General features: G+C 39.0%; 3 protein-coding genes across 3 annotated transcripts; 2 read left to right on the forward strand and 1 right to left on the reverse strand.

Moving 5' to 3' along the window:
- Nucleotides 1-30,250: 30,250 nt before the first annotated feature.
- On the forward strand, nt 30,251-63,972 carry LOC135706800 (larval cuticle protein A2B-like). The gene is made up of 4 exons (XM_065228464.1): nt 30,251-30,435; nt 42,384-42,480; nt 51,994-52,203; nt 63,217-63,972. The coding sequence occupies exons 1-4, from the start codon at nt 30,343-30,345 to the stop codon at nt 63,324-63,326; spliced, it is 510 nt and encodes a 169-aa protein (XP_065084536.1). The 5' UTR covers nt 30,251-30,342; the 3' UTR covers nt 63,327-63,972.
- Nucleotides 63,973-77,109: 13,137 nt separating this feature from the next.
- On the reverse strand, nt 77,110-77,598 carry LOC135706820 (cuticle protein 7-like). Its single transcript, XM_065228488.1, has 2 exons — nt 77,590-77,598; nt 77,110-77,511 (listed from the first exon to the last, which is right to left on the reverse strand). Exons 1-2 carry the CDS (start codon nt 77,596-77,598, stop codon nt 77,110-77,112), a joined length of 411 nt encoding a protein of 136 aa, XP_065084560.1.
- Nucleotides 77,599-130,496: 52,898 nt separating this feature from the next.
- Nucleotides 130,497-130,985, forward strand: LOC135706838 (cuticle protein-like). The gene has a single exon (XM_065228511.1). The coding sequence runs from the start codon at nt 130,497-130,499 to the stop codon at nt 130,983-130,985; it is 489 nt and encodes a 162-aa protein (XP_065084583.1).
- Nucleotides 130,986-144,179: the final 13,194 nt, after the last annotated feature.

Here is a 144,179-nt window from a genome sequence, read left to right on the forward strand (position 1 = left end):
GAGGCAACCTCAGACACTACAGTGAACCTTACATCAAACGCCCAGTCGATTGATCCTGTTCAACCCGAACAATCGATGGCTGCTGCTAAGGGAGAGTTCGTAATGAATGAATCTTTGGAATCATCAAGCATATCTCATCCAACACCTGTGGCACAGGTAACTGACTCGGCTACAGACAACGTTGTTCCTAGTACCTCTTCTGGTGGTGTTATGCAAGCGTTGCTGAAGGTCATCAATATCGACGGAATGGGACAAGCGGAAAAACATAAACAAGACGACGGTGGAACCAGTAATGATTCTAATGCATTCACTGTGGTTGAGAAACGCAGCCGAGGGCGCCCGAAGAAGCTTAAACAGTAAGTTACATAACAACAAAGTACGCTTAGAAATGGATTCAATAAGTTACAATATTGCAACGATAAACATTAATAACATTACTAACCTAAACAAACTTAACGCTCTACAGCATTTTACTAGGACATCGGAATTAGATATTTTGCTTCTTCAGGAGGTAGAAACTGATACAATGACTATTCCAGGATTTAACATTATATTCAATGTAGATCATTCTCGAAGAGGAACCGCTATTGCGTTGAAAAACTATATTAGATTCTCACAGATAGAAAGAAGCTTAGATTCTAGGTTAATTTCTCTCAGAATACATGATACGGTCTCTATCATCAATGTTTATGCTCCCTCTGGTACTCAGAATAGAGCTTCAAGAGAAGAGTTCTTTAACTCGACAGTTTCTTATTACCTCCGTCATGCAGCCGAACATGTCATCCTTGGTGGGGATTTTAACTCTGTAATACATGCAAAGGATACTACAGGTGAGAGCAACTTCAGCCTCTCGCTAAAAAACACAGTTCAACAGACACAACTCTTTGATGTATGGAATTGTTTACGGAAGGGTACTACTCAATACACGTACATCACCCACAATTCGGCTTCCCGCATTGATCGATTATACGTGTCATCTGGGATGCTGAAAGACCTAAGACACATCGACACTCACGTTTGTTCGTTTACTAACCACCATGCCTTGACAATGAGGCTGTGTCTACCAAACCTCGGGAGAGATATAGGTAGTTACTGGTCAATCAGACCCCATGTTTTGACTCAGGATAATATGGACGAATTTCAGCTCAAGTGGGACTACTGGACACGTCAACGAAGAAACTACAATTCATGGATGCATTGGTGGTTATCATTTGCAAAACCAAAGATCAAGTCGTTTTTCCGGTGGAAAACTAAGCAAACATATGATGTTTTCCATAAAAGATATCAATTGTTATACACTCAACTTCGTGAAGCTTATAATAGCTTTTATGGAGATCATTCGATGCTTTCCACAATAAACCTACCGTGCCGATTCAAATTTCGGACACTTAAACTCGAATTTCGGACACTTTTAAAAGTTGATTATCTCGGTCGAATATGATCCACATGTCTTGTAAATTTTAAATTTTTTTGACTAGTGCCCTCCACGATCATCTAACATTATTACTTTGTTTCTAACTGGATGTAATATTTAATTAAAAATGAAAGTGTCCGAAATTTGAATCGTCCGAAATTTGAATCGGAACGGTACTAAAAGGTAAGATGCTACACCTCCAAAGAGAGTTTACACAAACTTTTGTACAGGTGAACGAAACGTTTGTATCGGGAGAACCCGTATCTGCTTTTCATCTAGGAGAGCGTAGACGTAAGAAAACTGTTATCAGTCGGTTGAACACATCCGATAGAGAATAAAGGGTGTCCACGATGAAATTGCCACACTATGAAATTGCTCTAACTTTTTAACCGTTGGGTAGAATTTAATGAAAATTTGGGTGGATTTAGTTCATAGTGCATTATTTACATCCTGCAAGTTTTAAAGTCCTGTGATCAAAACTCGCGGAAATGGAGTCGAAAGAACAGCTCGTGCGTGATAAAATCTTGCGCATTCATCACGAGAACAAGGATCTCTCGCATCGTTCCATCGCTAAAACGTTGAGAATCGCGAATTCCACGGTGTCGCGAGTGATTAAGCGGTTCGAGGAACGGTTGACCACCGATCGGAAGCCCAGAAGTGAAGGAAAAAGTATTCCGTACAACACCAAAAATCACAACCGTGCAGTTGGGGCCTTCAACCGAAATCCGAACGCCTCCGTTAGGGATGTGGCTAAGAAGCTGCACCTAAGCCGAAGTTTTGTCCAGAAGGCCAAAACTAAGGCTGGGCTTCGAACGTTCAAGGTACAAAAGGCCCCTAATCGCGACGAGAAGCAGAACAAGTCCGCCAAAACCCGTGCCAGGAAGTTGTACCTCAACATGCTGACGAAAGTTGAATGCTGCATCATGGACGACGAAACATATGTGAAGGCCGACTTCAAACAGATCCCCGGCAACCTGTTTTTCAACGCCAAGGATAAGTTCAGCGTTCCGGAGCATGTCCGCACTCAGAAGATGTCCAAATTTGCGAAGAAATTCCTGGTTTGGCAAGCCATCTGCACGTGCGGGAAGCGGAGTGCACCTTTCGTGACCCAGGACACGATGAACGGACAGGTGTACATAAAAGAGTGCCTCCAGAAGCGGCTACTTCCACTCCTGAAGGCCCACAACGTCCCAACAATCTTCTGGCCGGATTTGGCCTAATGCCACTACTCCAAGGACGTGCTGAAGTGGTATGCGGACAATAAGGTCAATTTCGTGCCGAAAATGTTCAACCCTCCCAACACTCCGGAGCTCCGCCCCATCGAGAAGAACTGGGCGATTTTGAAGCAGCACCTTCTTAAACGACCTAAGGTAGTGAAGACAGTCGAGGAACTGAAGAAAGTATGGGTTTACATGCAAAAAACGGTTGATTCACAGGTTGTGCAGAATCTTATGGCCGGGGTTAAGACCAAGGTGCGGGCATTTGCGTATGGGCTGTAAATAAAATACGAGTAAAACGGTAAAATGAAGTTTAATAGTTATTTTTCCATCCCTGAAAATTTGATGGCAATCGGATGAAAACTCGAATTTTGCGAATCAATTTTGTGTGCGGCAATTTCATCGTGGACACCCTTTACATCGATAACTCCGAAGACATAGAAAATTATGTCTACGATTATTTCCGAGAGCTGTACACCGAAGGTGAAGTACGTGTAAACACAGAATTTATTTGTGACATGATCATCTCCGAGGATAGTGATGCTAACACCAGGTGCATGGAGGACATCACAACGGAAGAAATATACTTCGCGATAAAAGGTAGTGCTTCCAGAAAATGCCCAGGACCAGATGGGATTCCGAAGGAATTTTATGAACGCGCATTTGACATTATTCATGGCCATCTCAATCTCATTCTCAATGAGGCTTTACGAGGTGAATTTACATCCGAATTTGTTAATGGAGTCATTGTGTTAGCAAAAAAGAAAGGTTCAAACAACACCTTGGAATCGTACCGTCCGATTTCTCTCCTTAACGTAGACTTTAAACTACTCTCTCGAGTGCTAAAAACCAGATTAGATCGTGTTTTAACTGAAAACTCAGTAATTAGTAACTCACAAAAGAATTCCAATCATGATCGGAACATTTTTCAAGCTACACTCACTTTGAAAGATCGTATTGTGCAGTTACGAGAGAAGAAGAAATGTGGAAAATTAGTGTCGTTCGATCTCGATCATGCTTTTGATCGTGTTGATCGCCGATTCTTATTCGAAACGATGTCCTCTCTTGGCATAAACGGAAACTTAATAGAACTGCTTTCTAAAATAGGCTCTCATTCCAATTCTCGGATGCTCATCAACGGTCACCTCTCTCGAGAGTTTCCAATACAAAGATCGGTTCGCCAGGGCGATCCACTATCGATGCATTTATTTGTGTTATACCTACAACCATTAATGACGAAACTTGAACAAACCCTTAACGATATCGATGATGTTGTTGTAGCATATGCAGATGACGTTACGGTGATAACTACTAGCGTAATCAAAATTGAGAGGGCTCGAGAGATATTCGAAATGTTCGGCAGATCCTCAGGCTCTGTAGTCAACCTCACAAAGACAGTTGCTTTAGACGTTGGGTATATACGAAACAATAACCAGTTGATCGTACCATGGTTAACAACAGCCGATAAAGTGAAGGTGCTCGGTATTGTATACACAAACTGCGTTAGGCTGATGATCAATGTAAACTGGGATTCATTGATAACGAAATTTGCACAGCAATTGTGGATGCACAAAATGCGATCTCTCTCCCTCCATCAAAAAGTCGTCCTACTAAATAACTTCGTGACTTCAAAAATTTGGTACACTGCTTCAGTTTTACACATAAACAAATCGCATATTGCAAAGTTAACGTCTTTAATGGGAACCTTCTTATGGTCAGGGCAAACAACTAGGGTTGCTATTAATCAATTGGCCCTAGATGTTGAAAATGGAGGATTAAAGCTACAGCTTCCGAGCTTTAAATGTAAGTCGCTGCTTATCAACAGACATTTGAAAGAGTCTAATTCAATGCCCTACTATGCATCAATGATATCTAGATCAGGAAATCCACCATACCTAGGAAATATTCCTACAAACTACCCATGCTTACGAACAGTTTGCCAGGAATTAGCTTACCTCCCAGAACAAATCAAAGAAAATCCGGTTTCGAAACAAATCCTTACATTTTTCTTGGAGAAGGTTGAACCCTCCAAAATAATGCGAACGTTTCCAGAGATAAATTGGAAGCGTGTTTGGCGTAACATTGCATCTCGGAACCTAACTTCTGACGAAAGAAGCCTGTACTATGTTCTAGTGAACAACAAAGTTCTTCACAGTAAACTACTTTTTACAATGCAGCTGACTGATTCAGCAACTTGCTTGGTATGCAATGTAACTGACGAGGATTTAGAACATCGTTTTGCAACATGTCAGAGAGTAAAAGATGCCTGGGAAGCATTGACGCAGATTATAGAGACCGTAGTAATGAAGAGACTAACTTTTTCTGAATTATTATTCACAAACATTAATACTTCAAGAGAAAAAAGATGCAAGGTCATGAAACTATTTATAAACTATGTCAAGTTTATTAATGTAGTTAATAACACTGTTGATGCAAATGCTGTTAAATTTCATCTAGAAAATTTATAAACTGAAAATGTAACATAATACTGTAGACTAATAAATTATTTTACAAAAAAAAAAAAAAAAACTTAGTGTTCTAAATGCACTTCCACAGTTATTAATTGAGTGCTTTCGATGCCAATACCAATGCATGAATTTGTATATTGTGTGGCAAGCACAATGATACTATATGCCCAGGGAAGTCGAGAAAATTTCCAACCCGAAAGATTCCCTCGACTGGACCGGGAATCGAACCCGCCGCCTCCGGCTTGGTAATACCGTGCCTTTACTGACTAGGCTATGAGTGATTTATTAAGCTTATTCTGTAATATCATGACATATTTTAACAATAATACTAAAAATATATATACAAATAAAAAGTTTGTTTAACTAACAATAAAATAGCGCCAATAATCTTTGAAAAGTCTTTACTTCCTAACGATTATAGTCATACAATTGGTGATTTTAAAAGAAATTGGACACAACTTCAAACAAATATGTAAGAACTTCAAACTATATTGAATAACTTATGTCGGTGCCGTTGGTGTACTGGTAAATGTGACTGCTTTCTCACCCCAACTGGTCTGGGTTCAATATCAGCCGCGCTAGATTCCGGATCATAGGCTGACGTTAAACAAAAGAATTAAGATGAATAACTTATAACTAAATTGATCCTTCAATCTTCTTAATCATTCAAAACTTCCGATGGAACCGCCAAAAACCGTTTGCAAATGGAATGGGCACGTTTAAACTATTTATGTTTGTATTACTTTAGCGCGAAGTTAACGAGTTTACACAGTTGAAGATGTCAAGTTTCAAATAACAGACTTAAAGTGGCCATTTTTTTTACGAAAGCTGAGGAGATGAAAGTATAGAGTTGATACTTCCGTTAGAGTACGGCAGTATGAAAATTGTATATAGAGAGTAGGAAGCGAGCAAGGACAACTTTAAGGAAGGTACGAATCGGGTTGTTCATCTCTCTTTACCAAACTCCCCAGTTTGAGAGGGATGGTGATGGGTATCCCCCCGCCACCACTGGCAAAAAAGAGATGATCAAAGATTTTCTCATTTACCCACATCGTCATTGAAACAGTTCTATCGATTGTACTGCACTCAAGTTGTTATCTGAAGGGAGGCATTTAGTCGTAGGTTTGGAAATTGCAGCTATTGTTACCTCTACCACTGTATGTGCTCCTGCTTCTTCCGCTAGATTTGTAGTCGTTCAAAGGCAAATTTAGCAAACTAAAAACTAAAACTAAAACTCAATCTTATCTTAATACAACGGGAATCAATTGTGTCAATTGAGGATAGCAATGATTTTTGCCTGCAATTAATAATTAATTTGATTAACATTTGTTCTATAACCTCACCTTTGAAATAATATGTACCTCGGTAGTGCTGCATCAGGGAGGCAACTGCAAAATCATCTTCAGATCTTTGTTCTGAATCTTTTGTAACCGTTTAGTTACAATTCCCTAGAATTTAATTTGTGCGAGGTGTTTTAGGAAGCTGTAGTGTTTTTTTTTAGTTTTAGTGTTGGGTTAGTAGGATTAGAAGGATAGTTGGTAAAATTGTTGTAACGGAAAAATATATGATTTTGTGGTAGTAGTTTGAAAACGATATTTCTATAACCATAATTGGGCGCGACAGAGTCGAAAGGGTGTTGTGATCAACTGTGGTAGGAAAAATGTGGTAGTAAAACTGTATAGGATAAGGAGATGATATGGATGGGTGGTGATAAGCTGCAAGGAAAGAAAATGAAGGAAATAAGGAACGGATGGAAAAATGGATTGGAAAAGGAGGGCTTTTGATATCTGGGATAGGCAATCATTGCGGAGAAGTAAACCGGCGTTCGTGCTTACAAGACCTTTTTTATCCACGTACAGATCCTCACGATCGGCTCGTTTCGACCAAGTTAGCCTCGACTGTCTTGGTCCAAAAGTCAAGAACCTTCCACTCTCTGGCATGATAACAGCCAGAAAGGAGAGCATCCTCGGACTTGCAAGTCCTAATTGAAAAGGAGGAAGACCCTTCTCGGATCGACCAAGGTGGCCTTGTCACGGTCAGCCGATATTTGCCATCGAAGGGAGACGCCGTTGAAGGCTATTTCTTTAGCTGCACAGTTATTGCTATCTAATTGAAAGGTCCCGCTCTTTATACTTTTCGGAGTGTTGAAACACCCTACAGTCAAAATTGGATTCCTTAACAACAAAATTAAGCAATGACACCCATAATGACCATGCATCAGAACCCTAGTCTTAACCACTTCAAACTAGGGAAAAACTAATAGAAGATGAAGATGTCACATAGAGGAAGACAAAAAAACTATTTTTTCCGCTGTTTCAAGATCATCCTCGGTCCAGGCAACCCGAGAACTTATCACTATCAACAACGCATAAAAAGTAACAAGGGCTAAGATGTGTTCCTTTGATTACTGATTACTGAATCCTGTTCCCCTAGTTTGAAGAAGTCAAGAATAAGAATCGCTGGTAGATCTCACATCCCGTAACGTACTATGAAAAGGTGATCTACCCACGACCTCGTCTTAGATAAGCAGTCTTTCGGCGGTTTACAGCATCAGAACTATCCCGAAAACAAATCGGTGTTCTTCCTCGGCTTCCTGAACGAAGGTTATATAGTAGGAGATTGAAGAGTTTGAAGGATTTTCTGAAGTAGTGGATATGGCAATTTATCATTTTTGTCTCGCTTCGATGGAACTTGCGATATAGCCTCATAAAGTATTTGCAAATCTGAAGCAGAGCCCTCTCGACATCATATCCATTCAAAAAAGACTCGTCAATGTTGTACGCCGCATACACTTCCTGACTCATCGTCTTAACTTCGTTTGCCTCAGTCCCTTGGGTTTCCTTTCATATTTGAAACAATTTATGCTTATCAATTTCAACTGAGCAAGTGCGATAAAAAAAAAGTTTGAAGAAATATTTCACAATTTCCAATCAATATTAAAAAGATACCGTGGTAGAGATAACAATAGCTGCAATTTCCAAATTTACGACTGGATGCCTTCCTTCAGATAACAACTGGAGTGCGGTAAAAAAAACGGCGCCGGTGGTGTAGTGGTAAGCGTGATTACCTCTCACCCCAGCAGGCCTGGGTTCAATCCCAGTCGGCGCCGCCGGGATGTTCTGAGGCATAACATCTCTGATCACGCCTTCCTTCGGATGGGAAGTAAAGCCGTTGGTCCCCGGTTCATGAGTTGATGGGTCGAAAGGTAGGGTCCAGGTGTGGGAGCTGCCTTCCTGGCACGTCGGTAGCATTGGTGCTCAGCACGGAAAAAAAGATCGACGGAAAAAAAAAAGTGCGGTAAAAATAGGTAGAACTGTTTCAAACACATCGTCGGTACTTGAGGGGTTGGTGATCATCTCTTTTTGCCAGTGGTGGCAGGATGGACAGGGGTGTCACCATCCCTCTTCAAAGGAGGAGTTTGGTAAAGAGAGATGATAAAACCGATTTGTACTTTCCTAAAAGTTGTCCTAGCTCGCTTTCTACTCTTTATATGCAATTTTCACACTGCCGTACTCTAAACGGAACTATCAATTCTATAATTTTGTCTCCTCATCTATCGTTTAAAAATTACCACTTTAGCCTGTTATTTGAAATTAGCATCTTAAACTATAAATTAAAAAGATAATAATAAATACCTGAAGAGTAATTAGACATTTTCGATGACTGTTTATTGAAATTTAATAATCGGATCTACTTTGGGAACTCTCACTTGTGCTCTATAGCCGAATACAAGCTGTAAGATTGTGATTTTCGTTTTAAAATAAAATATGTAGGTTGCTATGGTTCACTTGTCCTTAAAAAAGGTATCTACAGGGAACTTCACGGAGATGAACTAGCCTACGGCTAAAAATCTCTTAAATAAAGAATTAAAAAAAAAATACAGGGAACTCTCTACCTACAAATCGATATTGAAGGGGCCACCCGAGCAGAGAATGAAAACAAAATCAAAACTAAATTTGATATTTTGATATAAGCGTTCGTGATACCATATTTTGCCTACCGTTTGGTCAAGTTACCAGTAATCATAACAAAAATGAGATCTTAATGGTATATGAAGGATATCAAAAAGATAGCAAATGATGTTTTCTTGACAACAAATCCATGTATTCGTTTTGATATCAGTAATTTCATTAACAATAAACAAAATAAGTAATCAATATGTTAAAGTTTTATAGTAGGAAAAAAAAACTAAATTAGTTATTATTTTGATAGCATGATATCAAATTTGGTAATCCAAAAGTTTTGCAATCTGTTGGGTGAAATCAAAATTCAAAATCAAAAAGTTATCAATAAGTTTTCATTTATTCAAAATGAAAACAATCCTATATTTCAATCAAATCTATCGATATATATATCTTATATCGATTAGTAAATTAAATTCGCAGGTAGATTAATATCAATAAATCTTGTATAATAAATGTACCGTTATACAAATCATAATTCAAGCTGAACATTGCATTAGGTCCTAAGTAACATTCACAGATTCTCTTCGTCGACCTTCTTTTTGTATCTCCACGGCCATGTAAAGACATTTACAGGTATTTTCTGCACACAGTTCTGTAAAAGAAGCTTTTATCTAGCATCTAATACAACAAACACAACAAGAGACGATTTTTTGCTCAAATTATTAACGAAAGAGTATGTCGACGAAAAGAATCGATCAATGTTACTTAAAACCTATTGCAATGTTCAGCTTGAATTGTCTTTGTGATATTCATAAAGAAAATAGCAAGCATGCTGATTAACTCGTTAGAAAAAGAAACAAAAAATAATAGATTTCAGTTATAAATGTGGATACTCTTTTCAAAAATATAAAATGTTGTCGAGTTAACAGTATTCATAAAAAAATGAGATTTAAATGGCGTATAAAGGATATTAAAAAAATAACAAATGATGTTTTCTTCCATTAATGCATTTTGATATCAGTAATTTCATGAATTGTAAACAAAATATGCAATCAATATGTTATTGTAACTATGGTAGGAAATCAAAAAAATAAAAAAAAAATTAATTGGGCCTTATGAATTATAAGATTTTACTTTACTTTCCCGTGCTTTTCTTACGGTAGAAGTGAAGTTAACGATTTTATTCATACGACCTATTTTTTTGATATCATGATATCAAATTTAGTAATCTGAAATGTTTTGAAATCTTTTGGTTGATATCAAAATTCAAAATAAAAAAAGGTTGTCAATGAAGTGCGAATGGAGCCATATTAAAGTACAGAACTGGAAAAAAGCATCCAGTGGTACAAATTACAATAAATTATATAATAAATCGCTTTTGTCATTGCTGACATATAACAAAAGTTAAAATATGACGAACGATTGCAGTTAATTCGATCCAATAGCATAGAAATAGACAATGTGAAGTTTTTTTTTTTTTAATTTACAGGTTCGTTTTCATGACCAATTCTAGTGAAATTATATTCAATATAGGAATAGGACACACGAAGCATGTGAAAAATTCTACGATTACTCTTATATTATTATGAATGATCAATTCCTTCGCATCGAACATATTTTAACAGACATGAATGACGATAGTTATCTTATTGGGAGAGATTTAATAGATAATAAGATTTATGACAACATGTTTAAGTATGAGCTTATATTATATAAAACAGCAAAAAAAGGTTATCTTCCATTTAATTCCACTTAATTAATTTTGGTATCCACGACAGATACGTATTTCGACTACAATGTGCAGTCTTCATCAGTGTCATTCCCACTAAAGAACTTATTAAAATCTTACCCCCTTAGGTACTCATTCCCTAGGTATAAAAGTCAAGATCACAGGTTCCTTATTAGAGAGTTGAATAGATTTTTCTCCTTTAGTTTACTTAAATCTTTGGTTTTTATTAGTTAGGTAGGTTCCGATTCAACACATTGCAGTTTCATTTTTATACCTAAGGGGGTTAGATTTTGATAAGTTCTTTAGTGGGAATGACACTGATGAAGACTGCACATTGTAGTCGAAATACGTATCTGTCATGGATACCTAAATTAATTAAGGGGAATTAAATGGAAGATAACCTTTTTTTTTGCTGTTTTATTTAAGCATTCCGCTAACAACCCAATTTCATTACTTCATTATATTATATATTCGACAATGTATTACTTTAAGTAGTAGAAACGAAAAGGATGAAATCAATTTTATATCGATTTGTAAATTCAATAAATGTTGTTAAACAACACTGTAAAAATCATTATTGGCCTTCTTCTGTTCATAAAGAAAACAGCAAGCATCATGATTGACTCGTAAAAAGTAAAAATATAAATATATGAAGATTTAAGTTATAAATGTGGATGTTTTTTAAAAAATATGAAATGTTGTTTTAATTTAATTATAAATATCAAAATATAAATTCAAACGGAATAAAAAAAAGCCATATCAGAATATGTTATCGACATGATTTCAAAAAATAAATTAGATATCATGTTGATACTATTTTGATATCCATCTTGTGTTCTCCCAAGTTTAGCTGCCCATCGGTGTACCCCCATGTTTGTCTTTTTCATCAGAGTGCCGGTTAGTTCGAGATCAAACTCTTCAAACCTTGTGTTCACAATCCCTACCCTGCCATCCATTTGTTCCAATTTGTTACCCCTAACCTCGAGATAGTCGCGAGTAATCGACCCCGCTTTACTAACGTTAATTTTAAGTAATTTTGTAATCTAAACAAGAATATCGGCTCCGAAAAGCTACACCAAATGAGCCTGGATAAATAAAAGCATTATAAAAAAAAATGTGTGGTGTGTTAAATATATGCTTCTTAGTCTTCGTTTGAATACATTGAGAATAATGAAATAAACATTTAAATTCAAAAACCATAATTCATAAAATACTGGCATGCATAAATCCAAATTCTTTGTTTACGAAAAACCACCGCAGTCCCCAGGATACTAACGGATACTTATGATCTTTACACAAAAATGAAGCTCTGAATCTAAACTTTTAAATGCAGTGGTTTCCAGCTCACTTAGTTATAGCGCATTGTAAAAAAAAATCGTCTTAAAAATTGCAATTGCTCTCACAAATGCAATCATAACACTTCAGTGTCTTCAGCATAGATGCTTGTTTTGTTATTTTCAAAAATTTTGTAGAACAAATCTAGGAGATACAACGTGATTAAAGTACAAGGCGGACTCGATTATCCGGAGTCTTGAAAAAAAAAATTTCACTCCGGATAATCGAGCCATAAAAAAATTTTTTTTTTTTGGTCTTATGTGGTCTCATTTAATGTTTTTAGTGGTCCCATTGAACGCTATTAAAGGATTATAAAATCGGACCACTGGTTTTGTAGATATGGCCGGATCAAGTTCCGGCGTTTATGGGCCATGAGGCTAAATTTGACTTGAAAGGAACAAAACCCATTAAGCGACACATTAAATTAAATCAAAATTTGATATCAAGATCACTGGTGGCAAAAATTAAGTACCATGGACAATATTGGCCACTTTCGGGCAAGTTCTGGGTGCCTCCGGAAAAGTGGTCAGAACCAGACTTGAATAATAACCTATCATGCGACCCATCAGATTATATCAAAATTCGATAACCAGATCAATGGTGGAAAAAATTAAGTACCTTGGACCATATTGGCCACTTCCGGACAAGTTCCAGGTGCCCCGGGAAAGTGACCAGAATCGGACTTGGATAATAACCTATCATGAGGCACATTAAAATACATCAAAATTCGATAAGAAGATCAATGGAATTGATCCCATGGATCATCCGCTTGAGAAGCGAACGTGTAGCCAACCACGCCATGGGACCCCTCAACTTGAGAAAAATCGTAGTCTCGCGACTCTCACGAGTGTGTAGAGACAAAGTTGAGCTTGACTAAAAATCACAGCTACCATGAAGGCACCATACTTGACGCGGTTCCTAACTTGACGCACTCGATCAATTTCGACCATTTTCCATTAATATTTTTGAAATGTTAATATTGCAAATATTAGTTCCGGTGCTCTAAGGATGATAGCGAAACAATTCAACTGATGGTTGCTGATAAAGTGGCTGCAGGCAAAAATGAAGACGAGTCTGCGGAATTCGATGTCATGTCTGATGCTGACATAGTCAATGCTGTTCTTAACCATGATTCACATTTTTATGAAGGAGAAAGCGTGACGAACACCACTCTGGATGAAACTGCAAACATTTCTACAGTAGATGACAACCAAGATGAGGAGTACGAACCAGTTCCAGATCAATCAGCGCTGAACAGTATTGACACTATCATCACATGGGCTGAGGAAAACCAATTACCGTAGGAACGGCAGTTTTTACTTCGTGAAATTAGGGGAAATATTCTTGATAAAATCGTCAATAAGGATTGATTTATGATCAAATTTGCAATTCTCTTTGTTTTTACTGAATCACTTTACTGATGAACTACTGTTTTTACTGAAATGATGAATAAATGAATTGAACTACAAAATAAGATAAGAAAATTGATATAAATGTTCATGTATGAAGCCACCAAAAGACCAGTTCACACGAAACCCACCTTTAACCCTCCGTTACTCGCGCCAACTTTTATAACACGAGTACTCGTGCGTTGTACTTTGTACAACAGTGTGAGTTTTCCATTGTCATTTTGCAGCCGAGCTACCAATCGATATGAAACCAACGGGTATTCATTAAAAAACTTGTTTTTAACTAAAGAAGCTAAAATTTTATCACAGTTAACCCACAAAAATGCGGATAATAGAGAAAATGTGACGGTGTTCGTACTACGTGGGATTTGACTTAATTGGTTCCAACATGGAAAATCTCGAGATCCTGACCAGATAGAAAATTACTGTCTTGGGCAAAGATGTTCTAAAGATCATAATCTTTTTGCTGGTGGAGAGTAGTTCAGAATTTTCTCACTACGTAGCGCTAGAATACATGTGAAATTATCGCATGTGATATATCTCGAGATCATGACCACATAGAAAATTATTGTCGTCGACAAAGTTGTTCAGAAGGTCAAGGCCTTTTCGTTGGTGGACAGTAGTTCAGCGTTTTCTCACTTCACGGCATTAGTATACTTGTAAAATTCTCGCATATATAAAATATTTCTAGATCTTTACCATACAAAAAGTTACTGTCTTCGGCAAAGTTTTTCAGGAAGTCCAGATCTTTTCGTTGGTGGAGTAGTTCAGAAAATTCACACTACGTGGCGCTAGTATATACATGCAATTTTCGCATATACAATAGCTCGAGATCCTGAACAGATAGAAGTTGCTGTCTTCGGCAAACTTGTTCAGGGTGTCAAGTAGTTTTGGCTGGTGGACAGAAGTTAAGAATTTTCTCACTACACGGCGCTAGTATAAACGTGAAATTCTCATATAAAATATCTCGAGATCCTGACCAGATAGAAAGTTACTGTCTTAGGCAAAGCTGTTCAGGAGATCATAGCTTTTTAGCTGATTAACAGTAGTTTAAAATATTCTCACTAGGTAGTGCTTGTATACATGTTAAGTTCTCGCATGTGATACATCACTAGATCCTGACGAGATAAAGAATAAGAATTTTCTCACCACGTGGCATAAATGCACATTTCTCGCATATGCTATATCTCGAGATCCTAATCAGATAGAAAGTTACTGTCTACAAAAAAGTTATTCAGGAGGTCAAACAATAGTTAAGAATTTTATCATAAACTCTAGGCTTTAAACTCCTGAACAACTTTGTTCAAGACAGTAACTTTCTATCTGGTCGTGAGATATTTTATATGCGAGAATTTCACATGTATACTAGCATCATGAAGTGAGAAAATTCTGAATAACTGTCCACCAGCCAAAAGACCTTGACCTCCTGAACAACTTTCTATCTGATCAGGATCTCGAGATATAGCATATGCGAGAAATGTACATGTATACTAACGCCACGTGGTGAGAAAATTATTAACCAGCCAAAAAGTCTTGACCCTCTAAACAACTTGGCCGAAGACAGAAACTTTCTAGCTGATCAAGATCTCGAGCTATTGAATATGGGAGAAAGACACGTATATACTAGCACCGCATAGTGAAAAAATTCTAAACAATTGTCACCCAACAAAAAGATCTTGACTTCCTAAAAAACTTTGCCGAATACATTTACTTTCTATCTGGTCAGGATCTAGAGATATTTTATATGCAAGAGTTTCATATCTATAGTAGCGCCGCAAAGTGAGAAAACTCTGAACTACTGTCCACCTGCGAAAAAGCCTTGACATCCTGAACAACTATGCCGAAAACAGTACCTTTTTATCTGGTTGGGAACTCGAGATATTTTATATGAGAATTTCACGTGTATACTTGCGTCGCGTAGTGAGCAAATTCTGAACTATTGAGCACCAAGTAATAGGCTTTGATCTGCTGAAAAACTTTGTGAAAGACAGTAATTTTGTATCTGGTCAGGATCTCGAGACATATCACATGCGAGAATTTCACAAGTATACTAGCGCTACGTAGTGAGAAAATTCTGAACTACTGTCCGTCAGCGACAAGGCTATAATCTCCTGAACAACTTTGTCAGAGACAGTAACTTTCTATCTTGTCAAAATCTTGATACAGGGTGCGTGACGAATTTTTGCAGTAAATTTCAAATAGTAATTTCTCATGCTTGTGCATCATGATTTAGATATATTTGGCAGCACTGGATAGCTTATACTGTTAGGTGTAAGATTTAAACAAACAATGTTGAGTAAACGTAAAGATGTCGAAACAAGAGAGCAATCTGTCAGCCGTTGTCGCTTTGTTGCGCGCCGGAGTATGCATGAAAGAAATAATTCGGTCGGTAAATGTGTCTGAAAGAACAGTGTATAATATTAAAAAAGGCTTGGGAAAGTGATAAGACGGAGCACCTGCTCATACTGCTAATAAAGCACAGAAATGGCTTACGGAATATATTTCGTAAATTTGGGAGGAAGAAATTTGGCCCCCAAGCAGTCCCGATATCAATCCGTTGGATTATTTTGTATAGGGCGTCGTCCAACGGGATACCAATAGAACCCCTCACACCACACTTAAGTCGCTGAAAGCTAAAATCAAGGCAGTGATGACATCTATGGATCGAAACATTTTAAAACGTGCATACTGTTTCCGGAAGCGTCTAACTACAGTCGTCGAAAGGGAAGGCAATTTTTTTGAATAAATTTACTTACAACTTCCATATGTTGCGAAAGAAAATAAATCGCACAAAATTCATTGCTAGCTAACTAACTGGTGTATTTTTTCTCAAATATGCCATTTACTGCAAAAATTCGTCACGCACCCTGTATTCCATGTTGTAATCAATAAAGTCAAATCCCACGTAGTATGGTCACAGTTTTCGCGGTTTCCATTTATATTTTCCCTATTATCCGCATTTTTAGGTGTTTACTGTAATCAAAGTTTAGCTTGTTTAGATCAAAACAAGTTTTTTGATGAATACTCGTTGGTTTCAGATCGATTGGTAACTCAGCAACAAAATGGCAATGGAAAACTCATGTGTGTTGTACAAAGTACAACAGCGCGAGTAACGGAGGGGTTAAAGGCCCTTTGGTACATTTTTTTTACGGATCTTCAAAAATTTTGTTAGGTTGCCATTCCCAGCCCCCCCTGAAACGTGACGTAATTAGTGAACGGACCATCATGGGATTCAGTTTTTGTATGTTGTTGTGCCACATGATATGTTTGATTCCTTTCAGGTCAAAGTTAATCCAAAACCCCTTAACGCCGGATTTTGTAACAAATGCACACAAACACTTAAATATAGTTATTTCCCGATCTTGTCAGACTGAGTCGAACGATGTATGTTACTCGTCCTCAGATCGAAAGTCGGTTTTCCAAGCGGTTTATGAAAAATAATTTGCAAGATAGGTAAAAAAATATGACTCCGGATAATCGAGCCATTTTCTCCGGATAATCGAGCCTCCGGATAATCGAGTCCGGCCTGTATATAAAAGCTTAAACACTGATTTTAAGGTACAACTGTCATTGAATATCCTATATCTCGATAAATTGAGGTCATAGTAACTTGATGTCTTGAGAAAAGTTTCTTGAAATAATATTTCTATAGCCTTTTTGTGAAAATATACTCTCTATTTGTTGAAGTGAAAAAGTTACATTTCTAAAGTTCCACATTAAGAAAAATTTAAGGTGAATATTCCAAAATTTTCGGAATAGACAATTATGAAAATCGTTGGATTACGTCAAAGGACTAAAATGTTCACAAACATAGATGCTACGGTGTTGGATAGTTGGATAGGAGATATGTCAGGATTCACTTAAGCAGCCGATGCGACCATAGTAATTGTTTTGTTTTGGAAGAGCTTGGGAGTAAACTCACGGTCTTCTACTCAGTAAGCAAAAGTGGCAGCCACCAAGCTAGCCGAGTTCCTCAATTTAAATTGTAGTACCTTATTTGTTGAAGGTTTATAAATACTGATTAATGTAAACAAATAAAAAGGAAGGGTCTCACCCGATTTTTTTGTAATTCGCCAGCCTTCTCGTGTTTCTTAAGCCTGAATATTAATGGTCCAGCTTCTGGTAGAGCTTGTTTGAATTGCTTCCTCCTAAGTGCTTGATCTACTGTTGTGGCTCCAGTATTTGTTGGAAATTATGTCCTGGCAGGTTTTTAACTAAAGTCTTCTTTACCAAATCAACAGCCAATTATCAAGAAAAAATTACAGTGGATAAAACGAACGTGATTTTTTTTTCATTCTAGTCAAGCATGGCCACACACAAGGTCGACGACTAACTAGCTTTTTTCCGGAAACCAACATTGTATTCTTTTACTAACTGGCTCAAATTTAATGACAACATCATTGCTTATTAAAAAAAAATATAACGCACTTGAACCGAAGTGGCCTGTCAATCTAGCTAAAATACCTTTAATATTGCAAAACTGACCAAAATCTTCAATGAGTTTCCTAAAACCTTCAACACTTCAAGCTGTTCTGATATTGTTTTTTTTTTAAATAATTTAAGCAGTTTACGTTTTAAGGCACTCATGTAGTAAACAAAAAAAACGCACGAAATCACTCTGAACTGATAAAGATCAAGAATCCATTGTAGCCTCTCTGGTAGAGAATTTTCCCTCATCCATTCAAAAGCTATCTAACCAGCAGCAAATGGGTGTTCGAATTGCCCTGATCCTTTTGTACCCACGATTTGCATTACCCATGGTTTGTCCAACACGCCAAGCCATCCGACCGGCAGTTGCCCGGCTATTCAACCCCCAAATAGTAACTGCCTTTCCCACCACCCATCCAATCCCTTCACCTTCGCACCATGCAAATGTGCACAAATTGTTCCCATTATAGTAAAACACTTCGAAAACAAAACTATCTCACCGAGCATGCAACATAAGAAGGAAAAAAAATATCACGCTTACAATTCAGCAAAGAAAAATCAACTACCAGAACCATCGCCGGAACGACCTTCAATTGCACTGTCCAACGGCAATGTGGCGTACCATAATTACGGATTTTTGTGGTTCTTTATATCGGAGAGCTCTCAATGGCTTGCATTATTCTTCCCAGCCTGGTAGCAAGCATTGCCTATCACACCACATCGGTCGTTGTCGTCGTCGTCGTCTTCTGTGGCTTCTGGTGCTGTGAAAATGCTTTGTCTACGATCCAGGGGCACCCTTGTCGACTTAATTAGCATGCCTGTAAAGTACGAAACAAGCGGCATGTGGTCCGTGCAGATTTTCCCGCCTTCAAGCTGCTGCTCGCTCAATGGCGATGGCGATTGGTGGATGCTTTGTGGTCTTGTGGGGGCTGAATTCTGAAAAGTAATGATTTCTTATCCAATCCATAGGAAATTCTAGCTTTGAGAGGAAAGTTTGCTCAGATAGGAGACTGAATCGTCATACAAAATACGGAAGACAATCCACGGCGGATCGCGAAATTCATCTCGGAACTCTCTGCATGGTCCATGATCTATTGTTTGAGGTTGGTGAGAATGACGAATGTAATTAGCGATAGCCTGCGGAACGGTGCAGAATTGCAGAGCGTGTTGGCCATGAAAATATATCCAAGCATTTTCTCAAGCATCCACCAGGTACACGCAGGCTGAAATTCCGCTGAAAGAGTATGAGAGTTCATTTGTAAGAAAACAAAATAGAATAACTTTTTCAGAGCGACCAGCTCAAAACCAGTAAACAAATCGCTGAGGACTTTACCATTTATGACGCTCATCAACAACCATTACCGGAGGCAATCAACAAAGACCAATCAAGAAGCTAGAAGAACACCACCCACTTCGGCAGAATGCCTACGCTGTTACATGGTGCTTATTGGGGAAATAGCCCAGTAGCAGCTTGTAAGGCCTATGTCACAGTGTTCTTGTTGCTGCGTTCGAGTGTGCTCGAAATTCATGTTCAGTCGGTTGGAAATTCATGCAAGAGGTACCCACCCCTCATTTCAAGGCGATCACGTGCGATTGCTTTGAAGGAAGTTGTTCGATTTTGAATACCCACCACTACTGAATCGGTGAAGCACGTTGTTCTGCAGATGAGGAGGAGTATTGGTTAATTGTTCCGCTGATGTTGGAACCTTGAGTTAAACAGTCCTAAGCTTGATTGTAAAAGCCGGAAAACACTTTATTGGATCATAAAAAAAAAAACTCTGTATTGTAACGAGTATCATTGTTATTTTGTAAGAACGAGACTTTGATTGGTGTTTGTCAAGATACTTTCAAGCATGATGTTAAGTAGGCAAATCACCGTGAGTAGGTTCATCCCAACTGGAACACCTGGCTTAAACTTTGTAATTTTTTGACCACTTCACACTTGTTTTGAGAGCTGCCACAATGCCCAGGGAAGTTGAAATATCTTTAGTTATTAATAACTTCGAAGTTGCAGTCAACTCTCTACAACTCGATATTCTATAACTCAATATTTTCTATAATTCGATGGATTCTGCGGTCACTTCATTTTTCCATGTAACACATTCTCCATAAGACGATATTTCTGCAAAACGATGTCTCCTTTTGTCGATGAGCTTTGTAGTGTTATTTTAATTCTATAACTCGATATGTCAAGGTCGAGCTTTTGAATTATGTTATGTCGATGTATCAAAATCTTTAAAAACATGATAATTGATGATTATAATGAGTACACAGGATGACCAAATCAAAACATGTTCCTGGCGTTTCGGGGGGAAATGGTCCGTACTTTTAATTTATACCAGGACCTATCATGAGATATAATATATTATCAAACATTAAATGTTAAGGGTGGATGCTGAGTTGTAAGGCCGAAAGTCAGTAGGCCGAACGGTCATTAGGTCGAACGACTTCTAGGTCGAATGGTCATTATGCCTAATTCTGGAAAATTATTTCTTTACACTTGCGAAGCAAATTTGCTGGTTTGACAAATTGAATAACTAGCAAATAATAGAGGATAAATAAGGCTATTCTGCCTCATGGCAGGAAGAATAAAAACACTCACACTAGATTATTTTACCGAAATCTGTGAAATTTTACCAAATTCTCAACAGCTGAACGTTCGGTAAACAGTTCGGTGATTTTTCACAGATTTCCTGTAAATTTTCAACGAATATCTGTGAAAAATCACAGAAAATCTGTGAAAAATCACCGAACTGTTTACCGAACGTTCAGCTGTTGAGATCTCGGTAAAATTTTACAGATTTCGGTAAAATAATCTTAGTGTGCTACTATAGAAATTCAGGGAATACCTGGAAATACCTGGAAAACCGGGAATCCTCAGAGAATTTCATAAGTACTGAGGGAATTTTCAAATTCTCTAACGAAGATTTTTTATGAATATCATGCATTTTATTATGCAAACATTTACTTTTCCTCGTTATTGCCTTTCCCTCATTGAACTTAATAGATCCTGAGCAGATTTATCTTCAGTAACAAAATTCATTTTACAAATTCAGAGGCTTGAATGTTTTTTTTTTCAGGTCCTGTAATATGGATATTATTCAAACAACAAAGTTTTTGAAATTCTGGACTTACAAATAATTATACTGGAATAAATTTTCAAGAACCTATTATGTATCTAATTTTTTAAAGTCCCTTTAACGCTCTTGGGTCATTCGTGACTTGTTCGTTATTTGAACTCGTGACTTTGGCGTGAGAGGTATGGATGCTACCCACTACGCCGGGGTCGCCCCTTCTTGGTATTTTGCAAGATCACAGATTAAAAAAAAAACGTCAAGAATAAGGAACTTGCATAACTTTCCAGGCCAATGAAATTGGATGATAACTTATAAGGAACTCATTTCAAGGGAGTTCTGGGAAGAACTGTGAGGAAAACATTAAGTGCTATCTGCTTTCAATGTAGTCCTGAAGATCTCCAGATTCTATGCGAAACCTAAATACCAAGGTAGTTCTGAGTGGAATTCCAAGTAAATTCTGAATAGGATTCGATTGAAATTTTTATGAAAATCATATGAATTTGTGAAGTTTATTCTTAAGGAATTATGAACATGACTCCAAAGAAAAATTCGAAGAAGAATTCCAGAGAAATTCTAAGGATAATTTCACGAAGTTTCCGGGAGAACAATAATTGGGACATATTCCCATGGGAACTTTCGGAGAATACTTCGGGAGTATGCGAAAAAGATGAAAACAATTAAATCTTAATAGGGTTAACTACCCCATTTCCGGCCTATTAAGCATAACCCGCACTTAGTCTTTCTTAATCTAGTTCAGTTTCGCATCAAACGGAATGTTATTATTACTTATGGCTTCCAAATTTATTTACCTTTCCGTACGTACTGTAAGATTTGAAAACGAGAAACCAATCTTTGAGATATTGTCAAAAGTCTAACACTGCTTCTTGACGCCAAACTCGGCCTACGGATTTTAAACACAGCCTAACGCATTGAAACGCAATTGAAACGTCAATGAATTCACTTCGGCCTATCGGATGAAGATAAAAATTGATTCGGTCGGAGCGCTTCCTTTGTTTTTGGGAATAATGGGCGCAAACCTTCATACCACGCGTTCTCATTGACTTCTTTCGGTAGCTTATTAACTAAAGTATCGTACCAAACGCATAATTGACTTGTTAACTCTGAAATCATGGATTTATTTGAAGTTTTCTGCTCGATATGCCCAAAATGGGCGATTAAGCCGAAGTAGTTCTCTACCCTATATTTCCAGGAAAACTTCAAAGGAACTCAGAAAAGATGATGTGATCCAAATAATTTTAAATTAGAAATCCATGGAATTGGTTACTTCACTGCAAGCGAATTCTTAGGAAATGTTCAAAGTGAGTATAGCCCCGTAACGTGGGTAGATCACCTTTTCGTGGTACGTTACGGGATGTAAGATCTACCACCGATTCCTAGTCCTTGCTACTTCAAACTAGGGGAACACATCTTAGTCCTGGTTACTTTTTATGCCTTGTTGATAGTGACAAGACTCGACTTTGTCTACCGAAGATGATCTTGAAACAAGGAAAAAAATGAGTTAGTTAGTCTTCATCTATCTGGTTCCTAATCTTCTATTCGTTGTTCCTTAGTTTGAAGTGGTTAAGACTAGGGTTCTGATGCATGGTCATTATCGGTGTCATACCTTAATTTTGTTGCTAAGGTATCCAATTTTGACTGACAAAGGGGCGCGCCTTTGGAGGGTGTTTCAATAGCGGGACCTTTCAATTAGAGTCGGATCCTTGCGATAAATCCAAGAGTGGCAACTGTAAAAAAATTGAATAATACTTCATCATTTCTCAATAGTGATGGAGTAATACGACATGCACTAAACTAAGGACACGGGATATACTACAAAAGATCAATTTGCTGGTCGCAGTAGTGTTAGGTCCCAAACAGAGGGAAAAAAAAGTGAGTATAATTCCAAGGGCATTCTGAAATGAATTCATTTAAAATACTGAGAATTGAATTCCGAGGATGACTCTAACGCAAGCTCTAAGAAAAATGTCAAGGCAAGTGCAATCCAGTTCCGGTGACCATTTTCAAGAGCTTACAAAGGAGTGTTCCAAGAGAATTGTGAGGAGCATTTCAAATAATTTATGGAAGTCCAGAGCAAAACTAAAAGAAAATACCTCTAAAAATTCCTCAGAAATTATTGGAGAATACAAAGTGAATACAGAGCAAAACTTCATGTGATTTTTCGGTAAAAATCTCCAGGGGATTCCTTGTTAATATTGCATAAATTATAAATAATTCGAAGAGCATTGCAGATTTAATTCAAAAAGTCTTCTGCAGATGATTTCAATAGTATTATCCAAGTGTCGTCGGTGGTTTAGTGGTAAGCGTGATTATTTCTCACCCCAGGAGGCCTGGGTTCAATCCCAGTCGGCGCCACCGGAATTTTCTAAGGCATAACATCTCTGATCACGTTTTCCTTCGGAAGGCAAGTTAAGCCGTTGGTCCCCGGCTCATGAGTTGATGGGTCGATAGGTAGGGTCCAGGTGTCAGAGCTGCCTCCCTGGCATCGTTATCATTAGTACTCAGCACGGAAAACAAGATCGACGGAAAACAGATCAAGGGAAAAAAGAGTATTATGGAACAAATTATGAACAAATTTCAGAAAAATATCTAAGATGAACTCTTAGGGTATTCTGAGATCATTCAAGCAAGTTCTTCAGAAAATACTGATTCAATCCTGTAAAGATTTCCATCAGGATAATTATAATATACCATTTTTATCGAGCCAAAGAGAAAGATTGAAAATCCAGGATTTGGAACTATTAAATGAATTAACAATAAAATAGATTTTATGTTTCGAAAATGTAATGATGCTGTATATATGACACAGATTGTTTTATTTTAAAATATTCCAGACTTGGAAAAATCTCAAAGATTCTGGAACGTCCAAATAACCACAACAGACACCCAAATGTTTGAAATCTTAAAAACATAGCTGTGTAAGGAACCTCGTCAACATCTACGTCAAGTATGGGCTAATGACTATTGGGCATAATGGCTGGACATTCTCAGGGCGATGTCAAAACCAGAAATAACCAGAACCTTTAATATCTTGACAAATTGAGTGTCTTGTGTATATTGGTTTCATATTATAAATTAACTACAGCTATCCTCCGATGACGCGTTACCCATTGAGCTACACCCACCGCTTTTTCTCGGCGGGGTTTCAACCAGTCGGGTTGATTTTTTGTATGTGATGTCAATGGAGAACTAGTCACTCGCAGAAAATCAGAGCGCTTGATTGAAAACCCACCGAGAAAAAGCGGTGGGTGAAACTCAGTGGGTAACGCGTTCTTCGGGGGAAAGCTGTACCAAGACTTCCATAAATGGATTCTTGCACCTTTTTTTCGAATTGTAATAAGTAAATAAGGCCAGATATTCCAGGAAATGGTGTATTTCGGTATTATTCTTTAAATTATAGACGATAAAAACAATATGTTGACTATTCTATAAGTAGATAATTCTATAACTCGATGGTCCCTTCAATATCGAGTAATGGAGAGTTGACTGTATTTTACTTTCGAATCTAACTACCTGAGCAAATTGGCGATCATCTCTTTTACCAGTAGTGGTGGAAGAGATAGTTCTTACCATTCCTCTTCAACTTAAGAGTTTGGTAAAGGAGATGATCAACCCGATTCGTGCCTTCCTCATAGTCGCCCTTTGCACGCGTTCTACTCTCTACGGAACTATAAACTCTGTTCTTTCATATCTTTATCGATCGTATAAAATGACCACTTTAAGTCTGATATATGACGTTAAGCATCTCCAACTTCACGCATGAAGTGAAACAAACATGATTAGTTAAAGTAAACATTAACTTATTTAAGTTTGGTTTCAGCTCCTCGACGATGAGGCATCTTTGGATTCACTTTTTTCAGCCTTCGTTCAGTTTGATATTATTGATTAAAATTTATTTTCAGCCCTTGGAAGATGGAAAATCTTACGACTTATATTATTCATCCATATTCTCGTTTTTGTTTGAGTCGTGCTTTCCATACAAAAAAAAATGTAATCGCGTTAATCTCCTTAATTGAGGCTTCAATCGTGATTTGAGGGGTATCGGGGGTTTTGAACATTTAATCGCGTTTAAGAATCTCTTTAATTACGGCCTGAATCACGATTTGAGGGGTTTTTGGAGGTTTAAAATCTTTAACTGTGTTTATCTCCTTAATTAGGGCCTTAATTGGCAACAATTGTTGGTCCAGTGTTGGTCTCAAACAACCGTGCAAAATTTGAGGACGGTTGATTGTAACCCGGTTTTCCACATTGCGTTTGAAATTTGTATGGAAATTAGTATGGGAATCCTACTTTTTCACATCTTTATTCCTAGAGACCACAATTTTGCTTGGACTATACCAAGAAGTACCTAACAACATTGCTCAAGAATGTACTATGCTAAAATGCTTCTAAAAAAAGTTATAGGTTTTCAAAGATCAATGTTTCGAATTAAATGCCAAAAATCACTTTTCTGCCAACACTGTCGGTGCCGAGCGAACTCCTACTGTACCTGTGTCTGAGCCGAAACTCGTGAAGACATTTTTCCTTTTCTCCTGTTTTTGGTTTTTGACGTAGGACTACTTCTGTGTTTTTTATATGGGGGTGGCCCTAATGGCAGTTTAACATTTCAAATTAAAGCTTTATATTTCACACAAATTTCAAAAGCAATGTCGAAAGCCGGGCTTCAAACAATCGTCCCGAAATGTTGCACAGTTGTTTGGAACGCCAAATGGAACCAAAAAAAAACGTTTTTCTGAAAAATGGGCATGATGACCCATCATAATATATAGGAGAAATGGATATAATGTTGGCCTAAATGCCCCTAATTTGGGACTTTACATAAATTTAGCAATCGACTATATTTTCAATAGCGACCAAAAATATCCATTAATAACGTCCCAATGACGCGTTCATCTAGATAAATAGCAGATTTTTAGCCATTTCCCCTATATTCTTAAAGCGATATACTTGGAAGAACAATTGATTTTCAGCTTATGAAACATTAGGAGGCTGACTAATTACAGATCATTCGGATGTGATCTTTCCAGTTATTTGTTTGAATTTAATTCAATCTTTAACAAATATCGCCTCCAAAAAATTTATTCAGTAACTCAGTTAGGATGGCTGCCACTTTTGCTAACTGAATAGAAGATCATCTATTTAAGACGTGTTTGTCGAAAATCAAATCCTTCTCAGGAGCAGTTTGTGTCTTCGTCTGTGAGCCCAAGTAGCACATTTCCATCAGAATAAGTCGCTGCAACTTTATTGTGACTGAAATAAGTTGCATACAAGTAACTAAAACTGTTCAGTGACAAGTGTGCTGCTTGAGGAGGTCGCCACCAGGACCGGAGTCTAGTAACAGTAAGTTGAACGGGAACTTTATCGTAACTTTGTTTTTAATATAAGATGGCCTATTACGCTGAAACCTCCGTTTACGAAGTCTTTTTTTACGCAGTATTCTATTTACATCCCTCTTTTTACGAACTAAATCCCAAATAACGAGTTTTCTTTTTACGAAGTAAATTCCAAATAACGAGTTTTTTTGCGATTATGGTAATCTGGTAAAAACTGTGAATACTCCACAATATGGGTATTTTTGAAATCGGAGTGACATGTAGGAACCGGAAATCCCTGAATGACGCCATTTTGGAATCCAAGATGGAGGCATCCGGGTACAGAAAAACTGAAAAATAATGTAAAATACCCCACAATATGGGTATTTATGGAATCAGAGTGACGTTCCTACCGGTCACTCCGATTCCAAAAATACCCATATTGTGGGATGTTGAAAGTATTTTACAGTTTTGCATGAACCGGATGCCGCCATCTTGGATTTCAAAATGGCGTCAGACATCGATTTCCGGTCCCTACACGTCTCTTCGATTCCAAAAATATCAATATTGTTGGGTATTTGACAATATTTTCAAAAACCTCTTTTTACGAAGTAAATCCCAAATAACGAGGTTTTTTTTTAACGAAGTAAATCGCAAATAACGAGTTTTCTTTTTACGAAGTAAATCCCAAATAACGAGGTTTTTTACGCACTAATTCGTTTTACGAACCTCCGGTTTGGTACGTAAATAGAGGTTCCAGTGTATTAAGCAGAAAATTATGGGTGCATTCTCAAGCTCCTTCTCATTGGAGAATTTTAGCGTTTTATTCTTAATATGAGATAAAGCGTATTTAAATTCGGTTGAAGGAGCGAGAACTTCAAATAAATAATAGTTGAGTTTTAGAAAAGATGCGTTGATTGGAAATCTGTAATAAATCCTTCTCAAGAGTAAATGTTATCGTAGTAACGTTGAAAAGGGACTTGGTCGTAATAGTTATGTGAAATAAGGAGCTCGGTGGCCTAGTGGCGACCGATTTTGTTTACTGATCAGAAAATCATGGGTTCAATCCCAAGCTTCTTCACATTATGTTTGAGGTTCAGGAAAGATGTGTTGATCGGACATTCATACCAAAACCTTCTCAAGAGCAGTTGTTGTCATCGTTGGTGAGATTACCGCCGGGATCAAAACCTAATAACATCAAGTTGAACTTGATCGTAATTGTTTTGTGGTATAAGGAGCTCAGTGGCTTAGTGGTGACCGATTTTGCTTACTGAGCAGTGGGCTCAATTCAGCATATCGTTTACCAAAACGAATCCTGCTGCAATCTCAACCCTTTTATCCAACATCGCAGTATGATTTCTCGTGGAAGTGCGAAGTGTTTCGGCATTCATTAAAGCGAGTATTACGTCAACTTATTCCTACTCATTCCTTTCTTGACCTGCGCTCGGGCGTGGCTGGCGCTGGTATTGCTTGATTGGAGATCACAATTTTTTACACATTGAGGATGAATTATAGTCCCAAACATCGTCTATTGGTTCTCTGCTAGTGACATCACACTCTAAAGTTAAGGTACGATGTTTATTTTTTTTTCAATTGATCGTAAGTATTCTAAAGTATTCTTAGGAATTTTAAATCTTAACTTCTTTTTTATCGTAGTGGCATTATTTTTATGGTCGGTTGCTAGTAATGTATTTGTTATTGTTTGCTCCTTCGGGTTAATGATTTAAATAGATAAAATCAAAAATAAATTTAATATGAAGTTTTGGATTCATTGTAAGGAGTATGTAATTCCATTCCAACGGAACCTTTAACAAGATATCTATTTTTTGTGATTCAAAAGGCAAAAATTAATTGCACCAAGAATGCATTTTTCTGATTCATTTTCCTCTTGATCCACATAAATTATTGTAGAAATATTTGAAAAGCTTTAAAATTGTATAGTTCCCCTCAGAAAAAAAAAAAATATTAGTCAGTCAAGTGTGTCAATCATATGGGAGTGTAACATATTCAAGATTTATACATGAAATGTATTACAAAATAAAGGCTTTTTTATTTTGTATAATTTCATTGGACAATATAATCTAGAGTTTACAATAAATCAAAAATAACAATATGGTTTTTCAAATGGTTTCGATAAAGTTTCAACTCGGTCGGTTTCTTCAGGGTTAAATAATTGGTTTTTCGATAGTTTATAATCTTCGCCCAATGAATTCATACCTTATGGTTCGTAATGTCCACATGGAAAGTTTCAAAATCTCCAGTGAAATGAATTGTGTGATAACCAATTTTAAACCCCGTTCCAAATTTAGATCTAAATTCGATTCGAATCTAATGATTTTTAAACTCTTATAAATTCCGATTTAGCTCCCATTGGATCAAATGCCATGTTCCATTATCACGCTATCAAGATCCTGGCGGATGAAAAGTATAATTAATTGCATAAATGTTAATTTCGTATTAAGTTATACAAATCCACGCAAAATCTCTGATGGCAGAAAAATAAACAACTGAAATTTGTCTATAGTAGCTGAACAAACAAACTGTCGTTAGGTATTTCTTAAGATTTTTTTAATATTTTCAAGTATCAGTAAGTACGTCGAGAGCAGTACAAAGTTTAGACTGTGGATGTCTCTAGGTTATCCGTGTAATTACTGCTGATCTGGCAATAACAGAGTAGCAACAGAGGGCGGTCAATCATGCTCATGCTCTATCACTCAGCACATGTCACGTGGATAGATGCCTACCCTGAGGCTCTAGGAGCCAATAAAGGTCAAACAAAGTTCCTCCAAAATTACTACTCACCATGTCTGCGGCTTTATCTCCAGAACTATAAAAGCTAGGGCAAATGATGCTGCACCATTTGACGTGGTAAAAGTTATTGTTGAATACGCCGAGAACGTAAGACTTTATCTAAGGGGCGTAAAATGAGAAAAACGTGAATTCAATGGAACGGGGATTCTCTTGGCTTGAAACATATTCATATGCAGGTTACGGGACTTCTGGTGACTTGCCACCGAGGTAACATGAGCCATGCGCATGCTACTATCCAGTGGTCGAAGGAGAGCTATATCTGAAAATGCATAACCAGAGGGTCATGCAGTCAAATTTCACACTTGACCTTTCTTGATAAAATGTCCAACTTTGTCGGTCTTACTCATAATAATGTACATTAATTAAATACCGCTCAGTACCAATCTACATCGCCAAATATTACATCACAACCTGATAATGGTGCAGTTAGGAATCCATATTTCCGGATGGTTTTTTGCCCGTATCGCGAATCATTCACACATAAGCATTCCCGTCTGTAAGTCTGCATTCTATTAAGTATATACATAATTGACAGTTTTCGCAGTCATGATCGATAATCCATATCGATGATTTGTTTTATCCATAGCTCCGGCTTCTTTTGCCTACCTGATCCAATCAAGCATTGATAGACATCCTTTTGATATCCTACCATGGCACATTGTCACGAAGAAACTACATCCTCCATTCGATTCAAAACCCGGCGCCAATTCTGCATCCTGTCCGACAGTCTCAACAGAATCAAGATCAGTTCTGCCAACAGGTTCGTCTCCGCGCATTTTCCACCATCATTGAAATCACTACCACCGTCTGTTTGTCCAGCAACTCCCCCATGTGCTAATGAGCTATGCCTTTTCCGAGCGACGACGACGACGACGACGACGACGCCGACAACGCTAGCACGTGCGAATGCTGCAACCGCGAGAGCGCTCATCTAAACCACCGCTCGTCGCCGTGGTTGCTGTTTAGCCTGCAAGATTGCCACCGTGAGTGAGAAGCGTGCCTCGGAAAGGTAGCGCAGCACCCAAACAGTGGGAAAAAGTAGCCACCGCAGTACTAGAGACTCGAGAGAAGGAGATCCGAAGCCATATAAAACCAAATTTGCCATCCGTCAACGGTACAGTATCCGATTGAATAAGCGCCAGTTCGGTTGTCAGTGTTTGCCAAGAATTAGAATTGTTTGTTGTTTGTGATCAATTAGAAGAAAAAAGATCGTGGAAAAATGGTGTCCCGAGTTGCTGCTACTCTGCTGCTTGTCCTGGCCGTGTTTGGATCCAGCGCACTTGCCCGACCCGGATATGCCGTTGATTATTATGTGAGAGTTCTGATTAGTTATTCAAATGGTTGCTCTAATTGTTGATGCCACCGCCGCTGAGAGGAGTCGAGTCGAGTTATGAAGAATTCTGTACTGGTGATGCAGCCGCAGCAACAGCAGGATACTTCACGGTCACGGAATGAGTTTAGAGCTTTTGATGCAATGCCGGTTGTTGGTTGAACTGACCGCCGAGAGAAGGAAGTGTGTGAATTTCCAATGCGATAAGATTGGACACAATGGAAAACTGGGACTGACGGAAGACGCGTGCGAGTGATTTTCCAAGCATTTGGCGATGATTGTTGCGTTTGGTGGTCACTGGAATGCTAATAGATGCTGAATGGACATTGTTACGGTGCGCCGGGTGGTGTGAAGTTTGTGTAATTGAATGAGCAATTTGCACAAATCTGTTTTGAGTTTGTTTGCCAAATTGTATTGGACGATTATAGCGCGTGAAATCTGGCGCACTCTTTGGTGGATGGATCGCTTGATTCACATGGAGCTCGTGGACGGATTTTGGACGTTGAAGTTTTAAATGTTTAGCGACTCTGTTTGCATCATATTTCCGTATGGGTGTTTGCAAACCAATTTTTGGTTTCTGGTATGAAGAACTTTTTATTTCTTGAAATTCAGAAATGGAGAAATGCTAAGAATTGCATTAATTTTGAAAACTATTGAAATTTCGGACCTCCTTGAAACTATGAGAGCTCCCGCAACTACATGATTTTCCAAAATTTTTAGCACTTTGGAAACTCCTAGCGTCATTTTACAACTTTTGAAACTTAAGAAGCCCCCTGATATGATAAAAGTCTGAGCTCTGAAAAACCACTTGTTCCTAAGAAATTCCCCAGAAGCAACTTACAAACGTCTTCTAGAACTTATTGCAATTTGATAGATTGTTCCTGAAATTGAGGTAATTAAAAAAAAACTTTTCATATACTTATAATTTCTAGACACTTGCGTTGCACCAAACGCAGACAAACTCTTCTAGAACATTTTAAAGATGTTTTGAGAATTTATTGACTTCAGAAATGTCGGTTGTGGCAACATTGACCATCACAAAAGAAAACCTATTGCAATACTGGGTATTTCTAGAAACTAAAGAATTCACAGAGCTCCAGAAATTTTCGGATCTACAAAAACTCCCGAAAACATTTTACATCTTTTGAAACTCAATAACACCCTGAACTGTCAATTCTGTAAGCTCTCAAGAAAATAAGGTTATAACGTGTGAGTAATTCTCGTTGCAACCAGGCCGCCATTCGCACATGGTCTTTAAATATTTTTAAATATCCACTTGGCTGGCCGAAACTGATGAAAAAATAAGATTGCCACTTTCCCTCGCTCAAATTATAAGACCCCTCGCTCGCCAAGGGGCCTTACTGTTTTCAAAAAAGTTGAATTTCCAGCAATTTTTAACATATTTATCATGTTAAATCTTTGAATTTCCATATGGAGCCCTCCTGCAAACAACACGTTATTATGAAGAGGAAGTGAAGGGCTCCCATTCGGAATGACTTTTTTTTTGCGGCCATCTTGGATTTGGCAGCCATGTTGGATTTTATCAGGAAAACGTATTATTGTTAGCAACCACCCATTTTGATTCTGAGCTCGCCATCTGAAAGCTGAGAAAAAATGCTATTAGATATATTCAAAAAATTAACCACCTAAGAAAACCGAAGGTTGAGTATTTTCACATGCTAAAATATGATTAAATGTTTGGATCATGATACCATACGCCATTTTAGCATGTCAATATCTAATTTTTGTTTTAATTTTGAGTTTTCACAAAAATTGTGAATTATTTTTTAAGCATGCCATTTGATGCAAAACGAATAATGTGATTGCAATTAGTTCGGTATCTTGTGCCAAAACTTCTGCACAGGTGCCTCAAATTTTTTTCAAATTTCCAAAATTTCTCAAAGTTCCTGTCACTTAGAGAAGGTCTGGTACTTTCAGAATTCTGGAAATCTGTTCTCCAGAAATAGTCAAAAACTCTAGTGACTCTCGATCTACACTCTAAAGTAATAAAAAATACATGCAACGTAATCTGTTACAAAACGGAGCATGTAACAGCTTTTGGTATGTAATTACCTTAAACGTGTAAAATTACATGATTTTCATGTAAGTTTACAACCAAATCACATATACTTGCATGCTGGTTATGTGCATCATGAAACACTTGCATGTTTAATGATGTAGAATTACGCATTTTTTCTTGTTAATTAACATGCGTTTGGCACGAAGTTTGCATGTAAAAAATTTAATTTCACAAAACTTTTCTTGCTGTGTGGGTTTTAGGTTTTCCTAGATTTCTGCCAATTTCTGTTTCTTCGGAATTTTTGGAGAGTGGAAAGTTTTCACTGATCCGCAACTTTGAAAAAAAAAATCTGATTCATTCAGAGTGTCATAAATTCTAAAGCTCTTCCGGATGTTTATAGAATGTAACGAAATCACATTTTCCGTCAGAGAAATGAGACTGCATGGAGTCCCTGGAATTCCAAGATTTTTAAGCATGATTTTAATTTATCAACATAAAGAAACTTTCTTAACTCGTGACACTCTTCTATCACAATCTTTTGGATAAGCTCTCCATATTCCTGCAATAGGGGACTCAGTAAATTTTCTCGACTTCCCTGGGTATAGAGTATCATTGTGCTATCCACAACAGTAGGGGAAACGCTCCTATAGTTGCGGAACGTTAGAAGCGCTAGGTTCCTATAGTTGTGCATGGAGACTCAATACACAACTATAGAAACCTAATGCTTCTAACGTTACGCAACTGTAGGAGCGTTTACCCTTTACAAATGCATGCTTTGGTTGGCATTTAATACTCACTCAAGTATCATTGACAGCTAGAGCTTCCATTTCCCGGTGGTTTCCACCATCCCGGAATTCGAGAAATATTTATTTGATATCCCGGGAATTCAACACAGTAAATTGTTTTAATATTCGTATGTTTCTAATTTCTTTTAACGATGTTCTAAGATGCATGTTTCATCTCCTTAGAAAAATGATTAAAAAAGAAGATTTCTTCAATACTAAGGACACCAGATTTAAGGACATATCTTCATTTTGAAGACATTTGAAATTCTGTGAAGGTATTTTTTTCATGCAGCCATTTTGAAGACATTTAATGATATGTGAAGTTGTTTCAATGCATGCGGAAGCTGAAGCAGACTTCCGATGGATTTTTTTTTAAATTTTAAGCTGGCATATGAAGATTGCTAAATAAATGAAGATTTTGATTTTATATTTTTAGCTTCTTCCTGAATATGTTGAATAGGAATAATTTAACCACAATCGGATATTTAAGAATAAAATTCGATCCAATTGAATATTCACAGGACTTCACGGAAATATTTGAGCTGGAGAACTTTTGAATACTTCCTAATCAACGTTCAGTTTTCGGAGAATATTTTCACAATAATACTTGATCATCCTGAAGCCTTGAAAAATATCCAGAGGACTTTATTGAAATCTTCGATCAGCTGGAGATCTTTTAAGTACTTCCTAACCGATCTGCCATCTTGAGAGAGCCAATTGAATGTTTGACCAGTTTAAGATCTTCAGATTGCCTGATCAACCTGAATTTACTAATATCTGACCAACCAGGAATATTGAGAGACTATCTAGAGACGTTATTTGAATTTTACGAACAGTTGATTATCTTAAGAATAATAATTGATCGACCTGCAGTGTTGGAAAATATCCAGAGGTCTTTAAATCTCCGACCAGCTGTATATCCTTTAAATACTCTCTAGTCAAACTGTTTCGGAAGGATGTCTAAAAGACGTCTTTTGAATTTTTGAACACTTGCATATCTTCATACGAAGGTTCGTGTACTTTCAAGAAGTTTCTTGAACTTAAACTCAGTTCCTTGAACTCAAAGCCTATATAAAATTCCCTGAATATGTAGAATATTCTACGAAATCCTGGGATTTTTCGTCAACTTCTTCGAAGTTCCCAGTATTTCAAAGATTTTTCCATAGCTTACAGCTTTTAATTTTTCGATAGGTACAACTGAATTTCTGCCCAGCTTGCTGAACTTGTACGAATTTCAAATAATTCATGCGATTTTCCGTAATCATCATCCACGAAATTGTTTAACATTCTATGAAGTATCCTGAAGATCTATGATGGTCCCTGAACTTTTACGAAGTTCCACGAACTTCTATGAAGTTCTCTAAAATCAAATGAATGTCTCTCGACATCTAAGAAGTTCACTAATGGAACGTGATATTATGTTTTTCAACAAAATTTCACAATAGTCCGTGCAGATCATGATGATTATGGTGGATGATTTCTCTCATGAATGTATTTGTAAAAACTATTTTGTCGTGCTTTAGGATTACATAGATTACATACTAACAGTTGACAGCCAGGGAGAGCTATGAAAGCCAACATAGAAGTCGGTGACATATAGAAGTTCCTCCAGAAGGAGTAAGCATTCCGCTCGCTAATCTAAGGAAGGACTCTAAAAACTGCAAATACTGAGTCTTTTCATCAGTTGAGACTAGCACTACGTACTTTCAACCATCTTAACAATGCGTTTCAATGGCTTTCGATCAACTATGTATCTGATTGAATCAAAATGTGCATGGTTTGTTTCACTGCTAGATCGTATTTTTCACGAGTGCTTCTTGTACAACGATCATATACAAAAAGAGATGTGTGTGCAATTCCCGGGAACTTTAAATTAATTTCTCCGTATTCGGAAATCCCGGGAAATGTAACAATCCCGGGATTTTCATCATCAGGAACTTTTACATACATCATAGATATAGGAACATCAGAATACATCAGGAAAAAATATATAAAAAAAACCAAAATCGACCGCGCTACGAAAAGTGGTCAGGTTTTGACCACTTATAATTCTGTCAATAGCGGATGGATTTTAATTCTAAACAAAGAAATCGATTGGTAATTTTTCTACAAAGCTGCTGAAATGAATACTTAATTAATTTTTTAATAGGTCACTATTGAAAATTACACAAATGTCCAACTGTTGCAATGGTGATCAAAATGATCACCGATTGCCTGCAACTAGTGGTTTCCCTAACATAGCCGCCAAATATTGATACCCAGCACGTAATCCTACGTCAAATCGACGGTCGAGTCTTGGATACAACCTCTTACTTTTTATTAATCTGGAATCTTCAGACAATTGCAGAGTTCGACGGAGCTGCAAAAATGAAATGCCCAAAGTAAAAGTGTTTAAGTATCAAAAGTTCTTGGAAATTCCATGAATTGCATTATTTAGAACGGAGTTCTGAATTCCATGAATCTTCATATACTTTTTTTTAACTAGTTTGTTTATTTGGAAGGCCTAATTACGTTAGCTTTACGGAGCCGATAGTTTGTTCTTTGTTTGCAACGAATTTCACTTAATTCTATGTCTAGTAGGAGTTGGGCCGAATACTCGCGATTTAGTCAAGGTTAGAGAGATACTTTGTCGAAGGACAGGAAAAGAGGAGCAGCTTGGGGGTAAGGTTTCGTTGTCTCATCAGAGCGATGTCACCACAGTATGAACGGTAGTGCGGTTCGAGATTCGTCTGGAGTTCAACCGGCTATGGTGACTAGTGGGCGACGATGAGACTCATTGAGACGGGGGACAAGACAAACAAAAACTAATCAAGAGAAAGCAAAGATAAACGAATTAAATTCTTGTACTAGACCTTTGAGGAAACATATAAATAGATTGCAGACTGCTGAGAGATGGCGCGTACCCAACACGTCTCTGATAAGGATAAAGGGTTGTCTGTCTTGGGCCTCGAGGGTATTCAAAAGAAACTCTCTGGCAGCGTCATTATCCGTACATTGCCAACTGCGTAACCGTTTCCACACCGACAGATGTTACTTTCCACGAGGCTTATTATGAGAAGCGCATCTAGCGAGTAGTGGTTGGACAAAAATCTACTTTTTTTCCTCTGTTCGGGACCTAACACCACTGCGACCAGTAATTTGATCTATTGTAGTATATCCCATGTCCTTAGTTTAGTGCATGTCGTATTACTCCATCACTATTGAGAAATGACGAAGTATTCGATTTTTTTACAGTTATCATTCTTGCATTTATCGCAAGGATCCGACTCTAATTGAAAGGTTCCGCTATTTATACCCTTCGGAGTGTTGAAACACCCTCCAAAGGCGCGCCCCTTTGTCCGTCAAAATTGGATTCCTTAGCAACAAAATTAAGGTATGACACCGATAATGAACATGCATCAGAACCCTAGTCTTAACCACTTCAAACTAGGGAACTACGAATAGAAGATTAGGAATCACATAGATGAAGACTAACTCATTTTTTCCTTGCTTCAAGATCATCCTCGGTGGCCGAAGTCGAGTCTTGTCACTATCAACAAGGCATAATAAGTAACAAGGACTAAGATGTGTTCCTTGGATTACTGAAAAATCCTGTTCCCCTAGTTTGAAGTAGTCAGGACTAGGAATCGGGTGTAGATCTTACATCCCGTAACGTACCCCGAAAAGGTGATCTACCCACGTTAAGTCTACTTAAGCACAAGCCTTTAACCACGCTCTCGAAGAAACATTAGGAATAATTGAATGTAACCACTAGAAATGGGCGATCTTGCATCGAATCACAAAATATCCATTCTTTTGGTTCGATTAATCGACTGGATCGATCCATTTCATTCGATTTTTAATTCGATCCAACAATCAGTGCATTTGCATTTGCAATTTAATATTGACCTGTACCTGGAGTCTTCAGCTCACGCTCGGGTAGTTAAACTTGTGTCTGAGCAGATCTATAGTACCGAAAAAGTATACGATGATTGCACACATCTGTACCCCCTCCAAATCAACCGGAGGCCTGTGAGATATTCATGAAGAAATGGTAAAGAAAGTTATTGATCTACATCTAAATTCACTTATTATGAAATATTTATGAAATATTTCAGGTTCATCAGTTCTCTGCTATGTCAGAACTGGATCGCCATGGGGGCATATCGGCAGAATTACAAAATTTATTGCATCAGTCTGTGTTACCACATTCTGTCGATCCTTCTCGAGTATGGAGAAAATCCATAGTGTACACGGCGAATGAGAACGACTCAAATTTGAGTTTAGTTCACTCATAATCGCCAAAAGTGCAGGAACTCAGCGATGAGTTAATTTGCCTCATGTTTTCCCAGGTTTTTCCAGGATTTTCCAGGGAAAAATTCATGAATTTGAGAAAAGTAAAAATTGGATTCACTCAGTCTATTAGTACTACTCCGAGACTGAATAAAATTTTCGTCAATTTCCTCATTTTCCGGCAGATTTTTTAGGTTTTCCACAGGAAACCATGAGACAAATTTTACTCATCGCTGAGTTCCTGCACTTTTGGCGATTATGAGTGAACTAAACACAAATTTGAGTCGTTCTCATGCCCCATGCTCGAGACTATTTATCAAGAATGGTAACAAGTGTTCCGTTAGCGAAGCTATTGTTGAAAACTGGTGGAACCACACAGAATCGATATCAGCTCAAAGCAAAACGCATGGCTCAATAAGTTTTCTTGGGATCCCTCTCGGATGAGTTTTGGGTTATCTGAATTAAGTACTTACCTGCTTATACACTCCGACCATCTAATCGTTTTGTTTCACATGTTATTCTTTCGTTTTTTAAATCGTTCATTTAATACAAATAAAACGAATTTTATAACTTGTTAAATCGCTTACCTAATCAAGAATCCTGAGCGAAAACTTCCACATGTCAAATGAAATCAAAATAGTCATTTACTATATTCACACGTAGACCTTCCGGTAAAGAGTTCGATCCGCGTTACACGGTAAATACCGTAAGGCATGGAGGTGGTAGCATCATGGCTTGGGGTTTTTTCTCTTGGTATGGAGTAGGTCCCATTTTCCGTATTAATTCCATCATGACCAGATTTGAATACAAAGAAATCATGGAGGAGGTTATGCTCCCTTATGCAGAAGAGAACATGCCTCTTATATGGCATTTTCAGCAAGAAAACGATCCGAAACCCAATTCTAAGTATGTAAAGGAATGGTTTTAAGCAAACAAAGTGTCGGTTATTTCATGGCATAGCCAATTTCCTGACATCAACCCCATCGAAAATTTATGTAAAGAGCTTAAAAGAAAGTTATCTGGTCCAGCATTTTCAAATAAGGATCAACTATGGACCACTGTTCAAAAAGAGTGATATGTTGTACCAAATGAAACTTGTCAGTGCTTGGTTGAGTCAATGCCAAGAAGATCGAACTAGGTTCAACTTAACAATGGAGGGCACAGCGATTACTAAGCGTCATTAGTCTAATAAAACTGAAACGATTTTTTTCAAGCTTTCTATACTATAATTTTATACAACACACCTATTTCACTAACAAGGCATATTTTATATTTGATTCTTATGAGTGTGTCATTTAACGTTTTAACTTTGAATTTTCTCGTGCAATTACTTAATTTTTATTACACTATCAAATGCTAAACTTTAGAGTCGAATCAAATGAAGTTGAATGAACATAACCTAAAATTTCGTATTTACTTTATCTACACCTATTTTAATGACCAGCAGTGATGTATGTTACACTCACAACATTTACTGCGTACGTACTACCCAAGTAACAATTTTGGTTTTATGAGGGTTCTGTAGACCATTTTTTTTTTTTCCTTTGGTTTGTTTTTTCCGTCGATCTTGTTTTCCGTGCTGAGCACCAATGCTACCGACGCCAGGAAGGCAGCTCCCACACCTGGACCCTACCTATCGACCCATCAACTCATGAACCGGGGACCAACGGCTTTACTTTTTACTTCCCTTGTGGTGATCAGAGATGTTATGCCTCAGAACATCCCGGCGGCGCCGACTGGGATTGAACCCAGGCCTGCTGGGGTGAGGTTCTGTAGACCATGATTTAGACTTGTATAATGCTATAAAACCTCTATAAAGCTTGCAATGTTACTTGGGTACACAATTTATTTCTAAAGGATATCAATCATCACACTAAATGACTATCATAGGTGAAATTTCATAACAAGATAGCTTATGTAACGTAATATCAACTCAAGACTGAACATGGCTTAATTTACACCAACTTTCCTATGGTCCGTTATATTGGAAACATATTTGTGCCATTTTGAAAAATGAATCAACTCAAAAGATCGATTCCAAATGATTGATTAAATCGGTGAATCTATTATTTTCAAACAAATGAATCGATTCACTAAGATCGATTCTTGCCTCAAGATCGCCCAATGCTAGTAACCGCCGTCCAAGATTTCCAGTATCCCAATCGGTTTGCCAACTCGAAAGGGTACTCTGAAGCACTAAATGGTAAAATTCTTCGTGTGAAATTTGCCTGTCATAAAATTCGCCTTCCTGCGCGCCCACCTTTGCAAGAGAGTCCACATTCTCATTGCCTGGGATTGAGCAATGTGAGGGGACCCATACAAAGGTAATCATATCTAGATAGAGCTGGAATTAGGGCCTTACAGCTTTGGTAAACAATGACTGCTCTTGATGATTTCTAGAAATTAAAGGCACGTCCACTCAAATCAACCTAACCATCGGATAGGGGAAGTCTTTCCCTACCCGATGAGGATGTTGGTTTGCGTTGGCGAGCCTTGAAGTTCTAGAAATCATCGATAAAAGTAATTGTATACAAAAGCTGTTACGCCCTAATTCCAGCTCTATCTAGATACATGATCTATCGACCAACACACTCATCTGCTCCCTTACCTTTGAAAGGAAATAAGATGAGCGCCTACCTTGTGTCATCGACCGAATAGCCTAAATCGAACTGAGACTATCCGAGAAGATGAAGTAATGGTCTGCAGGCATGTCGGAAATCATCCTCAATGCGAAGTTGATTGCTGCTAGCTCAGCAACATAAATGGAACAAGGTTCCTGAAGTTTGCGGAAGGCGCTAGAATTTTCATTGAAGACACCGAAGCCAGTGGATCCGTTGAGACGTGACCCGTCTGTAAAATATCTTTTCACGCAATTGACGTGTTGGTACTTTTCAGTAAAAAATCGAAGTTGATCTGGAATCCCATGAATCACTTGTTTCATGGTCAGATCATATTCAATTGACGAACTGCTAATGGTGAAGTGAGCACGGTCTGGAGTATACCAAGGAAGACACATATCCGAAAATATGTAGTGGTGGTAGATTGTCATAAATCGAGATTGTGTGTTCAGCCCAAGAATTTCTTCAAAATTTGCAATTATAAGTGTGTTTGTCACTCCGCATTTGATTAGTATTCTGAGAGAGAGAGCTCCCAGAAACGGTTCTGGAGGGGTTTTACTCTTGCCAGAACCTTGAGGATCATTTTATGCGTTGAGTGCATACAGCCGAGCGCAATACGCAAACAACGATATTGAATTCGTTCCAATTTTATTAGGTGCCATTTTCTTGCCGAGAGAAAGCAGAAAGAGCCGTACTCTAGAACAGAGAGAATTGCTGTTTTATAAAGCGTTATGAGGTCTCCTGGATGAGCACCCCACCATGTGCCACAAATTGAACGGAGAAAGTTGATCCTCTGCTGACCTATTTTGCTTCAACTACGTAATATGGGTATTCCAAGTGCACTTTGAATCAAACCAGACCCCAAGATACTTGAAAGACAATGATTGAGCAATGTATCTGCCCAAAAGATTAAGTTGCATTTGGGCTGGGTACCGCTTTCGAGTAAACACTACCAGTTCAGTTTTCTGCGGCGAGAATTCGATTCCCAGATTCCTAGCCCAAGAAAAAAATGTATCTAAGGAACTTTGCAATGGTCTTTGCAAGTCCACGGCATGTGGACCACTTACGAAAACCACACCGTCATCTGCAAGTTGTCTTAGCCTGCATTGTTCTGCCAAACAGTTGTCGATATCTTTGACATAAAAGTTATAAAGAAGATGACTGAGACATGAGTCTTGGGGCAACCCGACTCGTACCTTCCTCAAAATTACCCTTTGCTCGCTTTCTACTCTCTAGTACTGACCAAAACGGATATGCTGATGAAGTTTATTCAAAATACGGTATTGTACCAAACAGAATTATTTTATAATTTCTTTAAATTTGGTAAGATTTAAGATTATGTTTAACCGTTTTGTGCGTGATGGCTACCTATGTGCCCAACTCCGGTTTAAATTATACGGTGTATTATGTAATTCCTTAACCCAAAAGGGATAAAATACAATCAATATTTGGTAAGAAAATGCATTCACAATTTAGCATACAATCATTTGATCTAACTTATAATTCAATCACGAATCTTTGGTTAGTAGCAACAGGTGTTATTGACTACAGCATCATTTCAAATAAAAATTTGCGCTTATTGGTACCGTGCTTGACACAAGCAACGGGGAAACTTTCACTCCGATAAAACAAACGAACCATCATGGCGGACAAACCTCGAACTAATGTCAAGTCCATCTGCCCAGAAAAGCAGAAATTCATTTAAAGTTTGATGTTTTTGAAATCATCGACTTTCTTGAAATAACCGAAAAATTCCATTTCAACTAGTCGCCACCGTGTATGCAAATGATGACCATTATCGCAATATACTGAACTTGTGTTGTCGACTCGTTGCGTAAGTTGAATGAATTTCCTATGATCGATTTCTTATCACCATCAACTCACGTCTAATAAAAGAAAAAAAAACGCACCACGATGCCTGCTGATCCTCACGCTGCGAAATTAATCATTTTTGCCTAATAAGGGTAGTAAAGTCGTATTATACAACAGCCGTAAAAGCTGTGCAACTGAGCATCTGTAACAATCATACAAAGATGCTTACATGAAAACACGACTCCTCTTGTAGCGGTGCTCCAAGCCTTGATGTTTTGTTTATTACTTGGTCATAAATCAATCCTATCGCTCACGTCATCACCGACCGTAAAAGATGCGGAGCGATAGACTAATGCAATAACTAAATTTGCTAATTTGTTTTTTTTTTTTTTCTTTTCATATCGCTCCTTCTGTCCCCATCAGGATTACCCCAAGTATTCCTTTAACTACGGAGTGGCAGATCACAGCACCGGCGATGTCAAATCCCAGCACGAAACCCGAGACGGCGATGTTGTGAAAGGTATGTGATTTATAAATAAATAAATAATCTGATTCAATTAACAACACGATTTTTCGGTGATTAACACTTCCACACATTCGTATCAAAACTCCCAAGCGTCACCGTTTTTCACAATCACCCAACCGTGATTGAGCAATTAGCCGCTCCTTTGCTTATTTGTTTAACAAAACGCCACACAAAACTGCTACACTTCCATAGTTCACACGTTCTTTTTTTTTCCTTGCTGTACCTGTGTATTTTTTGCACGACAATCATCACCACATCAGCGTGCGCCGGTGTGCAAAAAAAAACGGAGTTGCAACTAATCTCACGATTGCAGCCTAATGTATGGCAATTTATTTCAATTCATAACCGCAGCACCGCCACCGATCTTCGCACACGGTCATTATTCACACTCGGCGAGTGCGGCGCGAGTGAGAAAAGGGTTCCCGCCTTGTTATCTTCCAATTTTACAACCGAAGACAAATCACACGTTTGTAGCTTTACTTACCTACATACAGAAGCCGGGGCGAATGAGAGACTCAAACGAGCGGTTATTGTCTTGGTCGGCGCCCTTGGGTAGGTGGAAAAGGTGCGTTTTGTTTGTCATTTTCACAGATGCGATTTTATACGAGCGAATCCATCCGCGAGGTGCAGTGTAGCTACATAATGTGGCTACTACATGTAGCTAATTTGCATACACTTACATTGTGCTGATTGCCGCACTGTAGGTTGTTTTAATAAGATAATCTTCGCCTCGTACTCATTGGGTGTCGCTCCGCAGGTGGTATTGCGAGAAATCTCCCGATAATTTTATTGTTGTTTTATTGGACGGGGTTTCATTTTTGTGTTTTGTTGGTAATTTACCTTAAATGGCTGAAGCTGCTGCTGCCTTGTTTGCCAGCAATTATGTAATGAACTCTGCTTACTTTACTTTTCCTGGTCCGACGTCCCTCAGGATTGCACCTGCGTCACAATGTTACGCCAACTAACTCGGCTAGTGGCTGCTTGTCTCCAATTTCTTGACCGTACCACATTTCCTAGATCTTGCTCCACTTGGTCTAATCACCTTGCTCGCTGTGCTCCTCTGCGTCTTGTACCGGCCGAATTCGACGCAAACACCATTTTGACGGGATTGTTGTCCGGCTTTTTTTTTTTGTAACTCTTTATTTGTTCCAAATTTTAAATAAATTACATTTCATTTTTAACCTAGGTGCTCCAGTTACTGCAGTAACTTACCAGCCTTAATTGTTATGATATATATCTAAGTGTTTTTTTAACCTGCATGTCAGTATAACAATTGAAATCTTAAAACTAAAAACTAAAACTAAATCTTATCTAAGTATAAAGGGAATTAATCGTTGCAATTGAGGATTGCAACGATTTTTACCGGAAATTATTAATTATTTTGTTGGACATTTGTGCTAAAGTCTCAACATTCGAAATTCTATGTACTTCGGTAGTACTGTACCAGGGAGGCAACTTCAAAATCATTTTCAGAACTTTGTTCTCAATCCTTTGAAGTGCTTGTTTCCTGGTAGTGCAACAACTAGACCATATTGGCACAGCGTAAAGCATGGCCGGTCTAAAAACTTGTTTGAATATTAGAAGTTTATTCGTCAGGCAAAGTTTGGATTTTCTGTTTATAAGAGGATACAAACATTTTATATATTTGTTACATTTGGCTTGAATGCCCTCAATGTGGTCTTAAAAGTTAATTTTTGGTCAAATACTAATCAAAGATATTTCACTTGGTTTGACCAGGAAATTGGAACTCCGCTCATAGTGACTATGTGACTACTACTAGGTTTCAAAAAGGAAGCTCTAGGCTGTCCGGCATTCTTACATTCTTGTCCCGCCCATCGTACCCGTCCAGCTTTCGCGACTTTCTGGATACTGGGTTCGCCATAGAGTTGCGTCAGCTCATGGTTCATCCTTCTCACATAAATATCCCGCTAAAGATGATCCTAAGCACTCGTCGTTCGAAAACACCCAGTGCTTGAAAGTTCTCCTCGAGCATCATCCACGTCTCACGCCCGTAGAGAACTACCGGTCTTATCAGCGTTTTGTACCCGTGAAGTCTTGTGAAGTTTACCCGGCCTCGGGGACTTGGGAAGTCCGTAGTAAGCACGACTTCCAGCAATTATGCGTCTACGAATTTCTCTGCTACAGTTGTTATGCGACGTCATAATCATAATCTTCCATAGCTCTTCACGGTCAATAGTATAATAAGTGGCCTTGAAATCGATGAATAAGTGGTGCGTAGGGACTTGATATTCACGACACTTTTGGAGGATCTACCGTAACGTAAATATTTAGTCCGTTGTCGATCGCCCACAAAACCAGCTTGATAACTTCCCACAAATCTGCTTGCTAGCTGCGTAAGATGATCTGGCAAAGCACTTTGTAGGCCACGTTGAAAATAGTGATCGCTCGATACTTCGCACATTCTAGCTTGTCCCCTCTTTTATTTATTGGGCATATTACTCCCTCTTTCCACTCCTCCGGTAGCTGTTCTGTATCCCAGATACTGACTATCAGTCGGTGCAAACAAGTGGCCAACTTATCTGGGCCCATTTAAAAAAGTTCCGTTTTGATACCAGCTGCTTTGTTGTTCTTAAGGGGAACTCACTGCTCCGAAAAAAATAATTACGTTTTTGAAAAATATTGGAAAAATGTATCAAAAATCTAAAAAAAATATATTAGACCCCGGGAGGCTGCAAACTTCACGCATCGTTGGCCGTTGTCGTTCGATACGGCATGCAGGCTATTTGGCCCGATTACCGGTCTATACATTGCCTCCCGTCCTACCTGAGCGTTCATGTCGCCGATGACGATTTTGACGTCCCGTTGCGAACAGCCGTCGTACACCTGCTCCAGCTGCGCATAGAACGCTTCTTTCTTGTCGTCAGGTCTCCCTTCGTGTGGGCAGTGCACGTTGATGATGCTGTAGTTGAAGAAACGGCCCTTAATCCTCAACTTGCACATCCTCGCGTTGATCGGCTGCCAACCAATCACGCGTTGGCGCATCTTACCCAGCACTACAAAGCCGGTTCTCAGCTCGTTGGTGATGCCACAGCTCTGGTAGAAAGTAGCCGCTCGATGCCCGCTTTTCCATACCTTTTGTCCCGTCCAGCAAAGTTCCTGCAGTGCTATGACTTCGAAGTTGCGTGGTTGAAGTTTGTCATAGATTAACTTATCGCAACCCGGGAAGCCGAGCGATTTGCAGTTCCATGTTCCGAGTTTCCAATCGTAGTCCTTATTTCGTCGCGTAGGTCTGTGCCGATTGTTCCTATCCGTATTTCTTTCTTCGGTATTTGCAACTTTGTTTTTTTTTCCAGGGCGGCTCTGTTTAGAGTTCCACGCTGGCACTAGGACGGTGATCAGCCGCTCCTAACATGGAGAACAGACGCCGTTTTGAGCCGCACCTCCATGGTGAACAGACGCTCGGGTTTTGTGAAGCATTTCCTCTATGACCGTACTATGGTTACCGCACCAGTGTTCGCGTCGCACCTCTTCACTTTACTATTGCCGGACTGGCAACATTGCCCAGGCTACGCCACCCAGCTGTGTCCATGTTTCAGCTGGTAAAGGGTGATACGGTCAAAATTTGGTCAATATCAACTTGACGTATTTCTTTCAATTGTGCATTTAAAAAACCTGAACACCCCTCATTTTGAAGGTGTGTGTGTGTAGAATGTTGCTCCTATTTTGATTTTGGAATTCACTCTTCAGTTGTCAAAATGCCGTCCAAGCAAGAAGAGCAGCGTATCAAAATTTTGCTCGCGCATCGCGAAAATCCGAGCTACTCGCACGCAAAGTTGGCAAAATCGCTAAAAGTTGCCAAATCAACCGTTACAAATGTAATTAAAGTGTTTGGGGAACGTTTGTCGACAGCCAGGAAGTCTGGATCGGGGGGAAATCGAAAACCGGAAGCCGCTGAGACGACAAAGAGAGTTGCCGGTAGTTTCAAGCGAAACCCTAACCTCTCTCTCCGAGATGCCGCAAATAAGCTGGGTGTATCGTCTACAACCGTGCATCGAGCCAAAAAACGAGCCGGACTATCGACTTACAAGAAGGTAGTGACTCCAAATCGCGATGATAAACAAAATACGACGGCCAAAGCGCGATCCCGGAGGCTGTACACGACGATGCTGACGAAGTTTGACTGCGTGGTAATGGACGACGAAACCTGCGTCAAAGCCGACTACAAGCAGCTTCCGGGACAGGAGTTTTATACGGCAAAAGGAAGGGGAAAGGTAGCAGATGTTTTCAAGCACATGAAACTGTCAAAGTTCGCAAAGAAATATCTGGTTTGGCAAGCCATCTGTACCTGTGGCTTGAAAAGCAGCATTTTCATAGCTTCCGGGACTGTCAACCAAGAAATTTACGTGAAAGAGTGTTTGAATAAACGTCTGCTGCCTTTCCTGAAGAAACACGGTTGTTCCGTACTGTTTTGGCCGGATTTGGCATCTTGCCATTACGGTAAAAAGGCCATGGAGTGGTACGCCGCCAACAACGTGCAGGTGGTTCCCAAGGACAAGAACCCTCCCAACACGCCAGAGCTCCGCCCAATTGAGAAATACTGGGCTATTGTCAAGCGGAACCTAAAGAAGACCAAAAAAACTGCTAAGGGCGAGCAGCAGTTCAAGGCAAACTGGCTTTCTGCGGCGAAGAAGGTGGATAAGGTGGCTGTACAAAATCTGATGGCAGGGGTCAAGCGTAAGGCCCGGCAATTCGGATTTGGAAAAGCGGAAGCCTAACTGAATATTTTTCCTGAATTTTATACTAATTGAACTTGAAAAAGAAATTTAATATGATTTTTTAAATAAACGATTTTACCGATTTACACGCGTTTTCCCTTGACCAAATTTTGACCGTATCACCCTTTAATGGCATAAAGTTGGACTCAAAAAATCACAAAACACCAACTTTTCGATTTTGCTGAGAGTCCCGTTCCGAACAGCCGTCATACACTTGCTCCAACTGCACATAGAACGCTTCTTTCTCGTCATCAGGTCTCCTTTCGTGTGGGCAGTGCACGTGTTGATGAGGCTGTAGTTGAAGAAACGGCCATTAATCCTCAGCTTACACATCCTCGCGTTAATCGACTGCCAACCAATCACGCGTTGGTGCATCTTACCCAGCACTACAAAGCCGGTTCCCAGCTCGTTGGTGGTGCCACAGCTTTTATAGAAAGTAGCTGCTCGATGCCCGTTTTGCATACTTTTTGTCGCATCCAACAAAGTTCCTGCAGTGCTACGACTTCGAAGTTGCGTGGTTGAAGTTTGCCACCTAATGCAACCCGGGAAACTGAACGATGTGCAGTTCCATGTTCCGAGTTTCCAATCTTCGTCATTATTTCGTCGCGTAGGTCTGTGCCGATTGTTCCGATACTTATTTCTTTCTTCTCTATTTTCAACTTTATATTTTTTCTAAGGCGGTTTGTTGGGCCTGCCCCAATAGACTGATGCAAAATTTTATATTTTTGCTCCACAGTGTTCAAACGGTTTCAAATCGGGCCCTAATTAGTCTCCGAAAGTTTAAACTCATTTGATAAGAAACTGACTTGGCACAAACCATTTTAAGTTTATATGGAAATTACTATGGGAAAACAAAACTTTTTGTTCATTGTCTTCTAGCCTTTGTACATATTGCACTGTTCAAAAACTCAAAAGCTATACTTATGGAAAATTTTCTCAGCTACAACTTAGCAGAATATAGTTGTTGAGCCAAAGATCAAATAAAATAGTTATTAATTGTTTAAGAGACTGATAATCTTATGGCAAGATTAAGCAACTGTATTGCGGGCAACACTGTATTCTACAGTGTGACATAGTAGCCATGATTTTTGTCCTCTATTCTACGCGCCATAAACACCAATGTTGCATGCTGAACAGTTGATTAAGCATGAGCATAAGACATCAGTGACTTGAATCATTAATAATTTTTGTTCCTTACATTTGATCGAAAAGTGGTCTTCAACAAAGTTGTAGCTGAGAAAACTTCAACAAGCTTAGCTATCATTTTTTAAAGTAGCGTGAACTGGTGAATTTTGAGATAGATATGAACCGAAATGATGGTTTCTCCACAGTAATTCCCATATAAACTTCAAATGGTTTGTGGCAAGTCAGTTTCTCACTAAATGAGTTCAAATTTTAAGAGCCTAATCAGGGCCCAATTTGGAACCGTTTGAGCACTGTTGAGCAAAAATTTCAAATTTTGCATCAGTCTACTGTCCCAACCTCCTGTCTCTCCTGGGGACCAGGAGGGTGATTAGCCGCTCCTAACATGGTGAACAGAGGAGGCGTGAGGTAGGAACTAGTGAGGACCAGAGCTTGGTATTTCACTCCTACCACGTTGTCAACTCACCATTTTGTAGCCCCACATTTTGGTCCATGGCATGATGTCTATTTAATTCTGGATGAAAAATCTCAAATTTCATCTTTTTTGAAGCCCTGCCGGAACCGGTTCCAGCTACCCAGATGTGACAAGGTCTACCTTTTGATCCATGGTACGATGTCTATTTACTTCTGGATGAAAAATCATACATTTTGAGCCGGTTTTACCCTAGGTTCGAATCTAGAAAATGCCCTTTATTTTTTTTTATATATGGATTGAATAATGAATAGTGATTTATTTGAGCCACTGCTCTTCATATTTACGTACGTTAAATACTGTTAAAAATAAAGGCTTGTGCGTATTGTTTCATTCAGTTCATCAACGGATCTTTTTAGAAACCTTAAAGTTGCTAAGAAGTTCCGCAGGGAACTTGTTTTGGTCATGTTTGCAGCATTCCCAAGTAGCACATGTTGTCACATAAAAGTTGCTGCCACTATTTTCTGACCAAATTATGTGTCGTAAAATCATTACAGTAACCATGAAGGCAACAGCAATGCAACTAAAAAAGCGCAAGATGTGAGTTGATATGTAACCAATTTAATGTTACAAAACTTGTTACACAGTAGTGATGAAATAACAATATTGGATTACATACAAATAAGTTAACTTGTAACGTTCATTAACTTTAGTTTAATTTCGACGATGAATAATGTTTTACAGAGTACTTTTATGGCATAAACATTTTGAGGCGTTGATAAAATTATAATAATCATTAGAGATATTTGCAACGAAAACACGTACCAGAGAGAGAAAAAAAATGCAGTTTTATATTTACGGTGAAGTTGGGAGTTTTATATTGATAAAATAAATGCGCCATCATACATATAAATTGATTTATTACCATATTTTTGATCATAAATGATTTGAAGAAAAAAATCTTTTTTGTACACCCAGTTTGAGAGTTACACATCGAACAAAAAGTTTCATGATATGAACCATTACTTGAGATTATAAAGAAAACTTGTTACTATTAGTTTGTCCTTAAGGCTCAGCATTCACAATTGCATCACCATTAATTAAATATTTTACTATTTTGATAATTAAAAAAAGGAACAAACAATTAGATTGCGACTGGTGAAACATTTTAGAGCGGCAGTGTAGTTTTCATTTGCCAAGATCATAGAGATTGCATATGTGTTACCATCTGGTGACATGCGACTATTAGGGTCACGCTGAAACGAAAATGCAACTGTAATGCGACATACAATTGTTGCCAAGTTACATATTCGTAAATTTTCGGTCGCTGTGGCAACTCAGTTACAGTTCAACCAATTGATAACATTAGATCGACACAAAAAGATTACACTGTGTTATCATTGAGACCAGATAAGTTGCATTTTATCTCAACATCGTGACAATCTGACTTTACAGTTACCAGTGACCGTTGTGTCACATTAATGTATCCTATTACTTAGAAAGTCATGACGTATCTTCATGTTGACTTGATATGTAACTGCATATATTGCATGGTTACTTTTATGAAATAATTGTGTAACATGTTTCTCTTTCTCACTTAAAAAAAGATGTAGCAGGTGCTACTTGGGTTGCCTGAAGTTCCGAAGCTATGCTTAGGGGTACTTTTATTTTAACTTTAAGTTACTAAGAGTACGCACCGGTACTTTAGCTTGTAAAGCAGCCAGAAAGTTATGTTGAAACATCACATAAACTTATGAAACTTGAAAGTGGATTTTATCATGGAAAGCGGAACTTTTGGTTGCTTGGGCATGCAGATCATGATTTAAGCTTGTAGAATGCTGTAAAACCTCGATTTATTGCAATGCTACTTGGGATACTTGGGAATTCAAAGAATCAATCGCATTTAATGCATAATGGTAATCATCAGTTGTTAAAACAATAAAAATGCAACAACAGGGAACATTTGGTTCGATAAGAGACGCTGTTCAAATACCACGTGGGATGAAAGCATGATTTTGAACTGCCCCTCTCCTTCCGCGGGAAAGCACATAGGCTCGACCCCTACCATCTTCTCAGATGTCGTCCACGCGGAAAATATTTTTTTATTTGTTTAGTTATCCCTACGCTTCTTATCGTGCTGCTCTCTGCCACCATTTTTTTCTATTTTGCATGCTTTCTTTTGAAAGACCACCAAACAAATGTTCAAAAATATGGACAGTTGATTAATTTTTAATATTTTTTTAGACTTTTTATATATTTTTATTTAATGTTTCTCGGCTTCACGGAGTCCCTTTGGACATTTGAGCCTAACAAATAAACTTTCAAATCTACAAAAGTTCATTTTACTTCATTAGCATGGATTATGGATATCGTCATAATGATAGCTAAATAAACTGTAATTTGCTTTCCCGAAATTGTTCCAACATTTGTTTTAAGCTTCTGGTCAATTTGATGTCCACTGATGAAGGACGCCTGTTATCTTTATTTATTAAAGAGACTTAAACTGTTAAACAGAATGTGTGACAGTTTCTTGACTGCTGTAAACAAACCACTCTATTCAAAATCATGAGCTCACACGCTCCTCTGATGGATCATCTCATCACCAAAATTAGAGGTTACATTGCAACTTGTTTTCTAAAAATTACCCTACCCGGGACTGCAACATCTTCACCATTGCGATCACGCATAGTGTATAGTATTGTAACCGATTGCGGGTCACTTGCTGCTTGCAAAAATCATTACATCAACACAACTTACTGAAAGCTGAAGCGCCTCGTACTCGAGCTCGGTAATTACTGTGTCAAGATGATCCCTGCTTAAACCGATGATGACGAGATCGTCGACCGTAAAACTCATCTTCTGAAACAATTGCAAATTGATGATGGCCCAAGTCCACCCTCGTAGTCTGCTACCTACTTCACGATTCCTCTTCGCTCGAGTACTCATGAATCACCCCACCCAAAGTAAGCCACTCGTCGGAAAAGCAAACAACACATACGTATGTAAATACCTAATAACTGCTTCATCATAAGCATCAACCGCAGTTGCGGTTTACGTTTTATCGCTTTTTTCATTCAACTTGATCTAGCTAGGTACCACATTGACTGGTGCCCTCCATTCATGATTGCCGCAGTGTAGCGCCACAGACTTTAACCTCGTACGATTTGCTCACTAAAGATTTGGTTTCCTTTTCTCGCTCTCTCCCTCTCTTTACAGGTCAATACTCACTGGTTGAACCAGACGGTTCCGTCCGTACCGTGGACTACACAGCTGATCCAATCAATGGATTCAATGCTGTCGTGTCGAAGACCGCTCCGCTGATCCACCACCACGCCCCGGTGGTGAAGCACGTTGCTCCAGTGGTGAAACATGTCGTCCCAGCGCCACATCCGGCCCACAAGGTGGTCTACGCTCATGAGCCAGTGGGTGAGTAGTGTTCGGAGGAAAAATGTCATCGGGGTCGGATGTATTCTGTCCGGGAATGATTCTTAACGTTTACGTTTACGTGTTTTTATAATTCGTTTATTTATCAAGACTCATTTCCGTTAACTTCACGGAGCCGAATTTCAATTTTTGTTTAACAAACTTTTCTTAAAACTACTGTTAGTGGAACAAGGGCCGATTACTCGCGGCTTTTTTGAGGTTAGGGGCAGTGGCCATGAACTAAGAGTGGTACAAAACATACTGGTGCTGCTCTCAAACATGCTTGGCATACACAGTTTTGGTCACGAACTGCTCATTTTCAAATAACTTTGCACACAGTTGACATAACACAGTTCTGTTTGAATTAGTAGATAGATGAGAATTTAAGCTTATTATAAATACGTAAAAAAAAGTAGGTTTCAATAAGTAATAAATTGTATGTGTTGTAAAATTAAGTGAGAATGAGAAATGCTCGCTACACATCTCGGACTTTAAGTGTAAAAATTCATTGGTGTTGATTCAAATGTTAAGATTTACCTATTCTTTGCATACCTATAGTAAACTATGATCCTAATCTGTCAATTACTTTAAAGAAAAACAAATTTCAATACTAAGTGAAAAGTTATTGACAAATGAGCAGTTGGTGTGTACAACTGTGCATGCCAAGCATGCTTTCAAATACGGGAGGGCGTCTCTTAAGTAATAATCGTATTGTCAATACGTTCTATATTGACATCAATACATCGATATTGACAATATTTCTATCATGTGGCACGACAAATCACATAAGAATATAGGAACATGATCAAAGACAATCACTTCGCTGTCACTGTTCTTAATCAGTTCAGAAAAGTTGAAGCCTAGTTCAGGAAGTTCCTAAATAATGTGCTCCTATAGTTGCCGGATACTCCGTAAGCCACTATAGGAACACATTGCACTAACGTAGCACCAGTATTGATGCGTTTACCCTACCCTAGTAGCACGCTTGTCACAAATTGTAGAAACTTATATACGACTTATTTCAGTCATAAACAAGTTTGCTGTAACTTATTGTGATGAAAGTGTGCTACTCGGGTATCTTCTTATATTCTACATATTTTCAAATAAACATATAAATTCATTGGGTAGGGATTTTTCTTAACTAGTTCATTTATTTGTAAGGCTCAATCGTGTTAGCTTTACGGAGCCGATAGTTCATTGTTCTTTCTTTGAAACAAAATTCACTTAATTCTATATCTAGTAGGAGTTGGGCCACCCGAGGTTAGAGGGACATTGTCGATAAATAGAATCAGGCGAGGAGCTTGGGTGTGGGGTTTAGTTTTCTCATCAGTATGAACGGTAGTGCGGTTCTAGTTTCGTCTGGAGTTCGACCGGCTATGGTGAACAGTGGGCGACGATGAGACTCATCGAGACGGGGTGGGTAGGGCTGGGATTGAAGCGATTCGGATGGGGAAAGTGGAATTGTCAACTCTCTGTTGTTAACATTTCGTCAATTGAATGTGGGCTCTTCTCCCCACTCATTGGGACATCCTCTCGTATGATGGCTTGTTCTGCATCGGGTTGGATCATTTATATTATTGGAAGGAGATTCTTCTTGCTCCCGTGGACCACGCGTAAGTGTCTCTGCTCCGTTTTTGGCCCGTCATACAATGGTAAATTGCATACAACCAGGTATCGTTCTTGATAAAGTCATACGAAGTGGACTGTTCACTGTCCAAAAGCTGTGTTCTGCAGCAATGTTTGGATTCCTGTACCTACATTTACATAAGTGTGTTTTAAAATTGATCCTACAGTAGAACGAAAATTTAAAAAAAAAAAAACGGCTTTAAAAGCACAATTTTAAAAGAAACATCTCTGAACTTTTGGCAGCTGACTCAGCAAACATTTATCAATTATTGGCTCAGTATTCGGCATATTTGGTTGAGCTTACAAAAAGTTAGAACAATTTAAGGAAAACACCTTGTTTTTGAAAAACCTCATTTTCTTGAAATAAAATGAACATAACTTCCTGAAATTTTGCTCATTTTTAGTCGTTATTAAGATAATTCATCTGCCACTAGTTGTACTAAAATTCGTCCACTGGGTAAAAAGTTGAAAAGAGCATTGAAATCATAGCAATAAATCAATAAACATCTGATAAATCACCAGCCATGATAATAAAAAATACAATTTTTCACCATATTTGAAAAAAAAAAAAACTTCTAGGGTATACGATAAATTTTGAAATGCACTGTATATACTATACTATAGAAAGTTCCTAATCACTTCAGGAAAGTTTGGTCATTAGTTCATAATCTGAATTCTTTTCAAAGTGAATCCAAAATTTTCTGGAGTGATTTAATACTTTTGGTGTAGTTCTGAACGTTTTGAATATGCGATTTAGTTCTTTTAGAATTGCTTCAAAACCTTTTATGAAGGCATTCAGCTATGTTTAAACTTTCAAGAAGTGAATTAGTTTTTCCTAAGGGATTTCAAATTGAACTGAATTGAAATGATTCAGTTCTTTCTGACGCAATCCTGATCTTTTTTGAAGTGATTCTGAGCTTACATTGAGTGATTCAGTTCTTTATGAAGTGATTCCTTACTCTTTGGAAGTGATTAAGTACTTTTTAAAGCTAGGTAAAACTTTTCGAAGTGATTCAAGACATTTTTGAACTAATTATGTACTTTACGAAGAGATTCCGAACTCTACTGAAGCGATTGAATGCTTTCGAAGTGATTCCCAGCTCTTCTGAAGTAATTCAGTGCTTTTCGAAGTCATTCAGTGCGTTCCGAAGTGATTCAATAATTTATTGAAAATGATTCAGATAAAGAGATTTCAATCTCTGCTGAAGTGATTCGGTGCTTTCAAAGTGATTCTGATCCCTACTGAAGCGATTCAATACTTTCGATGTAATTCCTACCTCTTCTGAAGTGATACAGTATTTTCGAAATGTTTCGCAGATCTTCTGAAATGATTCAGTTCTTTCGAAGCAATTAAGTTCTTTCTAAATGATTCAGTTCTTTCGGAGTCATTTATATCTCTTCTGAAGAGATTCAGTACTTTCCAAAGTTATTCAAATTTTTAGAAGTGCTTAAATACTTTCCTGAAGTGATTCAGTACATTAGAAGTGATTCCTAGCTGCTCTGAAGTGGTTGAGTACTTTTCATATTTTTTTCCGAAGTGATTCCAAACTTAAACTGAATTGAAATGATTCAGTTCTTTCCGAAACAATTCCGAGCTTTTCTGAAATGATTCAGTACTTTTAAAGTGATTCCTATCTCTTCTGAAGTGATTCAGTACTTTACTAAGCTATTTAGTATTTTCATAAATGATTTAATACTTTCTAAACTCAACTGAAGTTATTCAATACATTTCAGGGATCCCCAGCTTTTCTGAAGTGATCCAATACTTCCGAAGTGATTTAGAACTCTTCAGAAGTGATTCCGTTCCTTCGATGTGATTCCTAACCCTTCCTAATTCCTAACTTTTCAAAGTCATTAAATACTTTTTGAAGTGCTTCAAAACTGTTCTGAAGTGATCAAGTACTTTACGAAGTGATTTCAAATACTTTTGAAGTGATTCAGTACGTCAGAAGTGCTTCCCACCTGCTCTGAAGCGATTCAGTACTTTTGAAGTGTTTCCTAATTCTGCTGAAGTGATTGAGTGCTTTTTGAAGTCATGCAGTAGTTTTGAACTTTTATATACACACTTAGAAAAAATAATGTACATTTAGGTGCTCTGAGACTGACATATACGAGCGTCAATTTTGACATAAATTCGAGTCACAATAGACGCAAAATTCAGCTCAATCACACGTACTTTTCGTCGAGTACTGAATTTTTCGGCCTCGGAGCACTTAATTTTACATGACATGTGTCACGTGTAAAATCAGGTTTTTCTAAGTGTGTAGTTAATAACTACTAGTTATGAAGCGTTTGAAATTAAATGAAAGTGATTCTGAACAGTAAGCATTAAGCTGATTTCTAACTTTGCAGAAGTGAATCAGTTTTTTCCGAAGTGATTCCAAACTTGAACTGAATATAAATGATACACCACTTTCTCTGCTGAAGTGATACGGTGCTTTTAAAGTGATTCTGATCCCTACTGAAGTGATTCAGTACTTTCGATGTAATTCCTTCCTCTTCTGAAGTGATACAGTATTTTCGGAGCGTTTCGCAGATCTTCTGAAATGATTCAGTTCTTTCGAAGCGATTGAGTTTTTTCGAAATGATTCAGTTTTTTCGGAGTCATTTATATCTCTTCTGAAGTGATTCAGTTCTTTCCGAAGTGATTCAATGCTTTTAGAAGTGCTTAAATACTTTTCTGAAGTGATTCAGTACACACTTAGAAATACCTAATTTTACACGTGACGGAATTCATCTTTGACATAAAGGATGAGACGTAAACAAACATGTCATGTAAAATTAAGTGCTCCGAGACTGAAAAGTACGGTACTCGACGAAAAGTACGTTTGATTGAGCTGAGTTTTGCGTCTATTACGACTCAATTTTATGTCAAAAATGACGCTCGTATATGTCAGTCTCAGAGCACCTAAATTTACATGATTTTTTTTTAAGTGTGTACGTTAGAAGTGATTCCTAGCTGCTCTGAAGTGATTGAGTACTTTTCATAATGATTCAGTTCTTCATAAAGTATTATTGAATGTTTCATAAGTGACAAAGCGCTTGCTGGAGTGTTTCCAAATTTTAAACAAGTGATTTTAAACTTTTCTGATGACATTGAGCTTATTTCTAAGTTTCCAGAAGTGAATCATTTTTTCCCGAAGTGATTCCAAACTTGAACTGAATTGAAATGATTCAGTTCTTTCCTAAGCAATTCCGAGCTATTATGAAATGATTCAGTAGTTTTAACGTGATTCCTAGCTCTTCTGAAGTGATTCAGTACTTTATTAAGCTATTCAGTACTTTCCGAAGTGATTCAATACTTTGTGAACTCTACTGAAGTTATTCAATACATTTGAAGCTTTTCTGAAGTGATCCAATACTTCCGAAGTGATTTCTTACTCTTTTGAAGTGACTTCGTTCCTTCGAAGTGATTCCTAACCCTTCTGAAGTGATTCAATACGTTCCAAAGTCATTCAATACTTTTTGAAGTGCTTCAAAACTGTTCTGAAGTGATCAAGTACTTTACGAAGTGATTTCAAACACTTTTGAAGTGATTCAGTACGTTAGAAGTGCTTCCCACCTGCTCTGAAGCGATTCAGTACTTTTGAAGCGTTTCCTAATTCTTCTGAAGTGATTGAGTACTTTTTGAAGTGATTCAGTAGTTCTGAACTTTTATATACACACTTAGAAAAATTAATGTACATTTAGGTGCTCTGAGACTGACATATACGAGCGTCAATTTTGACATAAATTTGAGTCACAATAGACGCAAAATTCAGCTCAATCACACGTACTTTTCGTCGAGTATTGAACTTTTCGGCCTCGGAGCACTTAATTTTACATGACATGTGTCACGGGTAAAATTAGGTTTTTCTAAGTGTGTAGTTATTAAGCGTTTGAAATTTAATGAAAGTGATTCTAAGCAGTAGGCATCAAGTTGATTTCTTACTTTCTAGAAGTGAATCAATTTTTTCCGAAGTGATTCCAAACTTGAACTGAATATAAATGATGCAGCACTTTCTGAAGTGATCCTTAGCTCTTCTGAAATAATTCAATGATTTTCAAGTGGTTCTAAGCACTTCTAAAGTGATTCAGTTCTGTCCAAAGTGATTTAGACCTCTCCTGTAGTAGGTTATTCCATTTCTTTCAAAGTTATTCCTAACTCTTCTGAAGTGATTCAGTACTTTCCGAAACTATTGAGTACATTCCGAAGTAATTGAAGACTTTTTTGAAGTGATCGAGTACTTTGAGAAGAGATTCCGGAATCTCCTCAAGTGAAATAATGAAATTGGGTTGTTGGCGGAATGCTTAAATAATATAAAAAAAAAGGTTATATTCCATTTAATTCCACGTAATTAATTTTGGTATCCATGACAGATACGTATTTCGACTACAATGTGCACTCTTCATCAGTATCATTCGCACTGATTCAGTACTTTCGAGGTGGTTTTCAGCTCTTCTGAAGTGATGCAATACTACTTTTCCGTACAGTAGTTATTTATTACTTTTTGAAGTGCTTCAATAGTTTTCTTAAACTATTCCGAAGAGATTCCTAGCTTCTCTGAAGTGATTCAGTACTTTTGAAGTGTTTCATAACTCTTCTGAAGTGAATGAGTGCTTTTCGAAGTGATTCTAAAGTGTTTCTAACTTTTTCTTAAGTGATTAAGTGCTTGTTGAAGTGTTTTTAAATTGTGCACAGGTCATTCAAACCTATTCTGAAGGCAATCAGCTGATTTTTAAGAATCCAGTGATGGTTCAGTTTTTTCAGTGATTCCAAACTTGAACTAAATTGGAATGATTCAGCCTTTTCTGAAGTAATTTTAAGTTTTCTAAAGGAATTTAGCACTTCCTGCACTTTGTAGATTTGATTCCTAACTCTTCTGAAATAATTCGGCACTTTAAAAGTGATTCCTAGCTCTTCTGAAGTGATCCAATACTTTCCAAAGTGATTCAGAACTTTTGAGTAGTAATTTATTTCATTAGCTGCGATAGCTAACTAGTGTTGCACCGAATATCCGATCACTATTGTTTTCAGCCGAATACTTAGGCCGATTACCAAGCTTTACACTTTTAAAATTTTGCATTTGGTTGAATAGCACTTTTTGATAAATCACTATTACCACCTCTTTTGAAAAGCCGGCGCCGGTGGTGTAGTGGTAAGCGTGACTGCTTTCTCACCCCAATGGGTCTGGGTTCAATCCCAGAAGAGTTCGGTGGGATTTTTCTGAGGCATAAAAATCTCTGGTCACGTCGGAAGAGAAGTAAAGCCGTTGGTCCCGGCCCATGTGTGTTTGATTGAATGGGTGCGATGGGGGCGACCCCGGCGTAGTGGTTAGCATTCATACCTCTCACGCCAAAGTCACGAGTTCAAATCTCACCCCCGTACAAGTCATGAATGACCCAAGAGCGTTAAAGTGACTATAATTAAAAAAAAAAAACAAAAAAAAAAATTTGTGCGATATCCTACGCAGGTGTGGAAGCTGCCTTCCTGCACATTCGATTACCGTCAATGGATGGCAATCGATGTCCGTCGGTGATTGGCACTAGATTGCGGAACAGAGACCGACGTTAAACAAAGGAAAAAAGAACTCTTTTGAAATGATTCAGTACTTTTCGAAGCTATTCAATACTTTTCGAAGTTATTTCCAGTTCTGCTGAAGAATATTCAGATGTTTCGAAGTGATTCCTAACGAAGTCATTCAATACTTTTTGAGTTGCTTCAATAATTGTTTGAAGTGATTCAGTACTTCCCCAAGTCATAAATTCTTCAGAACTGATTCAGAACTTAAGAAGCGGTTTCTAGCTCCTATGAAGTAATTCAGTTTTGTTTTATAGTGATCCTGAATACTTCCAATGTTATTTAGCGCTTTACGAAGTCAATTTATAGTTTATTCAAAAATGATTTAAGACTTTCCTGAAGTGATCCAGTATTTCCAAAGTGATTGCAAACTATTGTGTAGTGATTCAGTACTTTCTTAAGTGTTCATGAACTTCTATCAAGAGATTCAGTGCTTACCGAAGTGATTCCGAACTGACTTGATGTGATCCAATTACTTCCCAAGAGATTCCTAACGTATCTGTACACGGCCCCGGCGTAGTGGTTAATATCTTTACCTCTCACGCCAAAGTCATGAGAATTTCATCCTGGAAAAGTCACGCATGGCCCAACAGTGTTAAAGGAATGTTGATAGATGCTTAATAACTAAATTTATCTGAAGTCATTCAGATGAAGAATTACATTTCTGAAATAATTCAGTACTTTCCTATGTGGTTCTGACAAATTTTGAAGTGATTTCAAACTTTGTTGATGTGATTCGTAACTTTCCAAAGTAATTCAAATTATTTGCAGCAGTGATTTAAATCTTTTCAGAAGTGATTTCGATCTTTTCTTAATTAAACAGCAAACATTTAATGTTGGTATTACATCAAAGTGGATGCACTTCAATCGCATCAAAAAAAAATATGGTGTAATATTACTTGCCAAAAAGGACAAAATTATCATTAATACAGTGCATTAACTGACACTACGCTCCTTTTACTGCATTTGTTTTTTTTTGGCCATAAAAATTACATGAGATTTTCAACATGACTGAAGTGCATCCTCTTAGATGTAATATTTTTTTTTTATGTGCAATTCAGTACATCTAGGAGTGTTTCTAGACTGTCCTGAATTGATTCAGTACATTCCAAAGTGATTCCAACCTTCTCCGAAGTCATTTCAAGCTTTCTTGGGGTGATGCTTAGCTTTTAAGAGGGTTTTGCATGATTCAATTTGAGTGTTGCAATAATTTGACAAGCGATTCCATACTTACGATTAGTGTTTCCTACCCAAGACATACCGAAAAATCATTCTCGGGAAATTTGCAAAAAATCAGTGTTTTTTTCCTGATTAAAAAATTAAGAAAAGCTACAAGATCTTTCGTAGAGAAATCAAAAGATACTTCAGAAGAGAAAGTTTGAAGAATCATCCAGAAGAATCTAATGATCTCTTAAGGGATATTGGAAGTATTTGGTAGAGTTAAGCTAGAAGATATTTACGGAGGAGGTCAGGTAAATCATAAATGATCATGGGATTGTCATTGCAGCATCTATATATAGGTCTGATAGGTTGATTAGCTCCCGTAACGTACCACGAAAAGGTGATCTACCCACGTTACGGGGTAGAAGAACGATTAGGTTAGATGAAAATGTCTAGGAAAGTTGGAAGAGACTTCCGAATTAAAAAAAATAAAAGCTTATCACGTACACAACCGCAACAAATCAACAATAGATCACGTATGATAAGGGTATCCCACCGGGTAGCAAACGAAAATCAGAATAGTGATAGTAAATTTAGTAACAATGATTTTCAACTATAATATACTCACAGAAACTATCCAAGATCGATGTCGAATGGTGCGGATTCATACATTATGAATTCAAATTGCATCACATTTGAATTCACTTGATTCAGATTCATTTCAAGCATATTTTTCACCAGCTGATTCTAGCTACACAAAAAGAACAATAATTTACGTTTCTTCCATATTATTTTAATTTTTGCTTGACTGACACTTTAACCATTAATCTCAGCCGTTCACTCCAATCAGACAAAGGCCAAGCTCAAGCAGTCTGTTTTAGCAAGTTCAATATTTTCAAAATAATTTCTATTTTTGGTATGACCAATTTGTCCACAAGACCCCCAACAACCAATCGTTCTAGGTACCGTCAAACCAGTATCTCTTATGGCTATTGATTTTCCCACAAACTATAACAATACTCTTACCGAACGCCACTCTCCAACCTCATCGCCACGGTTACCTCTATGGTTAAACCCTGACCAATCAAAGATCGACTTTCAGTAATTGTTCACTCTCGCAAGAGTCATTTCCATGCACACGGTTGTTTGCAAGAAATTATTAAGTGATTGAAAGATCAAATACAACACGATCCGTCGATGATGGTGGACGGCGGTGGTGAACAGAACAGCGTGCCTTCTACGTGGTTCTCCTTCTCCACCGCAGCACCACTCACAGCCAAGCGCAGCAAACATGATGCACATTTTGCAACATTCACACGGCTTGCAATCCTGGCAGTATGTAGTGATTGACTGAATGACGACGACCTGCGGTTAGCCGTGCCATTTTCCCGCCGACAAGTCAAACAGTCCTTTTGTCGTAGAACACGCGACGAACCATCAGCCATCAGCATTCAAATATGGATCGAGTGCCGGTGGCCATTCTCCCATCCATCATGAAAGGGCAATTGTGATGAAATTGGATCCAAGTGAGATGCTTAGAATCTCGGTCTACAAACAGAGCTGGAGCATCTCATCCCTTGCATGTTGCTGCGAGAGTTGTAGAAGCAACGGAGCTGCTGACGGTGATGGTGCCCTTGGCATCAAGTTGTTGTGTGATCATTAATTATCTTTCAATTTCAATTTTCGGTGCAGTTAAAGCGAGTGGCAGATGGAAATCTTCAATTACTGCTTGAGAGACCGGAATATTGCAGTAATTTTTGTAAGTGGTTAAATAAAAAGACACTAATTGAGTTAGCAAAGAGACGTTTAGCGAGATTATTCGTATGGCTTCGAAGTTTGTTATTTACGATGCATGGAAGGACTAGTGATTAAATCACCATCATCATCCTTTTCTTCACGTCTTCAAATTCATCTAACAATGGACCAATTATAGGCACGTTATGAGATAATTTGAATGAGAATTCGCTTTTGTCTTTTTAATTCGATCACCTATTCATACCTGTCAACTTTCTCAAGCTCATCCTTGCGGCTCTTCAGTGTCAATACAAACAAACTAATCATCAACTGGTTTTTCACCTCAAGCAGCAGCAAATTGACCCACTAAAACAGTAATCGGCACCCACCAGCTCTCACCAGCGGCTTCTCCATTATGCTTGCTTCAGTTGGTGTTGGATTCGATAAGCATAATACGAGGAGATTTTCTTCCACCATTCGACACACGATCATCCAATCATTCATAATTTGCATGAGAATAAAACTACCACACCGTCGACTAGTGGAACAAGTGCCCATTCGTGAGAATATGTCTCGCTTGATGAACAATAAAAAAAATATCCGAAACCGAAGGGAGACGGTTCTTTGGGGGAGGGTACTAATTATGCTCGGTGGCAATTGTTTGATCTGCAGGGGTGTAATTAACCTTTAACTGCATTCAGGTTGCTTGCAGTAGCTACGAGTTTGATGAAAAACCAATCTGATGTGGGAGTCATAATTGTTTCTGTACCGTGTTCTTCAAGGCAGTTTTTATGATTGACATTATTAGCTGGCTGGAATTTGAAGAGCTATAAAAAAAGCATGTTGAGACAGTGGATATCTTTATTGTTTTAATGGGGTTCTATTTCACCACAATGGCATTGCTTAAAACAACTTCACCGTTTTTCCTCTTTCAGTGCATGTATCCAAGACTTCCCACTACGCTGAGCACGAGCCCACTTATGCGCACTACGGTGACTACCATGATGGATACTACGGCCACTATGACGATAGCCATTACTACTAAGCTCCAACCACAAACACCAAATGGAAGAGGCCATCGTCATCCCACCTTCCCTCCATTGACAGCAACAACATGCCAGTAGCTCGAAGAACAACAACTTCGAATCGTTCGTCCATCGCATCGCGGTAGTATTAGGAATCACTCTCCCACTCTCCTCCCATGGAAATCGTTCTCCATTTAAGGCCAAGGTCATCGCCAGACCTTGCCCGGCTCGAATTTGAACCGCAAAGTGCAACCCAAGTATAGTTTTAAGCATGCAGTTTAATGTTTACTCATACGAATAGGTTAAGCTTCGCTCTTTCAGCTCTCTACTTGTATGTAAATATGTGAACTCTCTTCTTCCGGCACGATTGTTGCGTTGTAATTGTTGCAACCAAATTACCCTAAATTGTGCACTTTGAACACATGTATATCTCGATCTTTCCATCTAAATTTGTGTAAATCACCACCTATTATCGGCACTTTCTCACTCAACAATGACCTTTTCTATCTTCCATACCATTTCCTTGAGACTGTACTTTAATTCTACTCTAATTACTTGTTTGTTACAGTGTTCTACTTTGAACTTGTTGAAATTGCTGAATCATTGCCGTAGTTTAATCCAAGTGTTTTACATGTCTAGTTAAGTCCGAGAAATGTTATATTGCAAAACAAATGAAATAAATGTTTCAAAAAACTTTACATGGAGAGTCGTTTTTTGTTAGGTCACACAATATCACATTTACCCAAATAGTATCAAATGTTATAAATTAACAATATGGTATCTCTCTCCTCTTTCCCTGACACTAGCGCCGCTAGTGATACGAAAGGTGACTAGTACACTGCAAATTTAGCGCTTAGCAGTTGATAGCTCAATATCGGCTATCGAAAACAACTCACAATTGAGTCAAATGTTTTCACAGTATTGTACAAAATAAGAATATAAACTACTCACCATGGCGGACAACATCATGCACTACTTTTTCCAACGATTGCAAATAAACGTTTACTCCACTTTCAGTCCAAAACATTCAACTCTATCGTTATTGCTTCGACGTATGATGGAGGAAGCTAGTAACTAGAGCAACATGTTAAAAGGGCCTATGAGCCAAATCTAAACAATGACTTTAAAAGTCTATTGCTCGTGAATATAGACACATTCTGCCGAACCGAGACCTGAGAGAAAGTTGACTCTATCAGCTGGTATAGTTAGTTTGTGTAGGCGTGTTGTAATTCACGAACAATCGACGTTTAAATGCATGGTATGCATGGTATGACTTGTATGCCTTTTTCACATGTTGCTCGAGAACATTGTGATGAACTCAAATATATGTACACGGACACTGAGAAGAACTCAGACAGAGAGTCACTTCAACTCAGTTTTTGGATGAATTGTTAAAAACTGCAGATAGTCAGCCTAGGGGCATGTGGTCTAGAACTGTAAAAAAACGGCTAAAAGTCATTATTTCATGAATCTTGCATTTTAGACCAGTGGTGTCTTCGGCAAGATTTTGGATGACGTTGACAACTCAATGATTAATCCTCCTAGAACTGAGATCCAAAATATATTTTTCCAAAAATTCCATATTCAGGATTGGAGTCTTTGGCAAAGTTTTAGAAAATATCAAAACAAGAAACTTTGCTGAAAATATTGCCTTTTTTTCACCTCATTGAAATATGAAACGTTTTTGGTGGAAAACCCCTTAATAAAAGTTTTTACTTTATAATTATTTTCTTTAAACTTCTCCTGGTTTGAAATGTTAAACGAAATTTTTCAAAACATCAATACACATAAATTTGATCACAGTCATAGCACACTAGATCACAAAATAGGTGAGTTATTATTGATTTTGCTCTAAAAATATTTTATTTTGCCACATAGTTACAATTAACTACCATTTCCCACGACAAAACGATAGGAATAGAAGTATTTAAGTGTGTTTTCTTCAAAACATTCAAAATTTTTTGAAGAAACATGAATTATATGTGAAATGCTACATGATATGGAATGTTTTTTTTTTATGGAAAAGCCCTTAAAAGTGATTTTTTCCAACATAGAATATTTTTTGATCCTCTACTGCTTCGAAGTAGTGTCCAAAATTGTTCAATACATCAGTATACACACATTTTCTTAATATTCAAAAGGTTTTGAAAAGGTAAGTAATTCATGGTTTTGTTAGAAAAACATACTTTTGCCATTTGACAGCAATTTGCTATCATTGTCCACCAAAATTGTTTAAATAAATTTGCAATTCATACAAAAACTTCTATTAGAAATCTTACTCCAGGAATCTTGTTTTCGAACGAATTACAACGCATTTGCTGCCACGTACATAGACTTCTCTGAAGTTTGCCGTATAACGGCATTGTGTCTAATGTCGTTTTCGTTTTTGCGGTGTAGCTACACCGGTGCTACACTGCCGTACACCGAAATATTTTAGGGTGTAGATATAGGATGCACCTTTGTTTACAAACAAATGATGTTGAGCTGTTAAAGACTTGCGCTTATTCCTGCTTACACTACACCAGTGCTACACCGCAAAAACGAAAACGACATAAGCTGACCCCATTGTTGCAGATTCTTGCATTCAAATGGTGTGATAACGTCATTGGTTCTATGGAGCTCACGCTTACTCAAACATAGCAGGCGTTGATTTTTTTTGTGTATCTTCGGCCTATCAAAATCACATGTTTGTGAGCCCACACGTGTTTTTCGAGTGTTTAAAATTACAGCTTCAAAATCGTTAGAAAGATATGTTTATCTTTTGTTGTAATAAAGTAAAGTAATTACGCTTATCATAGAATGAAGCCATTTTTTTTTCATTGCAACGGAAACTAAATATTTGAAGTTATCCGAGAGAAATCAGCTTTTGGTCGAGATCAGCAGAAAAAAAAAACCCTCACCTGTTATGTTTTGAATTGCGTTTTTTCATTGAATTCAAGAAATTCGACGGATCTCATCATTCCACATGTTCAAAGCAAAATTTAGTCATTTATTTGTACAAATGCCACAGGACACTTTCTGTTTTTGAAGCTGAATATAGTAAGTGGCATGATGAAGAAGTTTGTTGTAATATCGAGGGTTCTTTTGTGGAAACGAAGGAAAAGGAGACGAAGAAAGGTCAACCATCTGTGACTTTTGAGGATTCGTCAGCTCGCAGTAAGCGGCTGAAAATAGGGATACTCAGAGGTCAGCATTTGCGGTGAAGATCTACTGCGTGCAGCTTCTATGCAGTTCAGAACTGTAGGCAATGAGTCTGCAGCAAAGTTGTTTCGAATTGTCGCTGAAGATCCTCAAAAAGCCAGTGATATTGTTGATACATATAAGAAAACAGAAAAGCATTCATTGTCATTGGCTTGTACTCGAAAAAAATGCACCATTTTTATCCGTGTGTAACTTTTTTATCCGTGTGTAAAAATTGATGAAAATCTGGATATAACTAGTTTGGAGTGAATTGTTCACATGTGCAAAATTTCATATCAATCGGTTCAGTGGCTATTGAGATGTCATCGAAACAAGAAGAAAATCGCCGGAGAATTTTGCGCGCCGTCATGGAAAATCCGACTGCGACCATGAGATGGATCGGAAGACAACTGGGAATCACCCATACAACTATGTCTCGGGTGGTAAAATCGTTTAAGGAGTCCCAGACGACCGAGCGGCGGGCTGATAGTGGAAGAAAATCGAAGGCAGCTGACCCTGTGAAGGCCCGGAAGGTGTTGGATTATTTCAAGCGTAATCCGAACCTTTCGATTTGCGACGCGGCTCTGAAGGCAAAGTGTTCCGCCTGGTTCGTTCAGCAAACCATGAAACGAGCTGGGTCTTGTGTATTCAAGGTCTGGAAGGCACTGAACCGGCGTGATCAACAAAACACGGCGGCCAAATCCCGCGCAAGGAAGCTTTATCGAGAGTGGTTAACGAAACCGATTTGTGTGGTTATGGATGACGAAACCTACATCAAGGTAGACGCAAAGCAGATACCGGGGCTGGAGTTCTACGTTGCCAAATCACGGTTTGATGTTCCGGAAGACATAAGGAAGAAGAAAGTGGACAAATTCGCCAAAAAATACTTGCTCTGGCAGGCCATATGCCAATGCGGTAAACTGAGTAAACCGTACATCACAATGGGTACCATCAACAGCGAAATTTACCACACCGAGTGCCTCCAGAAGCGTCTGCTGCCCTTCCTGCGGTCCCACGGAGGCGAGACATTATTATGGCTTGAACTGACATCATGCCATTATGCGCGATCGACGTTGGATTGGTACAGAGACAATAACGTTGCCAACCCCCCAAATTCACCAGAGATTCGTCCGGTGGAAAGATTTTGGGCCATAATGAAGGCCAAAGTTCAAAAATCGTCCAAGGTGTTTAAGAACGAGCTGGAGTTGAAGAAATAATGGATGAAAGTGACCAAAAAGGTCGGCTCCACCATCCATAAAATGTAATGAGGGGTCTTAAGGGAAAGGTGCGAGCTTTCAGCGATGCAAAGGAAATTGAATAAAGTAATTATGTCGAAACATAATCCATAAGTATTAGTTCATTCCCTGAAAGTTTCAAGAAAATCCGACTTAACATAAATTTTTAGCGAACACTTTTGTCTGGTGCATTTTTTTCGAGTACAGGCCTTATTGGCCTGAGGGAAAATCGTACCATGTTGACATTTTCTCTGCATATAATTTGATACTAGAGTCCAAGAAAAAAGCGTACTCACGATCAGAAGCAATCACAGTATCTGAAACAAGTGCAGAAGTTAAGCTACAGGATTTGGTAAATAGGTTTGGACGGTAAGAGGATCACGCACCACTTGGAAAGGGAAGGATTGTTGGACAGTTCAATAGAATTGGAAATGGGATTGCTGCACAAGTGGGATTGTGATGGCAGTAGTGGGAACCCACAGAATAAACAATTGATTTCCTCTGAGTCTTCAGATGATAGCTCTGTACTGTTGACAGCTATAGTGCCGCTGCAGCTACGAACCATCAGGTCCTCCGGTCACCTTTTGGACAAATCCTGCGCCCTCATCAACATGGTTTTGCAAGCCTATCCGCATATAATTCATCAAAGAAAATAAAACAACCTTGAAACGTGAAGAACAGTACACAGATAAAAATTCTGAATTTTAATTGTGATGTAAACATTTATTCACGTAGACTTGTATTTCATATCACGCAACCGAGCAACTTTTTTTTTTTATGATCCATTTATTCGTCAAGGCTCAAATGCGTTAGCTCTGCGAATATGTTTTACATGATCGTGTTTACATACTGGTGATTTTTACAGAGTGAATATCATTTCTTACAACTAATGTTAGTAGAACTCGCGGCTTACCTGAGATTAGGGATAACATTTATTGATCATTTGTAGGGAGGACAAGGGATAGCATTTTGAACTAATTTAAAACTTAAACGCAAACGATGACTAAAACACAAAACATTAAACACATACATCAACAGCTTTAAGAAAGTCGTAAATAAGCTTCATGATGTCGATATCACGGCAAGCCAAGACGTCTCTAATTGGCTTAAAGAGTTGTTTTCCTCAGACCCTAATGGAATCTCACAGAACGGATCTCGCCTCATGATGCAAGGAGCAGGACCAAACAACATGCTCGATGTCGTGATAACCGTTTCCACAGGTGCACAAGTTGCTGTCGGCAAGCGTAATACGGAAGAGGTGGGCGTTTAACGAACAGTGATTGGACATGAGCCTGGACATTACACGAATAACATCACGACTCATATCCAACCCTTTGAATCAGGGTTTGATCGACACCTGTGGGACAATAGAATGTAGCCATCTTCCCAGATCACCATCATTACACTTTTTTTGCCAGTTGGTGAGGACTTGCTGACGAGAAATCGTGGAAAATTCGTGGTAGGAGATTTGTCGCTCGTAAATATCGCCTTCCATAGCGCCCACTTTGGCCAGCGAGTCCGCTTTCTCATAGCCCGGGATAGAGCAATGAGAAGGGACCCATACCAAGGTGATGATATGCGAGCTGTTTGATAAAGCACTCAATGACGATCGTATTTCCTGGAGGAAATACGCCGAGTGCTTCATCGGCCTCAGTGAACGCATAGCCTCCAGGGAGCTTAGGCTATCCGTAAAAATAAAATAATGGTCAGGTGGAAGTGAGGCAATACGCTCTAACGTGTACGATATAGCTGCTAGTTCAGCAACGTGTACCGAACACGGCTTTTGAAGCTTGAATGAGGCGCTATGAAGATCGTGGAATACTCCAAAACCAGTAGACGCATTTATCAACGACCCATCTGTGAAAAATCTCTTCTCGGTGGGGACGTGGCGGTATTTGTTCGCAAAAATAGTTGGGACAATCAGGGCACGGTGAGGCTCTGGAATTCCTTGAATCTCCTGCCTCATTGTGAGATCGAATCTCACGGAAGAACCACTGAAATGATGGGAGACAGCGCGATTGGGGTTGAACGAGGAGGGGCCGATGTCCAGAGTCACGTACTTGTAGTACAAGCTCTTGAATCGTGTTTGAGGATTCCGCTCTAGCAGCTTCTCAAAGTTTTCGATCACCAGCGGGTTCATGATTTCACAGCGGATGAGGAACCGGAACGATAAATCCGCAAAACGATTTGTTAAGGGGAGGACGCCCGCAAGAACTTCAAGACTCATGGTATACGTCGATTGCATACAACCTAGCGCGATTTGAATGCAACGATATTGAATCCTATGGAGCTTCAATATGTGCGTCCCCGCCGCCGATTGAAAGCAAAAGCTACCATACTCCAAAAACGATAGAATGATGGTCTTGTAGAGTCTTATCAGATCTTCCGGATGGGCTCCTCATGAAGTGCTGGTAATGGAACGTAGGAAATTGATTCGCTGTTGGCATCTCTGCCTCAGATACGCTATGTGTTTTCCCCAAGTGCACTTGTAATCGAACCAGACACATAAATACTACATAAAACGACATGCTGTGATTGATTGTTCTACCCATAAGTTGAAGCTGAAACTGTGCTGGATATAGCTTTCTAGAAAAAAACAACCATCTCTGTTTTCTCCGGAGAGAATTTGATACCCAGATTCATTGCCCCAGTAGACAAATTATCCAAGGTATCTTGCAATGGTCCTTGCAGGTCCGGTGCTGTTGGTCCAACCACGGAAACCACGCTGTCATTTGCAAGCTGCCTTAGTGTGCAATTTTCGGCCAGACAATCATCAATGTCTTCGATATAGAAATTGTACAGGAGGGGACTTAAACATGAGCCTTGTGGATACGCAAGACCCATGTAGCTGATTCGCGCAATTTCCGATTTGTCATGAGAGAATCTCATTCGTTTCTCGGACAACAAATTAAACAGGATATTGTTGATAATCGGAGTAAGCCCACTCGCATGGAGTTTGTCCGAAAGGATGTAGATGCAAACAGAATCAAACGCCCCTTTAATGTCCAAGAAAACTGAACCGATCTGCTGTTTTTCAGCATAGGCTAATTGGATTTCAGTTGAAAGCAACGCAAGGCAGTCGTTCGTTCCTTTGCCCCTTCGAAATCCAAATTGCGTATCTGAGAGTAAGCCATTCGCCTCGACCCACTTGTCCAGAAGAATAAGAATATTTTTTTCTAACAGCTTCCGAATACACGACAGCATCGCGATGGGACGGTACGAATTATGATCCGACGCGGGTTCTCCAATCATCCGGAACAACGTTGAGCTCCAGGAATCGATTGAACAAGTTCAAAAATCGCCTCTTTGTGACGTCTGGGAGGTTCTTGAGCAGGTTTAACTTGATTCGATCCATTCCCGGAGCCGAGTTATTGCATGAAAAAAGAGCAATTGAAAATTCTACCATCGAAAACGGGGAGTCCATGTCAACCTTTTCCAGCGGCGGATCGCGAGTGTTGCATCGAACCAGAACCGAATCGGGACAAACCTTACGCGCGAAGTCGAAAATCCACTTGTTGACCGACGATGCCGCGTTACGCATTCTCCTGCCGACATTCTAGAGCGTTTGCATGGAAGTCTCTCGCGATAGCCCTTCGACGAACCGACGCCAGTAACCGCGTTTTTTGGCCCTGACCAAGCTCTTAAACTTTTCTTCTAGCTCCGTATACCGCTCAAAGTATTCGCGGGAACCGTATTTACGAAATCGTTACATTCCTGGTACCACCACACAGTGGCAGGACGTTTGCGAATGGTAGTGCCAGGAACAGGCTTCGTTTGTGCTTGAAGCGCGCAATCCACTATGAGCCGCGATAGGAAGGAGTACTCATCAAATGTAGAGAGAACGTCGACAGATTCTGAACCGTCACAGACCGCGTTCGCGTATTCTTCCCGTGAGATCGTACGCGATGTTGATTGGACATTATGAAGATGAACCGTTGGAAATCGAAATTTTGATGGGCAAATGATCACTACCATAGGGGTCTTGGATTACCTCCCACATGCAATCCAATAATAGTGAGTTCGAACAGAGTGACAAGTCTAGTCTGCTCTCTCTTTTCTTTTTAACTATTTCGTTTATTTGGAAGGCTCAATCGCGTTAGCTTTACGGAGTTTGTAACAAAATTCACTTAATTCTATGTCTTGTAGGAGTTGGGCCGAAGACTCGCGGCTTACTCGAGGTTAGAGAGGTACATTGTCGAAGGATAGGATCAGGGGAGGAGCTTGGGGGTAAGGTTTCGTTGTCTCATCAGAGTGTTGTCGCCAGTATGCATGGTAGTGCGATTCTAGTTTCGTCTGGAGTTCGACAGGCTATGGTGATCAGTGGGTGACGATGAGACTCATCGAGACGGGGGGACAGGACAAACAAAAACTATTAAAGAGAGACAAAAGACAAAGGAATTAAATTCTTATACTAGACATTTGAAGAAACACCCCAATGGATCTGGGTTCAATCCCAGTCGAGGTCGGTGGGATTTTTCTGAGGCATAAAAGTCTCTGGTCAAGTCTTCCTTCGGAAGCGAAGTAAAGCTGTTGGTCCTGGCCCATGTGTGTTGAATGGGTGCGATATCCTACGCAGGTGTGGAAGCTGCCTTCCTGCACATTCGATTGCCGTCAATGGATGGCAATCGATGTCCGTCGGTTATTGGCACTAGATTGCGGAACAGAGACCGACGTTAAATAAAGGAAAAAAAAATTGAAGAAACACATAAACCGACTGCATATAACAGATATCACGAGTTCCCAGCACGTCTCTGATAGGAACATGGGGTTGTCTTCCTTGGGCCTCAAGGGTATTCAAAAGTCGCTCTCTGGCGGCGTAATTATCCGTACATTTCCAAACTGCGTGATCGATGTCATCGTAACCGTGTCCACACCGACAGATGTTGCTGTCCACGAGGTTTATTCTATTGAGATGAGCATCTAGCGAGTAGTGGTTGGACATAAGTCTACTCATCACGCGAATGAAGTAACGACTTAAGTCTAAGCCTTTAAACCACGCTCTCGAAGAAACATTAGGAATAATTGAATGTAGCCACCGTCCAAGATTTCCATTGTCCCAATCGGTTTGCCAAATCGAAAGGGTACTCTGACGCACTAAATGGTAAAATTCTTCGTGTGAAATTTGCCTGTCCAAAAATTCGCCTTCCTTTGCGAGAGAGTCCGCCTTCTCATTACCTAGGATTGAGCAATGTGAGGGGACCCATACAAAGGTAATCATATATGATCTTTCGACCAGTACACTCATTTGCTCCCTTACCTTTGAAAGGAAATAAGATGAGTGCCTACTTGGTTTCATCGACCGAATAGCCTCTATCGAACTGAGACTATCCGAGAAGATGAAGTAATGGTCTGCGGGCATGGTGGAAATCATCCCCAATGCGAAAGTTGATTGCTGTCAGCTCAGCAACACAAACGGAACAAGGTTCCTGGAGTTTGTGGAAGGCGCTAGAGTTTTCATTGAAGACACCGAAGCCAGGGGATCCACTGATACGAGACCCGTCTGTAAATATCTGTTCACGCAATTGACGTGTTGGTACTTTTCAGTAAAAATACGCGGGAAAATAATAGATCGAAGTTGATCGGGAATCCCATGAGTTGCTTGTTTCATGGTCAGATCATATTCAATTGGGGAACTGCGATTGGTGAAGTGAGCACGGTCTGGAGTGTAACAAGGAAGACACATATTTGACGATATGTAGTGGTGGTAGATTCTCATAAATCGAGATTGTGTGTTCAGCCCAATGATTTCTTCAAAGTTTTCAATTATAAGTGTGTTCGTCACTCCGCATTTGATTAGTATTCTGAGAGAGAGAGCTCCCAGAAACGGTTCTGGAGGGGTGTTACTCCTGCCAGAACCTCGAGACTCATGTTATGCGTTGAGTGCAGCCAAGAGCAATACGCAGACAACGATATTGAATTCGTTCCAATTTTATTAGGTGACATTTTCTTGCCGAGAGAAAGCAGAAAGAGCCGTACTCTAGAACAGAGAGAATAGTTGTTTTATAAAGCGTTATGAGGTCTCCCGGATGAGAACCCCACCATGTGCCGCGAATTGAACGGAGAAAGTTGATCCTCTGTTGAAATTTTTGCTTCAAATACGTAATATGGGTATTCCAAGTGCACTTTGAATCAAACCAGACCTCAAGGTACTTGAAAGACAATGATTGAGTAATGTTTCTGCCCAAAAGATTAAGATGCATTTGGGCTGGGTACCACTTTCGAGTAAACACTACCAGTTCAGTTTTCTGCAGTGAGAATTCGATCCCTAGATTCCTAGTCTGCTCTCTCTTGCTGGAGGGGTTGGCTATTCGAGTTACTTCACCGGTGTTTAGAATGGTCATTGTTCAGGACGGTGGCAACTGAACGGCCGTAGTTTTGACAACGGGTTGCAGCCTACCAACCTTACGTCGTTGAAATCAAAGAACAATACACGAAACACTCAATAGTCTATAAACTACCATACACAGTACACAACACATTACGATATCTCTTGCTCTAGTTAAAAGTGAAATCTAGCTAGACTCTGTACGCGGAATTGTTGAATTATCGGATAGTTAAAAACACAAATAGGGACTAAAAATGTAAGTTCTGGTTAATAATTACACTATTCAATATTAAAACTAGATTACTATCTTAACAGTCATATTGAAATCGTCGCATAAATCATAGATGATGGTTGAGTGGTTGTCGTCGTACAGCTCTCCCCAGCCTGTACCGTGGGAATTAAAATCCCCCAAGATCAACCGCGGCTCAGGTAGCTCTGAGCAGATGTCAGATAGCGCTCGCCGAGAAACAGCCGTTCTCGGAGGGATGTATAACGAGGTAATACTGAAGGTTTTACCTCTAATATTCACCTGACATGCGACAATTTCAATACCTGACACTGGAGGAAGGTCGATTCTGTAGAATGAGTGTTGTTTGTTGACCCCTAGGAGCACCCCACCGTACGAATCTGCACGATCGAGACGGATAATGTTGTAGTCGTGAAGAGAAAGGTTAACATCTGGAGAGAGCCATGTTTCGCAGAGAGCAAACGCATCACAGTGTATGCTATGCAGTAAAAATTTGAATATGTCTAGTTTTGGTAAAATGCTTCTACAATTCCATTGAAGGAGAGATACCGTATCATTTTTTGGAAAATTATCCATCGAAGGATACGAATGAAGCAAGGAGGGGCCACTTGGAAGCAAATTGCTTCAGAAAAGGTTTCACGATTGGAAGCATCATGTTAATGATGCTCCGAAGAGGGTCAGTGATGTTGAACAGATCGAGAATGCTGTCCACAATTCCAGAAAGCGTGAACATGGCGTTCTGCTGTTCTGGTTGCAAAACTGGGACATCTGGGGTTTTAGATGTTCCCGGAAGCCCCGGAAATTCTTTGTCATAACCGACAGGCTTAAAACCCGGTGGATTGGGTTTCGGTTTATTTCTGTGACCTCTTGATTTATCCAAGGGGGCTTGGATTTTTAGTTTTCTGCGAGTCATTCTTGGATCTCTTCCTTGAAGGACCTTTGAAAACAAAAGGACTTCCGTCATTGCCCTCTGAGTCAGTGTCGTCCTCGTCAACTGGGAGAAGATTGAACGGATTATTGTTTTCTTTTTCCGGAGTGGTTTTGGGAGGAGGATTGAAAGTCTCCGCAAAGCAACGCTGAGAGCACGCCTTCAGAGACCGTTCAAGTTTTTTTTCCTTGCTGTTTATACTTCGGGCAATCTGCGAGAGGATGTGGAGGTGCCAAACAATAAACAAATTTGGGAGGAGCACCCTCCGCATGCTTCTCGTCGCACTGATCGCATCGTGGCTTGTTGCCGCAGAAGGCGGCGGTGTGGCCTAATTGTTTGCACTTGGTGCACTTCATCACCCTTGGTACAATCAACCGCACAGGAAGTCGAATCCTCCCAATTCGGACGTAATCTCAGCGAGTAGATTTTTTTTTGTCCTGTCGAGGGATGCTGACTGCATTTGGGTGCAGTCAAGAATCTTGACTTCTGGAAGAACGGGGTTCTTGAAGACACAAACCGCCCTCTTCAAGAAGTCATCGCAGGTCAAACTCGCTTCGGTGACCACTCTTTCGATTTCCACGTTACGACTGGGAATGTAAACGCGGTACTCCAACGTAAAAAGCTCGCAGGCAACGATCTCATTCGCCTGCTTGCGGTTACCAACAGTGACGCGCAGTTTGCCTGGCCTCAGCTTCAAAATGTCGGTCACGGACGAGAAACGTTTAAATAGATCTTTTTCGATCTGATTAACGTTAAGCGGTTTTTGCTTGGGCCGGGACCAAACAACCCATGGGCCTGTCGAGGCGTCTGGGTATGCCTTATGGCGGGGGGCAGTTTTTGTTTTCTTGGCGGGGTAAGGCGGAGTAGGGGGAGACGGTTTTGGTGGTGTGGGAGTAAAGGGATTAGGCAAGGTAGGGGGAGAGGGGGTAGGCGGTATGGGCTCTGGTGCTCGTTTTCGCCTGGACCGCTTCGGGATGGTTCCGGTGTACTTCGCCACCGTGGCTGTCGTTTCCACGTCGGACAGTTCGTCTTCAGTGGGAGGGACAGGAAGGGTATTCCTCCCGCCATCACTATTACCATCCATTGCGGGGCAACTGCCACCGCAATAGATAAAAAAAAAAACAACTACACACAAGGAACACACAGTGACAAGAAAACGAGAAACAAAAAAGAAAAAAAAATATTTGCGTGGGATGGGAAAAGAGGGAAACGAAAACAAAGGGGCAATAAAACTTATTCGCTACTTAACTACACCGGCACAAAGCGTGTGTGGGGAAACGCTACTATCACGTGGTGCGTTGGTGTTGGTCCACGCTGCTATCCGGTGGTGATGGTTGGTGTTGGTGGGTCGGCACGATGATGATACGACACGCTTCACTATCACAGATATTCGTTACTGCTCCCATTTTAATTGTCTAAGCGGCGCTGGTGGTGTATTGGTAAGCGTGATTCCCTCTCACCCCAGCAGGCATGGGTTCAATCCCAGTCGACGCCGCCAGGATGTTCTGAGGCATAACATCTCTGATCACGTCTTCCTTCGGAAGCGAAGTAAAGCCGTTGGTCCCCGGTTCATGAGTTGATGGGTCGATAGATGTGGGAGCTGCCTCCTTGGCGTCGGTAGCATTGGTGCTCAGCACGAAAAACAAGATTGACGAAAAACAAATCAAGAAAAAAAAACTTAATTGTCCGATTTTGATTTACCTAAATGCATAATTAACTCAATGCCGGCTCTATCCCTAGCGTGGAGAGAGAGAAGGGTTATTTGATCTCTTCCCTAATAGATGAACTCAGAAATCAGCATGTATGTTGTAAAAAAAAATTGTTTTCTCTTTATTCAATGGCTAGCTATCACTAAATTAGTTGTTATAAGTTCTACTTCACATTAAACTTAGTACTGGTAATTCTTCGAGCTGGTATAGCTATCACCTCCATAGTGATGATCGATCGGGGCCGGCACGTAGTGAGCTGGTTGATGAACCTTTGGAGCTGGTCCATGTCCGCTAACTGACTTAACCTGGATCTGGATTCCTCCATGGGCATCGGATTCGTAATCAACAACGCGATGACCACCATTGGCTTCATTCAGGGTGTACTGTCCCTTCACGTGGTCACCGTCGCGATGCTCCCATTGGGTCTTGTGGTCGCCGGTGTGGCCATCATTAACTCCATATTCGAACTTGTACTCTGCGGGGTAATGGGTGTCCTTGTGATCGTAATATTCCGGTGCAGCCACTTGCTTGTATGGCAGGGCCGCGGCAAGAGCAGCCAAACAGGTAACGGCTAGGATGATCTGCAAAACAATCAAAACAAACGAGAACAACTTGAAGAAAATTTCATTTTAATTTATTGGTTTGCTTCGCTTTCCTACCTTGTACATTTTAGATCAACGGATTGATTTTTTTTCTATTGATGAAACTGATCGGATACCGTGAGCTGACTGATGATGGATATCGATGATCCGAGAATATTTATAGCAGGTTTGAGGTGATCGATAATTGTGATAATTTGGATCAGTTTCGCCAAAACCATCGCAATTTATCATCACAATTGTGTCGTTGGTGTTGCATCTTTCGGTAACACCAGCTTCATCAGTCTCTGGTGCTAGGGTTTTGCCTTTTGATTTCAAGCTGGCGCATGTGTGTGCCATACAGGGTTGCTTCGGCTCATTGTGCTCTAAATTTTTTTTCAGAATTATGAAATCATTTGATGATATGATGATATTTTGTACTTGTAAGTTACAAGAACCCTTGCAAGTTACTAGGGGCCTTCCTTAGCTCAGGCCATAAAGGCGCAGCTACAAAGCAAGACCATGCTGGAGGTGGTTGGGTTCGATTCCCGACTTCCCTGGGCATATAATATGATTGAACTTGCCACACAATTATACTAATGCACAAATGGTACAGGCAGCGAAAGCTCTCATTTATTAACTGTGGAAGTATATCTAGAACACTAAGTTGAGAGCACGCAATAAGCTAAAATGCGATAAGCATTAAGCTTGAAATGCGATAAAGAAGAAGAAGTTACAAGAACAGATTGTTAAGTATGTGTCACAATCTATCATATTTACATCACCATTTAAACTTATCTAGACAAATTCTGTGGAACATGTGTTTTCAAAGCTTCAACTGATCTTTCTCGTTATAACGCACACACCACGCAAAGTCCACGGTCACGAGCTTTTTATAGCGCATACCATCCGCTGGAGGAGGATAGGACAAAAGCTTATAAAAGCATCATTTTTTTCGATATTCACACGGATTGGCTTTATTAGAGTGAACCCATTTTACACTTGAAAGCTATCATTGCGTTACCGTGGAACGTTCCAATGTTTTGGACCATACATCATTCGAAATTTGTTGACTTCAGCAGTGGTGTTAGCGGATTAGAAATTCAGCTATTTTTTTAAACTACAAATTAGCGAACCAGTTAGTTTCGCTAAACTTGAGTGTGCTTACACCGCTAATTCGATAACCGATTATTTTTAGTACACTGATCGTTTACTAAGTAAGTAAGTGATACACTGAAAACGTATCTTACTCAGAGAGTGAGTAACGTCTACTCATTCGTACGGAGAAATTTCTAAAAGCGTAGGTTACTAATGCGCTGAGTGACCTACACGGTAAGAAAAAAGTACCCAGTGGCAAAATTACCTTTACCTACTTTTGACTTGTTTGTCTCCTTTCTTCCTTCTTATGTTGTCAAAAACGGAGGAGCAAAATTACTCCCTCAAACCTTTCTTGGAATATCTGTAGCAGGATTTAAATCCGGAACTTTTACATCTTATGAAATATACCTCTTCCCTTCGTTTGCCATTTATTTTGATTTATCGAAAATGTTGCAGACAGGAATATTTTGTTGTATATGATCGTTGTACAAGAAGCACTCGTGAAAAATACGATATAGCAGTGAAACAAACCGTGAACATTTTGATAAAATTTTATAATCACTTAAAATCAGGTTGAGCGCAGAAAGCGAATCACGAGCAACGATGTCGATAGGCATGCGGTAGTTCGCGTATCTATAATCTGCGTTTAATAATGCCAATGAAGACTGGCCCCGGACAAGGTTCTTTTAAGTACTGAAAAATATAGATGCGCAGAAAGTAACTGGGTTCCCAGCTTTATAAGCCAACTTTTCCAGCGTTGTGCTATAGAGTAGCTGAAACAAAGCTACAGATACAGTAACAAGCAGAAGCTAGTACAATTGTTTTGGAGAGCGTTTACTCAACATCTTCACAACCATTATTCAATTTGTCAGTCTCATTCAAGTCGAATCTCCACATTCAAGATTCGATAATCACACATACCTTTAACGGGAAATCAATGTATACACACTTAGTGTTTAAAAACCGATTTTTGAGGGGTCACCCTATGTTACTTATTAAAAATCAGTATAAAGCGTGAAACATTAGAGATGGAAAATTGGTCCCTGTAGCAAAGTTGTTTCAAATAATTTTTTTTACATCTTTCTCGTACATTATGCCGGTCTATTTCAAATAACTAAAAAGAAGATATATGCACCCAACCGGAGGATGTAAGATTTGCTTACAATGATGTGGGATTCATCATTACAGGATGTTAGGGGAGACCACATGAATGGAGGATGACATATACCGAGCTATGGTCCAATACAAGAAAATTGGAGACCGAAAAATGTCGGTAAATGAATATGACGAAAAAAAAAAGGGTGCCAACTAAACTCGAACTATGAACGTTGCGATGAACAGACCTGTGCTTTCTCCATACTTCGGAATAGCTAAAAGCGATAAGAATCACTCATAGTGCGATAATTGGAGTTCGCTTGCATTTTATGCTGAACCGGATTTGGAGAGAATTTAAGCAAATGTGTGCGTCGTTCTACAGTGTTTTAAATAAAAAAGCTTGGTGGTTTAGTCAAAAGAGTAGACAGAACATGAAATCAAATATATCATATTAACAATATGATCCATTCATGCCTTTCCCAAATATTGCAATGGCGACCCGCAAAATATTTCTTCACGCACCATCTAGCGTTGAAAACAGGTCAGCAACAATCATTCAATTACAATCGAGGGGTGCGAATATAGCACTTATTACAAAAGTAAGAGTCAAATTATTTTCTTTAATTACATTGTGCACATTACTTAAGATTTGTCTGACATGTCACTGTTGTCAACAAATAAAATAATTTGCTGAAATACATTCATTTAAAATATTTAACAAATTTTCATTGGGTTTACCCCTCGTGAAGATGAACAAATACATTGGTAGCCTTTTTGGCCACAGAGGTGCTTTAATCGCTAAAAAGCGGTTCGCCAGCTTAGCGAAAGAGTGGACCATATTGTTAATATAATATATTTGATTAAATAAAAAAAAAGATAAAAATCATTGCATCTTCTGAATGACCAACTTATATCATTCTCTGCGGTATTCTCTGCGGTATTCTCTGCGGTATTTTCTGCGGAGGATGATAGGAAATGCAACTAGCTCAATGTAATACATTGCGTGTAGAACTTATCAACTATAAGGACCTCACTCATGTTTTTTAGCATAAGCATCGAACAAGTTGCAAAATATCGTATACGGTGGTACGAATTCAAAACTATTAAGAGCAAGACGGATATCTATTACTGGACAGATAGTAAGTAGAAAATAATCACTATCTCATAGATAAAGACATATCCCACTCCAACAGTTAAGGATTGTCCTGACCACGTCCTTACCAATGGTAGGGATAGGAAAGGTATGTTAGTCCAACATTTACTTAAGAGAGATGCAGAGAACTCCGTCATAAATGTCTCGGGAATTCAGGAATTAGTAGGGAAGGTAAGCCATAGGATACACCCAGTCAGTTTTGCTCACAAATGTTGACTTTTTTTTTAAATGTTGAAAATGTTTGCGGGAATAAAATGAAGATATAACATGGTGAACTCACCATCATTGTCACATATGTAGTTGATTAATAGGAAGGAATTGAGGGAGTGAAAATAATGTAACTACCTCTTTTCCCGTAGGCACAAAACCTCTATGTCTTTACACCTCAAATCATAATCAATTACAAATTTCAACAATAAATCATTATTAAAATGGAAACAAATAAAGTAAACAGATTCCAGATGGTAGATGGCATCGCAGAACTCTCGTTGAAGTGTCTTCAAGATTCCATCGCGATCGGCAGTAATCTGAAAGATAGAAATTATACTACAACAAATTTGATAAGATTTGCATACTTCTACAATAGTGTAACTTTCAAACCAACAAAACCAAGTAGATAAATAGACTTGATGGGTTGAGACCTGGATGGCTGTCCTAAAATAAGAGTGGTATTTAAACTGCAATGTTCTGTAAAAATAGTCAACCGATTTCAAATTCAATTTGGTCGATGTAGTGTTGAACGGTAGATGATATTGAAGAGAAATTATTGAGTTATACTGCATACAAAAATTATAATTAAAATAATTCCAAAAGATAAAATTAGTATTAGCATTGATCAATATCATAATAAACATAATTAGAAAGTTTGCAAAAACTAAAATACAGTGTAACCATGATTGATGGTTTGTTTATGTGGAGTCAATGTGAGAGTGAATGATGGTGATGATTTCAAAATGCTATTTATCAACTTATTTTAACGATGCCGTTGGATTTTATAATAAATAAGATTTAATGTGATGTGAGATGGATTGTAATCATGTGCAGAGAAGAATTTCACCTAGAAAAGAAGGTGGTACTTAAACATAAATTTTGCTAATATCAATATGTAAGCTCCTATAGAAAATGGTCTAATACTAGATGTTACTTGAGTGCATTAAATTTGAGGCTTGTTATTAAAAAGATTGAAAATCCAACATATAAACATATGATTAAAGGCCGTCCTATCAAGAGTCCATCGAAACTAATTTGAATCATTTGTAATTTCTGGAAATTATTATTAACTATTCTTATACATGCTGCCTACTTAAAACACATTACAAACTAGTATAGTATTTTAAAGGTGAGTTTTGGGTAAGGTTATATAAAGTTTAGAATCGGTTAACACTCATTTCTATTAATAAGCTTATTATACGTTGACAAGATCGTTGTTTGGCAGACGAGCATTAACATTGACCCGAATAGAAGTAATTTTGGTAATCTTCCCAGCAGCCCTAACGACTGGAACCAACGTTTAAATTTTGTCCACAAAATATTAAACATCTGCTCGAATCATCAAAGGCCTCTCAGCCAATTAACGCAACCTGACGTATGCCAGACGAACCTACTTAATGGGAAAAACCTACTCTCTTAGTTCCCATTGGACTGATGCAAAATCCAACACTTCCACTCTACATCGCTCAAACGGCCTCAAATCGGGCCCCCAACACCCGAACCCATCCGGTAAGAAAAAGACACGGCACAAACCGTCCAAAGTCTATATGGAAATTACACTGAAACCTCCGTTTACGAAGTCTTTTTTTACGCAGTATTCAATTTACGTCCCTCTTTTTACGAAGTAAATCCCAAATAACGAGTTTTTTTTTGTGATTTTGGGAAACTGGGATATACTGTGAAATACCCCACAATATGGGTCTTGTTGGAATCTGAGTGACGTGTAGGGACCGGAAATCGGTGTGTGACGCCATTTTTAAATCCAAGATGGCGGCTTCTGGTTACAGGAAAACATGGAAATTCTGTCAAATACCCCACAATATGGGTATTTTTTGGAATTGGAGTGACGTGTAGGGACCGGAAATCGGTGTCTAACGCCATTTAGAAATCCAAGATGGTGACTTCAGGTTACAGGAAAACATGGAAATTCTGTCAAATACCCCACAATATGGGTATTTTTGGAATCGGAGTGACGTGTAGGGACCGGAAATCAATGTCTAACGCCATTTAGAAATCCCAGATGGTGACTTCCGGTTACATAAAAACTTGCAAATTCTGCCAAATACCCCACAATATGGGTATTTTTGGAATCGGAGTGACGTGTAGAGACCATAAATCGATATCGGACGCCATTTTGAAATCCAAGATGGTGGCTTCCGGTTACATAAAAACTTGGAAATTCTCTCATATACTCCACAATATGGGTATTTTCGGAAACAGAGTGACGTTTATGAACCGGAAATCAATGTCTGACGCCATTGTTAAATCCAAGATGGTGACTTCCGGTTACATAAAAACTTGGAAATTCTGCCAAATACCCCACAATACGGGTATTTTTGGAATCGGAGTGTCGTTTAGGGACCGGAAATCGATGTCTGACGTCATTTTGAAATCCAAGATGGCGGCTTCCGGTTACAGAAAAGCTTGGAAATTCTGTCATATACCCCACAATATGGGTATTTTTTGGAAGTGGAGTGACGTGTAAGAACCGAAAATTAATGTCAGACGCCATTTCGAAATCCAAGATGGTGGCTTACGGTTACAGAAAAATTGTCAAATACCACCACATCACCCCGATTCTTAAGATACCCATATTATAGGTTATTTAACATCATTTTTAGTCGGAGGCGAACCAGCCTAAGGCTGAAAGCCTCCTAAATAAAGCTAAATTAATTAATTAATTAATCATTTTTATGTTTTTATGTAACGGGAAGTCGCCGTATTTAATTTCAAAATGGTGTCAAATATGGGTTTTCCAGTGTTTCTGTAACCGGATGTCACCATTTTGGATTTCAAAATGACGTCAGACATGGATTCACGGTTCTCACAGGTCAGCCCGATTCCAAAAATATCCATATTGTTGTGTATTTAACGGTATTTTTCTGTTTTCCTGTAACCGTAAGCCGCCATCTTGGATTTCAAAATGGTGTCAGACATCGATTTCTGGTCCCTACACGTCACACCGATTCTTAAGATACCCATATTGTGGGGTATTTGACAGAATTTCGAAGTTTTCCTGTAACCGGAAGCCGCCATCTTGGATTTTAAAATGGCGTCAGACACCGATTTCCAGTCCCTACACGTCACTCCGATTCCAAAAATACTCATATTGTGGGGTGGTATTTGACCGAATTTCCATGTTGTCCTGTAACCGGAAGCCACCATATTGGATTTCAAAATTAAGTCACACATCAATTTCCGGTCCCTAGACATCACTACGATTCCAAAAATATCCATATTGTGGGGTATTTGGCAGAATTTCCAAGTTTTTCTGTAACCGGAAGCCACCATCTTGGATTTAAAAATTGCATCAGACATTGATTTCCGGTCCCTACACGTTACTCCGATTCCAAAAATATCCATATTGTGAGGTATTTGACAGAATTTCCAAGTTTTAACGTTACCGGAAGCCACCATCTTGGATTTCAAAATGGTGTCAGACATCTATTTCCGGTCACCCCAGAAGGCCTGGGTTCAATCCCAGTCGGCGCCGCCGGGATGTTCTGAGGCATAACATCTCTGATCACGCCTTCCTTCGGATGGGAAGTAAAGCCGTTGGTCCCCGGTTCATGAATTGATGGGTCGATAGGTAGGGTCCAGGTGTGGGAGGTGCCTTCCTGGCACGTCGGTAGCATTGGTGCTCAGCACGGAAAACAAGATCGACGGAAAAAAACAAACCAAAGGAAAAAAAAAAAATCTATTTCCGGTCCCTACACGTCACTCCGATTCCAAAAATACCCATATTATGGGGTATTTGGCAGAATTTCCAAATTTTGCTGTAACCAGAAGTCGCCATTTTGGATTTCAAAATGGCGTCAGACATTGATTTCCAGGTCATACACGTCACCCTGATTCCAAAAATACCCATATTGTGGAGTATTTGACAATATTTTCAAAAACCTCTTTTTACGAAGTAAATCCCAAATAACGAGTTTTCTTTTTACGAAGTAAACCCCAAATAACGAGGCTTTTTTTTACGCACAAATTCGATTTACGAACCCCCGTTTTGGTTCGTAAATGGAGGTTCCAGTGTACTACGGGAAAACCAAACATTCTGCTCATATCCATCCATCAATTTACCGTATCGCTCCGCTTCAAAAACGATAACTGAGCCTGAAGCAAACTTTCTCAGCCACAACTCTGTGTAAGACCACTTTTCGATAGAATGTAAGCATCAAAAGCTATTAATGATCCAAGCAACTAACGCCTCATGATTATGCTCAATAAACTGTCCAGCAGGCAACACTTGTGTTTCAGGCGCGTAGAATAGAGCACAAAATCATGGCTACTATGTCACACTGCAGAACACAGTGTCGCCCACAAAACAGCAGCCCCATGCCACAAGACTATCAATACCTATATTATGCAAAGTCGTAGCTGAGGAAATTCTCCACAAGAACAGTTACAGAACTTTTGAACAGTGTAGCACGGAAAAGGCCAGAAGGCAATGAACAAGAAGTCCGGATACCCCACAGTTACCCCCATACAATCCTTCAACGGCCTGCGCCAAGCCAGTCCCCCACTAAACGAGTCCAAACCCCGGGAGGCCGATCAGGACCCGACCCGGGACCATCCGAACACTGTGGAGCAAAAATGTCAAACCCATCATGCAGAAAGAGTTGTTATCCAACATCTTAGCGATGCACTCTCCGAAAGATAGTGAATATGCTGTTGAGTTTTATATTCTGGTGTTAGATAGAGGTGTATCATCATTCGTCATCTGTTTCAGATTCGGGAAAATTGTATATTTCTTTGAGTTTCGTATTCAGTTTTTCGTTGTCGTCTGCTGATTCGTACCATTCCTCAACTTGTATGTTCACAAATCTCCACATACTCTGAGCAATCGTATCCCACCAAGTAAAAGCAGGTCTACCTATCTTTTTGTGTGGTAATCAATACTCCTCAGCCAGCTTGAGCAAATGAATCTCAGATCTTCTTATAATGTGTCCCCAATACCTTAGCTAAAGAATCCGGAACCACTTTGTTATCGATCTGGGACCATCTTTTGAAGACGAGTTATCCTCCACCTGACACAGTGATTTAATTTGACCGTAGATTTGCTTTTGGTACCTTCTTAAAGATTTCCTAGACCGCTTCGTAAGAACCGTGGCTTCCGAGCCATACACCATCGTCGAAGCTATTACGGTTTCATATAGTAATGAACCCAACTTCTCTGATGGCTTTCTTTCCTAGTGCATTAGGGTCTTTTTTGACCCGGCGTCACTTTAAAAAAGCTGTAATTTTGAAACGAAATATGATAGAGACCTGAAATTTCCTGACTTTCCCTAATTTTCGGAAACAAACATTTTGATGCCAAAAGATGCTCTTAGAGAGCTCTAGGAGTGACGCTACAAAAAAAGTGACTCATTGTGCATTAGGGTCAAAAAAGACCCAGACTGAAATTCACTTCCAAAAACCCATTTTTGAACCGATTCTTGATCTATTGGCCTAGAATGAAAGATAAAGGATCATAAAATGGCATCCTTTCCAGGATTTCACCAATTTGGCCATTTAGGCTACCTGGCACCGGTTCCTATGGGGTACAAAAGCACACTTCCAAACATGTACTGGTACCGTCCGACGACTCAATATATATGATTTTTCATCTAGAAATAAATAGAAATCATGCCATGAACCAAAAGGTGAATGTGGTCACTTGTGGATACCCTGAACCGGTTCCGGTAGGGCACAAAAAGGACATTTCCGAAATTACATGTACTGGTATCGTCAGGCGGCTCAAAATTTATAACTTTTCATCCAGAAGTAAATAGCATCATGCCATGAACCAAAAGATGAATGTGGTCACTTGTGGATACCCTGAACCGGTTCCGGTAGGGCTCAAAAAGGACATGTCCTAAACCTCATTTACTGGCACCGTCCAACGGCTCAAAATTTATTAATTTTCGTCCAGAAGTAAACAGACATGCCGTGGCCAAAAGGTAAATCTGGCCACATCCGGATACCCGGAACTAGTTCTGGTAGGGCTCAAAAAGGACATTTCCTAAACCTTATGTACTGGTACCGTCCGACGGCTCAAAATTTATGATTTTTCATCCAGAAGTAAAAAGACATCATGCCATGAACCGATAGGTAGATCTGGCCACATTCGGATACCCGGAACTAGTTCTGGTAGGGCTCAAAAAGGACATTTCCTAAACCTTATGTACTGGTACCGTCCGACGGTTCAAAATTGATGATTTTTCATACAGAAGTAAAAAGACATCATGCCATGGACCGATAGGTAGATCTGGCCACGTCTGGATACTCGGAACCAGTTGTGGTAGAGCCCAAACAAAAAACACTTCCAAAACCTCAGGTAGTACCAGTATCCGACGGCTCAAAATGGATGATTTTTCATCCAAAAGTTAATGGACATCATGCCATGGACCATGGACCGATCTGGATACATCTGGATACCGGTGGACGGTACCACCCGCCGCGTAATTTGGAAGATTGCTGTACTTTTCCAAGATTTAACTATGCACCCGGAGTTCACAGAGAAGATTTGAGAACCCCTTTTATTCCCGCTATTTAAAAGAAACGTGCATTCTCTTTTTCTCTTCGGGAACATGACGAGCAGTGATTGTATATGTGCTTTGAGCATAAACGTGATGTGTGCGTGTGTTGAACCTCAGTTGCATGGACACGAATGAACAAGCATAAGCAAGCACAAAATTTCATTGCTAATCTATCTACTGACAGGTTCGTGTGCCAAGTGAAGTTGAGTCTTGAAGAAAATATATTTTACAGTGATTATTTCACAAGGTGCTTCCCGGCGACAGCGTAAGTGCTATGTTACAACTAAGGTAGATGTACCAGTTATAGATAAAGCAGCTATTTTGACAATAGTGGAAGTATAAATAGATTTCTTTAATTTTTACAAAGGAAAGTCATGTTTTACCTATTCAAAAATGGTAAAACTACTTCTAGTCGATTAAATTGAGGATTTTATCAAAACACTGCTGCGAAATCATTCAAACTGTAGGCATTTGAAAATTATCACCTCACGTTGGACATCCGCTTGGCCAATTGCCAAGTGGCATCGAAATCAAACATTAATCATTTGAAAAATTTATCGAAATTGATGCACAAATGTTTTATTTTTTATAAAAGCCAATTAATCATTGGAATGGCTTACTACCATACTGCCGGTGGACGCATAACTGTCCCATGTTACATTTCGTCATTTTTGAGATTTTGATGCTAATCGTCATATTTTGATGCATATTTTTCGAATATCACATAAAAACATACTGTTTATTCTACAAAAGCTCGAAAAAATGTGAAGTCATTTTGTCCCATTGAGAAAATGGACGCATATTTGTCCCATTGAGAAAATAGACGCATATTTGTCCCACTACACCAATTCCAACTAAATATAAAAAAATGTTTAACAAATTTAAAGCTTGTTAGCCAAATAATATATTGTAAGCACATTACAAGTCCCAAACGATTACCTGAAAGGTAAAAATATCCTACAGTCAACTTTCCCTAACCCGATGTTGAAGGGATCATAAAATCAGAATTGTCATCTCCTCTTCTATGGCGAACATAATTCGCTTTCTGCTAAGTGCTTATTTGTACATCTTCGTGACATAAAATCTCGTATTGAAAAGCTATGGATGGAACAAAGTGATGCGATTTATTTGAAGTATAAAAAATTCATACAACGGTTAATCTTACATTACTATTCAGATGTTTGTTGCTTTGTCGGAAGGTCAATAAAAAAAGGTTTTTCTTCTTCGGTAATAACAGGTACAACAACCGCCAACAGGGAAGCCTTCCTATCCGCTTCAATTCCTCGAGGAGACTTTTGCCAGCGTACATTAGCTTCAAGAGAGAACGTATCCTTTTCGATCAACCGGAGTTGCTTCTTGGAAAACAGTTTGCAGTATACGAGGTCCTCGCTGTTGATGTTGCTTGCGTATCCAAGTTCATAACGTCCCTTTTGAAATACCACTTTTCGCATGGTGTCCACGTATGGGCGGGGCTTGCACAAGTTCAACGTGTACTGTGAGACAGTTAGCTCAGCTTGGAAGAAGTCAGCCACTTCCATGTCAAGTACGTCAACATTTTTCTTGGCACAACCAACCACAGATTTGAAGTGTTCAAAGGTTACGACTCGTTCGTGACGCATTTTGTTTTCGACCGCTCCGTGAAATGAATCGGCGGCCATAAAGGTGTGGCCAGATTCGAAAAATTTAAACAGTATTTGGTCAACCTGAATATCATTACTGTTTATCAAGAGGATGATGTGTTGGAACAAATTCCAATTCTTGTTCTGTGATGAACAATTGTCCAACCAAAACGTAATCTTCTTCAGGTGTGCGTACTTCTTAATTACTTTGTAAAAGCAACTGAGCATGTCGTTGGCTGTGCGGCCACTGATCGACTCGAGCCAAATACACGCAGACACCGGAAATGATCGTGCATATGCGCCGACTGGGGCAAAGGTCTCGTTAAAGACCAAAAGCCTTGATGAAAAGATAACACTCTTGAATCCATCCAGTCGAGGAAGTTGAATGACCTAGAAAACATATGCATATCTTACAAATAATGTCACATACCATAATGTAATTCCAATCACTTACTTTTTGTAGATCTACTGAAAATACCACCTCGTTTGGTGATGTTGAGTCGCCATCTGCACGATATGCCATTCGCGATTCGGAAGCACGCTTGATATGAAGTTCGTGCTCCGAGCAGCAGGTACAATCCTTTGCTTCCGAATGCTCAGCGACTTTCTTATGCAGTTCTGCAGCAACACACGTCTCGCATTGCTCATGCCCAAGCCGTACAAATGATATATTGCATTGTCTTACAACCTTGCAATACAGCGAATAACTTACTTTGACATCCTGCGTGGCTTCATAGTTCTTGTGCAGAGACTTCTCAGTCAAATCGGAAGGCAAATACAGGCGGTTCGGAGCATGCGCTCTCCGATAATGGGAGATTGATGGACCATAGCCAAAAACGTGTTCCTTGATGGCCTCGCGTGCATGCTTATTTCTACTATATTTCCCACGTCGGTATTCTCGAGGTCCATCTTCAGCTCCTCGAACGCATCTGTAAATTATATTGCTATTTTTTGCATATAATAAAGCCTGCATACAGCATTAAGAATGTTTTCTAATACATACCCACAATGTTCGCCAAATCCAAGAGTGTTCAAGAAAAACTTCCTACACACTTTTACGGGGTCACCACTTGAGCTGGGTACAGTGTATTTGTACGCAAGTTGTTTGGCCAAATCCTTCGCATTACGTTTTCGGCGCCGTCCGACAGGTGTTAGATGAGCATACTGCCTGATTAGATTTCCTTGGCCGACGTTATCCAGATCCCAAAAAGACTTATGGAACTGTAGCCTGTCATCTCTCGTGAACTTAGTGTTGCAATTTTTGAGACAACCACAAGTTTCCAGAATTATCGCATGCGATTTGCGTCGTTTTTTAGCCGAATCTTCCTTTTTCCGTTCTTTTTTAGTTTTTTTCCTGTAACTTCTCTCTGGCTGTTGCTCGGAAAAACTGCAAGAGCTGTCCGAATCACAGGATCGACTAGCGGTGTTGCAATCCGGCCGCTCCAAGTTTGTTGTTGTTTCTCTTTCGGATCTGCTTTTTTCGGCGCTTGTTCCGGCTTCAAAATTTTCATCGCAGCAACCAGTTTGGCTGGAAACTGATTGATTGACCTCAGTGTTTACCGACTGTGATGCTTGCGGAAATCGTTCACCCGTGCCGTTTTCCAGGTCAAACCCATGGAATTCTTCTTCACTCTCACTGGAACCACCGTACTGTTTCAAATATTCCAAGCCAGACATTTCCAGTTCCGGTTCTTCTGATAGCTTCTGATGACACTAAAAATCAGCACTATAAAAAAGAAAACACACCCGACTCGCACGAAGTGTCAAACGTAACAACAACAGCAACCGAGAAATTGTTCACAGTGGGACAAATATGCGTACATTTTTCGACTCATCAGGAAAATTCGCGGCATAAGTGTCCCAGAAGATTTTTTATCGAAAAAAAATAGTTTTTTTGGTAAAATTTTGTTGAGTTGTGTATGGAACAGTTAAATTTCGACAGTTTTAAGAAATAGAACAGAAATTTACAGCGAAATTTCACGACAACGGCAAAAAGTGTTTTCAAACTTTAATCGCAGTTTTCTCAGTTTTGTGTTTTGTAACATGGGACAGTTATGCGTCCACCGGCAGCATATCACCCAATGCATTTTATGGCTGTAGATAATTGGAAGTCACATATGAACTCAAATAACTTCTAACTTCACCAGAAAATGGGGAGAAATATATAAATATATATTTAAATATAAATAGTTAATTCTGAACCTGAAAATGATTCAATTGAAAAATTTTCGGATTCTGATGACGAATTATCCATAAGTGATGAAGAAGATTTCTCGTGGACGTCTAAAGACGAAACTCGATGGGAACAAAATATTGTGAAGCCGGATTCCAAAGTTGGACGGAAGCGGTCTTATGAGATTTTACGAACTCGCCCAGGAGTAACGAGCTATGCAACTGCTCATGTAAACAATGAACTTCAAGCTTTTAAAGCGTCTTTCGATGATAGTCTCATCACTCTCGTCATCAGCCACACTAACGAAAAGGGTTTTGAAAAATGTAGAGAAAAGTGGAAAATCATAGATGCGGTGGAGTTCAATGCTTTTCTGGGTTTGCTTATATTGTCATCTATTTTCAAGTCAAACAAGGAGCCAGTTGAGACATTATGGCATGAGATGCTTGGACGACCGATCCTCCGGGCAACGATGTCAGCTCGCAGATTCAAAGACATTTTCGCTATGATCCGAACTGATGACAAAGCTGAACGACCTAGCGATAAGGGAACCGCTATTAGAGAATTTTGGGATCTATGGAATGGTCAACAAGCGCTACTCTTCACACCGCATGAAAATATTACTATCGATGAGCAGCTTGTTTCATTCCGCGGAAGGGTTTTTTGTCGACAATATATGCCAAACAAACCCGCCAAATATGGGCTGAAATTTTTCAACTCTTGTTGCACTCTTACCGGATATGTTCTCCATTCCCAATTGTACATGGGCAAGCGAAAAGATGGAAAAAAGGAAATAAATCAGGGACAACGTGTTACCGAGGATCTGCTACTAAACCGAGCTTCTGATGGACGAACCGGTACTATGGACAATTGGTTCACTTCTTTGCAAGTGGCCAAGAACCTTTTGAAAAACAACATGGGTATGGTCGGCACCCTAAGAAAGAACCAAACTTGCATCCCCCCTGTCTTGCTGGTTACCAAAGGGCGAGACATATATTCATCCCTCTTCGCTCATACCCAAGATGCCACCTTAGTTTCCTACATACCAAAAAAGGGGGAAAACGTGATCCTGCTAAGTACCATCCACCATAACCAAGCAGTTGACTCCACAGAAAAAAAGAAACCAGAGATCATAAAGTTCTACAACCAGAACAAGGGTGCAGTTGATACGGTAGATCGCCGCATGTTTCTAGAGAGATTGGGCACAGAATTAGTGTCCCAACAAATAGCACAGAGACGGAGGATTCCAAGAGCTAAGTTTTCTGCTGATATTGTTTGAAGCATCAATACAGACGCCACATACACAGATTTTGTCGGACCTTCCACCCAGCGTGGATCAACGAGCAATTCATCTCCAGCAAAGAAAAGTGGACGGTGTAAGTTTTGCGAAAACTCCGATAACAAACATACCACATCGTGCAGTGGATGTGGTAATCATACATGTAAATCTCATATCCTTACATTTTGCCCAACATGTACAGATTTCTAATAAACAGTGATTACTGAAACTTTGATTATAAATTCAAAATGTCAACAGTAAATAAGTTTGAATTAAGCACATGTATCTCAATCTATATTTTTAAACATTTTTCGAATCTGGTTCCGGGTATCCGAACGTTGCCAGATTCACCTTTCGGTCCATGGTATGAAGTCTATTTACTTCTGGATGAAAAATCATAAATTTTGAGCCGTCCGACGGTACCAGTACATGAGTTTTTAGAAATGTCCTTTTGTGCCCAATCGGAACTGGTGACAGGTAGCCTAAATGACCAAATTGGAAAAAAGATCCTTCAGCTTTCTTTTGCGGCCACTAGATCAAGAATCGGTTCAAAAATGGATTTTTGGGAGTGAGTTGCAATCTGGTTTCTTTTTTTTACCCTAATGCACAATGTGTCACTTTTTCCTAATGCATTAGGAAGGTTAAGAAAGTCCAAGATAACTTTTGATGCAACAATAGCGTCTCTAGATCGCTTTCTTGTCGTCAGCTTCCTATGTAAGCATTCTATTCGCTGTATAATACACTGAAGAAGTCTTGTCGGCGGTAGGCCAACGAGAAGCAAAAACTAGTAAAAATGGTTTCCGAATGTTAACGTGTAATTCGATACAAGCGTTAAAAACTTCCTGTAATACATGAAGGCTCTTAAGAATAATTAACGTGAATCCCTAAATGTTTTCTCACTTACGTTTAGTATTTTAACTCGTCTTGTTAGTGCTTCCTTCAGTCCTCTTTTACGTCGGGTTGAATTTTAAGTGCTGTAAACCAGTAATATTAAAACACGTTCTTTTTCTGTTTCAATGTTCTACTACCGTCGCAAAGAACAGCTCCTGTTATGTTCACTGGCCTGGCTTTACTAACCGGATGATTAACATCGAACCTTTAGCTTAACAAGCTTTTGTAAATATTTTGGATTAATTAGTCCTTTAGCTAATTTTAAGGTTAACGTAAGTGTAAATAGATTTTAATTTCATAAGTAAGAAATTCAACCATTATTAATTAATTACCTTTCACCTAGCAAAGGTTCTAGATCAATTCACGGAATAGTAATAGTTGTAAGGGTTTTAAGTAAATTTTAACTAAATTTAGGCACTAACTTAAGTTCTTCCACTATCAATAACACCACGTTAAATTGCTTTATCATCACTGGTTTACCCACGTCAAGCAATATCTCGGTGAATGACGTTTCTTCCAACGGCCACGTAGTTGTCAAATCGGAGTGACATTCGATGAATCGAGAGCCGGTCGCATTGACGTGTCGTTCTTCGTTTCCTTGGTGGACGCGGCGTTCATCCGCTGAATTGCAAGGTTGTTTCGATTTATAAGGTGAGGCGCGCCGACCGTGAGGTCGTAACAAGTCTGAATCAGTGGCAACTTTGGCAAATTTAAGCACTGAGAGCTTATTTATTGTACATTTAATGTGTTTTAATAATCAAAGAATATCAAAGATATTCGATAACTGTAGGTAGTATTGTGGAAAATAGTATTTTTTTCAATAATTCATAACTTTTTTGTTTATAAATTACCCAGCAACTACACATTGTCAGTGAGTAGCACTTTATCTTAACTACAATATAAATATAAAAAAAAATAAAAAAAAATGCAATTTTATTATTTTTTTTATAATTTGGATTTTTTTGTAAATAATAAAATAATTTTTAACAGTGTATATTTTTTCTTGAAAGGCACAATACTTGTCCGCAACTTTACCCCAGACACCATCTCGATCAAATAAATCGTTCGCGAGATATGTGTTTTTCTATTTATGCGTATAATTTTTGCATAATCCCTTTTCAAGTCGTGTAAAAAACTAGGGAACCAAATATGTAAAATGACATGTTGGACAGTAATAAACAACTGTGTAAAATAACAAGTAATTCTAAAAACATCGATCCGAAACGATTTGCGAATCTGTGTGGAACTACTCAACTTATATCATTCTCTGCGGTATTCGCTGCGTAGGATGATAGGAAATGCAACTAACACAATTTTTATAAATTGTGTGTAGAACTTATCAACCATAAGGACGTCCCTCATGTCTTGAACAAAAAATGATTGACTAAAATAAATTAAAAAAAAACTTTCCCGAAGACACTTTATATAGGAAAAATGACGGCTTCGGCATGACAGACTATTTTGGGCAACCCAAATTGAATCGCTAATTTCACTAGATTTTCTCACGTAAACACTTCCCTGAATGCATTCAAACGATTTTTTAGGCTTTCAGCTTCAATTTGATTATATTTTTACCACTGAGAAAAAGCAATCTAGCAGGGTTTTCTTGAAATGAAACACACGCACTACAAAATGCTGCTGATTTCAATTTGCCGATGAAAGCACAGCTGTTTAACACGCAGCTCAAATAGAAAGGTTGCCGAATAAAAAGTTGTTGCCCACAATAATCGCTCTCACTAGAGAAATTTGGAGCTTTGTAAAAGCGTTTCAAAACAGTTCAAAACAATTATTTCGACTGAAATTGTTAGAGCAGCTGACAGCAAAAGATTGTAAACAAACCAATTGACCAATGCACGGAATGAACTGCATGAACAAATTTGACGTTTGAGCGGTGCCGTGTTTACTAAAAATGAACACATGGATAATACTCGCATAACATTTAAAAATGGCCTATCAACTTATGTACACAAAACTTGTTAGACATTTTTCGCGTGAACCGAAGTACGCTCATGCAAACCAACAACACCATCGGGTAGGGTGAATTCTCCCCTTTCTGATAGTGGTTTGGTTTGCGTGGGTGTTCTTCGGCTCGTGAGAAAAAAGCCTAACAAGTTGTTTATAAAAGTTGATGGGACCTTTTCTAAAGTTACGCGAGCATTAAATCATGTGTTCATTTCTAGTAAACACGGCACCGCTCAAAAGTCAATTTTTTTCGTGAGTTCATTCCGTGCATTGGTCAATACTGCATATGTGTGCGTTCCTGAGAGAAAAAGGCTATAGAAAGATGGTCGCTGCTTAGGTTGCCGAAAATACGTAAATTCCCCTACTACAAGCTAATCATTTAGGTACACACAATTTATTCCACCAAAATACGGTTCCTGGATCACAGTACAGTCAGTCTAAGCTAAACTAACTCAACATTGTAAAAGCAAACAAAAAATCCTCTAAATATGGAGCATGTCATGTCAATCAACTTCGCTGATGAGATGACTCCTTCTCACCAAATAGGGTAGGATGGTGCAAAACGCACCGTTTAAGCAAAATCGTCAATGGCTGGCGAATGGAAGCTAAAATCAAGAAGAAAGTAATGGCGTTTGGTTCATTTCCATGTTTTCTACAAAAATCGAGTGATTTAGAACCACAAAAGGATGATTTTCCATGACTTTCAAGGTATTTTTTAAATTGCTTCCAAAATGATAGCGGGGCAAAACGCCTGATTCATGATGCAATATGCACCACAACATTGGGACAAGACGCACGACAACAATGGCCAAAACGCACCACAACATTGGGGTAAAATGCACCCCATGGTAAACAAACCATAACCCCTGCAAGTAGATAATGCAAAGTGATGCGGTATTTCAAATGATTATTTCTTTGTGTTACATCAGAAATAAGGTCTCAAAATCTCAATAGAATCATTCAAAGTGTTTTTTATGTTACTTCATACGCGAAGTTAACGATTTTCAGAGTTGGTTGGAAATGCTAACATGAAGCTTTAGTGTGATGATTTATTAGCTAGAGAATGATCTTTAGAAGAGGGTAGGTGGATAGTTCCGTTATAGTACGGCAGTATGAAAATTGAATAGGAGTTGAAAATGAGCGAAGGGCCATTAATGCGTCAGTTTTTTCTTTTTTCAAGATAGACGCACATTTTTGCCTAACCCGTACGATGTACCATCATGTACCAGCTGAAAGCAAAATTGACAAATTTTATATGTAATATACAAACTTTACCACCTCTTCTTGCCTGTTCACAAGAATGACGTTTCTGATTTCCCGATTTTTCTGGTATCAACAAACTATTACTATTTAAATACTCCAACAGCTGGCCTTTAACAACAAGTTCTAAAAATTTCTCTAATGTGTGGGACGAAACTCTTTGGTTCCAGCAACTTTTTGAATAGGAACCACTAAGGATTCCTTTCAAATTTGTGGCACATGTCCAGTTTGTAATGATTCTTTAATAAGGTCCAGCAAGATGTGGCCAATGACATGAAAGTAATCTTGAATAACTCTAGCATTAACATTATCTACTTTAGCCGATTTTCCTAAGGAAAGACAAATAACTCTAAGTTCATCTAATCCCGAGTAGCACATTTTCATCACAATAATTAACAGCAACTTGTTTATAACTGAAATAAGTCGTATATAAGTTTCTACAATTGATTTGTGACAAGCGTGCTACTAGGGATGTAATTGGGTGAAAAACTTCAAATCTACAACTACTATTAACTGGCTGTTTTATTTCGTCAGGTTCATCGACCAATTCAATGGATTGATTAATCAATGAAACACTGTCTACAAAATAATCATTAAACTTAGATGCAATTACTTGTTCTGACTGTTCTAATGTGTCATTAAAAGTTATGGACCGTGGTTTGCATATTAGAAGGTTTTAATAAAGAATTAAAAAAATTACATAACTCTTTGCTGTTGTAGTGATGCTGATCAATCTTCCTTTGAACATATTCACAACGAGTTTTCTTTATCGATTGTGAATACTTATTACGCGCGATTGTGTACATATTCCAATGATTGTCATTATTTGATCTACAAAACTTTTTGTACCATTTGTCCCTATTCTGTTTAAGACGCAAAATATCCAAATTGTACCAGCTGTTCGACTTTTTCAAACAAACAAACTTTTGCTCAAGTAGTTGATTGGTACACGTTTTCAAAGCATTATTAAGAACAGCTGTAGATTCATTTAAGTTACCGGCGGCGACTGGAAAATCCACGCTCCTCTCAACAAGATTCGAAACAGCCTGCTTCGAATATTTCCTCCAGCGCTTCAATTTTACTAATTCATCGTTGTTATTTATATTTTCTAATAAATTAATCACTAAGGTCTCATGATCGGTTATTTTCAAATCAGTAACGTAACTGAACAAATGGAATCAAAATTGGAATTAAAATTTAAAAAATCGAAAATGGGGAAAAATTAAGAAAATTGTACACAGGTTAGAAGTGTACTAGTAAACATACTAAAACCACAATCAGTTTTCCTCATATTCAAGAACTATTCTTCGGAAAAGCGTCGGAAAAAAACCCTAGGAGTGACCTACGTTTTAGCGAACTTGAGTAACCTGATCTCAAATATGAGTAACTCTTACTCAATTTTGAGTTGTTCTCATTGGCCGTGCATGAAAAGTATGTCAAGTGCTTGTTGGTGGAGACGTATGGCAAAGTGTTACAACCTTTGTATTAAGTATAAGAAAAGTACGTTATCCACCCCTACATAGTATTAAAAAGCAATCTGTTGCATTACGTAACATTTTAATGGGTCCTAAGAATTCTTTCATTTATTGAGCATTACACGTGTTATTAATGTGTGGATAGCGATAAATGATATGTTTGTATTACACTGATACATATTTGAATTTACACGCATTGTAGTCATATAACTTTTTGTTTATGTATTTGAAGATATACTTCGGATATACGTAGAATCCCGCACATCTTGGACCTGTGAGAGATTAAAAAAAGCTCAAATATCAACTTGTTGTTGATAAAAGTCTCTTATTCACCTTTATGTAAATCCAATCCAAATGATTCATTCCTGTGTGCTAGATCGAGAAAGTGCGAACAAACGTCAAAAAACTAAATGACAATCATGGCTTGTTTCATGTGTGCTAAATGGCTTGTTTCATATCTGATGTTGTTCAATCTCACATAGATTGTCCTACAGTGTTACGTGAGTTGAATTTTGATATTCGTCGTCGTACTCTCCGTTCTCATCAATTTATGCGTATATCGACATTCCGTACTAATTATGGCTATAATGAGCCTTTTAGTAGTATGTGTCGTATGTTCAACCGTTGTTACCATGTCTTCGACTTTCATCTGTCACGTTCCATTAATAAAAATAGGTTCCGTGAAGTGCTCAGTTAGTAAATTATAGGTAGTAGTAAGAAATAGAATAAGGTCGTATTTTGTTAAGTCTTAAGTTTATAATGTATCATTTGGAATGCACTGTTCTGTTGATGCGAAAAGATGAGGAGGTTTTATGCCCATTTGAGAAAATATGCTTTTATAAGCTCCACTCAAATGGGCTATTCCCTGCTCTCAATAAAGAATAAAGAATAAAGCAATGGAATAAAGACAATCGCTGCACCACACACAAGTTCTAATCTCAATGCAATCAAAATGCATTTTACCGAAAAGGTGCTACGGATTTTTCATCGGCGTGACATAAATTTATTCGGTGGCGTGAAAGATTTTACTGTGGCGGTGCGCCGGCTCAATTTCATCGGCGGCGGCGGCGCACAGGTCTAATTGGGAATTATTACTAAAAATAAGTAACAGTTAAAAAAATCTAATAAACATCTGTGATGCCTTTTGCTAGTGTGAATACAAACATTCGTTATCTTGCTAATCGAGCTCAAAATGATTTTATTTCATCAACTACACACTTAAAAATAACAGATGAGACGTAAACAAACATGTCATGTAATAATAAGTGCTCCGAGACCGAAAAGTTCGTTGCTTGACGAAAAGTACGTTCGATTAAGCTATATTTCACGTCTGTTAAGACTCAAATTTTATGTCAAAATTGACGCTCGTATATGTCACTCTCAGAGCACCTAAATTTACATTAGTTTTTCTAAGTGTGTACTTCTTGATAAAGAAATAAGATACCAATCCAAATCCTGCCTACTGCGGGTGAATCGTAGGAATCGATTAATAAAACACCATTTCTTCATCACCCGTGTCCATACCCACATCCGACAGCCAAGCATTTCTCGGCCGAGGTATTTAAAATTCTCCGAATGCCCTTAAAAGTGGAAACCCAATTTGTCTCGACAAGCATTTAACGCAGCAAGCAAGCAAGCAAGCACACGCTTCTACACGACATCTGATATTTACAGCGATCCCACATTAAAAAGACACTGATCATTTCACTTGCCACCTTCCCCACCGCGGAGACACACGTTCACACCCATCTCCTCCCATCGATCTCCCTAGAGATCGTGGTTCCCCAGCAAGAACTTCTTCGAACCTTGCGTTACTCACCAGTCGGAGCGGCATCAGAGCCAGCGGCAGACGAATGACGCGACATTTGGCATGTTGCGCGTTACGAAACATTCATCGTGTGCTGCCCAACTGGCGGTAATTCACATGAGCCGAAAAAAAAAATAAAAATTTGCTCTGCCACCGCGGTTGATCACAAATCACACAAACACACGCTCGCAGGGGGGGGGGGGCAATAAAACCAAATCAAGTGACAAGAGTCGTCGGCCGGGGGAAGGCAGTTGACAGCCGGTAGCGCAATATCGGTCTTTAGGTTTCCATGAATGCAGTTTTGCGATCGATACGCACGTTTTGCTGTTCTTTTTTTTTTCCAGGTCAAGCTAAATTTTCACATGCTTCCCTTTCGCGGAGCCTCGGCCGCCTCCCGCCCGCTAGATCGGACGTGCTTGGACCTTTCTGGCGATGGCCGCCGGTTTGTGTTGCAGTAGGTACCTACACGGTCTGAACTAAAAAAACACCGTGTGGAGTGCATTATTATCAAGAATGACCGTTTGATTGATTGATTGGTCGCTGCGGTATGCATTTATAAGTATGTTTGTAGCGCTAAATAGAGATTGCTGGTGGCGGCTACCGAAGCTGAAGAGCTTTTTTCGGATATTGAGGTAGGACTATGTGATTATGATTGGAGCACGGTGAGAACAAGGTTGACCGTTTAATACCAGACCTGGCCTTAGCTCAGTCGGTAAAGGCACAGCTATAAAACAAAACCATGCTGGAGGTGGCTGGGTTTAGTTTTCGGTTCGGTCCAGGATTTATTCGGGTCGAAGAAATTCTCGAGTTTTTTGGGCAAAATTATAATAAAGCAAAATTGGTACCGACTTAGAAAGCTCTCAATTAACAACTGTGGAAATGCTCAAAGAACGCCTAGTTTTGAGGGCTGTTGCAAAGTCCCCAAAGTACCGGGGTGTAAGGAAATATCTCAGCTATACAAAATTATGATATTGGTTCAAAAAAAAAAAAAAAATGATATGAGCAAGATGTAAAGGTAAAATATAAAAAAACCTAAGATCTGATGTAAGTTCCCGCAATATCGTTTCAATTCCAAATAAAGCAATTACGCTATCAAGTAAATAACAAAGTACTCAAGTTTCAAGCTTTGTTTTTTTATATTAATTTATTTGTACAGGCTCAATCGAATAAACTTTACAGAGCCGAGTTATCATTTGCATTATACATTTAAGACATTAATCTAGAGTTAAAGGAATTGAATTGATTACTCGCGGTCGTCTCGAGATTAGTGGAGTTTTACAATTTTTTGGATGGGGAAAGGGAGAAGGAGGTTTGAAATATGATTTATTATAAAAATATTTAATTAATCCTAAAACATGAACTTATTTCTATTCATCTTGAAAACAACAAGCTTTGTTTGATATGCCAATAAGGCTTGTACTCGTAAAAAAAAAATATTTTCCTGCGTAACTTTTTTATTCGAGAGTAAAAATTGATGAAAATCTGGGTATAACTAGTTTGGAGTGACTTGTTTACATGTGCAAAATTTCATAACAATCGGTTCAGTCGTTATTGAGATGTCATCGAAACAAGAAGAAAATCGCCGGAGAATTTTGCGCTCCGTCATGGAAAATCCGACTACGACCATGAGATGGATCGGAAGACAACTGGGAATCGCCCATACAACTGTGTCTCGGGTGGTAAAGTCGTTTAAGGAGTTCCAGACGACCGAGCGGCGGGCTGGAAGTGGAAGAAAATCGAAGACAGCTGACCCTGTGAAGGAACGGAAGGTGTTGGATTATTTCAAGCGTAATCCGAACCTTTCGATTCGCGACGTGGCTGTGAAGGAAAGTGTTCCACCTGGTTCGTTCAGCAAACCACGAAACAAGCTGGGCTTCGTGTATTCAAGGTCCGAAATGCACCGAACCGGCGTGATCAACAAAACACGGCGGCCAAATCCCGCGCAAGGAAGCTTTATCGAGAGTGGTTAACGAAACCGATGTGTGTGGTTATGGATGACGAAACCTACATCAAGGCAGGCGCAAAGCAGATACCGGGGCTGAAGTTCTACGTTGCCAAATCACGTCTTGATGTTCCGGAAGACATAAGGAAGAAGAAAGTGGACAAATTCGCCAAAAAATACTTGCTCTAGCAGACCATATAATGCGGTAAACTGAGTAAACCGTACTTCACAATAGGTACCATCAACAGCGAAATTTACCGCACCGAGTGCCTCCAGAAGCGTCTGTTGCCGTTCCTGCGGTCCCACGGAGGCGAGACATTATTTTGGCCGGACCTGGCATCATGCCATTACGCGCGATCGACGTTGGTTTGTTACAGAGACAATAACGTTGTTTTTGTACCAAAAACCGCCAACCCCCTAAATTCACCAGAGATTCGTCCGGTGGAAAGATTTTGGGCCATAATGAAGGCCAAAGTTCGAAAATCGTCCAAGGTGCTTAAGAATGAGTTGAAGTTGAAGAAATAATGGATGAAAGTGACCAAAAAAGTCGGCTCCACCATTGCACAAAATGTAATGAGAGGTCTTAAGGGAAAGGTGCGGACTTTTAGCGATTGAAAAGAATTTGAATAAAGTAATTATACCGAAACATAATCCATATGTATTAGTTCATTCTCTGAAAGTTTCAAGAAAATCCGACTTAAAATAAAATTTTGGCGAACACTTTTGTCTGGTGCATTTTTTTTCGAGTACAGGCCTTATCAGATTAAAATTGTATTTGGCAGTTAGTGTTTGGTATTATCTCTTGATATTTCTAGACCAGCAATTTAAATAGGTGGAACAACCAAACGTGAACAATGGCTTTAAACGCAAATTCCTTGAGAATCAAACCACTCCAACGGAAACTAACCATGCCATTCTATAAAGAAAGTCCGGAGAGCTTCGATATTTGGGCGTAATTGCTATTGTAAACAAATATGTCAATCGCTGATTTCTTGCGAATAAAAGCTCAACCTCACGAACAAACTATTCCAAATGACAGAGGAATCACTCCTCTACATAAGTGTGTTGTTAGTTTTCTAGGCTGAATTTTTATTCGCGAGAAATCGGTGATTGAAGTTTTTGTTTACAAAAGTAATTACGCCCAAATCTCAAATCACTCCGGAAGTTTGCTCTATCAGATGGTGGTGTTAGATTGCTTCGATGTGTTTTGATTATCGAGGAATTTGCGTTTAAAGCCATTGTTTACGTTTGGATGTTCCGCCTATTTCAATTGTTGGTCTAGATTTTACCTCTTATGCTATGCTAATCCATGTTAACTTTAGATATAAATATTTAGTACAGTTTCTACCCGGGTAGGGACGTAATCAAGTCAATGAAGAAGAAGGGATTGCCTTTTTTGAACAAAATGTTTTTAAGGGAAATGTCAGCTTTTGATTGGCTAAAATTTAGTGCCAAAGGACTTTTTTTACTCCCTGAGTTATTGCCAAAACCAAAGCAGATTGTTGAAGTCTCATTTCCAGGGGAAGCCAGAAGGACCTCGGAAAAATCCTCCAATAAAAGAAAAAAAAAACTATAGAGAAGAGCTTATCGAGAAATTTCTGGGAGAAGCCGATATATGCATCCTATAGAAGTTTAATTGAACTTCCTTGAGCAGACGGATGCAACTTCCAGGAGACGCTGGGAGAAACTTCCTAAGGTAGATTGGGAGAAACTTCTGGAGAAAGTCGGATGCCAGAAGGTTTGCGGAACAGTCAACAGAATCTTGAAACTAAATTTCTGCCCGACAACAACTTAGCAGCACGAGACTCCTTGAACTGTGTCTCAGAGTCGGCGCACTACTGGGCAAACTGGAGGGGCTACGCGGACGAAAATGCACTCAAGCTTTCAGTTAAACTGAAACACAGCGCGGATCAATTTAAACACTGTATTTTCTCCAATTAACGATAGTGTGGATTGTGTTGTTCTGTGTTCGATTTTCTTGACACATACCCTTGATGACGATGGCGACTACGACGACTGCAGACCAGCGTGCGCTCGCTGTGGTTCCGGAATGATCCTTAAAGGCCGATTTTGTCGGCAAGATGGCGGTACCACCACTCGGTGAAATTCCGGTACAATTCCTACAATAGCGGACGAAGCGAGGCTGACCGAACGTCGGCTGTAGTGCTACGGAGGGTTGGTTTTACCGGGGCTGGTATAGCGGTTTGTGAAGATAGTTCCGATGCACAGGCGCCTGCTTCTGACGAAGCCGGTCGACGACGGCAAAGCCGACCTCTGTCGAAGCGGGAAGGGAAATTCTCCTTGGCGTTTAGGGCCTTCAGCCCGAGAACGATGTCCTTTACGTTTAGGTCAAGGTAACTAAATGTCACCTAGACCGTAGCGTGCAATGGCGGTCCTTGACTCACCAACCAGAAAACCATTTGATTGGTTGAAAAGAAAGGTCCTAGCGAGGAGGTAACATCCATTAGTGCCTTTGACCAATTTAGAGGATGACTTCGACTTTACCTGAATCAGCTGAATTGGTGATTTACACTTCACCTTGATTCACCACTCGCACTGTATTCTGTTAAAGTGTATTCCACAGACACTTCTGGTCTACACGCTCGCCTGAGATAAAGTGAACGATGGCCGTTCTCTAAGCATCGCAGAATCTTTCAGCTCATCATCCGTGACTCCGTGTCACCATTTTGCTGCGGCCATGCGCGCCTTATTCAGCAGTAGGCCGTTAAGCATGGCCGTATCGTCTGCCCAGTGGGTTTCACCGCAAGTGTTACACAAATTTATTTGAATGCTCGATCACATGGTGCATATTTAAAATATTGTATTGGACCTTTGTAACAGAACTGTTACAATCTTAAAAGATAAGTTGGGAAAAAATCATAATCTGGAAGCAAAAGATTTCTAGGGGATGATCGCTCAATATTCACTGAAGTTCCTTACATGTTCAACCCAATTAACAATTTAAGCTGCAGATATGCTTTTACAGGCAAAATATGTCTTATGCAGCTTTTTACCTAGCCGGCACTGGTGGATTAGTTGTAAGCGTGATTGTTTTCTCACCCCAATGGGTCAGGGTTCAATCCCAGCCGAGGTCGGTGGGATTTTTCTGAGGCACAAAAATCTCTGGTCACGTCTTTCTTCGGACGGAAAGTAAAGCCGTTGGTCCCAGCCCATGTGTGTTTGAATGGGTGCGATATCCTACGCAGGTGTGGAAGTTGCCTTCCTGCACATTCAATTGCCGTCAATGGATGGCAATCAATGTCCGTCGGTGATTGGCACTAGGGGCCCATGCATTAATTATGTCACGATAAATCGAGCAAAAAATTACCCCCTCCCCCACTATCGTGACGTTTTTCCTATACCTAATGCATTGCTTGTCACAAAATCGTAGACCCCCCCCCTTCACCCGTTAGAGCATGACATGATATATGCATCAACCCTAGATTGCGGAACAGAGACAGACGTTAAATAAAGGAAAAAAAATTTTTGTCTGCATAAGCTGGTCTACAGCTTAAATTCCCGAACATTCCTGAAATTCACTTCGGAATATCCCAAAATTCCTCGGAACTCCTTGAAATGCCTTGCAATTTCCCTGAAGTTAATGGAGCTGTTTTGAAGTCATCTAATCATTAATCATCCTCGAAGTACTCGGAGCTTCCCTGATTATAATAAAACTACCGAAAAATCTCTTATTTTTTTTCAAGGTCTCTGAACTTTCTTGAAGATTTTGGGACTTCTTAACCGGTCTCACAACTTTTTTGAAATGAATGAAACTTCGACAATAACTTTTTACGACCTTCCCAAAATTAAACAAAATCAAATAAAGTTCCAGAACTGCCATTATAAAACACGAATCTTTCCTTAAAACTTTTTCACATTTTTCTGATGTTCATGTAAAGTCTGTATCCACATTAATCTGGACACTTTCAAATCACTGTAACTTTTGAAATATTGCACGTACTAGTGAAAATTTTCCCCGAGGTATAGCTGGGAGTCATTCATGAAAAAGACTATGATTGGTGTTTACATTCCATGATGGCAACGAATGAAAAACAAAAAAAATGAATTTGCCTAAATCCACTGTTCAATGTGTGCTCAAATCATTTTCGGAACGTTTGACGGTGGAGAGGAAACCGAGAAGGGACAAAAACTCTGGACGTGCTGATGCTGTCATGGACCGAAAGGTGAAGAGGATATTGAAGGAAAACCCAAATCTCTATGTTCGAGCGGTGGCTCGTAAAATAGGAATGTCACCTGGTTTTGTCCAAAAATCAAAACAGCGTTTGGGGCTGAAGTCATATAAAATAAAAACAGTTCCAAAGCGCAACGACAAACAGAATTCGACAGCAAAATCACGGCTTGACGAAGTTTTCATGCGTTGTTATGGACGATGAAACTTATGTCCTGGATTTTTTCAAGCAGTTTCCAGGTCTGGTTTTCTATTCTGATATGGCAAAAAATGCTACAGATGAGTATTTCGGGTTGAAGAAGGCATCAAAATATCCCAAAAAAAAATACCTTATTTTGCAAGCAATTTGCATGTGGCGCCGAAAAAGTACAGGCACAATCAACAAGGAGATTCACAAGAAAGAGTGCCTGCAGAGGCGATTGCTACCCTTCATCAAAAGCCACAAAGAAAACCCTTTGTTCTGGCCCGATTTGGCATCATGTCATTATGCTTTAACTGTGATGGAGTGGTACGTAGCAAATCTAGTGAATATTGTACCATAAAACCGCAAATCTGCCAAATTGTCCAGAGTAACGTCTAATCGAGAGATATTGGGCTCTGATGAAGCGGAAGCTTTCTGGAACGAAACAAGAAATCCAAGATATCAAACTCTTCCAAAAAATTTGGAGAATGGCGGCCACCACGTTATCTGAAGGGTCTGTACAAACCCTAATGAATGGAGTTAAGCGCAAAGTTCGAAAATTCTGTACAAATATTGAATAACTATGTTCAGACTTCGTGAATTTTTTAATCATATCCCATGAATCTGAAATAAACAACTACAATTGAAATATAATGAGGTATTTGTGTTTAACTTAAGTTTTGATGTGTCCGGATTATTATGGATAGAAATCTTATTTCAACAGCAAGTTCTAAACAAAATTATCTACTGTGTGCAACATGCTGATGGGACAAAATTCTTCGGCTTTAATCGTTCCAGCAACTTTTTGAATAGAAACCACAAATTTGTGGCACATGCCCAGTATGTAATGATGTAATGGCTTGGCTTGGAAATTCAGCTTAATCAAACATACGCTTCGTCGAGTAACGAGCTTTTCAGTCTCGGAGCACTTAATTTTTACCTTTGTTACTACCGTAATATAGGTATTAGAATCGGATTTCACACGTCTTGCCTTCTGGGACAGATAGCCATCCACACATGCTTTCTCACCTGTACAAAACATTCCCAATCGATAGAACTCGATAGAACAGTTTAATTACGACATCGTAGAATCAAATTTAATATGAAAAATCGACCCGGCAAGATGACATTTGCTGATGTCTGTATGTGCGTCTGTGGACGTGTTTCATCTAGGCAAGTTTTTTTTCTTCGAGATGGATTATCCGATCAATATGGTTGATACGTGCGTGTCGGATAACCCCGTTTTTTCAGTGTCAGGGGAAGGCTTATTGTTTATTTTGGGCGTTATCATCTGAAGAAAAATTCGTACGCATTTGCATTGTGTTGATGCCAAAAGTTTTCATGTTTACTAGGTATCCCAATAAGACCAGTAAGATTTGGTCCCTTTAAATTATAGTTCAGTTTATTCTTAATCACGAAAAGTACAGAAACTCAGCGATGATTAAATTATCACCATGTTTTAAAAAGCTCAATAAACCGCTGGAAAATGAGGGAATTTTACGGAATTTTACTCAGTCTAGTTGTAGTACCAATAGACCAAGAAAATCCAATGATTATTGTTATAATATTCTGGATTTTTCCTTGAAAAAGCGCGAAAAGCTGGAAAAACATGAAGCAAATTTACTCATTGCTGAATTTCTGCACTTTTTGCGATGAGTCATGGAAAATCAAATTTGGGTTGATCTCGTTGGCCAAGTACAGCGAGTTTTTCCACCCTTCTGCACACGTTATTTCTAAACATCCGAATTTAAGTAAGATCTACTCATTTTCATTAGAAGTAGGGCTGCCCAATATTGAACAAACAAGATTGTGAGATAACAAATTAGCATTCGGATTCAGGTCGATGTTGCTCATTCTTCATCTTGTCAGTCCCAACTTTGTTTACTCAATTGTGGTGGATATGAGTAGATCCTACTCAAATTTGGGTTGTTTAGAGATAGTTTGCACCCTGTGCTGTTTTTGCCCATACATCTAAACATCTCTACATCTAAAGCGGTCGTTACACATGTCAATATATTCACAAGGAGATAGTGTAACTGGCGCTTTAAAGCTTGGTCTATACATCACCCACATTTTTTCAATCGCTATTAGAACTTGTGAATCGTGAAATAAATCTGTAAACTGTCTGACCAATCAGCCCCTGTGCTCGGTAAGTTCATCATCCAATATGGTGTCTAAACCGCTAACCATCGTTACCTGGAACGCTTGCTCTGTAAGAGCAAAACATTTTGAGCTTGCCGACTTCCTCCGCAAGCATAGCATCGACGTGGGTCTTCTAACAGAGACCCATCTAAAGTCCGGTGACAGCTTCTGGTTGCCTGACCACAAAATTATCCGGCTTGATCGCACCAACTCCATGGGGGGGGGGGGGGGTTGCGGTCATCGTCAGAAAGGGAATCAACTTCTGCACTCTGCCCCACATTATTTATCGCTGTATACTGCCCACGCCAGTGTACTACAAGCAACGGCATAGGCATCCAATTCAAGAACGACCTGACCGCCATCACTCGTACTAGCTCCCGATTCATCGTTGGGGGCGACCTAGCGACTTCCAGCGAAACCGGAACGGATGTCTATTGTTCGACCACGCATAACATGGACTGTACACTGTGCAATTTCCGGACGAACCAACTTTCATCTCTTCGGCAGGAAATCCCTCCACTAGACTGATGCAAAATTTGAAATTTCCGCTCCACAGTGCTCAAACGGTTTCAAATCAGGTCTTGATTAGCCTCCCAAAATTTAAACTCATTTGGTAAGAAACTGACTTGGCACAAACTATTCAAAGTTTATGTGGAAATAACTATGGGGAAACCAAACTTTTTGTTTATTGTACCCATTTTCCATATTGTTTTTTCGAAAATTTCTATAACTATTCTTACGGGAAATTTTCTAAGCTACAACTTTACGCAATATCGTGTTTCAGCCAAATGTCAAATTGAATTGTTATTAATTGTTTAAGAGATTGACAATCTTATGGCATGTTCAAGCAGCTTTTCTGTGGGCAACACTGTATTTTGCAGTGTGACTTAGTAGCCATAATATTTATGCTCTATTCTTCGCACCAGAAACACCAATGTTGCCTGCTGAACAGTTGAATGAGCATAATCATAAGACATCAGTGTCTTGAATCATTAATAACTTTTGTTCCTTACATTTTATTGAAAAAAAGGGTTTCAACAAAGTTGTAGCTGATAAAATTTGCTACAATCACTTTAATCATTTTTAAAAGTATAGTGATGTGGTGAATTGTTAGATAGATATGAACAAAAACATAAGTTTTCCCATAGTAATTCCCATATAAACTTGAAATGGTTTGTGCCAAGTGAGGTTCTTACTAAAGTAGTTCAAATTTTGGGAGGCTAAGCAGGACCCAATTTGGAACCTTTTAAGCACTTTGGAGCGAAAATTTCAAATTTTGCATCAGTCTACCCTCCACCCTGGACTTTTTCCTGTTAAACTGACTATCCAAGCCGGAGGCGCACAACGATCTCAGCTCCGACCACCAACCGGTGGTGACTGAAGTCGGTGTCAACGTAGTTCCTGCTAGAAGCTGCCTGCGTAAAGACTACCACCATGTCAACTGGGTGCAGTACGGATCAATGGTGGACAGCTACATCGAAGAAAATCCACTGCTCGACACCGTAGATCACATCGACAGGGCGTTGGAAGGACTCCAACAGGCCATATCCGTGGCTGACGAGACATGCGTTCGATAAGTTCCTGTGAGGGGTAAGTTTGTTGCTATTGATTCCCACACCCAATTACTGATTCGGTTGAGAAATGTTCGTGGACGCCAGTTTCAGAGGACTGGAGATCTGGGCAAAAAACGTGAAATGGCCGATCTGAGCAGACAGATTGCTTCCAGAATGGACTCACTCCAAAATGAAAGTTTCGGGCGTGTTCTCCAGAATCTGGACGACCGCTCCAGACCATTCTGGAAGGTAGCCAAGGTCCTGAAAACTCATCCCAAACCCGTTCCACCTCCCAGAGTCGAAAATGATGACGATCGGCTTTTAATCACCCCACAGGAGAAAGCAAATGCGATCGGCAAGCATGTCGCTTCATCGCATTTGCTTTGCTCGACTATTCAATGTCCACTCGATGATCATGTTGCGCAATGCGTTCAAAACCTAGATGCCTCCCCTTGTGTCGTACCTCCGGCGAACATGATTAAAGTACAACAAATTTGCTCAGCGCTGAAATGCACCAAGAACATGAAGGCCCCCGGGTTTGACGATATATTCAACTTGATCTTGAAGAGACTCAGCATGAAAGTGCAGTCTTTTCTAACAGATGTTTGGAACTGCACTACTTTCCAAGCATCTGGAAAGTAGCAAAAATCATACCAATCCGCAAACCCGGTAAGGATCCAACATTGCCTTCAAGCTACAGACCCATCAGCCTCCTTTCAGCGCTGAGCAAATTGTTCGAGAAACTCATTCTCAATCGTTTGCTCAAGTTTGTTGAGGAAAATAACATTCTCCTTCCGGAACAGTTTGGGTTCAGAAAGGGGCACTCCACCAATCACCAGCTAGTACGGGTGATGAATAACATCTGAACTAACAAAGCTGTATTCAAGTATACAATGTTTGGCATGACGGACTTCTGTACAAGCTTTGTAACTTCAACTTCCCATTATATCTGGTTAAAATCATCCGTAACTACCTCCAGCAAAGCAGTGTTCGGCTGTCGACAAAAGCAGGCCACTCTCGATTAGACCTGTGCGCTGATCAAAATATTTTCGGCGGCGGCGTGATATGTTGTTTTCTGCAGGCGGCGGCGGCGCGGCGGCGGCGTGGTGGCGTTGGTCGGCGTGAGTTTATTTTTAATGATTTAGGAAAAAATATTTTTCAAACCAATCGCACATGAACAAAAAATGATACCTACATTTGAGTTCAGATTATTCAAAACCGCTAAAACGTAGGTCAATCATAGTATGAGTCAATTTTCCGACACTTTCCCGGGGAAAACTTCTCGAATATGGGGAAAATTTAAGAAAATTGTACACAGGTTAGAAGTATACTAGTAGACAGACTAAAACCACAATCAGTTTTCCTCAAATTCGAGAAGTCCTCGGAAAAGCGTCGGAAAAGTTACTCATTCTATGAGTGACCTACGTTTTCACGAATTTGAGTAACCAAAATACTATCTCGAACAAGTGCGAGCAGGAGGAAAAATAACGATTCATCCACGGGACTGACATCAAATGTTTCCACTATGGGATTTCACAAATTTGACAGTACCCTCTTAACTGGTCTATCCAGCTTTCCATGCTCGGTGATGGCGGCCTGTTTGTATAAGTAAATGTATCCTTCACTGTGCTTTGTGACACTAACTGGAGGGCGTATGTTGTTCCATTTTCTTCTGTTCCTGGGAAAGGGAAGGGTCAAAATCCGAACCTCCAGATAGCACAATGAAGGATTCATTTATTTATACAAACAGGCCACCATTACCGAGCATGAAAAGCTGGATAAATTTATGGCCCATAACAAACTTGGATGTATTGCATATTTTACAGCTGTCGCTTACACCGCACGTGTTTGTTTTGCGTTGGTTGTAAGTGTGTGAGTGAAAAATAGCAAACAACAAAAAAATACTGGCTTAGCAGCCCCTTGGATTCATCCCTAACAGATAATATTTCTGAATTTTAATTGTGATGCAAACATTCATTCAAGTGAACTTAAATTTGATTTCACGCAACCGAGCAACTTGTAAACAATGTTGTATACAAAGATAGGCTTTTGAATACAATATTTACTACATAACATGAAATATGCTAGAACTTTACATGATATATAATGTAAACTTATATGATATATGACGCTCCATTTATGTGCATCATATTGAACAGAATTTTACACTACTTTTCGAACAGTGTAGGAACTGTAATTAATAATAATTGAAATTTCAAAGGAACTAAAATTGAAAAGACGCTTCAAGAAATAAAGGTCATTTAAAGTCAAATTCAACCGATCAGCCCCGTTGGCGTAGCTAATGAGGGTGCCTAAGGCAGTAATGGCCCTTTTTGTCCAAATTTAAATCTGTATTCTAACGTAACATTTGAAAATGGCCGTAAAACCTGGAGCTCTTGATTTCTGTCGACAAACTATTCCTACCATTTTCAACGTGGGGTAGGGGTGCGTGCACTTGAATTTTTTCACGTCGTTCCACTGACTTGTTGAATCTTTGCTGTTGAACGTATTGTGTAGCGATTGAAATTCTTTTTCATTCGTTATTTTGGCTGGTTTTCCACTTGTAAATAATAGCTGTGCTTAAAGTATGTCGAATACAATATAACAGATTAAATATAAAGTCATAAAGCTCCAGCTGTAAGCCAAGAAGAAGACAGTGATTTATATACACGTCGCACTTCGTAAATCTTATATCAACTCCACATAGATAAGCCACAATTATATCTAAATATGAAAAATGAACGTGAAGACATAAATCAATTGATAATTGCATTATGATTTGGACTCCAATTCAAACTAGCAATTGCTGTTCAATTTAACAGTGCAGAACTGAGACCAATAAAAATAAAAATATACATTAAGGGGGTATTCCCAATCTTTTGCCTTTTTTCGGCCTGTTTTTCAATTATTTTTTTTCAAGGAAAATGAATAGTAATGCGCCTAACTCTTTGGGATTCTTGTTTATTGAACATTAAAGTTTACAAATAAATTTTTTTCGACATAAAAAAAGACATTATTGACGTCACAAAATGGCGACAAACAGACCCCTGTTCGCCGCAAACGCCTGGACGGGCGAAGACTTTTCTCTGGAACGGCTTCATCTGAAACAGATTTCGTGATGAAATTAATAATCTGCATAAGATTCTCTGGAGCTTCTCCCGTTGGCAGCAAAAAATCTTGCAAATTAACAAAATGGCGGCCATATGAAAAAACAGGCGATTTTTAGCCCGCTTTTTTGCAGCTTTAAGGTGCTTCAAACAATGTTAAATGTTAATATTTTTGGCTGAAAGTGGGAGAAGCTCCAAAGAATTTAATAAGGAACAAAATGCGCAAAGATTCAAGTCAATATCTCTTATAGTTTCTGAGAAAAATCTTCGCCCGATAAAAAAAATGTGGTTTCGAGAAAAACGCGTTTAAAGTTTTGACTTTAGTTAAAACCATTTGGGGATTCTTACCATTAGTCAGCTATGCCTGGACACCGAATTCGCTGATCGGAAAACGGCTTGGGGGGATGAAAGTATATAGTCTAAAGTACAAAAAAACGTGAAAAAAAAAATTTGATTTTTTGAAAAAAAAAGATCGGGAATACCCCCTTAAGGCCTCATCTCTATATGGATAATATAAAAAATCGAAATCATGTGTAAAGATTCTATTCACCTGCCCGGTGGATAAATATTGGTTTTTTGCATGACATGTTTGTGTATGCCTTATTCTTTACGTCAATAATTATGATCAATCGATTATAATGGATAACATCACGTATAAAATATTTATTTCTAAGTGTACATACACGAAGTATGCTGGACACTTTATATCTATTTGTTTAAAGTCAATTTATTTTTTATAGTCACTTCACTTGCGCTGTACTTTGCACTTCCCTCCGTGCAGTATCGATTTCCACGGAATGTCATTCGAATTTTCTCTCGTTGATCTCAACCAGCTGCGCTACATTCTAAACTCGAAAATTCCCACACGCTCAATACCAGCATGTCTTCAACATTTCAACTTCTTTCAACCGGCTCAATGACAAGTGTTGCAACTCTAGTGCCATGTACCGAGGAAGAGGAAGGTCAGCTTTTTACGATTTTCCAACCTAAGGAGTGGTGTGAAATTTCGAGAGCACCCTTCTTCCACTGATTCAACTCAAGCTGAGCAACGCGAACCACTTGTACTTCAGTTTTCATTCATAAACAATCACTTGTTAAGTACCTGTTGAAGTGCATTTTCATGAAGCCAACTGCCAAAACAAAAAATTGACTCACGCTCTTTCGACAGTGTACATAAACAAACGCCCACACCGACTGCTGCCAATCGCCAACCGCCAAAAGATGAATTAATTTGGCGAAACATTAGACTTTCAATGGGCCGTCGTAAGCATCGGTGGCGGTGCATTGTCTGGGCTGAAACACTATCAGGGTGGACAATTGGGTGGAACATCGTTGCTTCGAGCGCTGAGAAAGTCGTTAAATTTTGCCGAGCAAAATTTAATTGATTGCCGTTAGAGGTAGATAAATTACCGGCGGCTGAACTTTCGATTTTGACGCGGAAGCAAGAACTGTCGGATGTGCTGAAAGATGAATGGATCTTTCGGGAGAGATTTATTGCCAAATTAGTTTGTGAAGCAATTTTTCGCATAACGTCAGCCGGAGGTGTTTCATAATTTGGAAACTCAATTAACCGCTTGAATCTATGGGAAATGCAAAAGGTTCGGAGTGTTTGCGGAAATTTTTGATGATTAAATCATGGTTGGCAGTGTGATCGCTTTGAGATTTTGAACTATATTAGCTGGAATGTTTGCATTTTGCACCAAAGAAGAACTACGAAAGCTGAACAATAAATTACAACATAACGGATGCAGAATAGAACGTTCAGGTTCATGGTCATGTACTCAAAAAATTCCAACCGTTTGATCGAAGTGCTTAAACACTTGATTGTTTTAAAAGCACAATCACATTTACTTTAAGTCTATTTCACCTTGATTCCATGTGTTATACACGTTGATTTCTAGTGTTTCAATTTAAAACTTTGAAATGTTGAAAATCTTTTACTATCTATTCAAGTGTATTGCACATTGAATCACACTACTGTTCAAAACAGATGGATTGAAAGTGTTTTGCATTTCAATACGATGTGAATTGCTTGCTCAGAAAGGTTAACATCGAAAACAAGAGTTGTGACTTTATCCTATCAACCCGCCTCATATATAAGAACAACCGTGGCACAGTTAGATCGAACGAAGACTCCGGCAGCAGCACACCCCAACAGTCCATGATCGAATCCCAAATCAGACCCATTAAAACGATAGGTGAAAGCTCTGGCCTCTGGCAGTTTTGTTTATATATTTGCCGATTCATTTTTAGAGTCGGTAAAGTAGAAGTCGATAAAGTAGAATATTGAACTATGATGTGCAAAGCTATTGCTATCACCATATGAGGCACATAGAATCCAAGTGTGTCACATTTCAAATCCATAGTGTTCAGGCATGGTTCATAGCATAAGATTCACACATGAAATGGATGTGTTTCACAATAAGCGCAAAATTAAGTGTAAGACACATGAGGATGACGTGTGGAGTTTTTTGAGTGTGTGAATCGTGAGCGCGTAAAGAACCTTCTCATCGGAAGTACACGGTAAAAAGTTGTCACATCTAATCCAAATGCTCTTGCACTTGACTCAATCTGTCATGCGGCACTACGAATCGAAGTGATTTATCATTGATTTGCGTTTTGAAACAAAATGATTTGTCGTTGCAAAATATGTTCTGTATAACACCTTTAAATCAAAATGACTGTCATTTGAATTTGCACCACTGTTTTCATCCATTGAATTTGTTTATTTTTGCTTTTTGGAAGCAAATGTCTAAAACGCACATGCCAAACAGTACTCGCGAAGTTGGCAAGTCAACAGCAAATTAATTAAGAGCAAAAATGCGATAATTCTTCATTTTCACCCGAAATAATTTGCATTCTAGAGCGCGAGTAGTAAGAAATTGTTGCTGTATTTAATAATAGTACATTATTCAGATAAGTTCCATTACAAAACATTGTCAAACTTATCAATTTCAGTTGTAGATTAGATCTCATTGCCGATAGACGTTTTGTTCGATCGCTGCGTTGTTTTTTTTTCAGTTGCTTTTGATAGCAATACAGTACGGTGAAATGTCGAGTGTAGTAGCCGTCACGAATACCATTGCTTTCATATTCCCGAATAATGCTGCCCAGCCAACTCTACCGGAGATGGTCCGCCTCGTGAAAGGCCTCACCGGTGATCAGGGAAAAAAGGACACGGCGTATAAGAATGCTGAGGAGAGGACGGTATTCATTAAATACAAGTGCGAGGAAGGCATGAGGGAAGCCCTCTCTTGTAACGATGAAAGGGGCTGTTCATAAACTACGTAGACAGTTTAGGGGGGAGGGGGTAGACAATCATCCACGGCCCATACAAATTCAATTTTTTTTGTATGGACAATTGTCTACGCAGGAAGAGGGGGGTCAAGAATCCCAAAAAAACTGTATACGTAGTTAATGAACAGCCCCAAAGGCAAACGTTCCATTATTCTAATCAAATTTGGGAAGATTAAGCGCTGTGTGCGGGAAAAGTATCCACCCGAATATCAACTGGATTTGTTCACTGGTGTCCGCGGAATTTCCATGGATGTGGAGAAAGAAAGTCCACCAGCGCTCTACTTCCTTAGCAGAAGAGGAAGAATTTTCTACAGTGGAAATAAATTGAAATGCTTTGCTAGTGGACAAGAGGGACATCAAAAAAAGGTCTTGCGGAAGGAGGAACGTAAAAATAGCAAGAGACACAGGAGCAGGTGTCGAAAAAAAAGAAGACGGGAAAAACACATTCGCTGCCGTTCTCGCAGGAACGAGTTCGTCAGACAATGTCGAGAAGCAGGCAATAGATTTGGAAACAGAGATGCTGGAGGAGGAGGAAGAAGAAGAAGAAATCGGTAAAACACTGGAAGCTGAATTGGATCACGGAAAACAGCAGAACAATCGACACAACCAGCAGCAGCAGAAGCAACCAGTATTAAGCGAACCCCACACGGTAAGAAATATTGTCAATACTTACAAGTATTGACAATAATATTGATGATGTGAATACAGAAATGTTGTCAATGCCGATGTATTGACGTCAATATAAAATGTATTGACAAAACGATTATTGTCAATACAAACTGTCGTGTAGGGTCCACTTTACACTACCAACCGCAAAAGCAGCAAAAGATTGGAAACTGGACTGAGCACGTTCAACTGCATACAAAGCCAATGATAGTTCACCGCCCTGGAAGACCTTACGTCCCAGCTCTTCACGTTCGGCACCGGATCAGATTAGTTTTAATAATTCAAATTAATTGTAATTATTCATTCTCTTGACTCTTGGCTCCGTAGAGTTTTAATTAACAGTTGAGCCTTACAAATAAATTAAATGGATAAAAAAAACTTATCAAATTTATTGCTCAATGTTACTTCTACTACAAGCCTTGTAATGTTGTTCAAGATCACTTGGAAACATGTGATCTGGGTAGTAATATGATACATTTTAGATGGTCATATTCTGAATAACATATAACAAGGCTTGCAGTATGAACAAGACAATATATTTATTTAAATCCATATTCAGCAAACATGACATCCAAGGATAAATGAGTTAAATTTAAAGTGATAGATTTAGAATATCAGTATGCTTGACATTTCGAGTTCAAAGCACGGCACATCAACAACGATGTGCAATACAATCTAAAATGAAGTGATTTGTTATTGATTGCATCGTGCTTCGATATGATCTTTTCCAAGGGATTTGCACATCATTTTGCAATGTTTGGCAAGCAGTGCAAATTCAACAGCAAATCACTTCACATGAACATGATGTTTTTAACCGTGTAGCTACACGGAACCGAAAAATTACCCAAAATTAAGTTCTGGGAGTGGGATTCAAAGCTCAAAATTACCCAAAATTAAGTTAAAAGAACTTAAATTTAGGGTTTTTTTTCTCTGTGCAGCGTTATTAGTAATGTGCGATCTTGGATCGAAACACAAAAGATCAATTCTTTTGGTTAGATTCATCGATTTTTTTAATTCTAGATAAACATTTCAAAAGGTTCTATTTGCATTGATCGAATCTCTTCACCGACATTCTCTTTTGTTAATAACTCATGCAAAACCTTTTCCTGTTGTATTTGACCTTTTTGGACGCTAGATAAGAACCTCCTTTATCAAACTATGTGGTGAAATAAGCGCGAAATCTGTTTGCATAGCAGTGGTTATCGAAAGAGAAAGTCGATGAAGAGAATTGATCAATGCAGATAGGACCATTTGAAATGTTCATCGAGAATTGAGCTCAAACACGACAAAAATCTACTGGATCGATCCTTTTTATTCGATTTTTGTTTAGATAAAAAAAAATTCAGTATATTTGCATTTGAAATTTAGTAGGAGAAATGTTGGCTTCGGTAATACCTTAATCTTTTATCGTCAGGGGGTAAACAACGTCCTTCCCGAGCAAAGTCGAATATCAGAATAATATCAAAATGATATCAAATTATGTTTTTGAAATCATATTGATCACATATTTTGATATGGTATTTTTTTTAATTTTAGCTGAATTCATATTTTGATATTATTTTGATATTTAAAAAAAATAAGATTAGAAACAAAATTTGATATTTAATTTAAAGAGCATGCACATTTATCACTGAAATCTACATTTTTTTACGAGTCAATCAGGATGCTTGCTGTTTTCTTTATAAACATCACAAAGACAATTATGATTTCAACAGTTATACTTAATACATTTATTGATATTAATCCACCTGCAAATTTAATTTACAAACGAATATAAGATATATATCGATAGAACTGATTTAAATATAGGTTTGTTTTTATTTTGAATTAATGAAAACTTATTGATCACATTTTTTTTGATTTTGAATCTTGATATCAACAGCGCCGGTGGTGTAGTGGTAAGCGTGATTATCTCTCACCCCAGCAGGCCTGGGTTCAATCCCAGTCGGCACCGCCGCACAATGCACAGTGGGGAATGGCTGGCCATTAGACAAAATTGAAAAATTTACATTTCCTCCTCCATTCTATTTTTTCTATCATTCTATACTATTGACCCGTTCAAATCCAAAATATGAACGCAATACAAGAAAATTTGAATTATTTATGCCTTTTTGAAGTTGGTCACCTTGAACTTTTTTCGCATTTTTTCGAAAATACGGCATTATTACTCAATCAACTGGAGGTTTAACGGTAGCTTGGATTATGGTGACGTCTGAGAGAAAGTTGTTTTAAAAACAATGCATAACAAATTTGTTTCATTAAATTCTGTAGAAAATTATTAAAGTAGGCCTAAATCTTTATTTGATTAAAAAATAGTGATTTTTCCATATAAATGAAGCTTCAAAGTTATGAAGCCAGGGTTTGCCATGGTTGACACCAGTTGTAAAAGGTAGTTTAAAATGTAAGGTTTCGAATAAGCATAACCTGATCTTGCGCAGACTTGCGCAGGATGCTGATAGTGCGAAATGAAAAAAAAAGTGTTTGTACTCAGGTGGTATTCTATAATTTTAAATTAGAATCACGATCAGCAGATTGGTTGATTGCGCATTTTTAGTGCATAAAAACAGAAAATTTTGCTTTATCTATACATCATTCATGAACCATTTTCTGTTATTACGGCTCATACACTAATTACGTAATGGTTTATGCAAGCACAGAGAGTTCTAAGATTTTCTTACGTGCCATATTTTTTTTTGGGATTTGTTACTAAAAATTTAAGGACGGGGTTTGAAAATCATAGAAAATGTGTAACGCATTTTGTGTACGACCCTTAGGCTAAATTTATCTCCTCCCAAGAAGTTGAACACAGCATCGAAAAATAGAAATTATTCAATTTGGACCAGCACTAATCTGCAAAGGCCCGTTTTCAATCTGCATTATTCTTTGTGTCTTTCAACAAGCAGTGATAAGGCAGAGAGTCTTTTGTAAAAGGAATGATAAAAAGTGCTCGACACTCTTTATCATACCACTTCATCTCTCTCCCAAAGCGTGATTACCTCTCACCCCAGCAGGCCTGGGTTCAATCCCAGTCGGCGCCGCCGGGATGTTCTGAGGCATAACATCTCTGATCACGCCTTCCTTCGGATGGGAAGTAAAGCCGTTGGTCCCCGGTTCATGAGTTGATGGGTCGATAGGTAGGGTCCAGGTGTGGGAGCTGCCTTCCTGGCACGTCGGTAGCATTGGTGCTCAGCACGGAAAACAAGATCGACGGAAAAAACAAACCAAAGGAAAAAAAAAAAATCTCTCTCAAAAACGTAGTAGCGCAGCAGTAAAAACATACCGTAAAACGGGGTGTCTTTGATAATGTGGGTAACTTTGATGGAATAATATTATGATTAAATTTACTCGCTGCACTTTTTTTGAATTGAAAACATTGGTTCCATATTGTACCTTAGGGTATTACCTTTGATATCGTAAGAGTTTTTATAAAGTATGTGTTACATATTTTCCAAACACATTAAAAAACAATTTTCTTGCTTTTCGCCTGTTTGAAAAAGCACTCAAACCATCACTTATGAAATGTTTTTTCAATAAGGCCATCACAAATTCAATGTTGTCTTCTTATTGCTTATAATTTTTCTGATTATATATACTCACGTATGTTTTTCAATATTCATCGAGCATTATCAAAGTAACCCCAAATCAAAATATCGATGTTCGGTCAAAAGACTAAAAAAATAGTGCAAATACAATAATTTTCGTTAAACATGTTACTAACGAATGGACTCAAGGAACCTCAGTACTTGTTTAAAAAAAGTAAAATTTGAAAACCATTCATTGCAGTAAAAATATTTAGAAAATACTTTAAAAAACTATCAATGTTACCCCGTTTTACGGTATCAGTTTATCCATATATTTCACAAATACGTTTATCGGTTTGAAGTTATTATTATTATACGTTATCATCGAAATTAATTATGGAATCCAAATCAGCGATGGATACATATAATGTTAATACAAGTAAGTTGCATTTGGAGAACAAATTAATTGCGATGAATCCTGAATAACCACTGTCTATACGAGAGCGATCGCCCGTACCGTAACAATAAGTTTGTTTTTAGTATGGTGAATTTCTTTGCGTTTTATGTCGTGAAATAGTGATCTAACATTTCGTTTTAATTCATATATTTTCAATGCCGTTATAAAAATCATTTTGTTTTCATTTAATCTAAAGGAAACGGACTAAAAAGAAAACAGATTTACGAAACGTTGAAACATCAAGAATCGCTAGAAAAGATGAAAGCAGCCGCGGAAAAATGCTTTCCTTCGAATGCGAAAAAAGAGTTTGAGATTTTTTGAAGAATGCAGTGATCGATCGAAGCGGCGCCGTACTGAGGAAATTAGAGCAAAATATTCGTCAAATCAGCAAATAGACCCAGCTAAATTCAAAATTTACTGTATTGATACCGCAAAGCGCTACGTAGAGTTGTACGCGTGGTTTTACATGCCGTCGTCGATGCACAGAATTTTGATTCATGGGCATAGCATTGTTCAGGCGGTGATATTGCCGATTGGAAGAATGACGGAGGAGGCTCAAGAAAAATGTAACAAAGCCATTAAAAACACTAGAGAGCATTTCACTCGGAAGGATAAGCGTGAAAACACAAATCGAGATATTATTAATCGCCTTCTTATCACCACCGATCCAATGGTTAACTCTTATTATGAGAAGGAAAAACATAATTTTAAAAGTCTACCAGAGGAAGTTAAATTTCTGATGAAGACAAAAACTGACTTAAGCGAAATGGTACCAGAAGATGATGATGATGATGATGACGATGATGATGATGAAGACGAAGAAGAAGAAGAAGAAGAAGAAGAAGAAGAAGAAGAAGAAGAATATGACGATGCTGATGATCAGGAAGAAGTTTAAGTAGAAGGAAAATACAGTTTTGACCAATTGTGATTTTTAATTTGTGCTGTTTTTTATAATAACTTTATTGTTAGGGATATTTTAAGCAAATAATAAAGAAACATGTTTTATACGCATTGTTTAAAAATAAAAATCTTAATTGTATGACTTGTTTCATGACCATCATTCACAGTTACAACGTATAAAAAATTTAACAAAAAAAAAACATACAAAATCGTTTATAACGTAAAAAATACCAGTTATAATGCAAAACTTATGACATATTTGGATTCAGCGCCCCAAAATTACCCAAGAATCATGATTTTTTTTCATAATTTGGAGAATTTTTTGCTTGGCCAGACTTTGTATGGAGTCGCCCCACTGTGCAATGGTGTCAAGGGTATCAAAACACGCGCTTTTTTATTCACGCTGAAATGGTTGATTAAAGGTACTAGGTGTTTTCTGAGAAGTTTCTCGAGTTACAACACTCCTTTTTATGGTAAAATAAAATTAAAGATTAATCCAACTAAAAGTGAGATTCAAATTTTATTTTTTTAATATGATGAGATACAAAATAATTGTGTTCGGCAAAGCTGTAGGAAACATTACTGTGAAGATTATAACTTTCTAGCTCTTATAACTGCTGAGATGTAAAGGTTTTTTGTGGAGACATCGTTGAAATCAGTTTTGTATCTGTAACTTTTTCTACAATATTTCTTCATGTTTTGCATGTTCTACAAAGATGTTAAAAATATCAAATTACATATCTTTTCAGAAGACTGCATATTTCTATCATTTATAACTGAAAAGTTAGTAACATTTTTTGGTTGAAAATTACCCAACTTCCAATACCAATAACTTCTAAACGGGCAAAAACGAACAGGCCATTCTTTGAGCAACTGAAAATACAAGAAAATGCAATAAATGGTGAAGAAACCAGACCGCTCCCATGTGACCCTTAACCGAAATACTTGCATTGAAACTTGTCACTTTTCAGAATTTGAAATGGCGATTTTGTGAAACCACGGGACTGCTATCGAGTAGGTGTGAAAAGAGGCATACAAATGGGTAGCCAAGCAACCTGGGTTATTTCTAGTGACTAACAAAATGACTCGAGATCAAAATCAGACCACCCCCAAACGATCCTTGACTGAATTGCTTATTCTTGACAGATACGCGTATTTCGTCTACAATTTGCAGACTTATTCAGTGTCTTGTACTTATGCTTAGTCGAGTATTAAGTAGTAAAAGACACTGAAGAAGTCTGCATATTGTATACGAAACACGCGTATCTGTCAAGGATAAGCAAATAAGGTAGTGTAATTAAATGGAAATTACTAATCCTTCTCTCTCTCATGATTCCGGTATTCCACTAAAACGCCCCCATTCATCAGGATTCACTTTACATTATTTCTTAGAATGGAATACACTTGCATGTTTCTCAAAAACGGTAGTTAGATGCAAGGATTTTATCAAATAATTTTGTTGTTTTAAACATTTTGACTACACAGGCGATTCTTAAGAACTCGATATTGAAGGGACCATCGAGTAGACATTTAGAAAAAAAAATATCTTTGATTCTAAGAATAATACTGAAATACACCATTTACTGGAATATCTGGCCTTATTTACTTATGTGAATTCGAAAAATGATTCAAGGATCCATGTTTGTATGTTCGTAGAAGTTAATTCATAATATAGAGCTTGCAATTTAATTTCTCAGGATATTAAAGGTTCTGGTTATTTATGGATGTGGCACTATCGTTCTGAGGGTGTCTGACCATTAAGTCGAATGGCCATCAATAGCTATTTTTTTTCCTTGATTTGTTTTCCACCAATGTTATCACCAATGCTACCGATGCCAGGGAGGTAGCTCCCACACTTGGACCCTACTCATCAACTCATAAACCAACGGCCAGTGATGGAAAAGTTCGCGAAAAATCACTATGACTCACGAACTTTTCCCATGGTGAACTTCGATAAATATCGCGAACTTTTCCAACACTGCCAACGGCTTTACTTCCCTTCCGAAGGAAGCCGTAATCAGAGATATTATGCCTCAGAACATCCCACAGTGGTTCCCCTTAGAACAAAAGTTGGCCAAAAACTCAAAATTGGTGCTTATAGGCAAAAAACAGTTGAAATAGATGTTTTTTTTTTAGCTGTACGAAGAAAACTTGACAATCAAGACGTCACAAAAAGGAGTATAGTAGAACCAAAACCAATGCATAATGGTCCCTGCCGTATTTAACTAGGAAGACAAAAATGTTTGCGCCCAAACTGTCAGTTTTAGGTATATGGTTTCTTAGGGAAAGTTGCTTCATATTTTTCGTTCAATCTTTTTATGTTTTAGGGTGGTTCATAAAATTGGTGAATTAAAAATACAAACTATTTATTATTTGAGATAGACCAAAGCATTGTTCTAAACAGTTGTAGAACATTAAATTCAAAGCAACTTTGTAGAAGACACAACGTTTTTATCTCTTATGGTTCATGAGTTATGATTTGTTAAACAAGCAGGTTAGGGTGGCCACTAAAATCGATTTTCTTTGAATATCTTTTCATGTGTTAATTTCTTGCAAAAACATTGTTGCGATTACACTTAGAACTTTTATTGACGCATATTTTTGCTCAAGCAACTAGGTTACTATCTTTTTTGATTAGAAAGTTAAAGGCTATTTTCTTCGAAAAAATGACTCTTTTCAATTGTCAATATCTCAAAATGGAGCAAACCGATTTTCAAACATTTAACTTCATTGGAAACATCGTTTTTTTCTTTCATTTTTGGTAAAACAAAACTGCAAGAGCTTTTTGTGTTTAAAGCATTTAATAAAATTAAAAAAAAAAAGTAATATTTTTCAACAAAACTAGTCATAGCTTTTCAAATTAAAGAGATAACAACTTAGCAAAAATATGCGTCATAAAAAGTTCTTAAAGTATATGGCATAAAAATTTCACGAGCAATGAACGTTTTATTATTGAAACTCATATTGTAGAAACTGAAGCTTTTGATCAGTATAGTATTCCGGGATATATTGTTGCTGCTTGTTTATCACATTCTAGACACACTGGCGGTGTTGCTATTTATGTCAAAGAATCAGTTCAATTCAACCTTCGTACCAACGAAGTTATTGATGGCAACTGGTTCTTGGGCATTACAGTTGTACGTGGCATGAAGATGGGTAATTATGGTGTTTTGTATCATTCTCCCAGTTCTAGTGACCAGCGTTTTGTTGAAGTTTTAGAGAACTGGCTTGAGACATTCCTTGATTCTAGTAAATTAAATATATTGGCTGGTGATTTTAATATTAATTGGCGTGATTAACCATAATTCGAATCATTTGAAGCGTTTAGCTGAGTTTTTTAATTTAAAGCAAACGGTAAATGAGTAAACGCGTATTTCCAGGCACAGTAGAACTTTAATTGACCACGTTTATTCCAATTTTGATTCCATTTGTTCAGTTACGGATACTGATTTGAAAATAACCGATCATGAGACTTTAGTGATTAATGTCTTAGACCATGTTAACGATAACGATAATTTTGTAAAATTGAAGTGCTGGAGGAAATATTCAATGCAAGCTGTTTCGAATCTTGTTGAGAGAAGCCTTAATTTTCCATTCGCGGCCGGTAACTTAGATGAATCTACAGCTGTTCTTAATAACGCTTTGAAAACGTGTACCAATCAACTAGTTGAGCAAAAGTTTGTTTCTTTGAAAAACTCGAACAGCTGGTACAATTTGGATCTTTTGCGTCTTAAAAGGAAAAGGGACAAATTGTACAAAAAGTTTTGTAGATCTTATAATGACAATCATTGGACTAGGTACACAATCGCGCGTAATAAGTATTCACAATCGATAAAGAAAACTCGTTATGAATATGTTCAAAGGAAGATAGATCAGCATCAAAACAACAACAAAGAGTTATGGAAAATTTAAGTACAAACCGCGGTCCATAACTTTTAATGGCACATTAGAACAGTCAGAACAAGTAATTGCAGCTAAGTTTAATGATTATTTCGTAGATAGCGTTTCATTGATTAATCAATCTATTGAATTGGTCGATGAACCTGACGAAATAAAAAAGCCAGTTAATAGTAGTTGCAGATTTGAAGTTTTTCACCCAATCACATAAGATGAACTTAGAGTTATTTGTTTTTCATTAGAAAAATCGGCTGGAGTAGATAATGTTAATGCTAGAGTTATTCAAGATTGCTTTCATGTCATTGGCCACATCTTGCTGGACCTTATTAATGAATCATTGCAAACTGGACATGTGCCACAAATTTGGAAGGAATCCTTAGTGGTTCCTATTCAAAAAGTTGCTGGAACGATTAAAGCCGACGAGTTTCGTCCTATCGACATGTTGCACACATTAGAGAAAATTTTAGAAATTGTTGTTAAAGGCTAGCTGTTGGAGTATTTAAATAGTAATAGTTTGCTGATACCAGAATAATCGGGATATCGGGAAGGTCGTTCTTGTGAAACCGCGTTGAATTTGGTATTAGCGAAGTGGAAAAATAACTTGGAGTGTAAAGATACGATTTTTGCTGTTTTTTTGGATCTTAAACGCGCTTTTGAAACAATTTCTAGGCCCTTATTGTTAAGATCAATCAAGCGCTTTGGAATTATTGTTATTCATTGCAGCTAAGGATTTAGATGATGCCGTTTTACACTTGAATGAAGATTTACGTTCTCTAAGTAGATGGTTGAAGTATAAGCAGTTGAAATTGAATACAAGTAAAACTAAATTTATGGTAATTTCACGGAATCGATTAAATGAGAACGTCTCTGAGACTATTGATCGCGTTCGGGAGATTAAATGTGACACACTTAAGTTCAACTCTCACATTGACAATGTCATCAAGAAAATTGCCAAGAAGTATGAAATTCTATGTCGAATGAAAAACGATTTAACTATTGCCAGTAAAATACAGCTATACAAATCAATCATCTCTCCTCATCTTGACTTTTGCCCTTCCATTTTATTTCTGGCCAATGCAACACAAATATCGAGATTACAGCGCTTGCAGAATAAAATAATGCGTTTGATTTTGAGATGTAATAGATTCACTTCTTCAACTTTGGTGTCAGACGCCTTACAATGGTTGTCGGTGAAGCAAAGAATTGTATATTTTACTATGGTGTTCATTTTTAAAGTAGTTAACGGTTTGCTGCCTCGATATTTGTGTGATCGAATTGAAAGAGGAAGTGACTTTCATAGATATAATACTAGAAACGCGGTTGAAATAAGAACACCATATTTCTTGACTTGTGCTTCACAAAATTCATTATATTATAAAGGAATAAATGTTTTCAATTCGATGCTTAGACATATCAAACGTTTAGCAACACTTACAGAATTTAAAAGACACTGCGTTTCACACGTTAAACTGTCTTTTGAACAGTTATCCAGTGATTTGTTTTTATGAATTGACAAATTATGTATCTGGACGAAGTTATCTCTAACGGATTAATTTATATGGATAGCTGTCATAACGACTTTTTAATAATTATTGTAGCACTGCAAAAACTATTTCTGTTCGCCACGAGGGTGATGATGGATTTTTAATATTTGATTTAATAGTAGATTAATTTAAAAAAAAAAGTAGTCTACAAAAGTTTGAGCCTCGCGCGCGTATTACGGATATAGAGGACTGAATTTAACATTTGATAAAAAAAAAATGCAATTTTGAAGCTTATTTGAAAGATACCTTGAGTTAGTAGTAAGTTTTCTGGCAAATGTTGGGAGTTCGTGAGCATTCCTGACATTGCTGAAAATTATGATAGCATCAGATTGCGGGGTTGCTAGTGTAATAGGATGCTTTGTTGATTGTTCATTAACTCTTGATTGCTTGTAATACTTATGAATATTTTAGGTGGACAAAAAGGCGAACTAAGAGGTGGACGCCTGAGCTTTTCCACATTTATATCGCTGTGAAGCAACTGTAAACTCTAGAGGGAATTTATATCTGTAACTGAAACCAGTTCGATTTTGTTTGCCAACTTGGTTAAAATGTCATATTCAATTATCTTAAAGATAAATCGTCCAGCTCAAACCTTTGTAGGGGTAAGAGGTGGGACCATCATCATCATCATCATCATCTTCATCATCATCATCATCAACGTATAAAAAGATATTTAAAGAATGCCGATTGTCTAGGTGCCACCCTAACCTGCTTGTTTAAAAAATCATAACTCATGAACCATAGGAGATAGATATATGGTGCGTGTGTGTATGTGTGTGCGTATTGGTGTGCTTTGAAAAAGGCATTGTGAAGCATTGCTACGGTCAGTGTTGGAAAAGTTCGCGATATTTCACGAAGTTCTCCAAGGGAAAAGTTCGCGAGTCATAGTGAGTTTTCGGGAACTTTTCCATCACTGGCTACGGTATACACCGCAGATTATTATTATTATATAGAAACGAATATTTTCCAAAGAATACTTTACTTGTTATTCCTAATTTCAACATGTTTCGCAAAAAAATCGCAAAACACATTAAAGCCTATCTGAAAGCTAACTTTTCTAGCTATCTCTTGGTTACTAAATGATAGTGGGCGGATGTGTCCGTCATATGTTTTACTTAGTCTAAATGCGAAAAAAGTATATTTTTGCTATTTTTAATATCAGAAACTGTTACTAAAAACTCTAAGACACTCTTTTTTACCATCCATTTGACGTTAAATAAGCCGAGGAACATTTCTTCTGAAGCAACCAAGTTTATAAACACATTATTTTTTGCTATAGGGTATACGTCCCTAACCTCGGTCTAATATGCAGCCATCGATTACGTTTTTAATCATAACTCATCAATGAATTTACCTGCAAACGATATTCTACTGCTAAATGGTATGCTTAGATATGCTTATCATGTCGTTTGCTATCAGAAACCACGAAAAGTTGAAAAACTTACTTTTTTTAAGACAATAACTCACGAGGGAAATGTATGTAATATGGGTCTATTGTCCCCAAATTGGGTCTATTTATGGATGCAACTTCGTCCTATCTTGTTTGATCCTCAAAAAAACGCTCTTGGTAACGTTTTCTGATGTATTTTTTTTTATCACTATCACTGTTAACTTAATGCTCTTCATTCCTCAAAACATTTCTTAGAGAAAATTTTACGAAAACTACATTAAATCACTCAATTTAAAAATTAAAAATTAAAAATTTCGCTTATCGTCTTTTGACCGCAGAATATCTAAATCAGAACATTGTGATGTTCATTATACAGGTTTGGCAGAAAAAATCTCCCTTCCTGTTCGTTCCTTATCATCCAAATGCAAAACAACATTGTTGACGTTACTCTTATTGCTATATGCTGTCAAATGAATTTCATGGGCCATAGTTAGGAACATAGAAAAGAAATGTGTCCCTAAAGTTGGGTCCATGTTTTACTTGTGAAAACGTTGTTAAACAATTAAAATAAACATAAAATATTCAAACAGCAACTGTAAGTTTTACGTCTAGTGTGTATTATCAGGTAATTCCAATCAATAAATGCCATAATCAGGCCATTTGATGATCGTCAGTCAACCTTCCCATCTTAACCTTATAAGTCATGGCGGCTAAAAACTCCGAACATTGTGATATTCTCAACCAGTTTTATTACTTACGAGAGCTGAAAATGTATTGAAATGTTGTGATATAAATTGATTTGTGTGTGGTACACATTTATCAACCATCAGTGATCAATATTTTCCTTATTTTTTGTGTAATATTCCTTAATTAATTATTTATTTGCGTGATAGGCCGAATGAAAGGACTAGACCCACATTACATACCGTAACCCTATTTGAGCAAAACAGTAACAAGAAACATAACGATTTTTTTCAAAAAAAATTGATATCTCTACACTGTAACAGCCATAAAAAATATTTAATCAACAGAACTGCACAAATCATTCACTTTAAGATACTCTTAACATGTAAAAATGATAAAAAAATATTGAAATAAAAAAATATCAACTTTAAGTTTTGAGGTTTTGGCCAGCCAGGAATCACTGTGCATCCCAGCGGTGCTGACTGAGATTGAACCCAGGTCTGCTATGGTGAAAGGCAATCACGCTTACCACTACACCACCGCCGTCGCTTCAATAATTCGCGGATGAAAAAAATGTCTATAAACTCTAGAATGCATTGATTCATTTGATAAATATTTTTCATCAGAAACTGAATTGATATTTCAATCATAAATCACAAACATCCGAATTTAAGTTACAACATCCCGCTCTTTTGTACACAATGGCTTCAATAGGTGATTCATTTTCCATAATAACCGTGTTGTTTTGAACGAGTGCTCCGCTGCACGCAACCAATTATAATTTCACATATCATCGACTAATTTAATTAGTGCTGAAAACCGTGCCGTCTCTTCAGGTCGATTCATAATCAATAGAGATCCTTATCGACTACTTTGATACCCACGAGAACAGACTACGTTTTGATGCAGTATAAAATGGTTCGATACAAGCGTTATGAAATCAGTTTCTATCCGGGTCAGAACAAACACAAAGCTTGTAAAATGTTCAGCGTCGTAGTTCTTCTGACTTTTGCAGTAGTGGCCATTTCGGCAGGTCCAGCTCCTACCAAACAAATATCCCACTATGAAAACACCATCCTACACAAAGGTCCGAGTCCCAAGCTTAACCACAAGATTATCCCCGTTCAAAATTCCATTGGAGATAATCAACTAAAGAAGCTTTTTGACGAGTTCAACTCCTACCCAGAATACGAGTTCGCCTACGGTGTTCGGGATCCCATAACGGGTGATCACAAGGATCAATGGGAGAAGCGCGTCGGCGATCACGTGCAGGGGGTTTACATGTTCGAGGAAGCGGACGGAACTCAACGGATCGTCGAGTACGAAGTGGACGATGTGCAAGGCTTTAGGGCCAAAGTAACGAACGTCGGCCAGCGGCAGCCCGAAGGAAGCATCAAGTCGTCGAAGCTAGCCCACCATCACCAGGGAAGCACCGCTACCAGCTATAACATGCTCACCAAGGCCAATTAGTTGCTGTTTCGGATCACGATCGGTTATGGGTTTGATAAGATCATACTGGAACTGAAATAAAGCATTACGACCGTGTACCATCGTAGTGGAGCTGTGTTTGTTTTGCATAAAATGTTAGCAGTTTTTCCCATTTGCGATTCAATCGGTTTGTCCCCTTAGGAGGTGCACTTTGGGCATATCAGTTTGGCTGCAGACCAACAGCCTAATTACAATCGTAATCGAACGTTGTGATGTTGTGAGACATGCTATAGAGAGGAAAACAAGATCCATATAGATTGAAGCGAGAAATTGCTGCATTGCGTGCTTGCGGAGATTGCAGAATTCGATAGTGAAAGGGTTGCATTTGGAGCCCGAAGGCTGAACAAGGCAACTAAGTTTGTGTTTATGTTAATCAATCGACCAAACCTCTTTTGCTAAGATGATTTTTGCTATTTCGTACGAAATCGGAAACATTTGTTGGTGGTGTTTGTTCTCTAAAATCACGATTTCATGTTAACAATGCAAAGTTTCAACCCAACATAACAATCACATCACGGTCAATTCCTCTACCGTATTGCACCAATCAGATCTCCCTAAACATAATCAAAACACGCCGATTTCCCAGCAAATGAGCGATGAATGTTTTAATTTAGACATAATTGCAGTTGCACCCATTTGCGACAAACACTGCCACATGGCCGGCACAGCGGGAGAGTGAGTGTGTAAAGTTTTAAGTGAGCCGGCTGCCAAACGACCGCCCACTTGGTCAGCAGTCGCTGTCATTCCTTAGCACAGATTGGTCACCACGTGCGTCGGACAACTCTCTGACTAATGATGGCAGGAGTGGATTTGGCATGTTTAGATAATTAAAATCTAAAGACCAACTTATAAGCCCCAGAAGATAAAGTAAGTACAAACAAAGTAGCTTGCACACCTCTGCTGTGGCGGTTACTGGTGCCAAGATCTACATCAGCTGCCAACCGCGGCTCAAGCTTGGGATATCAACGGACGGCGGGGCAGGAGATTGCATACCATCATCGTCGTCGTCCGTGGCAGTCGGTGAGTGACTGAAGAAGCAGAATCGTGTCCATGATTTATGGTTTGGAGTGCGAAACGGTGGCAAGTTTGGCACGAATGAAATGACCAATTTTGGAATGAGGTGGCATATCTAGGGTGGCTGATTTATTCTGGAATGCCGGAGAATGATGAAAAATCAGAATTAATGAAGAGTGCATGGGCGCTGCAATGGATGATTGGCAATGATCGTGAATTGGTAATAATCAGTGCTGTTACAATGTTTGGTGCTTTGGATATTTAATCAATTTTGAAATAGTTTGTGATTAAGGATTTTAAAACGATCAACAGCTGTTTGCAAGATGGACTTTGCTGACCATATTTGTAATATTTCGTAACAACCACAGTGTGGCGGTTACTGGTGCTTTAATCAAATAAAATTGAACGTGTCCTCTGTTGTTATAAAAAGTATTCTCCATTCATGGCTGCTTGTCTCCAGTTTCTTGAGCGTCCCACATTTCCTAGATCTTTCTCCACTCGGTAATACCAGCTAACTCACTGCGCTTTTCTGCATCTTATACCTGCCAAATTCAAGACAACCACCATCACAGCGTGTCCCACTCGCATTGAACTTTTCCAGCTTTGGAGACTTTCGGTATAGTACACACTTAGAAATGGCTAACTTTACACGTGACGGAATCTATATTTGACGTAAAGGATCAGACGTTAACAGATATTTCATGTAAAATTTAGTGCGTGTACGAGAGTTCATAATTGTAACGGCAGAACATATGTATACAAGTAGGCACAATTAAGTCCACTAATATATACTGAGGTATGGGTATATTTTGTATGTAATCAACTTGCTATAAAACTGAAAAATACCTACTAGGAAGAGGGTCATTCATAAAATCCAAATAATTCGTTATGTTAGCTAGCGATTTGTGAGGCGTAAAATCTTTCGTAAATCCAGATCCTTAAGGGTGTATTCAATAAAAATGGCACACACACATTTACTCACCAAAATTAAACCCATTATCGAATTTTCTTGAAATTTTCAGGGAATGAAAAACTGCTTATGATTTAAAACAACAAAATATTCATACTCCCATACTTCCTTTTTTCTCCACCCATTAAATGTTGCACAATCGATTTTTCCAGTGCTTTTGTTGCGTTTACCCAAATTTTCTTCAACTCCAGCTCTGTTTTAATTGTTTTGGGATGTTTGAGAAGTTCCGTCGTAATAATTGCTAAGAATTTTTCAATTGGGCGAAATTCTGGTGAATTTGTTGGGTTCATATCTTTGCACAAAATTGACTCCGTTAGCTCGGTACCACTCCAACAAGCTTCGAACGTAGTGATAGGGTGCTAGATCAGGCCAAAACAGATTTGTTCTTTTGTGCTTCCTTATGAATAGCAAGAGACTCTTCTTAAGGCACACTTTCGTGTAAATTTATTGTTCCGGAACTGATGAAGGGAACTACCAGATCAGGAACTTTTTTGCAAATTTCGATAATTTCTTCTTTCGAACATCCTCCGGAACATCGAACTTAATCTTGGCAACGAAATATTCTTGTCCAGGAAGTTGATTTGTTGAGCATCGGTGTGTAAAGTTTCCAGGCGCGGGTTTTCGACACCTTGGACTTTTTAGCAACATCTCAAATTGACGTGATTTGACATTTCTTGAACTGTTGCATCACTTTCCTGAACATTTTACCATAGAGGTAACTTTAAGACCAGAAGGTCCCGAAGAAACGAGCTCAACTTTTTGGCTCAGCTCTGGTACTATCTTCGGTCCCAAGCTAATCGAGACACCCCTCGAAACATATGAAAATCCATGAACCCCTCATTTTATCTGTCAAACTTTCATAGCGAATCAAAACAAACATACTGTAGTATTGGAATTTATACTAGAATGGGGTACATTAACCGATTTGCTTGGGACCCATAGGCTAGTTAAGTAGTGAGCCAATTTTAAATCGTTAGTTTCGTATTGATTGTTGATTTTACTGTCCATTGGACCACTTGTACGACCACTCTCTTCCTTCTTTCGGGCACTCAAACGCTTCTTGAAGGAGAGACACAGTTGTATTTGCAATTCCAAGCTTGCTTCTTAGCGGTGAGACGCCTCTGGATTTTGATTTTAAATGCACAACATTTCTTTCACGGACAATTTCTTGTTTCGACGACATGACTGGAACTACTGTATGAATAACAATGAAGCTTGACAGATGTAAAAAATACCCTATGAATAAGATCTACTAAAATTTTTAGGTTCTTACTCTTACGGTTAAAAAGTTACAGAAGATTTTCGGTGTGCCATTTTTATCAAATACACCCTTTAACCTTTTTCCCTTGATTTTTTTTCGTCCTGAGCACCAATGCTACCGACGCCAGCGAGGCAGCTCCCACACCTGCACCCTACCTATCGACCCATCAACTCATGAACCGGGGACCAAGGGCTTTGCTTCCCTACGTGATCAGAGATGTTATGCCTCAGAACATCCTGGCGGCACCGACTGGGATTGAACCCAGGCCTGCTGGGGTGAGTAGCCTAAGGCTTAAAATCTCTTAAATAAAGCTTTAAAAATGTAGGGGTGAGAGACAATCACGCTTACCACTACACCACCAGCACCGCTACTACCCTTTAACCTTGATAATCCAACCTCTCAATCCTTGTTCCATCCCGACATAGTTGTTATTCTTGGCCAGATTCTTCTTAAACCAAAACCCTTGTACGAACCCCATGCCAATTGGTGATAATTTTCTTAAAATGGTCGAAACTTGCCTAGAGTTCCCAAAATCTTCCAGATGTTCATTTATGACTTTTCTGAAATTCTCAGAACCCTCCCGATCTTCACGTAAATTTTGTAAAGATTTTAAAGCTAATGAGAATTTTGATCAACTTCTCGTTGCTCTCTGATTTTTTCTAAAAAAAAAAAATCAACATCCCTAAAGCTATCTAGACTTCCCAAAAATTCTATAGACTTTTCGAAATTTCCTGGACTTTCCTGAATTCCACAGATCTTCTTAAAAGTTTCCACAATATTCCTGAGCAGGCATGGAAAATCATTTACATTCATTTCATGCATTCATTTACATTCATTTGCTTCTAACTTTTTTCATCAACAGCATTCCACAAAATGATGTACAGAGCTTTAGTAGGTTTTGTTATTAACTACAACTTTTGACCATAACTCAAATCTGTATCTCTTATGCATCACGAATTAGAGCGGGCAGAACTCGTTACTGTTTTTCAGTGAATGTAAAATACATTCACTGAAAAACAGTAGTGGATTTTGTTGCTCTGGTTCGTCATGCATAAGAGATACGGATTTGACAAAAGTTGTAGCTAATAACAAAACCTACAAAAACTTAATACATCATTTTGCGGAATTCTGCTGATGAAAAAAGTTAGGGATAAATGAATGTAAATGAATGCACGAAATGAATGCAAATGATTTTCCATGCCTGTTCCTGAGGTTAATAGAACAATTTTAAAGTTCTTCGATCTTCCCTAAAGAATGCTAACGGAATTTACCTTAAAATCTCCAAACTTGCATGAACTTCTTTTGGTTTCCTGAAATTTTATTTTCCTGATTATCATGAATCTTCTCTGACCCTGTGATTTTTCTTAAAAACTTGAAATTTCTTTCAAAATTGCTGGACTTCTGAGGACTTTCGTAATATTTTCTGTAACTTTCTAAACTTCTTTTGCAATCTTTGAACTTCTTCTAAAATATCTGGGCTTCTCTAAGATTAATTTATCCAAATAGTTTAATTTCCAAGATTTTTGCTGAAGTTCTAGAAATTTTACTGCAATTCAAAGAACTGTCCTAAATTTATAAGAACTAATTCTTCAAAATCTTTGAACTACCGTAACATAATAGATTTAAAAAAAATCGGAGCTTCCCTGTAACTACACTAAAAATTTGAACTTTCCTCTCTTCATTCTTAAAAATCTCTGAACTTTCCAAAACTTCTCTTATCTTACCTGAAGTTTTTGGAACTTTCCTGAAGATCATGCAATTTTCCAGCCCTAAAACCCTCTTTCCAGCTTGCGCCCTAAAGCCCACAGGAGTTGTCTAAACTACCCTGAAGGTCTCGGAACAACCTCAAAATTTTTGCAGTTGTCGGACACTTATGAAAATACCTTGGTTTGTTGGCTGGAACCATGCATTCTTTTTTCTTAAGTTTTCGAAATTGCTCTGAAGTTTTCGGAACTTTCCTGAAACTGCTCCCATATTCGCTGATTTCCTGCTGCCCTCGGGACTTAGCTGCAGGTTTCGAAAATTTGTTAATGTTTTCGGAACTACTTTTAAGTAGTTGAAGATGCTAATTTCAAATAACAGACTGTAGTGGTAATTTTTATACGATAGATGGAGTAGATGAAAGCATAGAGTTGATAGTTCCGTTAGAGTACGGCAGTGTGAAGATTGCATATAGATATTAGAATAGCGAGCTAGAACAACTTTTAAGGAAGGTACAAATCCTTTTTTTCATCTCTCTTTACCAAACTCCCCCTTTGGAGAGGAATGGTGAGGGGTGTATATCCCTGAACTTCTCAAACTTTTTGAAAGTTCATGCATCTTCCCTGAAGTAGGTGAAACACCTTGGGTCATTCCAGCTCAAGTGTCTCCAAAGTTGTCACCGATTTCAACCAAACTTTGGCAAAATGCATATTTTATATTATAAGCTAACTCCTTTTAGAATTTTGCCCTAAACTGGGCTAAAACACTGTCGATCAGCGAATTAAACTTTTTTGACTTGAAATTGTTAATTTGTGTGCTGAAATTTAGTTTCAAATTTAGGTTCATAAAGTTATCATTTAGTGATATATCGTGTTTTTTCCTGTATTGAGACGTCCAGTTTTGAAGCCAAATTAGATTAAAAAAGAGAAGAATACAGCAAGTGAAAAATAGAAACATGCAGTGACAAAAGAAAGGAGCAAGAAAAAAAGGTACGCGTTGAGTGCTTCGAATTTAACCTGCAAAATCTACGTCGCAGCTATAGTTCAATTGTTTGGTGTCGGTTTAAATTCCTCCCGGGAGCCCGGTTCTCCGAGTTCGGATGCCACACTTTCGGCGCGTAGTTCTATTGAGAGATTCGTCACCGCGGACGAGTTTTAATCCGGTCCGATTGATGAATTAGCCCTGGCAAGTACTGATAATGTGTCCGTCGCGAGTTTTGATGGTGATTTGGTGGCAGACGTTGCCGCTTGCAAAAGTGTTCGGCTGTTGGTCTCTTGACGGTGTCGGAGATTGCGACTAATCTGAAAAATGCCTCGCTCAAGACTTGATGGGGTGTAACTGATGGTCGCGAACGGTTCCTAGGAAAAGCACTAGACGCGAACATCCTTTCAGGCATGGCAGTGCAAGCAAATTTGTGTTCGGTACTACGTAACCCATGGATTGGGGGATCAAATTGACATGGTGAGACCAGTCCAAATTCTTTTTGTTCAAAAGAACATTTTGAAGCTGGTAGTGTGTGTGTAATTCTAATATCCAATTGAAAGAGGTAATACATGCTTGCGGGGCTTATTACAAGAGAAAGTAACCTCGGAATGGGCGTAACTCTCCAGACATTCTGAAATGGGTTGCTGGATCTGCTATAGAGCTATCACCGTCTAACTCCCGGACTAAAGCTGTCTACAATGACCATAAATGCGACATTGTAGAGGGAGTTCTTCCGTAATGACACTGCCGGTCAGGGGGGGGTAGAGGAAAAACACAAACACACGCACGCACACACACGCACACACTCACACACACACACACACACACACACACACACACACACACACACACACACACACACACACACACACACACACACACACACACACACACACACACACACACACACACACACACACACACACACACACACACACACACGCACACACACACACACACACACACACACACACACACACACACACACACACACACACACACACACACACACACACACACACACACACACACACACACACACACACACACACACACACACACACACACACACACACACACACACACACAGCTGTCTACAGGGGCGACGCATACCGAGTCGTGATGGCGAAGATCAGAGGTCCAACGATGCCCGCTGAAATGTGCCCAGAGAAGCTGAAAGTCATCGTGGAAGGACTTTTCCCGAAGCACGACCCAACAACCTGGCCACCTACACCGTACGGAGAAGGAGAGGGAGATAACGTCGAAATCACCAACGAGGAGCTCGTAGTAGTGGCGAAAGGATTGATGGTGAAGAAAGCTCCCGGTCCGGATGGAATCCCCAACGTAGCGTTGAAAGCGGCGATCCAGTCATCCCCAGACATGTTCAGGATGGTGCTGCAGAAATGCCTGAACGAGGGTCACTTCCCTGACAGGTGGAAGATACAGAAGCTAGTGTTGCTGCCGAAACCAGGAAAACCGCCGGGGGATCCAGCATCATACAGGCCTATATGCCTGCTGGATACACTCGGAAAACTCTTGGAGAGGATCATCCTAAACAGGCTGACGAAATACACGGAGAGTGAGCACGGATTGTCGGAGAGGCAGTTCGGATTCCGGAAAGGGAGATCGACGGTGGATGCAATTCGGACAGTGGTCGAGAGAGCTGAAAAGGCGTCCAAACAGAAGCGGAGAGGAGATCGATATTGCGCCGTGATAACGATCGACGTCAAGAATGCGTTCAACAGCGCCAGCTGGGAGGCCATCACCGAAGCACTGCATAGAATGAGGGTCCCTGACTACCTGTGCAGGATCCTGAGGAGTTATTTCCAGAACCGGGTTCTGGTCTACGAGACAGACATGGGACAGAGATCGATTAGGATCACAGCGGGAGTTCCACAAGGCTCCATCCTTGGTCCAACGCTCTGGAACGGGATGTACAACGGCGTGCTAACGCTGAAACTGCCCAAAGGAGTTGAGATCGTTGGCTTTGCGGACGACGTCGTCTTGACGGTAACAGGCGAGACGTTGGAAGAGGTGGAAGTGTTGTCAACCGAGGCAATCGACATGATTGGTAACTGGATGAAAGGAGCGAAGCTGCAAATAGCCCACCACAAAACGGAAGTGTTATTGGTCAGTAACTGTAAAGCGGTACAGCGGGCAGAAATCACCGTCGGGGAGCACACCATAGCCTCGAAGCGTGTGTTAAAATACCTGGGAGTGATGATCGATGACCGGCTAAACTTCAACAGCCACGTCGAATATGCCTGTGAGAAGGCTTCGAAGGCCATCAACGCGATAGCTAGAATCATGCCGAACAACGCTGGTCCCAGCAGTAGCAAGAGGCGTCTTCTGGCCAGCGTGTCATCATCGATACTGAGATATGGAGGTCCAGCCTGGGTTCCAGCGCTGGAAACGAAGCAGAACCAAAGGAAACTAAGCAGTACGTTCCGGCTCATGGCCATGCGAGTCGTGAGTGCGTACAGAACCATCTCGTCGGAAGCAGTATGCGTTATCGCCGGTATGATCCCTATCGGCATCACCCTGGCGGAGGACAGCGAGTGCTACAGGCAGAGGGAAGCCGGAAGAGTACGGAAAGTTGTGAGAGTGGAGTCATTGGCTAAGTGGCAACAGGAGTGGAACACGACGGAGAACGGTAGATGGACACATAGACTAATACCGATTCTTTCGACCTGGGTGAACAGAAAACACGGAGAAGTCAATTTCCACCTAACGCAGTTCCTGTCTGGCCACGGCTGCTTCAGGAAATACCTGCATCGGTTCGGACACGCAGCGTCACCCCTCTGTCCGGAGTGTGGCAACGTCGATGAAACGCCGGAGCATGTGGTCTTTGACTGTCCAAGGTTCGAGGCAGTGCGAACGGAGATGCCCGTTCTTAACGTGGAGAATGTCGTTGATGAAATGTGTCGAGAGGAGGACTCTTGGAATGCCGTCAGCAGGGCAGTCACGCAGATTATGTCAGAGCTGCAGCGTAAATGGAGAGAAGAGCAGCGATCTAGCAACGCCAGCTAGCGCTGAGAGTACGACAAGTGCATGACCACAGCCACCCCCCGAAGTAGTCGCTTCACAGTGGTCCCGGGGGGATCCAGGCAGAGGAGAGAGTAAGGAATGGGTTTTAGTGGAGCTGCACTAGGCAACTAGTGGATACCACACCGTTCCACCTACAGGCCAGGCTTCTTGAAGCTTTCCTAAACCTTACTATAAAAAAAAAAAAAAAAAAAAAACACACACACACACACACACACACACACACACACACACACACACACACACACACACACACACACACACAAATATATACACATACACAAACTGGGCTACAACACTGTTTTTTAAAGATATTTGGGATTTATATTTTTGAGTAGTGATTACTCCGCAACCAAACAAGTGGTTTGTGTTATTGTTCTCAAAATTTTGAAGTTTTTTAAAGCTTTATTAGTGACATTTTAACCAATTTGGCTAGTTCATCTAGTAAAGTTATGAAAAGGTTTCAATGTAGAATTTGACAGATTTATCAAATTTTGATTTGCGTCGTTGAAAATAACATATGTAAACAGATTATTGGAAGACCTCCAAATGATCAAAAGTTGTCCCTTTCTCATACCACGTGGGTTTTGTTTTTTTTTTCCTTGATTTGTTTACCGTGTTAAGCACCAATGCTACCGACGCCAGGAAGGCAGCTCCCACACCTGGACCCTACTTATCGACCCATCAACTCATCGACCGTGGACCAACGGCTTTACTTCCCTTCCGGCGTGATCAGATATGTTATGCCTCAGAACATCCCGGCGGCGCCGACTGGGATTGAACCCAAGCCTTTTGGGGTGAGTGGTAATATAGTCTAGGTTAAAGTATGGGTTTAATGATCGTTAGCTTCTTTGTTCGAATCCAGTCTAATGCTCTATTTATTTTTACACTTTTTTTTTTTATATTTTTCATCGACGTGACATAAATTTATTCGGTGGCGTGAAAGATTTACTTGCGGCGGCGCGCCGGCTCAATTTCATCGGCGGCGGCGGCGTATGGAAATCGTCGTCGGCGGGGGCGAGGCATGGCGACGAGGCGCGGCGGCGCACAGGTCTAGGTGCAGATACAATGTTGAGGGAACTCTGAGTCTTTTTGACGCTGGAACCGATGTGAAATAGTCAAGTTAAATTGAATTTAGAGTCTAAAAGCTAGTAATGTTCCACTGTGCGGTCAAACACTGGGTGCGATGGATGTCAACGTCGAGATGATTTCCACTGCCGCATCACAACTCAAGTCGTCCTTCAATCCAGGACCCGATGGCGTTCCATCCGTATTCCTGAAAAAGCATATCGCCAGCTTGCTGATGCCCATGCTTCACCTATTTCGATTGTCCATCTCGAGTGGTACATTTCCATCTTGTTGGAAATTCGCACATATGTTTCCTATCCACAAAAAGAGCAGCAAACGGGATGTGGACAATTATCGTGGAATTACGTCGTTGAGCGCAGTTTCGAAGTTATTCGAGTTAGTCATCATGGAGCCTCTACTCTCTCATTGTAAGCAGTATCTAAGTGGTGATCAACACGGCTTCACTTCCGGTCGTTCTACTTCCACAAATCTGCTGTGTTTGACATCGTATCTTACGGAAAGCATGGCAGAGAGGACTCAAACAGACGTCATATACACCGACTTGTCAGCTGCCTTCGATAAGCTAAACCATGCCATCGCGATTGCCAAGTTGCATAGACTTGGGGTCAGCGGCAACCTCTTGCGATGGTTTCGTTCATATCTCACTGATCGGCAACTGATGGTTGCCATTGGTGACAACCGGTCCAATATCTATCTAGCTACATCAGGAATACCTCAAGGAAGTCACCTGGGACCTTTGATTTTCTTACTCTACTTCAATGACGTGAACTTGGTCATCGAAGGTCCACGACTATCGTATGCAGACGATCTTAAAATCTACCTACGAATCCACTCGATTGATGACTGTCACTTCCTTCAACGTCAGTTCGAAGCCTTTGCCAGCTGGTGTAATTTGAACCGAATGGTGGTTAACCCCACTAAGTGTTCAGTGATCACTTTTACTCGGAAGAAAGAACCAATCACATTTGAATACAAACTTATCGGCACTGTAATTGACCGTGTGAACCATGTGAAAGATCTGGGTATTATTCTAGATACTCAACTTACGTACAAGCAGCACATCTCGTACGTTGTCGACAAGGCGTCTAGGACATTGGGATTTATCTTCAGGATAGCAAAGAATTTCTCCGATATCTACTGTTTGAAGTCACTGTACTGTTCCTTGGTGCGATCCATTCTGGAATATTGTTCTGTGGTCTGGAGTCCAAACTACAACAATGGTGCTGAGAGAGTTGAGTCCGTTCAACGCCGTTTTCTTCGATTCGCTCTGCGGAAGCTGCCTTGGAGAGACCCATTTCATCTGCCCATCTATGAAAGTCGTTGCCAGCTGATTGATCTGGAGCCTCTCCGAACTAGAAGAGACACCTCTAGGGCCCTGTTCATTGCGGACACTTAACAAGGTAGAATTGATTGCAGTGCAATCTTGGGGCAAGTCAACATTAAAGTCCAACCCCGTGCGCTACGTAACAACGTTATGCTGAGATTGCCACTTCAGCGCACAAACTATGGCATGAACGGTGCAATAGGTGGGCTGCAACGAGTGTTCAATCGAGTCTCGGGCATCTTCGATTTCCATATGCCTCGACAGCTGCTACGAAGATACTTCTCATCGTTCTTTTCTGGCACAGTTAACCGTGAATGATTGTGTGTTTTATTTATGTATTTTATTCTTAGTTTTTATTTTTTGATTTACCTATATAAGTTACTTAAATCATCATTGGGGCTTTACACAGCCTGTTGATGCAGACAAATAAATGTTTCAAATAAAAGGCAAGTATGGCCTTTGGCCAGTGTATAAGAACCTTTGGGAAAACCTAGGGACTAAAACCTAAGCACTGGAAGCTTTATTCAATGTAACATCACTACACATATACACTAGCGGTGAAGGTGGTGTAGTGGTAAGCGTGATTATCTCTCACTCCAGGGCATGGGTTCAATCCCAGTAGGCGCCACCGGGATGTTCTGAGGCATACACTCAAAAAATTCCACACGTTTGATCGAAGTGTTTAAACACTTGATTTTTTTAAATGAACAATCACACATACTTTAAGTGTATTACACCTTGGTTCAAAGTGTTTATTTCTAGTGTTTCAAACTTTGAAATGTTGAAAATCTTTCACTATCTATTCATGTGTATTGCACATTGAATCACACTACTGTTCAAAACAGATGGATTCAAAGTGTTTTGCATTTCAATGCGATGTGAATTGCTTGCTCAGAGAGGTAAACATCGAAAACAAGAGTTGTAACTTTATCCTATCAACCCGCCTCATATATATGAGAACAACCGTGGCACAGTGGGATCGAACGAAGACTCCTTCAGCAGCACACCCCAACAGTCCATGATCGAATCCCAAATCAGACCCATTAAAAAGATATGTGTAAGCTCTCGGCCTCTGGCAGTTTTGTTTATATATTTGTCGATTCATTTTTAGGGTTGGAAAAGTAGAAGTCGATAAAGTAGAATATTGTAGAATATTGAACTATGATGTGCAAAGCTATTGATATCACCATATGAGGCACATAGAATCCAAGTGTGTCACAATTCAAATCCATAGTGTTCAGGCATGGTTCAAAGCATAAGATTCACACATGAAATGGATGTGTTTCACAATAAGCGCAAAATTTAGTGTGAGACACATGATGATGACGTGTAGAATTTTTTGAGTGTAACATCTCTGATCACGCCTTCCTTCGGAAGGGAAGTAAAGCGTTGGTCCCCGTTTCATGAGTTGATGGGTCGATAGGTAGGGTCCAGGTGTGGAAGCAGTCTCCCTGGCGTCGGTTGCACGAAAAACAAGATCGACGGAAAACAAATTGGACATTTTTTTCCGTGAACTTCTCTACCATTCTTTCAATTTTCTCTGTATTTGTAAATTTTCACCTGAACATGTATATCAGAGGCGCTAGTTATTTTTCGCCGGATTGTTCCGGTGATCACAACTACAGCACTGACCTCGACTATCCACGACCGCAGAGCTGCATACATGCTTTAGAAGTTTTCCTTCCAATGTAACACTGGACTTGATTTACGTATTAACATTTTAAATCATGTTCAAACTGAGTACCAATGCTACCGACGCCAGAGAGGCAGCTGCCTTACCTGCAATCT

This window comes from Ochlerotatus camptorhynchus, unplaced genomic scaffold, assembly GCF_037179485.1.
Source record: "Ochlerotatus camptorhynchus isolate MF236.1 unplaced genomic scaffold, CSIRO-AGI_Acam_v1.1 ptg000291l, whole genome shotgun sequence".
Classification (NCBI taxonomy): Eukaryota; Metazoa; Arthropoda; class Insecta; order Diptera; family Culicidae; genus Ochlerotatus; species Ochlerotatus camptorhynchus.

Bases quoted from the DNA above. Each gene is read 5' to 3' on its own strand.
- LOC135706800 (XM_065228464.1), top strand. From the start codon at position 30,343: ATGGTGTCCCGAGTTGCTGCTACTCTGCTGCTTGTCCTGGCCGTGTTT. The intron at 30,436-42,383 runs GTGAGAGTTCTG...TGTCCCCATCAG, and splicing joins GATATGCCGTTGATTATTAT to GATTACCCCAAGTATTCCTT. The intron at 52,204-63,216 runs GTGAGTAGTGTT...TTCCTCTTTCAG, and splicing joins CTACGCTCATGAGCCAGTGG to TGCATGTATCCAAGACTTCC.
- LOC135706838 (XM_065228511.1), top strand. From the start codon at position 130,497: ATGTTCAGCGTCGTAGTTCTTCTGACTTTTGCAGTAGTGGCCATTTCG.